General features: G+C 55.2%; 5 protein-coding genes and 2 non-coding genes across 24 annotated transcripts; 5 read left to right on the forward strand and 2 right to left on the reverse strand.

Moving 5' to 3' along the window:
• SMARCD3 (SWI/SNF related, matrix associated, actin dependent regulator of chromatin, subfamily d, member 3) lies at positions 24669 to 55323 on the forward strand. 5 transcript variants are annotated; one of them, XM_021079264.1, is made up of 14 exons: positions 24669 to 24769; positions 26480 to 26620; positions 48586 to 48797; positions 50469 to 50511; positions 51304 to 51426; positions 51563 to 51685; positions 51933 to 52028; positions 52158 to 52259; positions 52467 to 52628; positions 53739 to 53836; positions 53995 to 54232; positions 54431 to 54553; positions 54671 to 54772; positions 54968 to 55323. In XM_021079264.1, exons 2-14 carry the CDS (start codon positions 26582 to 26584, stop codon positions 55019 to 55021), a joined length of 1515 nt encoding a protein of 504 aa, XP_020934923.1. In that variant the 5' UTR covers positions 24669 to 24769; positions 26480 to 26581; the 3' UTR covers positions 55022 to 55323. The 5 variants fall into 5 exon arrangements, with proteins under 5 accessions (XP_020934923.1, XP_020934925.1, XP_020934924.1 ...); XM_021079266.1 differs by having other exon boundaries at positions 24670 to 24769; positions 53995 to 54130; XM_021079265.1 differs by lacking the exons at positions 24669 to 24769; positions 26480 to 26620 and adding an exon at positions 45198 to 45716 and having other exon boundaries at positions 51563 to 51721; positions 53995 to 54130.
• Positions 55581 to 55660, reverse strand: MIR671 (microRNA 671). The gene has a single exon (NR_128441.1). It is a non-coding gene; the product is annotated as a microRNA 671 (primary transcript).
• Positions 61221 to 83118, forward strand: ABCF2 (ATP binding cassette subfamily F member 2). Of its 6 annotated transcripts, none has more exons than XM_021079257.1 (16): positions 61221 to 61705; positions 67657 to 68012; positions 68691 to 68892; positions 74578 to 74790; positions 75274 to 75456; positions 75541 to 75712; positions 77058 to 77153; positions 77972 to 78074; positions 79239 to 79334; positions 79475 to 79594; positions 79680 to 79769; positions 80113 to 80223; positions 80806 to 80868; positions 81044 to 81172; positions 81628 to 81831; positions 82507 to 83118. In XM_021079257.1, exons 3-16 carry the CDS (start codon positions 68733 to 68735, stop codon positions 82642 to 82644), a joined length of 1878 nt encoding a protein of 625 aa, XP_020934916.1. In that variant the 5' UTR covers positions 61221 to 61705; positions 67657 to 68012; positions 68691 to 68732; the 3' UTR covers positions 82645 to 83118. The 6 variants fall into 6 exon arrangements, with proteins under 6 accessions (XP_020934916.1, XP_020934919.1, XP_020934920.1 ...); XM_021079260.1 differs by having other exon boundaries at positions 61222 to 61307; XM_021079261.1 differs by lacking the exon at positions 61221 to 61705 and adding an exon at positions 66907 to 67319.
• On the forward strand, positions 83256 to 88272 carry LOC102160938 (late histone H2B.L4-like). The gene is made up of 2 exons (XM_013990749.2): positions 83256 to 85883; positions 87980 to 88272. Exons 1-2 carry the CDS (start codon positions 85719 to 85721, stop codon positions 88214 to 88216), a joined length of 402 nt encoding a protein of 133 aa, XP_013846203.1. The 5' UTR covers positions 83256 to 85718; the 3' UTR covers positions 88217 to 88272.
• TRNAE-UUC lies at positions 89049 to 89120 on the reverse strand. Its single transcript has one exon. It is a non-coding gene; the product is annotated as a tRNA-Glu (tRNA).
• IQCA1L (IQ motif containing with AAA domain 1 like) lies at positions 90483 to 104027 on the forward strand. Its single transcript, XM_021079183.1, has 19 exons — positions 90483 to 90493; positions 91112 to 91439; positions 93166 to 93285; positions 93530 to 93715; positions 94510 to 94581; positions 96307 to 96512; positions 96945 to 97029; positions 97434 to 97550; positions 97927 to 98002; positions 98390 to 98496; positions 99436 to 99519; positions 99617 to 99675; positions 100534 to 100616; positions 100745 to 100852; positions 101332 to 101531; positions 101933 to 102019; positions 102267 to 102444; positions 102742 to 102980; positions 103525 to 104027. The coding sequence occupies exons 1-19, from the start codon at positions 90483 to 90485 to the stop codon at positions 103630 to 103632; spliced, it is 2454 nt and encodes an 817-aa protein (XP_020934842.1). The 3' UTR covers positions 103633 to 104027.
• ASB10 (ankyrin repeat and SOCS box containing 10) lies at positions 105456 to 116538 on the forward strand. Of its 9 annotated transcripts, XR_002340294.1 has the most exons (8): positions 105456 to 106164; positions 106350 to 106588; positions 106742 to 107009; positions 108315 to 108377; positions 109828 to 110033; positions 110486 to 115648; positions 115876 to 116061; positions 116207 to 116538. XR_002340294.1 is itself a non-coding variant. In XM_013990752.2 (6 exons), the coding sequence occupies exons 1-5, from the start codon at positions 105751 to 105753 to the stop codon at positions 116059 to 116061; spliced, it is 1350 nt and encodes a 449-aa protein (XP_013846206.1). In that variant the 5' UTR covers positions 105653 to 105750; the 3' UTR covers positions 116207 to 116538. The 9 variants fall into 9 exon arrangements, 3 of the variants coding, with proteins under 3 accessions (XP_013846206.1, XP_005657749.1, XP_020934451.1); XR_002340293.1 differs by lacking the exon at positions 108315 to 108377 and having other exon boundaries at positions 105614 to 106164; XR_002340292.1 differs by lacking the exon at positions 108315 to 108377 and having other exon boundaries at positions 105622 to 106012.

Consider the following 118859-nt stretch of genomic DNA (forward strand, 5'->3'; position numbering starts at 1 on the left):
AGAGCCACAGCAACGCGGGACCCGAGCCGCGTCTGCAACCTATACCACAGCTCACGGCAACGCCGGATCGTTAACCCACTGAGCAAGGGCAGGGACCGAACCCGCAACCTCATGGTTCTTTTTTTTTTTTTTTTTTTTTTTTGTCTTTTTGTCTTTGTTGTTATTATTGTTGCTATTTCTTGGGCCGCTCCCGCGGCATATGGAGGTTCCCAGTCTAGGGGTTGAATCAGAGCTGTAGCCACCGGCCTACGCCAGAGCCACAGCAACGCGGGATCCGAGCCGTGTCTGCAACCTACACCACAGCTCACGGCAACGCCGGATCGTTAACCCACTGAGCAAGGGCAGGGATCGAACCCGCAACCTCATGGTTCCTAGTCGGATTCGTTAACCACTGCGCCACGACGGGAACTCCAACCTCATGGTTCTTAGTCGGATTTGTTAACCACTGCGCCACGACGGGAACTCCAAATTCTTCATCTTTTCCTCTATTTTCTTGAACATGTTGATCATATTTTTTTCTTTTCTTTTCTTTTTTTTTTTTTTTTTTTTTTTTTTTTGTCTTTTTGCTATTTCTTGGGCCGATCCTGCGGCATATGGAGGTTCCCAGGCTAGGGGTCCAATCGGAGCTGTAGCCACCGGCCTACTCCAGAGCCACAGCAACGCAGGATCCGAGCCGCGTCTGCAACCTACACCACAGCTCACGGCTGATCATATTAAAGTCAGGTGATTTCAATATCTAGCTTAACTGTGGGTCTCTTTCTATTGTCTTGTTTTTCATTTATCTAGTAATTTTTTATGACATGACAAATTTTGCTTGCAAGAAGTTGTAGAGTCTTCAGGGGAGTTCAGTGGGTTAAGGACCCAACTTTGTCTCTGTGAGGATTGGGGTTCAATCTCTGGCCTCAAGCAATGGGTTAAGGATCCAGCGTTGCCGCAAGCTGTGGCATAGGTCTCAGATGTGGCTTGAATCTGGTTTTGCCATGGCTCTGGCTCCAGCTGCAGCCCCCAGTGGACCTGGGAACTTCCATATGCTGCAGGTGTAGCCATGAAAAAGAAAAAGAAGTTGTAGGGGGAGAGAGTGGGGTGGATGGGGAGCTTGGGGTTGATAGATGCAGACGATTGCCTTGGGAATGGATGAGCAATGAGATCCTGCTGTGTAGCCCTGGGAACTATGGTCGCTTATGATGGAGCATGATAGTGTGAGAAAAGGAATGCACATGTGTATGTGTAACTGGATCACCATGCTGTAGAGTAGAAAACTGGCAGACTACTGTAAACCATCTATAATAGAAAAAAATTAAAATCATATTTAAAAAAAAAAAAAAAGAAGGTGTAGAGGCTTGAAATGTTATTATCCTCCAGGGGGGTTTACCCTTTCCTCCGTGAGACCAATGAGAAGGGTAGCCAATCTCCTGAATCTAATCAGAGATTTCCTGAGTCAGGGCTGGTTGAGGTCCTGGTAGGCACCTTCTGTCTCTCTAACGTCCACCCGGGAGCCTGGGGGATGCTCTGTAGCAGCGCAGCCCATCCGCACCCCAGCAGGTCTCAAAATGCAAATCTTCATTTTGCAAGTTTACCAAAAGTTTCCTCTGCTTTTTGAGGTTTTCCCCTTAAATTTCAGTTTCTTGAAATACAGAGTTGCCCAGAATTCGACATGTGTCCTTGGAATTCCCCACTCAGTCTCTGCCAGAAGCTTCGCTGTCTGTCTGTCCCCAGCAGTGGCCCTTGGTGAAACTCAAAGTCCGCCTTCTCAGCACCCCCTCCCCCAATCCCAGATTGGGCAGGTGCCCTCAGGGTAAAAGTGCCTGCAGACATTAGCTCACCCCCTGGGGTTCCTCGCTCTCTGGAGTCTTAACTCCTCCAGTTCCTGCGCTTCGGCAGCCCTTTGCTGTCTTCACAGAGGCGACTTCGGACATTTCTTCCTGGCTTTTCTAGTTGTTATCAGGGGGAACCTTGATTGGCTGCAAGCTATCCCATCACCCCTGAGAGTGAACATGCCATTTATCCATTGACCACTGTGTAAAGAAAAAAGCAAAAGTGAAACTAATTTAAACTGAGTCTGTTAGGATTGTGGCCAGGTACATTTAGCAGAAACCAACAATGATCATTTAAGAAAACAGGGGTTTGTTTTTCCTCCCTTAAAAGGAGTCCACAGAGGTCTGCAGTCCAGAGCTGATGCCACCGCTGAAGGACGCATTTCTTTTAATCTTCCGTCTGGAGAAAAACATTGGCAAAAAAAAAAAAAATTAGGAGTTCCCCTCACGGCTCAGCAGAATCAAATCTGACTAGCATCCATGAGGACACAGGTTCGATCCCTGGCCTCACTCAGTAGGTTAAGGATCTGGCATTGCTGTGGCTGTGGTGTAGGCCAGCAGCTACAGCTCCGACTCAACCCCTAGCCTGGGAACCTCCATATGCTTTGGTTGAGGCCCCAAAAATGACAAAAAGGAAAAAAGAAAAGCATTGCTGCTGTAATGGAAAAGTACCCACAAGCTGTAGCACACCCTTCCAGCTAATCAGATTCTGACTCCAGGCTGCTATTTTGCATCTCTAACTAATTGTAGGTAACTAAGAGCAATGAAAAATTCTTGTCTATAAGCAGATCCTGCCCTTTCTGGTGGAGGTTCAAGTGTCTTCCCTCCTACCTTGTGGAAAACCAGCTTTACCTCCATTTCCCGTTCATTCCGACTTGCCTTTATGCCTTATGAATTTGTGCTTCTTGGCACCTTCTAACAACTGCCTGGTGCCCTCAGGAGTTCAATAACATCTTTAACACATGTTCATTTTTATATCTGAATGTGAGTCATGATTTTACCTTTTTTGGGAAACTTTTAACGTGTTTTAAGCCATCAACAAAAGATGACCCCTGCACCTCCAGGTGCTATGTTTGTGGTCCAGACGAAAAGGAGAAGGGGCTGAGAATGAAAAGTTTGTGTCAACTAACTGTCCATTTTTATCTGGAAAACCATAGCTTTTCCAGAAGCCTCACCCCTACACTTCCTCTCACATCTGATTAGAAAAAATGTCACATAGTCACCACTCGTTGCAAAGCATCTTAGGAAATCGACTCACTTACCCCCAGGTTGTTAATCTATTCAGTAAGGAAGAGGCGAGAATGAAGATTGAGTAGACAGCCAGCAGCATCCTGTCCACAAGAGCTCCTCTAGGCAAAGCTTTAGATGACTGACATCTCTCTCTTGACGTCTCCCACTTTCTCTTTCGTCACCGACCTGCCTCCTCGTCCCCACCCACACCCACTTATCTCACAGGCGCTAATTACCAAGCTGTTCCAGTGACTCATCCCAAAGTATTCGATAGTTTGTGTGTTACCTCGAAGGAAGGATAGCAGCCAAAGACCTTAACGGAGAAGAGTGTTAGCCATGAAATTGCTGTAATCAGGGGTGGGCTTGTGAGGGAGCCTCTGATGGGAGCTGGGAGAAAGGAGTGTCTTCTCAGCGTTTCCTGTCCCACTGGCTGAGGCCTCTCCTCAGACAACCCATCCCAGCATCTGGAATATCCGAATGCTACTTAGCAGTCTTTTCTTATTTTTTCATTATCCAAAGGTTTTAAATATTAAAGTGAGAGAGGAAAAAATATAGACCCCCCCATGTTTCTTATCTAAAATATAACCATTATGAACACCTCAGTGTGAAATTTCCAGTGTTCATTCTAATAAGAGCTTTTCTTAGATATAATCATCAATACAAATAAGAAATTTTCATCCCGCTTTTAAAAATTCATACAGGAGTTCCCGTCGTGGTGCAGTGGTTAACGAATCCGACTAGGAACCGTGAGGTTGCGGGTTCAGTCCCTGGCCTTGCTCAGTGGGTTAAGGATCCGGTGTTGCCGTGAGCTGTGATGTAGGTTGCAGACGTGGCTTGGATCCCTCATTGCTGTGGCTCTGGTGTAGGCCAGGGGCTACAGCTCCGATTCGACCCCTAGCCTGGGAACCTCCATATGCCGCGGGAGCGGCCCAAAGAAATAGCAAAAAGACAAGACAAAACAAAAAATAAAATAAAATAAAATGAAGCAATGATAAAAAAAAAAAATTCATACATCTTAGAGTACTGCACATCTTGAAGTAGCATACACTGGTGGCATCTCCAGAGTGCTGGGACCCGGGTTTGATCCCTGGCTAGGCACAGTGGGTTAAGTATCCAGTGTTGCTGCAGCTGTGGTGTAGGTTGCAACTGGAGCTCAGATCTGATCCCTGGCCAGGGAACTCCATATCCTGTGGGGCAGCCAAAAAAAAAAAAAAATTAGTGTATCTTAAGAGTTTTTTATTTTTTTATTTTATTTTATTTATTTATTTATTTTTGTCTTTTTGCCATTTCTTGGGCCGCTCCTTGGGCATATGGAGGTTCCCAGGCTAGGGGTCCAATCGGAGCTGTAGCCACCAGCCTACGCCAGAGCCACAGCAACGTGGGATCCGAGCCGCGTCTGCAACCTACATCACAGCTCACTGCAACGCCAGATCCTTTAACCCACTGAACAAGGGCAGGGACCGAACCCGCAACCTCATGGTTCTTAGTCGGATTCGTTAACCACTGTGCCATGACAGGAACTCCAAGTTTTTTATTATTTTATATCTTCATCAATTTCATCAGCTTCCTAACACCTCACCAAGTGAACATGCAGTAGAGCAGTCCATGGTCTCCTGTTGTTGTTTATTTTGTCTTATCTAGATATAGACTCGCCTGCTGGAACAGACACTCAAAATAACAAAGGGAAATGGGAATCTATAGCTTTCTTATCTAACAGACCAGCTGTAATATGGTGGCTCCACAGTGTAGAGAAGGACGTTCTTTCCATCTTGTTGCTCTGCTGTCCCCAGGGTGCACAGCACCCCACTTCAGCACAGTCCAGGGTGGCTCAGGACTACGTCCACATTCCAGGCAAAGAGAAGGGAAGAGGTGAAGGGGAGTCACATGCCTCCCCTTTGCTTGTCATCCCCTTGGCCAACACTTAGTCACATGGCCATCTAGGTGCAAGGGAGGCTGGGAAATGTAGTCAAATTTAGATACCTGTGTGCTGACCTAGGTCAGGGATTCCATCACAATGAGAGAGCAAAGGAAGTGGATATTGATTGCGGTCAACTAGTCACAGGGTTGTTTCTAATGATTCATTGTTTATAATGGTGAAGGTCGTCTTTGATGTAGTTATTGGTTGCTCTGTTTTTGTCTTGCTTTGTTCAAAGCAGAACTAGTAGATCAAAGGGTACAGATCTTAGACTCTCCCTACTCACTGATACATCTCTTTACTCCTTCACCAGAATTGGATGTTATAATTTTTTATTGGATAAATTTGACATTTAACATTATGGGCAGCATTTTATCTCTTGCAATATGATTACCACTGTGGCAATATTCATCACATTACATAATGTTAGTACAATATTCCTGTCTGAATTCACTAGGCTGTGCATTAGATCTTTATGACTTATTTACTACTCATTGCAAATTTAATCTGCGTTTTTCAAGGGAAAAAGGAGGAGGAGGAGGGGAGGAGAGTTGAAGAGAAGGAAGAAGCTATTTTTTGGTTCTTGTGATGTTAATATATGTTTCATATTAGCAGGTTGAACACCTTCTAGGTTTTTGCTTACTGGTTATATTTTCTCTTTCAGCAACAGTTTACTAGTATCCGAGTTAGACCCTCTGAGGTCAAGGAGCAGACTCAGAAATCTCAGCTAATAGAGGATTTACTGTAATGTTACATATGGGAATAGGAACAGTGGAAACTCCAGCCACATGTCTGGTCTTGTGGTGACACAGTTTACCTCACTGAAACTAGATTATAATTCCTTTTTTTTTTTTTGGTCTTTTAAGGGCTGTACCCGAGGCATATGGAAGTTCCCAGGCTAGGGGTCGAATCAAAGCTGCAGCTGCTGGCCTATGCCACAGCCACAGCAACGCAGGATCCTTAACCCACTGAGCAAGGCCAGGGATCAAATCTGTGTCCTCATGGATACTAGTTGGGTTTGTTTCCGCTGAACCAGAAGGGGCGCTCCTGGATCATAATTGACTAGAAGGTTCTGGGGCTGTCCCGAGACCTGGTTGATTTACTGCCTCCTTAGCAACAGAAGTCTGTTTACCTGTTCGCTTCGGTCTCTGTTTCCTGGTTTGTGCCCTCAATCAACTTCCTCACCCTCGCTGGGAAGGCCGTCTCCCTGCGTTAGCAGGTGCAGGTCTGGTATAATCAACACTGTTACTGGGGACACCCAAAGCCCAAGGCAGCCTCAGCTCCGCGTTTCTGGGTTTATTAAAACGCATCCAAAAAGATGCCCTAAAGCTTTGTTATGTCACAAGTCACACTGTATGTAGGAACTGTTCAGATTGTTTGTAATTATACTGTTGCCTGGCTCAGAGGTAAGTCAAAAAGAAAAGGGAATAGGACCTAACTTGGACTGTCTGCCATAGTTTGCAGTGTCTCTCGAGCTGCAGATCAGAGAATATAGATGCACCCAGCGCTTTCTTTTAGCAGAAATAATTTTGAAGTAACATTAACCAATTCATAAATTTTAGCCATATTTAATAAACTTTCCTCTATAGCTTCTACTCTGTAAGTAACAGTGACAACAAGAGTAGAATGATAGTTGACATTTATTAAGCACTTACTATCTGCCGGGAGCTGTTGACACTGCATGCATTTGTGTAACCCTCATAGGAACCCATTGAGGGAGTTTCCTTGTTGTGCAGTGGATTAAAGATCCAGCATTGTCACTGTGGTGGCTTGGGTCACTGCTGTGATGCAGGTTCAGTCCCTGGCTCGGAAACTTCCACTTGCCAAAACAAGTGGACATGGCCAAAAAAAAAAAAAGGAGAAGGAAGCACAGAGATGTTAAGTAACTTGCCCAAGGTCACACACCTAGTAAGTGGCAGAGAAGGCTTTGAATCCAAGTAGTCTGGCTCCAGAGCTCATGTTTGTCACCAATCATGCTCGCTCATTGTTTTTACTGCTTTGTTGTCCCTGTGTTTGTTTTTATTGTTTGCCAAACACATATGGTTGAATTTATGCAAATTAAGTTTTTTAGACGTGTGACTTTAATAAGGAAAAACTAGAACTAAGCTAGAGATGAGGTTAAATGAATAATAGTGTGCCCTTACGATAGAATACTACGCAGCCACTAAGAAGAATCGGGTGGATCGAAACACGTGGAGGACATGGGAAAATGTAAAACTGTAAGAAGCAAGTCGCAGGACCATATGTCCAGTCTAGTCCCATTAAAAACCCGGTGTATGTGTGTACGTGCATTCACAGATGCATGTGTATTTGTCTCTGAGAACAATCTGGAAAGATCTCACCAAGAGGGATTGAGAAGGGGGTGAATAGTACTTTCATTTTTATTCTTTATACTTCAGAACTGTTTTAATTTTGACAACAAGCACATATTACTTCTTTGTGGGAAGAGAGACTCTATCTTCAATTTCTATTCTTCCTACTAGGGCTTCTTAGCACAGCAATGAACACAGCCAATGCTTAGAAAATATGGATTCATTTATAGTCATTCCTTAGGAACACTTATTAAAAGTTTCTGCGCTCTGCTTGCTCCGTAAGTTTCAAGATGAATCGATTTACAGCACATTACGTGAACACAGAAATACCCCGTTGTCTTTACTGGGAACCACGTGCCCTTCCAGTAATGTGAAGTGTCAGACAGGAAGGGACCACCCCTCCTGGAAAGGGCCTGACCGAGAGGGACATCCCCTTTGTCCAGAAAGGCTTTGATGTGGAAGGTGAGCCAGGCGAGAGAGGCGGCTGCAAGAGGGCAAGTCCTGGCATTTATCAGAGGACAGAGAGGACACCTTAGGGAACCCTGAACCATGGCCCCAGAAGTCTAGACTTATATTCTGTGAGTTCCAAAAGTTCGTTTTTGTTTTGTTTGTGAAAGAGCGACAAATTAGAAGGGGCACAAGTAAGACCAATCTGATGACAACTTGCAGGAAGGACTAGAGAGGCGGTTCCAGAGGTCATTGCCATGGTTCAGGTAGAAAGGCACAGACCTGGCTCGGAGGAGTTAATGGAGAGAAAGAAATGGATGCAAACGCTCTGGATGGAGAAACATAACTTTCAGTATTTGGCGACTCCCTGGATGCAAAATAAAGGAGCAAGTCAAGTTTTACCACTAAAACTGTTGAACCCAACTGCAATTTCACTTGTGGGCAATGTAACTGAATTCATGGAGTCAGAGGACATTGATCAAAGGCTTTTCCCCAGTGCCCTGGCTTTAATTAGCTTCTCAACTTCGGTGCCTCTTGGGCCGGTCTTGTTAGTTGCAGAGCGCAGAATCAATTCTGGGAATAGAATATTCTAGGAAGGCGTTTATTACAGTGTATTGAACCTTTGAGAGAGTCGAAGAACAAGGCTTGGATGCTGAACAGCATCAGGAATAAAGCAACGTGGGATGACACAAGCAAGGAAACGCTCATGGACTGTCCCACCAGGAATGCCACCACCAGGGCCACCTGCCACTTTGCCTCTATGGCACTGGACAGCACACATGCCACCATGGTCATCATGTGTGCTCTTCTGCGGGAAGCTGCAGCATCCCTGTCCCCACTCAGTCGTTAGGCCGGTCTGTTGCCCAGGGTCCCTGGGGATGTGTCTGCATGTGGGTCCTGCATCACGGGCAGAAAGCCTAGCTGCCTGAGCATCTAGTAGGTGCTGTCTTTCCCTCCCAGCCTCTACAGCCTGAGAGGGCGGTCGGGGGGAGGAAGCAGTGCCTGAGCAGAGGTCTGAAGGATAAGCGGGGGTTAACCAGGCAGAGAAGGAGGCACATTCCAGACAGTGTTACTGAGCAAGAGCTCTGTGCCTGGTGTACAGAAAGCAAACTCTCATGGTGGGTGTTTGCAGCAAAGCAAGGGTTTGTTTGCAGGGTGCTAAGCTCAGAAGACTCAAACTCCCTGATGGCTTTCAGGCAAGGGTTTTTCAAGACAGTGTAGGCGAGAGGTCTTAGGATGCAGGGTCAGCCCGTGGACCTTCTTCTGATTGGGGTGGTGAGATAACAGGGTGTTGTTTCCAGAATCTCCATCATCAACCTGCTGGTTCCAACCAGTTTGGGGGTCTAGTGCTTGTGGTCAGCATAGAGTCACCACCCTCCACTGGGCAGGGGTCTTAGTTTCTGTAAAATAACTCAAAGATGTGCATCATTGAGTTCCCTGGTGGCGCAGCAGGTTAAGGACCCAGTGTTGTCACTGCTGTGGCTCCGGTTGCTGCTGTGGCACAGGTTCCGCCCCTAGCCCGGGAACTTCCGCATGCCCAGTGCACCCCAAAAAAAAAAAAGATCTGTATCAGATTATTTATGTCCTTTCAGGAGGACCTAGGAGTCTTATGGTTCTATTGTCCTGATCATGACCTTGCTTGAGCCTCTGCTTTGAAACTCGGGAAAGGCCTAGGAAACTGAGGCCTTTTTTTCTATAACCAAGAAATGGGGGACACGGAGGGGCTTTTGTGCCTGGGAAGGTCCTGCAGGGTCCCGCTCGGCTTCACCACCCCCCCTTTTCCTTGATACTCCTCAGTCCCAAGGGGGAGGGTGGGCGGCACGAGACAGGGAGCAAAATTGTGAATGGGCAGCTGAGTCATAAACGCAGTAAGGGAGCCAGGTTTCAGGGGGACGGGTTTTAACAGGGGGTTAGCCTGCCACAGGAGGAGGCGAGGTGAGTCCATGTGGCCTAGGAGAGGGAACAGAGGGAATGCAAGGTCAGGGAAGGTTCGAGGGAGGTGCCCGCCTCGCAGGACACAGCGCCATTGCCTCTTGGGACCAAGAACCCGCTAAGATGGTGAGAACTGGTGTGCTTGGTTGGGAGGCAGAAAACAGGCCAAACCAAGAGATAAATAGTGATCGGACCTCCCAGGGGTTGTCAGGGATGGGCTACTGGAAGTGGGCGGGAGAGAGGGGTCAAGGTTGATCCCCGTTTCTGGCTGGGTGGACAGCAGTGCCATTCACTGACCAGGAGGCCCTGGAAGAGAACCAGGCCTGTTTTGTTTTTGTCTTTTTTTTTCCTTTTTGACGGCCACACTCACAGCATATGGAGGTTCCCAGGTTAGGGGTTGAATTGGAGCAACAGCTGCTGGCCTACACCACAGCCACAGCAACGCAGGATCTGAGCCACATCTGCAACCTACACCACAGCTCACAGCAATGCTGGATCCTTAACCCAGTGAGGGAGGCCGGGGATGGAACCTGCATCCTCATGGATACTAGTTAGGTTCTTAACCCACTCAGCCACAAGGGGAACTCCATTTTGAGTTCATTTTTGAATACAGTGTTAGCAAAGTTGATTCTTTATGTTAAACTTTCTTTTTTAAATAATTATGCAATTTCTGTCTCCTGATTAGACTCTGATAGATCTTTACAACCCGTTGTTGGTAATAATTAGTGTATATTTTAAGGATTATTTTTGCGTTTAAGGAACTCTCTATCGAGTTTCACATATGAGTTGTAAGGTGGCATTTCGAGTTATTTTGCTCAGTGACTAATCTTCAAAGCCCTTTGACTTCATGATATTTCTTTTTTTTTTTTTTTTTTTTGGTCTTTTTGCTATTTCTTGGGCTGCTCCCGCGGCATATGGAGATACCCAGGCTAGGGGTCCAGTCGGAGCTGTAGCCACCGGCCTACACCAGAGCCACAGCAACGCGGGATCCGAGCCGCGTCTACAGCCTACACCACAGCTCACGGCAACGCCGGATCGTTAACCCACTGAGCAAGGGCAGGGATCGAACCCGCAACCTCATGGTTCCTAGTCGGATTCGTTTCCACTGCGCCACGACGGGAACTCCCATGATATTTCTTAATGAGGGTGTCACGGATGGCCTCCCAGAGGTGGCAGTTAATGAGTTTTGTTTTTCTTTGTCAGTGTCAGCATTTCATGTCAAATTAGCAAAGAAGTTACATTCTTTTCCAGTGTGTTCCTGTGATTCGTTAACTGGATTACCAAATGATCCAAAAACCTATTTATTCCTCCTATTCAAAAGTTGTATTTTGGAGTTCCCATCATGGCTCAGTGGTTAATAAATTTGACTAGGAACCATGAGGTTGTAGGTTTGGTCCCTGGCCTTGCTCTGTGGGTTAAGGATCTGGCGTTGCCGTGAGCTGTGGTGTAGGTTGCAGATGCTGCTCGGATCCCACGTTGCTGTGGCTCTGGCATAGGCCGATGGCTACAGCTCTGATTCAACCCCTAGCCTGGGTATCTCCATATGCCGCGGGAGCGGCCCAAGAAACGGCAAAAAGACAAAAAAAAAGAAAACAAACAAACAAAAAAAGTTGTATTTTTCCCCTGAATCAATTACCACTTTTTTCTTTTATGATTTTTATTTTATCCATTATAGCTGATTTACAGTGTTCAATTTCTACTGTACAGCAAAGTGACCCAGTCGTACATACATATATATGCATATATATTTATATAATTTATATATACAATATTAATTATATATATAATTTATATCTGTATATATAAATATCCATATATTTATTTTTTTTCCTCACATTATCCTCCGTCAGATTCTGTCACAAGTGACTGGATCGAGTTCCCTGTGCCATTCAGCCAATTACCACTTTTTATGTGATCTGAAAGGTTATTGTTACAATCTGCTTCTCAATGTTGGAATAATGTATGTGGAATGTATTTTTCATCTTCATTGCTTTTGTTTCAGATTTTGCTAACTTTAAGTTGAATTTAAAGATGCCAAGAAGGCATCCTATAACCACAATCCAGAGTCTGTAATCTTTCAGTTGTTTTATTAAAATGTTCCGAAACAGTTTTTGAAATTGCAGTTAAAAGACAGTATTCCAGGGAGTTCCCATTGTGGCAAAGTGGGTTAAGGATCCAGAGTTGCCGCAGCTGTGACGTAGGTTGTAACTGAGGCTGGGATTCCATCCCTGGTCTGGGAATTTCCATTTGCCAAAAAAAAAAAAAAAAAGACAGTATTCCAAGTTTATCAAACATACCATTCCCATCAAAAAAAGGGAAAAGGGGGAGTTCCCATCGTGGTGCAGTGGTTAACGAATCCGACTAGGAACCATGAGGTTGCAGGTTCGATCCCTGCCCTTGCTCAGTGGGTTAAGGATCCAGCATTGCCGTGAGCTGTGATGTAGGTCGCAGACATGGCTCAGATCCTGTGTTGCTGTGGTTCTGGCGTAGGCCAGCAGCTACAGCTCTGATTAGACCCCTAGCCTGGGAACCTCCATGTGACGCGGGAGCCCTAGAAAAGGCAAAAAGACAAAAAAAAAAAAAAAAAAAAAAAAAGGGAAAAGGAGTTCCCGTCGTGGCTCAATGATAACAAACCTGACTAGTATCCATGAGGATGCGGGTTCAATCCCTGGTCTTGCTCAGCAGGTTAAGGATCCGGTGTTGCCTGAGCTGTGGTGTAGGTCGCAGACACGGCTGGGATCCTGCATTGCTGTGGCTGTAGCTGTGGCTGTGGTGTAGGCTGGCAACTGCAGCTCCAATTAGACCCCTAGTCTGGGAACTTCCATATGCCAAGAGTGCAGCCCTAAAAAGCAAAAAAGAAAAGGGAGGGTGTAACCGTATGTTGAGTTAATACCCTGCTGAACGGGCGTGCAGAGGGCAGAACCTACTGTCCTCTCTGGGCTGCAGGACTGAACCTCCCTCCCTGGGACTCGGTCATACCCCTTCCCCACATCTAAAGTTCTTCATCTGTTTTAATATAACTTTTTTTTGTCTGTGGCACTTGAAAGTCTCCGGGCCAGGGATCGAACCCGAGCCACAGCAGGGACACCACCAAATCCTTAACAGCTAGGCCACCGCGGAACTCCTATTTTAATATATCTATATTCATATATCCAGAGAGACCCTTTTATCAGGCAAAAATCACCTCCCCCTCAAAAACAGAAAGTGCCAGCCCCTCACCCTTTCAGCCTCCCTGCAGCTGCGGGACAAACATACGTAAAAGCTTCCAGCCACGTCCCTCCCAGACCTGGATGGGAAGCCAGCGGCTGGAGGAGGTGGGGGCTCTGCAGAGTCAGCCTGGTGGCCCAGCTCCATCAGTCCGTTTCCAGAGCCCTTCACCGTCTAGCTGCCTGGAAAGCAGAGTGTGATGGAGACGACACTATGTGACTCCTGAGGTGGGATCCTACCACGCCAGGACCTCCCGGGCTCCCTGGGATGCTCCCTCCCAGAACCCGGCTGCCAGGCTGGGAGGAAGCCCGAGCCAGCCCGTGCAGAGCAGAGCCACCGCGCAGAGAGGCTTGGGAGGGGGGCTGGCTGACAGCCGGGCTCCCCTGTCACAATGGGAGGGAGGAAGCCTCTGTGTGATTCCTGCCCCTGCTGTCGGTGGCCCCGGGCTTCGGGGTGGAGGCCGCTGACGTGGTGGAGCAGAGACTTCTTGCCTCTCTGCCTTGTCTGGGTTCCCCACCCACAGAACCCAGGTGCATAAAAAAAGATAATTAAGGAGTTTCCTTGTGGTGCAGTGGGTGAAGGATCTGGCTTTGTCTCTGCAGCGGCTCGGGTCACTGCTGGGGGTGCATGTTTGATCCCTGGCCCAACAATGACCATTTCCTGAGTTTTGAGGAGGTTGGTTTTGCAAGCAGCGGACAGAATGGAACATGCGGAGTTGTGGGCAGGGGAAAGCCAGGAGCCAGAGTAGCCAGAGCGAACGGCGACCCCCAGGCCCGACGCAGGACAGTCCTACTAGGGGAAGCCAGGCGTCCTTGGTCCACCTGTGAGCGCCTGGGGATGCAGCCCCGCAGGAAGGGTGGAGAGTGAGTCTGGGGGTGTGGTGGGGACACGAGGAAAACCAGCCTGCAGGACTGGGAGTTGGTGTAAAACCTCCCACAAGGGACCGAGAGGAGCGGGGGTGAGAGCTTCCCCATGGAGGGTGTCACCAGCGGGTGAGGACCTGCATGTCACAGACAATCCTTGGCTTTGGCTGAGCAGGGTGACAGCCACTTCCCGCAGCTCCATCGTCTCAGAGCCTCAGGACAAGCGATCCCAGTAGACCCCTCGAGCCAGCCCCAGCCGAGGAGGCTTCTCTGGCTGCCCTGATGACAGCTTCGCCCACACACCTCCGAGGGAGGTGTGCAGAATGCTAAAGAATTTAAATGCTGCAATCAGGACTCTGCAAGTCATGCAGCTGGAATTATTGAGGGAAATTTACAAGTTAAATCACCTAAAAGGCTGCCAATGCAAATGACATTAAATCAGCAGGGATCTGGGGAGCTCAAGAACAACTCGTCCGCTCTGGAAAAATACAGTGGTCAGAGATGTTATCACCAGCCAGGAAGGACAGGGGACACCCCCAGGCCCCACGTTCCTGACCCAGGTCCTCGGACTCCAGCCTCGAAGGAGCTGACCCCAACCGCAGAGGGCAAGGAGCACAGGTCCTGGCTCACCATCAACCTTCTGCAAAACTGAGCGCCTGGGCCATTTCTGAACTGAACTGTGTGTTATTTGGCTCCGTCCCCAGGAGCTGGCTGCTCGGGGCCCTCCAGCAGGGAGCATCCGAGGACCCCGACCTGGGGACCAGGTGGTGAACACGCGACACCTGCAGAGTGGACGAAACTGTCCAGAGGGCTACATCCTCAATGTGAGCTTAAAACGCAGGTCCTTCAGTTGCATTTTGCCAATAGCGACCCCTCTGCTCTGGCCCGCTGTCCCCTCCTCCCCCAGCAGAACAGCCCGCAGTGGCCCCTGGGCTGAGCCCCTGAGTGCAGGTGACCTTCAGGTCACCTCTTCCTGGTGGGCACCTGAGCAGTGGCAGGGAGGAAGGGCCCTGGGCAAGGAGGGGTCCCAGCTCTGCCTCTAGTCAACAGCAGGACCTTGGGCACATGGTGTGTGTCTGGCTACTGATTTGTGGCTCTAACTCCCTGCTGGTGCCGAATCTCCGAATCTCCGACTCCACGGTGAGGAGAGGGAGGGTGGTGGAGTCACTCCCAAGGTGACTTGCAAGAGCCACTGCCCTTCTTCGCAAGAGGAACCTTTACCTGCTAATCTGCTGTAGCTGCCCGGGGGCCTCTTTGGTGTGACTGGGCTCCCTGAGCACAGCAAGGCCATTGTTTTCTCTCGGAAATTCTCAGAAAAGGAGTGGGGCTCCCTACAGCCAGGCAGCACTGGCCTCTTGATGGGGCCCACCTCCTCCTCCCTGATACCCCAGCCAGCCCGGCCTCCTGACCCAGCATGGATCAGAACCGGCCCAAACACTAGGCAGCAGCAATGCCTTCAGAACTCCAAGGGAAAGTGATTTCCAAGGACCACTGACACACCCGGCTCAACTACCACGAGTTAGGGTGGGATAGGTAGGTGCAGATGGGCCTGGTCTCAGAAAGCTACTAACGGGGGTATGCAGGCAAAACGGAAAAATAAAGCAAGACATAAGGAGGATGGGGATCCAGGAAATGGGCCACCACCCCAGTGAGAGGAGGAGGGCACCTCCAGGATGCCAGCTGGGCCCCAGATGCAGATACCAGCTCATGTATATCAGAATGGGGCAGAGGGAAAGAACTCTTCAAGACAGTGAAATCAGGAGTTCCCATTGTGGTTCAGCAGTAATGAACCTGACTAGTATCCATGAGGACTCGAGTTCGATCCCTGCAGCTCTGATTCGACCGCTGATCTGGGAACCTCTGTATGCTGGGGGTGCCGCCCTAAAAAAGCAAAAACAAACAAAGGATGAGAAACCTATGGCGCACTAAGCAAAATGCCATGCAAAACAGTGATTAGGAGTTCCTGTCGTGGCGCAGTGGTTAACGAATCCGACTAGGAACCATGAGGTTGCGGGTTCGATCCCTGCCCTTGCTCAGTGGGTTAAGGATCTGGCGTTGCCGTGAGCTGTGGTGTAGGTCGCAGATGCGGCTCGGATCCCGCGTTGCCGTGGCTGTGGCGTAGGCCGGCGGCTACAGCTCTGATTGGACCCCTAGCCTGGGAACCTCTATATGCCGCGGGAGCGGCCCAAGAAATGGCAAAAAGACAAAAACAAACAAACAAACAAACAAAAAAACCAGTGATTAAATCCACAGTAAATAAAAGGCTGTGGTAGAAAGGAAAAAATAACCACGGCTCACCCAGAAGTGGTAGTTACCTAATACGTTCAAGGGGAAGTCTAACCCCAAAGAGATGTGACTGGGAGGTGACGAGACAGGAGTTTAAGGGGGCGAAGCTCATCCTCCGTCGTCAGGGGAAAACACCTCAAATGGAAAAGCTAAGCGCCGGGAGCTGCTCTTTTGCGATGTGGAGGTAAATCCTAAAAGAATCAGCTAAAAGCATTGAGACCTCAGGGAGAACAGAAAATGGGAACTGCTCTTTTTCTCACCTGCCTCCTATAACTATTTGACTTTAATCTGTGTAATTTTGGTAAAATTACAAAAAATGTGACCCTAAAATGTCGAGTGGATGTGCACGGAGCAGGAGCCCGCCTTATTCGCCACCCTCTGTAGATCCTCCAGTGTGTCCTAAACTGCTGCCTGGGGTACAGAGGTGGGCCCTGGGAGGGCACGGTTCGGTTGGGGTGCCAAAGGAGCTTCCAGGTGACAGAGCAGCACCGGGTGGGCCCGAGCCGGGCCTGGCGTGGAGGGCCAGCCTTAGTTTGGAGCACCCCGTTTGCCTGCAGATGCTCCTGGGGGCCCGGAAGCACGGCAGGATGTAGGTTCCACGGTGACCGCCAGGTGGCGCCAGAGCCCGCGCGTCCCCGCCGCGCCCTCCCCGGGCGCCCAGATCAAACCCAGCGCGGAGGATGCAGCCGGGTCAGGTGTGTGTATCTTTGGTCCTCAGGGAAAAATTGTTTTCAGTGGAAATTTTCAAATATATACAAAAGCAGACTGAATAGTATAACAAGAAAGGCTAATCCACTTTCTCCTATCCGTCTCCCCCATGCCTCGCCACTCTTTATTTTTGAAAGCAAATCCCCAATCTCCAATCATTTTATCTGTGAACTTCTGAGTTGGTATCTAAAAAATACACACTTTTTTTTTTTAATCGGGGGCTTTCCCTGGCGGCTTATCAGATTAAGGATCCAGCATGGTCACCACTGTGGCTCAAGTCACTGCTCCTGCTTGGGTTCCATCCCTGGTCTGGATGCTGCAAGCAAAGCCCAAAAGTAAAAAATAAAAAATTTTTAAAATGTAGTCACAACGTCATTACCATGAACGCTGAATAACTTTGGGCCCTGGATCAGGAATATGAAGCATGGGGATGGGGGCTGGAACCTCCCAGGTCAGGTGAGAGTGGGGCAGTGGGCATGTTAGGGCTAGAGGGGACCCCTCGCAGTTCCCTGTGTGCAGAGGGGTCAGATGGACAGTGAGGGACAGGCTGGGGAGCCCTCGTCCTGCCCACACCCTCCTTACCTGGGACCACTCCCTCCTGCCCCTGAACAGACCCAGGTCAGCTGGACAGTGATGGAGCAGGATGGACACAAGTTCCTTCTGGGGCTGTTCTGCCTGGTCCCACAAACTCAATGCCATTTGTAGGGCATAAATCCAGGGCTCCTTTCTCTGCCCAGCTGGTCCTGTGTACCCAAGGAACTGAGCCCATCTATCCTCCCAGGACCCACCACAGGAAAGGACAGCTGGGGTGACAGTAAGCACACACGGGCAGGTGTCAGGGCTTGTATTCGTCCCCAGTCTCCACTGGCATGCTGCCTGGAGCACCAAAGTTGGGCTGGGGGGGGGGGGGTCACAGTCTGCCTGACAAGCTGCCTGACCTTTGCTGGGAACAACTCTTCCATGAGGCGGGGACAGGGGCACCAAGCTTTGAGGCGTCCATCCTAAATGCTGAACTCCATGTATTTCTTAGTGACATTCTTGTCAAACTGGCCTCTCCCAGCCCCCACCTTCAGCTGGCTACCCTCCTTTGTCCTCTCTTTTCTTTTTATTTTTAGGGCTGCACCTGCAGCATATGGCGGTTCCCAGGCTAAGGGTCAAACTGGAGCTGGAGCTGCCGGCCTATACCACAGCCACAGCAACGCAGGATCTGAGCCGTGTCTGAGACTAACACCACAGCTCATGGCAACAGGGGGCTGAGAAGTTCTAATCCAAGGTGTAGGCAGGGCCGTGCCCCCATCCAGTGGGCTGTTGGGGAGAACCTGCCCTTTCTCTGCAGGCTTCTGGGAGGTGCTGGTCCACTCTGCCCTTGTCTCCTGTCTTCATGTCACCTCGTGTGTGTGTGTGTGTGTGTGTGTGTGTGTGTGTCCGCGCGCGCGCGTGCGCGTGCGGTATGTGCTGTGATCTCCTTCTGCCTCTCTCTTATAAGGACACCTGTAATGACATTTCAGGCTCACACGGATAATCCAGGATAATCACCTCCTCTCAAGATCCTTAATGTAATTATATCTGCTGAGACCTTTTCTCCAATGAAGGCAGCGTTTACAGGTTCTGGGCACTAGGATTGGACCTACTTTGGGAGCCAGTACCTACTGCAGTATCGACAGCAGTGAAGACAGGACCACGTCCATGAGCACAGAATTCCTCAAGTTGCCCTTTGCAGCCACACCCCCTTCCTTCCCACCCCCACCTTTTTTTTTTTTTAGGGCTGCACCGGGGCATGTGGAAGTTCCCAGGCTAGGGGTTGAATCAGAGCTGTTGCCACCGGCCTACGCCGCAGTCACAGCTACACCAGATCTGAGCTGAGACTGCAACCTACATCACAGCTCACGGCAACACCAGATCCCCGACCCACTGAGAGAGGCCAGGGATTCGAACCCGTACCATTGTGGATACTGATTGGATTCGTTTCTGCTGCACCACAAGGGGAACTCCTCTCCCAACCCCCTCTTAACTTCTAGCCACCATTCATTTTTATAGTTCTGTCATTTCAAGAACGTTATATAGGAGTTCCCTTGTGGTACAACAGTTTAAAGATCCAGGGTTGTCACTGCAGCAGTTTGGGTCGCTGCTGTGGCACGGGTTCCATCCCTGGCCCAGAAAATTCCACATGCTGCGAGTTACACATGGAACCACATGGTATGTGACATTTTGAAACTGGCCTTCGTCACTCAACGTAGTGATTTCGAGTGTCACCTGTGTGGACATATGTATCCATAGCTTATTCTCGTAGTGGGTCCCATGGAATGGATGTGCTGGTCTGTTTAACCCCCCATTCACCCATTGAAGTCTACTTGGGTGGCTTCCAGGTTGCAGTTATTATGAATGAAGCTGCTGTGAACATTCATAGGCAAATTTAGGGGTGAACATATGTTTTCATTTCTCTGGGATAAATGCCTAAGAGTGCAATTACTGTATTGTGTGCATGTTTAATTTTATTACTAAAAAAAAAGGTTTGGCCACACCCACAGCCTGCAGAAATTCTGGGGTTAGAGATTGAACCTGTGCCACAGCAGTGACCCAAGCCATAGCAGTGACAACACCAGATCCTTAACCCATTGAGCCGCCAGGGAACTCCTGGGTTCTCTGTTCTGTTCTATTGAACTACATATCTATTCCTCTGCCAATTCTTCCACTTTCTTCTTCTTTTTAAAACATATATAGGTATTGTAGGTCCTTTGCCTTTCCATAGGTATACGTATATATGCTTTTATGGCTGCACCTAAGCCATATGGAAGTTCCCGGACCAGGGATTGAATCTGAGCCACAGCTGTGACCTTTTGCTGCCACAGAGACAACTCGGGACCTTAACTTGCTGCACCACAGTGGGAACTCCCTCCATATGGTTTTAAAATAATCTCTTTATCTACCAAAACCTCTGCTGAGATTTTGATAGGAATTGAGTTAACATATATCAATTTTGAAAGAATAGATGTCTTTCTTCTGCTAAATCTTCCAAACCAGCAACATGCTCTCTCCCCAGTTATTTAGATTTTCTTTGATTTCTTTCATCATCACTGGGTAGTTTTTAACATACCAAACCTGCACATGTTTTGTTATATTTATGCCAAATAGTTCCATTTTTGAGTAATTGTCAATGGTTTTGTATTTTTTAATGATTTTTATTGTTTCCATTATAGTTGGTTTACAGTGTTCTGTCCATTTCTGCTGTACAGCAAGGGGATCCAGTCTCACACACACACACACACACACACACACACACACATTCTTTTTCTCACATTATCCTCCATCCTGCTCCATCATGAGTGACTAGATAGAGTTCCCTGTGCTGTACAGCAGGATCTCATGGCTTATCCACTCCAAAGGCCATAGTTTGCATCTATTAACCCCAAACTCCCAGTCCCTCCCACTCCCTCCCCCTCTCCCTTGGCGATCACAAGTCTTCTCCAAGTCCATGAATGCTTTTTTGTGGCAAGGTTCTTTTGCGCTGTAGATTAGATTCCAGATATAAGTGATATCCTATGGTATGAGTCCTTCTCCTTCCGACTTACTTCCCTTAGTCTGAGAGTCTCTAGTTCCACCCATGTTTGGTGTTATATTCTTAATTTCTGTGTCCACATGGTCATTATGAGTTCCTAGAAATGTTATGATTTTCGTTATGCTTTTATAACCTGTGGCCTTGTAGAACTCACTCAGTAGTTCTCGGAGGTTTGTTTGTAGGGTTTTTAAAAAGTATTTTTTGGGATTCTCGGTGTAGATAATCATGGCGTCTTCACATTTGCATTTCTTCATTTTGATCTCTGTCTTCTTTCCTTTTTTGCTTTGTTGCGCTGACTAGAGTGTCCAGCAATGTGATGAATGAGTCAGGAAGGTAGACACGTGGCCTTGCGATGGATCTTGGGGAAAAGCATTCAGTCTTTCACTAGTCAGTGTGATGCGAGCTCCAGGAGTTCTCTTATCTCTTGGAGGAAGTTCCCTCTCTTCAATTTTTCTAAGCATTTTTATCACGCATGAGGGTTGGATTTTGTCAGGTGCTTTCTCGGCATTGATTGATGGGATCATGTGATTTTTCTTCCTGATAAGATTTATTTTTTTAATACCAAAGCAACCTTTCATGCCTGGCATGACCACCCCACATATTTTTCTTACCTGCTGTCTCTCCCGTTTGAAGACAAGTTCAAAGTGGGGAGAAACTTTTTAGTTCATTTCATTCATTGCTGTATCCTAGACCCCAAAACAATGGCAGACTACGGAGTGTCCTCACAAAACTAAACATAGGGTCTCCACATAATCCATCCATCCCCCTACTGCACATCTATCCAGAGAACACCACACGACAAGGTGCATCCACCACAGTGTCCATCGCAGCACTACCTACCACCGCCAAGATGTGGAAACAACCAAAACGTTCCACCACAGATGAGTGGATAAAGACGATGGGGTATGTATATGCAATGGAAGACGCCTCCGTCTTAAAAAAGAATGAAGTAATGCCATTCGCTGTGCCGTGGAGGGACCCAGAGAGTCTCAGGCTAAGGGATCAGCAGATGCAAACCGTTTTATGTAGGATGTTCCTACTGTGTAGCCCAGGGAACTCTAGTCAATATCCTGGGAGAAACCGTAATGGCAAAGAACACGAAAAAGAATGCGTATGTATAACTCACTCCCTTTGCTGCTCAGGAGAAACGAACACGACATTGTCAATCAACCACACTTCAATACGATTTTTATTTTTATTTTTTTATTTTTTTGTCCCTTCTAGGGCCGCACCCGCGGCATATGGAGGTTCCCAGGCTAGGGGTCCAACTGGAGCTGCAGCCACCAGCCTACACCACAGCCACAGCAACTCGGGATCCGAGCCGCATCTGCTACCTACACCACAGCTCAGGGCAACGCCGGATCCTTAACCCACTGAGCAAGGCCAGGGATCGAACCCACAATCTCATGGTTCCTAGTTGGATTCGTTAACTACTGAGCCACGATGGGAACTCCAATACGATTTTTTAAAGGGGCGAAAGAAAAGAGAAACACTAAATCAGAAAAACATCTCATTAAATCTCAGAGCAGTTTCTAGAATCTTTTTACCTTCCTTGTCCTGACCTGTCAGTATGTTTGGGGGACAGTGAAGCAGGAGGGGGCTGATGACTCCTGGAAACCCCCAGGGGAGGCCAGAGCACTGAGGTGCAGCAGCCCAGAAGCCAGGGACCAAACCCCACCTCCTGGGCCAGGCCAAGCTGCCTCTTCCCTGAAGGTAACCCCCCCACCGCCTTCCCCAGAGTTGCCTAGGGTGGGAGTGGTGGCGGGAAGAAGCCTGACAACGTGGATTTGAATCCCAGGTCTTCCACTTGCGAGTCACGTGGCCTCGGCCGTGTCACTTGACTTCCCAGAGCTTCGTGCTTTATCTTCTGTAAATGCAAATATTAATGTCTGTCCTGTTGGGAAGAACAAACACCTGATATAGTGCTGGACATATGGTGAGGGTGAGGAAACACTCCTGCTGGCTTTCTACTAACATTAAATTTTTTTTTCATTTTTGGCCGCCCCATGGCATATGGAGCTCCTGGGCCAGGAATCAGATCTGAGCCCTTGTTGCCACCTAAGCCACAGCTGTGGCAATACCAGAGCTTTAACCCCCTGTGCTGGGCCAGGGATCGAACCCCCATCTCAGCGCTCCCAAGACTTCGCCGACCCCATAGCACCACAGCGGGACCTAAATTTTTTTTAATTGGGGTAAAATACAAATAAAAATATACCATCTTAAATTTTTTTTTTTTTTTTTGGTCTTTTTAGGGCTGCACCGTCGGCATATAGAAGTTCCCAGGCTAGGGGTCGAAGCCGAGCTGCAGCTGCCAGCCTACGCTATAGCCACAGCAATGTGGGATCCCAGCTGAGCCTGCCACCTACCCCACAGCTCACAGCAATGCTGGATCCTTAACCCACTGAGCGAGGCCAGGGATCGAACTCGTGTCCTCATGGATACTAGTCGGGTTTGTTACCTCCGAGCCACAAGGGGAACTCCATCTCAACCATTTTTAGGTGGACGGTTCTGTGGCATTAAGTACATTTACGTTGTGGTGCAAACATCACACCATCCATCCACAGAGTTCTTTTCATCCAGCAAAATACATTGTGTCCTCGTGAAACACTAACTCCTCATTCCTTCCCAAACCCCAGTCCCTGGCAACTTCCGTCTACATTCTGTCTCCTCCAGCGTCAGGCCTCGCCCCTGGGGCTGAACTTGTCCTGTCTACCTGAGCCATCTACTCATATGGATCCCCCGTCTGGCCCATGGACAGCTCACATCCCCCACCACCACCCCAGAGCCTAGTTCAGTGCCAGGAAGAGAGCGCTAGGGGCTCGAAGAAGAAATGCAAAACACGGGAGGGAGATGAATGTGATAGGACCCCGTAGGCACAGGTGCTTGTGGAAGCCCCAGTAGGGGATCACAGATTAAGAGGGAAACCTGGGGGCTGCCGGGAGACCACTGTCAGTTCTAGAAAGCCGTCAGCACCGGGCAGGCTTGCTCGACAGGTGGAGGTGCGAGAATTGCCTCAGGTCGTTGGGTGGGGGATGGGGTGAGGGCTGCGTTCAGATTCAGACCAAGGGCAGGAATCTGAGGACCGCCCTTCTGCGGATTTGAATACACACCTTTCCGGATACCCAGGAGGAGCTGCTACTCCCAGAAAGGAAGAGGCGGGCTTTTCCGACCCCCACTCCCCCTGGATGATAAAGCTGTAGCCCACCTGATTCGTGGGGCAGAGCTTCCTTGCCTGCCTGCTGGCATCCCTCACAAGCGTCCTATCCTAATAAATCTATTTCTTGGCTATCACTGTGTCTCTCGCTGAATTCCTTCTGCACGGAAGCATAAAGAACCTGAACCTCAGTGAGTCCAGACCTCAGGTGAGTGCTCGTTTAAAACATGGGTTCAAGCCCCAATCTGTGTTCTGGCTAGGTTCAGGCCATTAATACTGTCAGTTTCAAATGGGTCAACAAAATGTGGTGTGTAAGAGTTCCCCGCGTGGCTCAGTGGTAATGAACCCCACTAGTATCCATGAGGATGCAGGTTCAATCCCTGGCCTCGCTCTGTGGGCTAAGGATCCAGCATTGCTGTGAGCTGTGGTGTAGGTGGCAGACTCAGCTCAGATTACAAATTGCTGTGGCTGTGGTGTAGGCCTGCAGCTGCAGCTCCAATTCCACCCCTAGCCTAGGAACCTCCATATGCCACAGGTGCTGCCCAGAAAGACTTAAAAAAAAATGGCATATATTCATCTGTGCATTGCATATATGCAGACAACAGGAATCTTCTCCTCAAAAGGATGGAATTTCTGACACGTTACAGCATGGATGAAGCTCAAGGCCGTTATGCTCAGTGAAATCAGCCAGTCGCCAAAGGGCAAATACAGAATGATTTCATTTGTATGAAGTACTCAAGAATAGTCAGATTCACAGAGACAGCCTGCGGAGTGACCAGAGCGGCTCCTCTGGCTGCAAGTCCAGGAAGGGATTCTCCGGGGCCAGCGTCCCCGCGGAATCGGTAGTACAGCCCGGAGGGACACAGATTAGACCAGGAGCGTGCACATGCATGACGGGGCGGGGCGGGGGCATCCGTCGGAGCCTGTCCTTGAACCTGGAGTGGAACCGAGGCCCTCTCCCCACTGAGAGTGTGTGTGTCTGTCTGTCTGTGGTCCCATGCGCCTAATGTCTGCGGTCACATCGGACCCTCTGAAGGTCTATGTGAATCCGCGGGCGCAGAGGCGCATCTACAGACGAAGGCACATCTGTGCACTGACTAAATGAACATCACAATGGGCCCGGCCAGTGCGCGCCGCGGTGCTCCAAGCGTGGCGATCGCACATTCGGATGGATGGGGCGACGCTGACTGCTCTGATCCCTAACTCATTATTAAGCTCCTCGCTCTTTGCAGACGCTCCCTGCGCCTCCCCCGCTCCCGGCAGCAGCGGCGCAGGCGCCGGGCCGAGCCGAGCGCCGAGCAGGGAGCGAGCGACCGCGCTCCGGGCCGGGGTCCCGGGGGAGCAGGTGAGCGACCCGCGCCGCGCGGCCCCCAGGCCCTTGGAGGAGACGCCGCCCGGCCGCGCTGCGCCGGCGCCCCGGCCTTCCCTGCTTGGCAGTACCCGTCTTGCCTCTACTGGCATCACCCCTCCTTCCTTTGCCTGGCATCCCTCCTCCCCCCCGCCTGGTACCTCCTCGCCTCCCGCCTGCCTGGCATCCCTCACCGCCCCCCCCCCCCGTCTGGCGTTTCCTTCCCCCCTCCCCTTGCCTGGCATTTCCCTGTTCTCCCTCTGCCTGGCACCTCCCTTCTTACCCCTTCCTGGCACCTTCCTCTTACCTGGCACCCCCTTCTCCCTGCCTGGCTCCCCCCCTCTCCTTTCCTGATCTCTCCCCCCACTCCTGACTCCCCTCGCCCCACCGCCCCGCCTGGCACCTCCCCCCACTCCCTTTCTTGCACCTCTTCCCTGACTGGCAAACTCCCATCCAGCCTCCTCTCTGATTCTTCCCCCTCCACGCCTCACCCGGCTTCTTTCCCTCCTCCCCTTACCTGGTCCCTCCCCTCTCCCCCTCCCCTGCATTCCCCCGTTTTCCCTTTGCCTGGCACTCTCCTGCCTGGTACCTTCCTCTCCTCCCTCGTGTCTGGCACCTTCCCTCCTCCCCAACTGCCTTGTACCTACTTGTCCCCAGTGGCCTGTCCCCTCCTCCCTGCCCAGCACTTTCCTGCCCTGCTCCTGACTGGAGCTTTCCTCCCCACCCCCTCCCTACCTGGCATCTCCCCCCCTCCCCCATGCTTGGCACCCCCACCCCACCCCTGCCTGGCCCAACCCCCTCCCCTGCCCTCCTCCTCCCCCTCCCCCCGCCTGTCTCTCCCCTCTCCCCCCTGCCTGGCCCTCTCCCTCCCCCCTGCCTGGCCCCTCCTTCCCTCCCTTGTGCCCCTTCCTCTTGGCCTCCTCTTGCCCAACACCTCTCCCCCATTCAGATTGTCCCTCTTCCTGCCAGGTACCTCCTCCCCTGCCCCAGGCTGGTAACATCCTCCCCTCTTGGCATCTCCCTCCTCTCACTGCCTCCCTGCCTCCTCACCCTTCTCAGAGTCACCCTCTGGCCAACACCCCCAGCACATGCCCCTGAACTGCTCCCAAGCCCCCACACTGCTCCCAAGCTACCACACTGCCCCCTCCTCGTCCCCCAACCTGCTGTCTGCCCACAAGTTGGGTTCTGACCCTAGCCCACCGCCTTCCTCCCTGGCAGGGGGTGACCACGAAGGCTGGGCACACAGGGAGGGCCCACTGTCGGCTGGGCAGACTACAGAGCGGGTTGGCTCTACTGCCACCCACCCCTAGCTGTCCCTTGGGACATCCTTGAGCTCCAGAAGTCATCCAGGTCCCATCCTGGCTGCCGGTCATGCCCTCCCCACCCCAGTGCCCGGCTCTCTCCTCCACTCTTGACAGGACCCCCCAAAGGTGCTGCCTCTGCCAGGGCCTGGGCTCTGCCAGCTCCTTGACTCGCATCCTTCCAGGCCTGACCTGTAGGCCTTGGTCTCTGACTGCTTCCTGCAGTCACGCTGCCCTTCCTTGTGCCACCCAGCCAGGCTGGCCCAGCCCGCCCCCTGCTCCCTTCCTACGCGCCTCCTGCCTTCCTCAGACCTTGTCATGGAGCTGGTCCACACAGCAGGCCCTTGTGAGTCTGGCTCTGGGGCTCGGGGTCTGGCCAGTCCCTCCCACTGCCCTCTCCTTTCAGATCCCCCCCAGAATGGCCCTTGGTGCTGCAGGCACGGTAGGCTCTGGGCCCGGGCACCGAGGGGGCACTGGATGACTCCCCCGCTGCAGGACCCTGCCACCTATGACTCCAGGCCTTCAGCACCCACCCGCCGTGGTACAGGTAGGCGCTGCTGCCCTCCCCCCACCCCACCCCCGCCAGCCCTGGAGCAGGAGCCTCGGGGTTCCACTGAGAGTCACTGGCTCTCAGCCTCTGGTCCTACCCCTGGGCCCCCTCTTGGCCCTTCTGCCCCGAGCTGGACCTGTGGCAGGGCCTCTTCTCATCCCCTACCCCAATTGGAACCTCTGCCCAGGCCCTGCTGGCAGCCACCTCCACACTGGCCCCCCCTCTTGCTCAGGGTCCCCTTACTTTCCACTGTCCCTGGGTCCTGCCTCTTGAAGCCAGTCGGAGCCAGGGACAAGTGAGCCTCCTCTGGCTTGTTCCATGTCCTCCCCACGGACACCCAGACACACGCCTTCTCGCCCCTCACCTGTGCGCGAGCGCACACACACACACACACACACACACACACACACACACACCCCAGCACACAGCTGGGAGGAAACCGCTGATCCTGGCACAACTTGGGCTCTGGAAACCTACCCCCAAACCTGCTATGGCGAACATCCGAAAGCTTTCTGGGACCCGGACAGGGGTTCGTTCCAGGCAGGAGGGGTGGCGTCCTGTGGCAGGGCCTCTGGTGGAGCTGGCCTTGCCCTGCCACCAGGCAGGCCTCCGGCTCAGAGGTGCTGGCTCTCAGGCCCGTAGTGAGCGCGCCAACTCCCGGCAGGCAGCGTGAGAGGAGACAGCCTGGCTAGTCCCCCGTCGGGGCCCCTGGTGCAGAAGGAAGCGCTGAGGCACCGTGTGGAACGGCCACCTGGCCCAGAGCCCCATTCATCTGCGTGAGGGTGGAGCTGGGTCCGAGACATGCCATCTGGGCTGAGCTCGGCCTGTCCAGCCCCCCGCCCCCGTCACTCTGGTCGCCTCACTGGGGGGAGTCATCTGGCAACAGATCGGGAGCTGTCACCTGGAGGTATGAGGGACTCAGGCCCTGCTGGCAGGGCTGGCAGTCCAGCAGAAAGTGCCCTGGCGTGATTCAGGCCTCAGGGAAACACCAGGAAGGCCCTTCCTAGGGGCAGTTCGAAGTGGGCTTTCGGAGAACCAGGAGGAGGGGCAGGCTGGTGCCCTGGGGCCTGAGAGTGTGTGCCAGCTTCTCTCCCCTCCGCAGAAGGAGAAGGGAACTGGCTCCCTGCCAGGGCTGCTCTGAAGGCGAGGGCAGCCCCGCCCCCTCTCTGCCTGGCACTCCTCCGGGCAGGTGGTGCCCAGGGCGCTTCGGTACAGGGCGCTGGCTGCCGGGGGGCACTGCCAGGCCAGAGGTGGCACAGCACTGGACGGCAGAGAGCCCCATCACTGGTGCTGGTCGCCACAGAGACACTTGAGTTGTGCCGTCGTCGGTCAGGGCCCCCAGACAGAGGTGCTGCCCACCACCCCACAACCTGACCACCGCCCTGTGTGGATTAAGCTCACGTGTTCCTTGGCTTGGTTTTGAAATGCAGACTCTTAGAGACAAGGTGGCAGCAGGGCACTAAATCCCTTCTTCCTGGGCAGCTCTAAACCTCGGGGGGCACTGAAGGTGGAGGCCAGGTCAAATGGGGAGGCTGATGGGGAGGCAGCAGGGGTGCCTTGAGGGTCCACCAGAACCGGGCCCACGTGATGAGTTCTCATAAATCATGGCTGATTTGAGGGGCACTGATAAGCCGTGAGGGTCTCCCCAGGGGCAGAAGGTGGGTGCCCTGGGCTGTGCCAGGCCTTGCCTGAAGGAGCTGGCCTATAGGAAGGGCCGGGCAGTGGGGGAGGGGAGGCTTGGGAAGATGGGAGCTTGGGAGTGACCCCCGGTCCCCCGAGGGGCCCCAGTCATGAGGTGACTCGAGGGTTCCTTCCAGGATTCCTGGGGAGCCGGGAGTCCTGACCTCACCTGTGTGATGAAGGCAGCGAGGTGCTGGGGGAAGTTTCTGGCGTTTTATGTTGGAGTCACATTAACATAAAATCGGCCTTCTCTCAGCATGTGCGGCAGGCGGGAGCCGGCTTTGACACTCGGGGGCTGGGGCACATGCTGTCATTTGGATGCTGACAGGCCCGCGCTGGTGTCTAGACGGCACGGGCCAGGCGTGGCACAGCTGGAGGCTGTCTTTGGCCCTCGTGCCCGCGGTCTGATTGCAAGTGAGAGCTTGTCGTTAGTGAGCGTTAAGTGGCAGAAGTAATGAGCTGGAGGTGTCACGGGGCGGAGGGGAGGTGTCACGGGGGAAGCCGTGTGGGACGAGCCAGCAGCCCTCCGTCGTGGCTGGATTCCCAGCTCTCTTGAATTGCTGGCCTGCTTGTGGCGGGCGCTCCACTGAGGGAGACTTTGGCTGTGCCCGTGGTCCCCTGTGCCAGTGCGGGATGTGCAGGCCCTCGGAAACTCACCAGGGACCCTGCGGGAGAGCAGCTGCGCACTTCAGCCTGGCCCCCTGTTTCATCAGCTTCCTAGGCCGTGAAACCCGTTTCTCTGTGACCTGAACTTACTCCCAGGAAACTTGAGAAAGTACCTCAGGAGCGCGCAGCCCTTTGACTGGAAATTACAAACTTGGGTCATCTCCCATGTTAGCCTTCTTTCCAGACTAAAGAACATTCTGGGGCTTGGAGTAAGGATAGCGCGCCGGGAGGGGAGGAGAGAGAAGATGCGGGAGAAGTCTCATTCCAGAATAGCCGGAGGTAGTTTGCAGACACACAGGGAGAGGCATTTGGGACGGAGAGCTAGGAAGTCTCTGTAACCAAGGCTGAGGTTAGTGGACGACGCGCAGACCATGAGTCCCAGGCCCCTGCCCGCGATCAGGGAGCAGGAGCCAGTTACACTGCCTAGAAGATGAAAATCAGACCATTTGCCCCCAAAGACTGGGACTTCTGGTCCTGAGACCCCGAGAAGTCCCTCCTGTGTGATGACAAGTTAAGTGATGGCCTCCGCAGCTCCACAGCAGCTTCCTGGGGCTAAGCCAAGGGGTGATGGAATATCATGCTGACCGGGCTCAGTTCAAAGATAAAAATTTAAAACAACTCAAAGACTGCGTTGCCTGTTAGTACTTACAACAAAGTTTCCAGTGACTATCAGGCAGCAGGAAAGTTTTCTTTAAAATCAGCAATCGGAGTTCCCGTCATGACTCAGTAGTTAACGAATCCAACTAGGAACTATGAGGTTGCAGGTTCAGTCCCTGACCTTGCTTAGTGGGTTACGGATCCAGCGTTGCCGTGAGCTGTGGCGTAGGCTGGCGGCTACAGCTCCGATTCGACCCCTAGCCTGGGAACCTCTATATGCTGCGGGAAGCGGCCCTAGAAAAGACAAAAAGACAAAAATAAATTAATAAAAATAAATTAAATAGATAAATTAAATAAATAAATAAATAAAATCAGGAATCAGAGTTCCCTTCGTGGCTCAGTGATTAGCGAAACCGACTAGCATCCATGAGGATGCAGGTTCGATTCCTGGCCTCGCTCAGTGGGTTAAGGATCCAGCGTTGCCCTGAGCTGTGATGTAGGTCGAAGACGCGGCTCACATCCCGAGTTGCTATGGCTGTGGTGTAGGCTTGCGGCTGCAGCTCCAATTGGATGCCTAGCCTGGGAACCTCCACATGCTGTGGGTGTGGCCCTAAAAAAGAGACAAGAAGACTGAAAAATAAATAAATAAGTTAAATAAAATTAAATCAGAAATCAGAGTTCCCATCGTGGCTTAGCGGTTAACGAACCCGACTAGGATCCATTAGGATGTGGGTTCGATCTCTGGCTTTGCTCAGTGGGTTAAGGATCTGGTGTTGCCGTGAGCTATGGTGTAGGTCACAGACATGGCTCGGATCCTGCATTGCTGTGGCTGTGGTGTAGGCTGGCGGCTACATCTCGAATCAACCCCTAGTCTGGGAACCTCCACATGCCACGGATACGGCCTTAAAGATGAAAAGACTAAATAAATAAAATCAGGAATCAAGTACAGAGTCATATTCTCAGGGCGAGAGTGTTATTATCCTCATAAGAAAATAAAGGCCTTGGAGTTCCCGTCGTGGCGCAGTGGTTGACGAATCTGACTAGGAACCATGAGGTTGCGGGTTCGGTCCCTGCCCTTGCTCAGTGGGTTAACGATCCGGCGTTGCCATGAGCTGTGGTGTAGGTTGCAGATGCGGCTCAGATCCCGCGTTGCTGTGGCTCTGGTGTAGGCCGGAGGCTACAGCTCTGATTTGACCCCTAGCCTGGGAACCTCCATATGCTGCGGGAGCGCCCAAGAAATAGCAAAAAAAAAAAAAAGAAAAGAAAGGCTTTGATCAGCATGGGTGCCCAACAGGTGAACTTGGGTACAGGGAGGGGCCAGTCACACACCTTACCCCCAGGACCTGAACCCACTGAGAGACAGACACAGATGGCAGGGATTTATTAACTTCATGGCAGGGAAAGCCAGACTGAAGAAAGAAGCATGAACCTCAGGCCCAGATGTAGAAGGCAGATCCCCCCTGACCTGGTGGCAGACCCCGCCCTGACCTGGTGCAGGAGGACTGGCTGCCTCTCTCAGCAGACACCCCTGAAGGGGAAGGCAGATCACAGGGAACAGCCCCGACTTCCTTCTGCCTCCCCCAGGAGAGGGACTTGTCCGGACGGTATCAGACCCTCACCACCCCATTAGACCCCAAGGGGAAGTGGGGTGGGGTGAGGCTGCGGAGGATTTTCCAGAAACTTCACTCCTGAAGAATAGAGTAGATGCTTCCTTGCAAACACATGAAGACAAGAGAGCAGAGTCCCCTTCATGGTGGGGTCGGGACCATCCACCTTGCTGGCCCCTGAAGCTTAAGTTCAGACCTGGAAGTGACCTTTGACTCCACCCCTTCCTTCTCTCTCTCTGAGGACCATCGTTTTATTTGATGTTATTTCCTGGTCACATCTCAATCACATCGTCCCCACACTTGTCCATGTTGCTATTGTCTCCTGCCTGGATGACAACTGGGGCCCTGCACTGGGTCTGGGCCCCTCCCCCCAACCCCAACCCCCCAGAGTAGCCACATGGGCTTCTTGTAACACAGCCTGATCCCCTGTGTCCTCCGTTTCCTTGAGGGCTTCACGTACGCTGTTCCTTTGCCTGCAACACCCTTCCAGCTCCTTTCACCTGCCTGCATATGCTCATCATTCAAGTCTTGACTTAAATACCACTTCTTTCAGGGACTCTTCCTCCCACCTCGGGGTGTAAAGTTCTCCCTTCTTAGGTCTTGTATGTGAATATTTCATCGTCGTGCTCCTTAAAGGCCCAGACTGCACTTGTCTTGTTCAGCACAGTTCCGCAAAATATTTTGTGAGTGAATGAGCAGATGGATGAGGCTGCAGGGGAGAGCAGGTCACTCTGCTCCTCAGAGGAGCCTGAGATCCCTTCGCACTGTGGACCCTGCTCTCTGTACCCCCATGATCCAAGGGGAGCCCTTCTTGCCTGCCCACCTTGACCTGCTGACCCCTGGGCTGCGCTTTACAGGTGCCCTTGGCCCACGGCCGCAGGACCTGGTCGCCGTGATGGAGGAAGTTCATCCCCGCTTCAGCTGTCCTTGTGGGGACGGAGGCGCTTCCTTCCTGTGACCTTGGTCTTGCCCTTAGAGCTAGAGAGTGAACCTCTTTCTGCTCCCGTGACATGTGACCGCCTCCGGACATGCGGAGGCTGGTCTCCCACATGCCCCGTGTCTGCTCTCGGGGACCTCCAGCTCTGGCCTCTTGCGATGCCCCTTCCCTGGGGGCCTGTGCAGCCAGCTCAGACGCACTGGGAGAGCTGGAGGTGGCGGAGCCCCCCGGCCTCCTCAGAGGGTGCGTGCGGCCTGAGCTGCTGGCTGACCAGGGCAGAGGTGCTTGGCTCCCTGGGGGTCTCCTGTGTAAGACGGGACGGCGTCTGTGTTCGGTGGGGCGCTGATCACGGCCACTCTGCACAAGGCGTCATGCAGCGGGTCACTGCGTGGGTCAAAATGGGATGCTCGGCGCCGTCCCTGCTCCAGGTGACACCTCTAGAACCTCAGCACTGGCCGGGTGACCCGTGGCTCCGGTGGCTCCAGCCCAGCCCGCTGTCCTCACTGGCACTATTGTCTCCTGAAGGCTGGAGTCAGCGAGAAGCCCCAGGGCTTACCGCCTGCAGGGGCAAAGGTCAGCTGTGGCCCCGGTTCTGAGAACTCAGATCCAGCGTTACCTTGGGAAACTTCTCCATCTTTCCAGCAGTGGCTCTCCGCTCTCTGTCCAGCATGATGCAATCTGCAGGCCTGAGAGCCCTGCCTTCTTGGCCTTTAATGAAGTTTTTAGTTGGAAAAAAAAAAAAAAAAAAAGCAGTAAACCAGTGCAGCCCAGGGAAAGAGCCCTGTCACCAGTCTGGTCTGAGCAGCTGGATCAGCAGCAGGGGCCCAGGTGGGTGGGCTTGGAGGGGGCTGCAGGAGGGAGGGGGTGGGGGAGAGGGTCCTGCCAGCAGGGGAGGGGGCCTGAGCTCCAGCTCCGTCTACACCCCCGCCTCCATCCCTCCCCACCAGCAGAAGCATCATCCGGCTGTTGCTTTTTCTTGCCTCAGTTTCCCCTCTGAGCCCCGATTTTACCACCTTGTCCCCCATTTTACCAGGCCTGTTCCTTCAGGAGAAAACCTTTCTTAGACACTCTTTCAAAAATACACCCCATCTGTCAAGACTGCAGCCCTCCAGGAAGGGAAAGAGGGGAGTGTTGCGGTCAGAGTAATAGTAGCCAGTGTGGACAGAGGGCTTACTGCGAGTTTGAAGAATTTTACAGGTTTAACGGATGTGGCCTCACCACCACACCGTGAGGTAAATGTTAGCATTGTCACTACTTTTTTTTTTTTTTTTTTAATTATTGCCACCACTTTTAGGAAGAGAAGCTGGAGTTCTCTTGTGGCACAGCGGGTTGAGGATCTGGTATTGTTGCTGCAGTGGAACGGGTTGCTGCTGTGGTGCAGGTTCCATTCTTGGCCTAGGAACTTCGTCATGCTGCGGGCATGGCCAAAAAAAAAAAAAAAAAAACAAAAACAAAAACAAGAGTTCCCACTGTGGCACAGTGGAAACGAATCCGGCTAGAAACTGTGAGGTTGTGGGTTTGATCCCTGGCCTTGCTCAGTGGGTTAAGGATCCGGCGTTGCCATGAGCTGGGGTGTAGATTGCAGATGCGGCTTGGATCTGGTGGTGGTGTTGCTGTGGCATAGGCCGGTGGCTACAGCTCTGATTAGACCCCTAGCCTGGGGACCTCCATATGCCGCTGGTGCGGCCCTGAAAAGCAAAAAACCAAAAAAAAAAAAAAAATGCTTGAGAAGATTCTCCCAAGTAGAGGTTGGGGCCCCACATTGAAAAGCATTGCTCATCAATCCTCAGAGGTGTGGAGTTCCCTGGTGGTCTAGTGGTTAGGATTTGGTGCTTTCACTACTGTCGTCTGGGTTCAACCCCTGGTCTGGGAACTGAGTTGCACACCTCCACCAAAAAAAAAAAAAAAAAAAAAAAAAAAAACATCCTCAGAGAAGTGCTGCTAATGGAAAGGGCCGAGGCTCTTGGAGGTTCCCTCTCGCCACGTGTCTGAGTTTCAAACCCAGAGCAGTGGCCGCTGAGGGAATCCAGGGCGCTTCTTTATGTTTTATTTATTTAAATGCTTTTTTCTTTTTCCCACCACACCTGTGGCATATGGAAGTTCCTGGGGTAGGGGTTGAATCGGAGCTGCAGCTAGGGTCTACACCACAGCAGCAGCCACGTCAGATCTGAGCCACACCAGATCTGAGCCACACCTGTGACCTGCACCACAGCTTGCGGCAATGCTGATCCTTAACCCACTGAGTGAGGCCAGGGATCGAACCCACATCCTCACGGACACTATCCTGGGTTCCTAACCTGCGGAGCAACAATGGGAACTGCAATTCAGGGTGCTTTTAACAACCAACAGGGGAGCAGTCAGATGGGGAGCAGAAAAGAATATTGACCTTGAGATCAGAACATGGGTGTTTGACCCTTTCAACACCAGTCAGGTGACTGGCTCTGAGTCAGTCATTAACCTTGGGTTCCTCATCTTTAAAATGGGTCCATTAGTACCATCCACCCCTTTAACTTCCTGGGATGTTGAAAAAACCAAGTTATATTATGAATATTGAACAGTTTGTTAGGCTCTTAAGCTCCGTAAAGACATAGGTGTTAATTTGGAGGCTTCTGACAAAGTCTCTCCCAGTATCTTCAGTCTGACACATGCACTTGGCCTGAATGCAGTGGTGTGCTGAGCATTTAACAGCTGACTCTTGACGGGGTGGGAAGGGGGAGCTGAAATCTGATTCGCATCATTTGCTCATTTCCATGGTATAAATACTCCCACCGTAGCTGATTTTAAACTACCAACATGACACTCCAGCATATCCCTGGATATTAGTAGCATCGAATGTATCTGCTGCCAATTGAAGACCAATCCCAAAGGGTATGGATCATTTGGCAGGAGGGCTTTGTCCTGGTGCCTCTTTCCATGAAGGCTTGGATGAGGACAGAAGGTTATGGTCACTGGATTTATGAAAGATGCCCAGCTAGACAGGATGGTAAATATACTAGATAAGAAAATTGAGATCCAAAAGCTCTCAAGCTGGAATAACGGGCTAGTTCTCACAAGGTGAATATTCTTGAGTCCGAAAAGGCAACTCGACACGTGTGGGCTGGGGATGTGTTTTGGCATCATCAAAAGGAGAAGGAGAATCAAGTTTTTAATGGACAGAGAGTTCAGGACAAGTCCAAAGAGGGATGTGTGCATGGATAACAATGGTAACTGGAGTTCCCACTGTGGCTCTGCAGGTTAAGAACCTGACTAGTATCCATGAGGATTCAGGTTCGATCTCTGGCTTCGCTCAGTGGGTTAAAGAACCAGCATTACCGCAAGGTGTGGCATAGGTCACAGATGTGGCTTGGATCCGCGTTCCTGTGGCGGTGGGGTAGGTTGGCAGCTTCAGCTCCAATTTGACCCCTAGCCTGGGAACGTCCATATGCTGCAGGTGCGGCCCTAAAAAAAATAATTTAGTAACAGCAGTAACTTCATTAGTCCGCTATGACTTAAAGAGAATTTTCACCTGTGTCCTCTCGTTTCTCTTTTGCTGTTCACAGTAACGCAGGGAGGGGGCGAGATGATGCGATGCCCATTTTTATAGATGAAGAGACTGAGGCTCAGAGACCTTGGCCCTCTTGCCCTCCTGTCAGTAGGTGGAATAAAGACTCAAACTCAGGTCTTCTGGCCCAGGTCGTGCCCTGTGTTGGGCTCATCAGCACATTGTTCTGAGGGCCCCGCATTGAGTGGCTTTGGGAAAACCAGGGGATGTGAGGGCAGAGGCCGAGTGACACAGAGGAGGGGGAAGAGCAGTGTCATTTGCTGGAGCTGCCATAACCCAACGGCCAGACTGGGGGCTTTAACGGTGGAGACGGGTTTTCTTACATCCTGGAGGCTGCAAGTCTGAGCTCAAGAGGAGGGCAGCTCTGGCGCCCTCCAAGGGCTGGGAGGCAAGGATCCCTCCAGGCCTCTCTCCTTGGAGTGTAGACGGCCGTCTTCCACCCTGGTCCCCTCACACTGTCTCCCCCCTCTGTGTGTGTCTGGCTGTGGGTCCTGACGCCCCAGTTTTATGACACCTGTCATACTGGATTAGGGCCACACTAGAGAGCTACCTCATCTGAACCTGATTAGCTCCAAATAAGATCATGTTCTGGGAGTTCCTGCTGTGGCTCAGTGGGCTAGAACCTAACGTATCATCCATGAGGATGCGGGATCAATCCCTGGCCCCGCTCAGTGGATTAAGGATCTGGTGTTCCTGTGGGCTGTGGTATAGGCCAGCAGCTGTAGCTCCCATTCAACACCCCCCACCTCCCGCCCTGAACTTCCATGTGCCACTGGTGGGGCCGGGAAAAGAAAAAAAAATCTGGAGTTCCCACCCTGGCGCAGAGGAAACGACTCCAACTAGGAACCATGCGGTTGCATGTTCAATTCCTGGCCTCGCTCTGTGGGTTAAGGATCCATCGTTGCCGTGAGCTGTGGTGTAGGTCGCAGATGCGGCTCGGATCCTGCATTGCTGTGGCTGTGGCGTAGACCATCGGCTACAGCTCTGATTCGACCCCTAGCCTGGGAACTTCTGTATGCCGCAGGTGTGGCCCTAAAAAGACAGAAAAAAAAAATCGTATTCTGAAGTGTTGGAGGTTCGGACTCCAACAAATTAATGGGGGTCGGGGGGGACACGCCATTAAACAGGTAACAGAGGGACTTTGATAGCTGCCTTCAGAATTCGGAGGAGGGAAAGCAGGAGCTCTAGTGGCCACACCCCCAGGAAGAAGCGGGGCGGGGACTGGCCTTGCTCAGTGGGTTAAGGATCCTGCGTTGTTGCGGCTGTGATGTAGGCCGGCAGCTGCAGCTCAGATTGGACCCCTAGCCTGCGAACCTCCATGTCACGGGTGCGGCCCTAAAAAGACCAAAAAAAGAAAAAAAAGTTTGCAGAAACCAGGAGTGGTGCGCCAAGCAGGTCCAGGCCCTGAGCCCACCCCACCGGTTGCCTCCCCGAGACCCCTCCATGGTGAGTCTTCATGAGGCCGCTTGGTTCTCGCCACAGCTATTTGAGTCGCAGAGACTTCCAGGGTATTCTGTGTGGGGACATGGGAGCCCGGCTTTGACCATGAAATCCTTGATCAGAGGCAGGTCTCACAGGCCACCTCCTCTCAATCCTACTATTTTTGCCTGGGTGCCCAGGAAACCCACAGCCCTCTGCTCGTGGACGGAGACGTCTGCCTTTTGCTCACGTCATTTCTCCTACACGTCTTAGGCCAGATCAGACCCTCTGAGTTCTCCAGACCTATGGGCATTGAGTGATACCAGGAAGGCGGGACGAGGTGGCCCTGAGGTTGCCTATGGCCTGTGGCCAGGGAACCACGTTCCCAGAGGAAGCACCCGGGGTGGCTCCCGGAAGACAGGGTGGCGTGCCGATGATGTGCCATCCATGTGCGTGGGTCCCGCCCGGGAGTTCATGGACGCACACCTGTGTGTCCATCTGTCTGGCCAGGAGAAGCCCCTGGACACCAGCTGCTCCACCCACAGGAGCAGGGAGCCCGGGCTCGTTCAGAGTTTAACTAGGATTCATTTTTTGGCCAAAAGGTAATTCTTATTCAGGAACGAATGTAACGTCCCCCAACACACTGGCATCGATTTTAGACACCTTGATGGCAAATTCTTCTAGAATTTATATTCCCCGGATTTGAAACAATCTGCTTGAGATTTGGGGGAGAATATTTTAAAAGATAATTGAGGGTAATTCAGCTGAAATATGCAGGCCTCTGGGGATCTTGATTTCCTTCTTTCAAAAACAGGTGTTTGGGGAAGGTGGAGGGTGCATGTGCGTGTGCGTGTGTGTGTGTAGAGAGAGAGAGACACAGAGAGAGAGAATTTTCCCTAGCAGGCAGGCACTCCGTGAGGGGGCATCAGAAAGCAGCTTGAGGTGGAAGAGAGAACCCAGGGACCTTGAGGTTGGGATCCGCAGTCCCAGCCCCAGCCCATAACAGCACAGCCACGCTGGTAGGTGACACAGCTTCTTAGAGCCTCCTTTGCCTTGTCTTTAGAATGGGACTCCCAGCCCCCACCGACAGGGTCTGTGTCAGAGCTAGACAGGATCAGGTGTGCAAAAGGGCTTGTGCAACAGCCAGGTCCCACACCTGAGATGACGGCGTTGTTGTGAATCCTACGAAACGCGAGCACAGATGGTCACACCAGGCAGCATTCGGCAGCGCGCTGCACATCTGGAGTAGACTGGGAGGGGTGCTGTTTACCTGCACCTTCGCGGTATCGGGGTCTCTACCATGTGCCGGATACGTGGGGTTTATCCCTGAACAAGACACAAAGCCCCCTGCCTTTAGGAGCTTACATTCTAACGGGGGACAGAGAAGTGAAACTAACATCCTAAGGAGCCGGTGTAGGAGGGAGGAGGGCATGCGGGCTGTGGGAGAAAATCCAGCAGAAGGAAAGAGACCAGGAGCGTGGCGGGGAGGGGAGGCAGTGGCTTCTAATAGGGTGGACAGATAGTGCCCCGTTGAGGGGGACAGTTGGACAAGGACTTTAGGGAGGCAACAGGGTTAGCTGGAAGAAGAGCCTTCCCAGCGGAGGGAACCACAGGCCCCAGGCCCCAAGGGTGGCGCGTGCCTGGAGTTGCTGAAGAACCACGAGGAGGCCAGAGGCTGAGGCAGAGAGAAGAGTGAGGGGGATACAGGAGGTAGGACCCAGAGGGAGCCGGGGGCGGGGTGGGCAGTGGGACTGGAATGGGACGGGGTGGGGGCTCTTGGGAGGGTTTCCGAGCAGAAGTGACGCCATCTGACTCACTTTCTTAAAGGACCACTCTGGTTGCATGTTGAGACTTAGACGGTTTGGGGCCAGAGTGGAAGCAGGCTATCCATTTTTCCTGGCCTGGCCAGGCCGGTAGCCGTGGAGAGGTGAGAAGGGATGGAATTCTGGATCCAAAGCCAAGAGGACTTGCTTTCTGATGTGGGATGGGAGAAAAAGACAGGGTTCCAGGATGGTGTCAAGGTCGTGGGCCTGAGCAAATGGAAGAAGGGTGAGGACTGTGGGTGGGAGCCAAGCTTAGGGCAGGTGAGCGTGTCTATCAAAGACCCAGGTGGAACTGACAGGCTATGGATAGACAGCTGGGTCCGAGTCTGAGGACTGGGAGAGAAGACGGGGCTGGAGGAAAACTCTGGGCGCTGTCAGCACATAGATGGTATTTAAAACTCTGCGAGTGGGTGATGGACGCCATCTGCAAGGAATGAGTGTAGAGCAGTGACAAGGATCCAGGACTGGCCCCGAGACACCCCACTTCAAGAGGGAAGGCCAGCCAAGGAGACTGACAAGGGGCCCCCAGGGCTGCAAGAGGAAAACCCGGAGAGGGAAGTGTCCTGGGAGCCAAGGGAAGGGTCTTTAAAAGAGGAGAGAGTAGCCCATCGCGGGGGATGCTGTGGCCGGTGGAGTAAGACGGTGGAGTAAGACGATGCCTGAGAATGGACAGCTCTGGGGAGTCGTTGGTGGGCCTGATGGGAGTGTTTTGGGGGAGCAGGGGGATGAGCACCTGGAGGGATCGGAATTCAGGGAGAGCTGACTCAGCAAACTGTAGACCACTCTTTCAAGAAATGTTGCTGCGACTGGGAGGCAAGCAATGGGAGAAGCAGGTGATATGAGTGTTTTTCAGCTAGGGAAGGTGACTTCAGCCTGCTGCTGGGAGCCCTCGGGGAGAGAGAACAAGGCTCATGATGGGATGGTGTGGGAGAGAGCCGCCTGCGAGGGGGGGCGAGAGTCCTGCACGAGGGCACGGCCAGCTTTAGATCAAGCAGAGGATTCAGCAGTGGGATGGGGGAGAGAGTGGCCCGGAGGTGGCAGGAGGCGGTGGGAATCTCTCGAAGTTCTTCAGAAGCGCTCTTCAGAAGCTTTCTCAGGGATGTGAGAAGCAGGGGCCTCAGCTGGGTGACAAGGGGGAGGAGTTGGAGGCTGGAGCAGGGAGATGTGGAAAACTCCAGAAGCGGGCTGGGAGCCGGAAAGGTCGCGAATGGTCTAGGGACAAAGTGAGAGGGCAGGTGCAGCAAGATGAGACCAGTCAAAGTCTGAGCTCCAGAAATGACTGTGAGACCTGTCAGGGTGGTTGTGTGTCTCTCCAGCTACATTCAGGCCCTAGGGTGCAAGGGAGGGGTTGCTGAAGCTGGGTTTAACTCTTTAGTAAGAGAGTCAAGAGTAGGTGCCAGCCCGAGTTCCCTAGCGGCTCAGCAGATTGAGGATCTGGCATTGTCACTGCTGTGGCATGGGTTTGCTCCCTGGCCCAGGAACTCCTGCATGCCGCAGATGCAGCCAGAAAAAAAAAAAAAAAAAAAAAAAAAAAAGTGCCCTTCCAGACTCTTGCCTCCTAATGGAGTTAAAGACACCTGGGGGTCGGGCCCATGTGCTGCTTCCACGGCTGTCTAACTCTACCTTCTACTTCCCGCTGCCGCTTGGCTTAATCTCCCTAAAACCTCTTTAAGGAAGTACAGGCGAATTTGTTTTCTTCACTCAGGTGACACCCCAGACCTGAGCAGACAGTGATTCACAGAAATCCCTCTGCCCACCCGGTCAGAGCAGTAGCGGCGGAGGGCCTCAGAAGCTTCCTGGGGTCGGGGGTGAGATGCTGGCCACCAGATTATCTTGCTGCTGGTCAGGAGGGAGCCTGAGCTCAGCGCAAAGAGGAGAGGACTCAGAAGGGCTGGGGTGGGGCCCCCGTCTGCCAAGAAGGAAGATGGCTGGGGTCTGGGAGTCCTGGGGGGCCCGGGGTCTCGGGGCTCAAGTGGGGCAGGTGTGATGGGGGGATGGGTGCGGTTTCCCAGGCTGATGGAGTGAGGTTCATTCCTGTGCTCCCAGAAGCAGGGGAGGGAGGCTTGCTTCAGCATCCTGAGACCACACCTCCCTCCTGCTTTTGCCCTGAATCTAGCCAGACAGGCCAGTGTTGGTCCAGAGCTAGGATGGTTCTGTGGACACCTACCTCCCCCACCCCGGCAGAGCCAAGCCCTGGGTCCTACCCCCTAGGTTATAGCCCCCATCAGGATCCCACAGAAACAGCATCCCACAGACCAACCCCCTCCTCACCAGAACGGGGTTTTGCACAGTGCCACTGCCACCTGCTTAGTGGTGGCCGTGAGGGCCATGAGAGAAAACTGGCTGCGAATCCAGAATGGGTCTTCCTTCTGGGCCCCAGAGGGCCAGCTCCTCACTCCCTGAGAAGCAGGCAGGTACAGTGACTTGCCCAAGGTCACGCAATGATTTTGGCATCCTACCTTTTCTTTGGCTTTTTTTTTTTTTTTTCCTTCTTTCTATCATATGTCTTTCTTGCATGTGTTTGACAAACTGACACAGAAAGCCAAAGTCACATAGAGCCAGCCCCCGTGATAGGAGCAGAGGGTGTCCTGGCAAAGAAACATTCTTATACAAAGAGGGAGGTGCCCAGCACTGCTCTGGCCAGGGGAGAGCTGTGGGGGTAGCCAGGATGAGGGGAGGACTTTGCCATGATGCCCCTGGCCCTGTCTGCCAATGTCCTGACTGCTGGCTGGAGGAAGCCCCTCACTCAAGGTGGGGTTAAGGTGCAGACTCCCCTCCACCCACCCCTGGGGGCTGGGCCTGGCCCCAAGATCTAGTGGGGAGGGGCGGGCAGACCTTGGACTTGGGCCAGAGCTGCCTCAGGGCCCCCTGGTCTGCTCTGGGGTTTAGTGACCAGATGAGAAGGGGGGGGGCTGGGGTTGGGGATGGGCCAGGGCAGAGAAATCGGGAGTCCTTGGCCTGAAAGCTCCAGGTGGTCTCACTTCTCTCTCTCTCTCTCACACACACACACACACACACACACACACACACACACACACGCAGCCTGCGATGATAATTTCATCCCACCAAAGGAAGGCTTTATTGCTGGGGATACAGGGAAAGGGGGCAGCGGAAAGAGGTCTCTCCCTCCAGTCTGACTTCCTTTGTTCCTCCCTAGCCTTCCTCCCGCTCCCCTTCCCGCTTCCCTCCTCTCCTAGCCTCCTTTTTCTATTCTCCCTCCTTCCTCCCCCTCCCCATCCCCCCTCTTTCCCCTCCCCCTCCCTCCCCCCAGCCGTGTCCCCCGCCGTGGGACCTCCCCCGAAGGCGGGAGGGTGGGACTCCGGGCTGCGGCCCGGCCTCGGCGGCCATCCTCCCGCAGGGAAGGAGTTAAGTCTCTCCGCGGCATCCCTCCTCCCCGCGCCGCCTCCCCCCGCCGCCTTTGAGTCCCGCAGCTAGGCCCTGGGCTGACCTTCACCGCGAGGGAGGCCGCAGTGCGCATGCCCCGGCCGGCTCCGACCCGGCTCCCGCCGCTGCCCGGTTCCCGGGCGGGCTCGGGCGAGGGAGGGCGGCCGCGGGCCGGGACGTGCCCCTCGCTTGGGCGCCGTCGAGGGGGGGCGCGCCGAGCCCGTCCCGCCGGCCGCGGCGCATCTCTCCCTGCGCGGGGAGAGGCGCTTTGCCATTTGGTGCTGGTGGTGCTTCGGCGAGGGAAGGAGAGATGGGGGGACGGCAGGGGGGACTCCGGCTCCGGGGCGGCCGCCCTCTGCCCGGACACGCGCGCGGCCGGCCCGGAGCGCGGCCTGGGCGGGTCGGCCGGGGCTAAGGGCCGGGTCGGGACCGGAGGAAGACCCCCTGCCCACTGGAATCGGGGCTTTCTCGCCTCCCTCTGACCGGCCCAGAGCCGGCGGCGTGGCACTGCCGGGAGGGAGCCCTTGTGGGGCTGAGCCGTTGGGGATCTCGGCCTTTGTGAGATGGGAGTCCTTGCCTGAGACCTTCTGGTCTGAAGGCTCTCCTGTCGCACACCTAGAGTCGCCGCCCGCCCGCGGTAAAAGCAACTCGCAAACGTGCCTGCTGGCGGGGGGCCTTGCGCGCAGGGCTTGGAGTCGTGTGCAAATCCATGTGGCTCCTTGTCCCTCTGGCGTTTGCACTGGTGTGTGTGCCTGGGGCATGTATGCACGTAAGGATGTCTCCTAGAGATGGGGCTGCAGGGGGAGGCCCTGGCCCTGGTGGCCCAGGAGGGTGTTATCGGTGAGTGATACTCACCTGGGTACCACCAGAGCCCTTGGCATCTGTGATCTCCTCCACCACCCAGACCTTCTCCCTCACAAGTGCCCATCCACCTCCTCTGCTGTCTTTGCCCAAAAGGCCTCCCCAAGACTTGAGAACTTTGAGCTTTACACAAAGCCGAGAGGTGTCTGCCCCCATGCCAGCCCCCAAGAACCTCTGTGCTGGAAGCACCCACAGGGAGGGGGGTGCCCATGGTGACTCACACCTTCAGATAAGTGGCAGAGTATGAGCTCTGTCCACTGGCCCAATGGACTCCAGGTGGTTGCAGGTGTTAGTGGGCATTGGCCACATCTAGTGCAGGCGTGGAGGGAGAATGGAACTTAAGAACCGCCCCAGACTTCAGGGGGCTGCAGCTTCTTTGGAAAACCAAATGTAACACACATGAAGCACAGGGCTCGTGAGACATTAGCCAGTAAAGGTGCAGAGAACGGAAAGATTTGTGCACAGGGGTGGGACCAGGGAAGGCTTGCTGGGGGAGGTGGGGCTGAGTGCAGGCTTAAAGGATGAATGTGATGGGCAGAGGAACAATAGAAGGATTCCAGGCAAAAGAACAAGGAGAGCAGAGGCTTAGAAATGGGCCTGAGCAAGGGGTTTGGGGTGTTAGAGGGCAGGCTGGAGAAGTTATGTCCCCACATTCATGGTCCACCCGTTCCCACCCCATAGGGCCCAGTCTCTGTGAGATGTGGTAGGAAGGGTATCTCTAGGTCCCCCGTTAAGCTGGGGGCAGCGGAGGGGCGTCCTGGACCACAGGCCCTCTCTAGCCTTTCAGGGGATGGACAGTGGGCACTTAAATGGACAGTGGTGGGCAGAAGCACAAGAGGCCCAAGAAAATCAGGCTGCAGGCCAAAAAGACGCCCTTGCTGTATCCTGACCTTGGAAGGCATTCTGAAGGACTGAGGGTCAGGACCCCCAGATTAATGCTGGGTCTTCGGTATCTAACTTGACATAAAATTTTCAACAAATTCCCCAGGCGCTGCCCCACCCTCACCTGGATACTGACAGTGCAGCCCCAGGAGGCCCATAAACTTGACCCCTCATGGTCCCAAAGCCTGACTCTTTCTCCAGAAGGAGGAGAGAGGGGTGTGGCCTTGGGGCATGGGCGGGGCCAGAGCGCCCAGCCTGGGGAATCTCAGGGTTTGCCCCTCCCGTTTCCTGTCTCTCCTTCACCCCAGGGACTGCCAGCTCCCCCGACACCACCCTTTCTGAGGCTCCCTCGTAGCCCCCCCACCCCTGTTTTCTTCGGGGGGTCTTGAGGCTGGCCCTACCCTACCCGGCGCCCCAGCGCCTCTGGGTCCCCCATGGGTCCCCCACCCCCACTCCACACCCCATTCCAAAGCCATCAGGTCCTGCTTGCCTCACTCTCTCCACCCACCCACCACCCATCCATCCCAGGTCCTTGCCTCCCCCCCCCCGTTTCCCTTCCTGTTCTCCGGAGTCTGATCCATCGCCCCCTTTCCGAAATACTTCCCCTATTGCCCTCACTTTCTCACATCGAGACAAAGACTCACATACCCCGAAATAGACTCCCACAGAGCTGGAGACACAGACCGTGTCCTGCCACACACGCACCCGCACGCGCGCGCCCGCACCGGAGGCTCCCGTGGAGGGAGGCACACAGAGAAGGCATTTGTCTGTGCACGCACGTAAACATCCACACCCACAGCCGCCGAGCCGTGCCCACACCAGGGTGCAGACACACACACGGCGGGTGAGACAAGGGCGCACACATCTGTGGACGCAGGGGGACACCGCCTCCCGGGGCACACCCACCACCGCCGCCTCGGTGCAGGGAAAGGCCTCCGCCGGGCTCCGGCTCCCCCCCCCCCCCCCCGGCTTCCTTCCAGCGAATGTTTCCCTACTTGGCCTGCCAGGTCTCTGGGGAAAGGGCCTCAGAAATGCAGCAGGAGCCACTTGGGGGCAAAGTTGGAACGGACTGTTCCCTGCCTGGCCCTGCCGGCGAATTCCCTAACCGAGAAACTATTTGTGGCGAGAGGCCGGGTGGCCGGCGAGCCCCCCGCCACCTCCCCTCGCGTCCCCTCCCCGCGCCGCCTCCCCGCGGCCCTCGGGCGGCCTCGGGCTGCAGTGCCGCTGCCCAGCGCCCGGGAGCCGGGCCGGCCGGCGCGCCTCGCCGCTTATCTGCGCTGTTTGGCCGGCGAGGGTTGGAAAGGCAGGCTTTTCTGTCCCCGCCGAGTCAACAGGCAGACCCCGGGCCGCCGGACTATTTCTGTCTTATCAGTGCAGGAATGCGGCAGCCGCGGCGGCGGCGGCGGCGGCGGCGGCGGCGGCGGGCGGGCGGCGGCGGCGTGGGCCGTGGGCCGTCAGGGCAGCCCTGAAGGGGCCCCCTCCCCACTCCGCTCGAGTAGAAGTGTGAGAGAGCCCAGCAGGACTCAGAGGGGAGAGTTGGAGGAAAAAAAAAGGCAGAAAAGGGAAAGAAAGAGGAAGAGAGAGAGAGAGAGTGAGAGGAGCCGCTGAGCCCACCCCGATGGCCGCGGACGAAGTTGCCGGAGGGGCGCGCAAAGCCACGAAAAGCAAACTTTTTGAGTTTCTGGTCCATGGGGTGGTGAGTGGGGGAAAGTTAGCGGGGGAGGGTGAGCGAGCTGGCGCAGGCTGAATGGAGGGATGGTCGGGAGGGGCCGGGAGGGGGCTCCCGCTCTCCCACCCCTCCAGCGCCAGCGCCGCCGCGGCCCGCGGCCCAGCCCCGGGACTGTGCGCCCTGGCACCCGAACACGTCGTCAGGCGGCTGGCTGGGGATGGGTGCCCGGGCGGGGATGGGAGGCGTTTGCATGGGTTCTTGTCAGGGGCTGGGGGTGGGACTTGGGGACTGTACCCCCCAAGTGGGGGGGTCCCCTCTCTACCAGACGGGTTGTCTTGCGTTTTTTTTTTTTTCCTTGGGGGCCCAGGTGTTACCCCTGCCCTGGGGGTGGGGGTGGGGGACCTGGCATCAGCTGGGCTGGGCTCGCTGTTCATCCGTTGGGATAGTGTCTCTCTGTGTCTCAGGAGCAAGGAGCAGGTGACCCTGGAGGCACTGTGAGCGGGAAGCTCTGGGGCTGAACCACCTCTGCATCCTGGCAGGAGGGCTCTGGGGCTTTGCCTATGGCCTCTGCCACCAGGGCCAGGGAGAGGCCCTCTCTAGGGACAGACCCCAAGTTAAGGGGTCTAAGGCTCCCTTGGGGGACTCAGCCACCAGAAGCTGATGTCCTTAATGCCTCAAAGGTGTGAAGGGAGGGCTGGAATCCGGGACATGAGGCCTAGAGAGCAAAGGGGCAGGGCACACCATCCTGCCACAGGCAGGCTTGGAAGGCCCACAGGGAGCCCAGGGGACCTGAGGGGACAGGAACAGGCTGGAAGGGCTGTGGAATAGGAGAGGCGGGGGCTCTGGGCTTGGGATGGGTGCTGGTGCTGGAGCCGGGTGGAGGGGAAGCAGTCAGGTTTACTATGGCCAAATTTGGTTGTGGCTCCAAGGAAGACACATTCTCAGTGAGAGAGGCCAGAGTCCCTAGAATTTTGGCTCTTCGCGTGAGTTGCTGATACCTGGTGACTGGCCCGGCACTCTGGGGGCTCTGGAAGCCTCTCTCTCAGGGCCTCTGCAGCAGATCAGTGAGTACCACTGGCCTTGGGAAGTGGGAGAGCAGCTGACCGGGTAAAGGGACTTCCCCGAGGCAGCCGGTCCTCCAGCCCCTGGGACCTCTGGGCTAACTTCCAAGGGGGCCCCATGTTGGTCAGCCTAGTGACCAGTCCTAACCTGCCTTTGGGGGCGTCCCTTTAGAAAACCCCCTCCAGGAGGGAGACAGACTATACACGTGGATTTTTTCTTTCTTTCTTTCTTTTTTTTTTTTTTTTTTTTTTAGTTGACCAACTTAGAGCTTTGGTTCTTAGGTGGCTGGGAGCCCCGGTGTGCCACTCCAGTGCCCTGTCTGTGCTGATGGGGAATGGCCGGCCTGGGCTCCATTCTGGGCCGCCACCCTGGAGGTGTGAGTGACAGGGTCAGGTGGGGCGGGGGAGGCAGACACATGGACGGGCAGGGACAGCTGGCTGGCTGGGGGTTAGGGTTAGACATAGTGCAGGGCAGGAGAGACAGGAGGCAGGAGTGGCATTCAGAATTGGGATTTACCAAGCTCAGGGTCAGGGCTCTCCTTGTTCCTGGGAGCAGCTGCGCCCCTGGGGGTGAAGTGGGCAGTGCTTAAACGGGAACAGGGTCTGCAGCCACTGCTCCCTAATCTCCTTCCCGTTGTCCTTGTCCCAGACCCCCTCCCACCCACCCTCCCTTCCTCCCTCCACTTTACAGTCCCTCTGGGCCTCCCCAACCCCTCTCCTGGAATCTGGACAGGTGGGGTTTGAAAAGTCTGTGGGACACTTAATGAATTTGATGTCATCTACAGCCTGGCTGAGTACCCGGGTCCTGGCAAGGGAATGCACCTGCCTCATCTCCCTCTCCTTAGCCCCTCTGAACCCAGACCTCGGACCTCACAGGGTCGGGTGGGAAGTAGAGGCGGCGTGTAGGATGGGCCATCTCTAGTGATTCGGGTGGGCAGGAAGGGAGAGAAGGGTAGCAGAGGCAATGCTGCTGCTTTTGACCTGCGGGAGCTCTCTGCACAGCCCTCCTCCCCGCTGAGCTTCAGCCCCCCCCAACCCCAACCCCCCCACCCCGCATCGGAGACTCCCGGTGAGGTCTGATGTCAGCAGCTGGTGGCCACCAGCCCCACCTCCAGCCTTGGCTGTGGGAGCAAATTATGGGGGTGGCCTAAGTCAGTGAAGCCTCTGCCTGTGGAGCCTTGGACTCAGAGGAGGGGGATGGGGATTGGGGCTGAGGGGTCCTGAGCAGGGGTGGAGATGGGAAGGCTGAGCTCAAGGCAGGACGGCCCAGGAAATGGACTGGGAATAGGGACAGCAGAAGGCCGAGCAGGGAGCCCGGCCCCTAAACGGAATGAAGCGGCAGAGAGCAAAAAGCCCTGGCCCCTCAGGAGAGGGCCGCTCGCCGCTGCCTTCGCGTCAAGTGCTGCGTGACCTTGGCTAGGCTGCTTTTCTCCTTGAGCCGCAGTTGCCTCATCTGTCAAGTGGGGATGGAAGGCCCCGCTCAGTCTGTCTTGCAGAGGAGCGTGTGGATGTGAACATCCTTTGTAAAGGTTGAAAGGCGCCATTAATATTCATTTTCGCGGCACCTTCCGCAAACCCGAGCCTGGCAGTGCCCTGTGCAGATGCCTGGCTTCAGTTAGCTTCCTGCAGCGAGAAGCAAAGCCCCCTCCGCCAAAGCCGCGCGGTTCCGGCGCCCCTGCCCCTCCCACCCCTCGCTCACGCCGTCGGCATCAGGGTCACGGGTCGGGGGGCTCGGGGTGGGGGAGACGCACGCAGCTCACGGCGCCTGGAGCCGGGGCCCTGGTCTGACCCGCGGGCGCCCGTTTCTGCTTCCCCCCCACCCCACGCCTCCCCAGCGCCCCGGGATGCCGTCTGGAGCCCGGATGCCCCACCAGGGGGCGCCCATGGGCCCCCCGGGCTCCCCGTACATGGGCAGCCCCGCCGTACGACCCGGCCTGGCCCCCGCGGGCATGGAGCCCGCCCGCAAGCGAGCAGCGCCCCCGCCCGGCCAGAGCCAGGCCCAGAGCCAGGGCCAGCCGGTGCCCACCGCCCCCGCGCGGAGCCGCAGGTAAGTGGGACCCAGCGCCGAGGGGGCGGGCCGCCGGACCCGCAGGGAAGGGGTGGGCGGGGAGCCGGATTGGAAGCGGGGGGAGGAGTGATCGGCAGGGGACAGGCGTCCTGGGTGGGGTGCCCTCTCGGGAGGTGGGCTGAGGGGGCACTGGTCCGATTCCTTTGTGTGCCCACCGTAGAGACAGGCTGCGGCCGTCACGCCCTTCCTCCTTGTCACCTGCTCTGTGCCTCTCTCCACCCCTTGTCCCCAGGCTCTGGGTGATGCTTCAGGCTGTGGGGTGGAGGCGGGGCTGACTGAGGGCAGAGCTTTAGAGACCGTTTCTTGGTGTGGTTGTCCAATGCGCCTTCCTCAGAGTCCCCGGCCTGACTGTTGAAAAGCCCACTCCAGATCTTCTTCATCTGAATTAAGGGTGGAGCCGGGGAATGTGCCCTTTGGATGGGCAGTCTCTGCCCGGGGGTGCTCTCAGGTGATTCTTAGGCACGCGAACGTTGGAGAGGTGCCATAATCTGCCCTCTGGACCACCTCTGCCCCCAAACCACCAAGGACCAGCCTGTTTCCTTGTCTGAGCCAGCTGGTGGCACCCCAAAAGCCCCTGCTGGTGCCTGGCAAGAGAGATACCCCTCTGGGTTTCACTATTAAGCCAAACACACATGCTTCCCTTTGCACACCAGATGGAGTCCTATAAAAGGCACAATATGGATTTTACCTCATTATTAAATATTTTTTACTTATCGAGGAAAATTCACCCTCTATAGGAATCTTATGATGAGTTCTGTTGCAGAGTGAGTCGTTCTTTTATACAGTAAAAAAAAGTCCCTGATTTAGCTCGTATAAATGAAGAGTTTTACCTAATGTGTTCAGGACAAATTAGACCTTTAATGAAAGCTGCTTGTCCGGCCTTAGAATTGATTTGGGGACAGGTAGGGGCAGGGGTGGAGAACACCACACGGGGGCAGTATGCAGCCATCCTCTAGGCTGGGTTCTAATTTCTACTCGCCAAGGATTTTCTGAGGTGCTTTTGGGAGTCAGGAGCAGCTAGTGGATCAAGAGGTGACCAAGTCCCAGCCGCTACTGCAGGTGCAGCCCACAGCTACACCCGACAGGAGACACCCAAACCCACTCCCTCTGCATACCCATGGGTGTGTCCCTGGGCACCCCCTGCCCATCAGGGTCCCCTTCAAAGCCCAGGGTGACAGAGATGCAAGTCCTCACCAGCTTTACACCATCCCTTCCTGCTCCAGGGATGGGGCAGGGGGCCGGCTCCCCTCCCTCTGAGCTCAGGCCACCTTGGACTGTGCACCCCTGCTTAGCAGAAAAGGAAAGTCCTCAGAATCCAACCTCCTTCTCCTCTGACCTCCCCCCTCCCCAGCTGCCCCCAAGCACTTCTGCAGCTCCCCTACCACCAGCCCCTTCTGAGTCTAATTTCTCTGGCCCCTCGGATGTGGTGGAGCAGAAGAGGGGCTCCCGGGCTAGAGAAAGGACGGGGTCACCTCTGCTCCCTATGAGAGGACAGAGCACCAGTGCTGCACACCACCATCGTAGCCCCTTGGGCAGGCTGTGGGAACCCCAGCCAGGCGGGCTGAGATGTCGGGATAATTTAGCAGGTGGCCTCGTTACTCCCAGATCTGTCGCCATGGTAACGTGGTTTTTTCTTTAAAAAATGTACAGTGCCAAGAGGAGGAAGATGGCTGACAAAATCCTCCCTCAAAGGGTGAGTGCCTTTCACAGCAGCCCCCAGCCACCCCCCACCCTTTGCTGCTCCGCCCTCCTTCCCCCTCCCCTCCCCCCCCCCCCCCCCCCCGGTCTCCTCCCCTCCCCCCTCAGGAGCAGATCTTCTGCCTCACAATCACTTTCACTTTTTGTTTAAAAAGCTAATTAAGAAGTGAGGCTCTCCAGGCCAGAGGGAGGGGGTGGGGCGAAGGGAAGAAGCCGAGCCATAGGGGGCAGGATACTGGGTCTGGGGTGCAGTGGATTGAATGCCAGCGGTGTGAAGACATAAAGGCATGAGACAAAGAGGGGATGAGAGCTCAGGGATCAGAGGCTGGCAAGGGGAGTGAAGGGAACAGAAGCTGGCCAGGAGACCCGGGCATCATAAGAGGACCCAGGCTGAGTTGGGTATGGACTTAGCGTGCTTGAGACATCAGGTGGAGCAACTGGGTGAGGTGCCAGGGTAGAGGCAAGCAGCGACTTCCCCTGTCTCAGGGAGCCCAGGACCCGAGGGGAGCCCAGAGGCCGGAGGACCAGTGAAAGGACAGGATGAAGAGGTGGAGCCCTTGCTGGGCTCTGTGGTCTCTCCGGCTTGTGCCCCACACGATGAAATGCACGACTCTTTCTAGCGGGAGAAGCAGTTTTTATCCCTACGTGTCAAGCCCCTGGGGAGAGGTCTCCCGGCCTCTCAAACTTCCACCCCCGAACCAGGCGCTCCCCGCCACTCTGTTCTGGGACCATCTGACACCTGCAAGATTGGCTGAGCCCCTGGTTCCCTGCCTTGCTCTTCTTCCAGATCCGAGAGCTGGTCCCAGAGTCCCAGGCTTACATGGACCTCCTGGCGTTTGAGAGGAAACTGGATCAAACCATCATGCGGAAGCGGGTGGACATCCAGGAGGCTCTGAAGAGGCCAATGAAGGTGTCTTGGTTCGGGGGCGGGAAGAGGGCGCTGAGTCCTATGCCCAGAGCAGAGAAGCGGGCTGGCCCTGGCACGGGGCGTGGGGGGACGGGGAGCCCCCAGTGTTCCCTCTGTACTACACTCTTTATTTCTACAGCAAAAGCGGAAGCTACGTCTTTATATCTCCAATACTTTTAACCCTGCGAAGCCTGATGCAGAGGATTCGGATGGCAGCATAGCCTCCTGGGAGCTGCGGGTGGAGGGGAAGCTCCTGGATGACGTACGTCCTGGCCCAGGTCTCTCCAGGTGTCCTGGGGTGGGTATGGGGCTGAGCTGAGGCCAGGCCCAGACGTTTGCCCGGAGGGTTAGGGTGACAGCCCTGGCCAGGGGTGGGGGGTCTGGAGAGACCTCTGGTGCCGAGGCCTGCTGCTAACTGTGCTGCCCTCCCCGACCAGCCCCCCCCACTCCCAACGCGCTCCACCCCCGCGCTCCCTGTTCCGTCCCCACGGTCCGTTCCTCTCCCACAGCCCAGCAAGCAGAAGCGGAAGTTCTCGTCCTTCTTCAAGAGTTTGGTCATTGAGCTGGACAAAGACCTCTATGGCCCTGACAACCACCTGGTGGAGGTGAGACCCAGAGCCCTTCTGCCCTTGAACAGCCTCCCCCCCTGCAGACCACGGTCCCACCGGCCGCAGCCTGGGATCAGGGAGCCCCGGTGGGCCTGTGAGGTGACCCAGTTCTCCTCTCCGGGACAGTGGCACCGGACGCCCACAACTCAGGAGACGGACGGGTTCCAGGTGAAGAGGCCGGGGGACCTGAGCGTGCGCTGCACGCTGCTCCTCATGCTGGACTACCAGGTCCGTGCCCCCAGACACCCCAGCCCCCTCCCGGGACAGGGTGACCAGACAGGGGGGCCCCAGGCTCCTCACACCTCCCACCCCCGCTCCGAAAGCATGTTTCCACGGAGCCCGACCACCACATCCCCCCCCTACGTCCCAAGCTGCCTGGCCCTGCGCTCCCTCCACGCCCGCCTTTGTCTAACTTGCATGGTCACCTTTCCCCAGCCCCCCCAGTTCAAACTGGATCCCCGCCTGGCCCGGCTGCTGGGGCTGCACACGCAGAGCCGCTCAGCCATTGTCCAGGCCCTGTGGCAGTACGTGAAGACCAACAGGCTGCAGGACTCTCACGACAAGGAGTACATCAACGGGGACAAGTATTTCCAGCAGGTACCCTCTCTCTCGAACCCAGGGCCACGGGGAGCAGGCAGTTTCCGGGAGGGGAAGTGCCTCCACTAAGGTAACAGCACCTCTCCCCTCCTGACTGCATCAGAAACGGTAAACAGTCCTGGTCCGGCTGCCAGAGCCAGAGTCCAGGCTCTTCCTCGCCCCGCTCCGTGCCACAGCCGTCTTAGCCCACCCAGGCTGGGGAATCGGAGCCCTGCGAATCCAGCAGCTTTGGGGAGCATATCCTTGGTACTTGGAGTGAGGATCCCCAGGTTCCAGTCTTGGCTCCGGACTCTGGATAAATGACTTTGCTATTTTGAGCCTTATTCCTTCTCTTACAGTAAGGAGGGTGCTGACAAACTGCTGTGGAAGTGACCTGACAAAATTCTACCAAAGTGGAGATGATCATTAACAATAATTTTTATTTATTTATTTTAAATTTTATTTATTTATTTTTATATTTTTACTTTTTAGGGCACCCACAGCATATGGAGGTTCCCAGGCTAGGGGTCAAATCAGAGCTATAGCCGCCGGCCTACACCACAGCCACAGCAACGCAGGATCCGAGCCGCATCTGCAACCTGCACCACAGCTCACGGCAATGCCAGATCCTTAACCCACTGAGCAAGGCCGGGGATCGAACCTGCAACCTCATGGTTCCTAGTCAGATTTGTTCCCGCGGTGCCTTGATGGGAACCCCAACAATAATTTTTAAAGAAAAACAGCAGATAAACCTGAGTGGTAAAAATAAAGTCAGTGTTTATTGAGCACTTACCATGTGCCAGGCACTGGTCCGAGCCCGTTATGTGTGCTGACTCTAACCTCACAGCCACCCCGTGAGATGGGCGCTATTATCATCCCCTTTCTAGAGATGAAGCAACTGAGGCCCGAGGTGTTGGGTAAGTTGCTCAGCTGCACAGGAAGTGGTGGAAGCAGGATTTCTACCCAGGCCAGCAGCCCAGGCCTTGGCGCTGTCAACCATGCGCTGCATGGACCCGCCCCACTGGCAGCCCCTGCCCAGCCCCGTGGGCTCTGGCTTCCCCAGGCCTTTTCAGAAGGGAATGTGTGCTCTTCCAAACATGCGGCACGAGTGATCTCTCTCTCCTACTTCAGATTTTTGATTGTCCCCGGCTGAAGTTTTCTGAGATCCCCCAGCGCCTCACAGCTCTGCTGTTGCCCCCTGACCCCATTGTCATCAACCACGTCATCAGGTGAGGCCCCAGTTCGCTCTCAGAACAGGGAGTCATTGTGGGGGCGGGGGGGGGGGCTGGCCTCTCAGTCCCTCCCGCTGCCTCCCACTCGGGGCCCCTTCCCTCCCCTTGGCCTCTGTGGGGCAGCAAGGACACCAAGGGCTGGACTTCCCTGGCAGCGTGGACCCGTCGGACCAGAAGAAGACAGCGTGCTACGACATTGACGTGGAGGTAGAGGAGCCACTGAAGGGACAGATGAGCAGCTTCCTCCTGTCCACAGCCAACCAGCAGGAGATCAGCGCTCTGGACAGTAAGGTGGGGCCAGAGCCCAGAGCTGGAGTGGGACATCAACCCCAAAATGACACAAGCACAGACAAAACAGACGAGAACACGGGCCTATGGAGAGAAGAAGGGGAGGTGGGCCTTGCCTTGCTACTTGGAGCTCCGCCCATCCCCCCTTCCCTGGGACTGCAGAGGCCCAGTCCAGCCCCAGGGGACCTGAGGGACAGCCCTTCAAAGGAACAGCAGCAAACCCCTCCCCCCGCCTCCCTTCCCCCTCCCATCCTCGCCCACATCAGCAAGGCCAGGTGAAAGCATCTGTCTTTCTACCTGTAGATCCACGAGACGATTGAATCCATAAACCAGCTCAAGATCCAGAGGGACTTCATGCTAAGCTTCTCCAGAGACCCCAAAGGCTACATCCAAGACCTCCTCCGCTCCCAGAGCCGGGACCTCAAGGTGAAGGGGACTCAGGGAGCACTGGATGGAAGACAAGCACATTGGGAAGACAGTAAACGTTGTGCCCAGGGGCTGGAGGGGATCCGGGCTCAGGGCTGACCCGCTGCTCCCTCCCAGGTGATGACAGACGTGGCAGGCAACCCTGAGGAGGAGCGGCGGGCTGAGTTCTACCACCAGCCCTGGTCCCAGGAAGCTGTCAGCCGCTACTTCTACTGCAAGGTGAGGAGGGCCCAGGACACCTCCAGCCGCACCCTCCCCCACTCCCTGCTCAGCCTCTACAGCCACTCCACCCTCCCCGTCACCACGCAGGGGAGGCTCCCTGCTCCCCCTGCGCCTCCAGGGCCGGGGGTGGGGGGGGTGGTCCTGTCACTCACCGGGAACACGGTAACCCGGCTCCTGCTCCCCTCTCTAAAGATCCAGCAGCGCAGGCAGGAGCTGGAGCAGTCGCTGGTTGTGCGCAACACCTAGGAGCCCTGGGCACGAGCGCTGCTGTGGGCCCCTGGGCCCCTGCCCTGTCACCTCGGGCACTGCCGTCACTCCTGATGCCTTGCGGCCGAGGTGGGGACCGGATTAAAGGTCATTCATCTGATGGCACTCGTGTGGTCACTGGCAACTGGGGAGGGAGGAGGAAGGGGCAGGCCGTGGGTCCCTCTGGGCAGTTCCTCACCCCTCCCGCAGAGCCGCCTCACTCCATTTGCCCTAGACCTAAAAACGGTTTGGCAGAAGACACTTTTAATAACATTTTCTTATTAAAAAAAATACAGCAACAAGCTCTCCATCTGTCCGTCCATCTCGCCTGGCCTTCCTGGGGCTGAGGCCGGAAAGGGAACTAGGTGGCTGGCGGTGGCGGGGCCCCGGGGTGGACTAGGTGCTGTTGGCCTGCTCCTGCTCAAACAGAGCCATGGCGAGCTGGGCGCGCCCCCCCAGCCCCTCCAGGTTGCTGAGGCGGCAGCGGTGGTAGAGTTCCTCGCTGAGCCGAGGGCTGCAGTCACGCAGGGAGAACTTCTGCACCAGCCCTGGCTCCACGGCCCGGAAAAGGTGGAGCCCTGAGAACCGGAGGAAAACATCCATCACCTCCAGCCCCTCCAGGGCTTCCTCCTCTTCCTGGCCTGCCAGTTCACCAGCCAGCCGGGCTCGGGCCGCCAGGTAGTCAGCATTGTAGAAGCAGCCCTCTGCCGAGGCCTGTCGGTCAAACCTGCCCCCTACGGGAGCCCCCCGTGAAGGGTCAGCGCCCGGAGGGGACGGGGGGTCAGGGCCAGCGCCCGGGGGCCCGGGGGGAGATCTCTGTGGTGCCAGGGCGGGGTTGAACTCCTGGAAGTGGACCGGGAAGAAGGCCTGCCAGCCAGAGATGGCATTCATGCGGCAGCGGTTGAGGACCTCGGGCCCGGGCCTGGTCCACACGGTGGTGAGGAAGAAGAGCGTGTCCACGGGGTGCTTCTTGGAGACCACGTCCATGAGCCGCACCTGGGAGGGGGCCTCCGCCCGCACGGCGAGCCAGGCCAGCCTCGTCCCGGGGTACCGTCGTTCTAACTCAGCCGCCGCAGCCTTCACCCCAAGAAACGGGTCCGGGGCCCCTCGGCCACCTTCCCGCGGCCCGTAGACCAGCAGCAGGGTGAGCAGCGCGTGCTCTCGGGGCTCCAGGACACTGGCCGCAAAGGCCTCGAGGAAGGCGGGGGCCGCCGCGGCTTCGGCCACCAGCAGCGGCAGCACCAGCTGCACGCGGGTGGCCTCGGTGACGTAGGGCATAGGGAGGATTTCCACCCGGCTCAGCGGCCGCAGCAGGCTGACCCTGCGGGCCAGCGCCCGCCGGTGCCCGCGCTGCGTCACGGCCTCCAGCAGCAGGTCCAGGGTGTACTCCATGCCCCGCGCCGGGTCGAAGCGCCGGTAGCCGTTGAGCAGCCGCTGCTTCTGGAAGCGCAGGCGGGGCTGGTAGCGCCGATTCAGCTGCTCCAAAGCCGTCTCCACGGCGTCACCCACGTCTGCCCTGCTAGCCCCTTGCAGTGGGCACTTGGGTGCCCCGTCTGCACAGGAGAAGGTGTGCTGCTCCGTGAAGTAGTCCCAGCCCAGCACCTCAAACCGAGAGCGCGGCGTGAACGGGGCCGGGAGCCCGATGGGCCAGCTCAGGCCCGCCTCCCCCTCCGGGGTCAACACGGTCAGGTTCCGGATCTGAGCCTAGGGTGGAGGGTGCGTGGTTAGGGCCCGGCCAGGGGGTCAGGCCTGACCCAGCTCCGGCGTCCTGAGCTCTGTCCTGACTCTATCAACCCTCCCTGAGGTGCCCCTCAGCCTGGCATTTCATTCCCTGTACTTGACGTTCTCGATCCCGAGAGACGCGGAAGGCGCGTGAGTCACACCCACCTTCCACACCTGCTACGGGAAGGACAAGGCGGGAGACGTGCAACCGACGAGGTGACAGCGGCCTGAAGCCGAAGGCCGGCAGCCCTTGTGTCCGATCCCGAGGACTCAGATCCCCGTCACAAAGGGACCTGCCTTAGCTTGTGTTCCACTGCTGACAAGCCCACGGTCAGCCAGAGAGTCCTTCTATCCTCTACCCTTGGACGTTTTAGAGACAGGACTAGAAGCCTCCTCAACGCAGGGGCATCAGAACTCCTCTGCCTAACACAGCAGCCAGCCTCGGCCCGCACAGTTCCCCTTTCAAGTGCATCCAAGGCGAGCCAGGAGCTCTGATTCTTCTGCGATTGACCTGGACCCCCAAGAGCCCCTTCCCCCTGGAGTCGTTTTACTGTATCTTTGGCCACACCTGGGACCTGCCGAAATGTCCAGTTCCAGGGATGGAACTGGAGCGGCAGCAGTGACTAGGCTGAATCCTTAGTCAGTAAGCCAGGGAACTCCTGGAGTTGTCTGAAATTCAGGGCTAGTCAGCCTCCTCCCACCACGCCCAGCCTCCCCGCCAAGTCACGGGGAGCCGGACACCGGAAGCTCCCTCTGCCCTCGAGCCTGGCCCCCGCTCACCTGCAGCTGCTCTATCTCACTGTACGCCCGCTCCAGCTCCAGAGCACTGAAGCGTTTGTGGAGCCGGTACATGAGGGTTCCCTCGGAGACGGGGTGCACCGCGAAAGCACTCAGGAAAGCCGCGCTCCCCTCCTTCTCGGGATCCCTATTTTTGGCCAGTTCAAATGAGCGATACTGTTGTCCCTGGAGTGACCAATGAGACCAAGCAATGTCACACACGGAGGGCTGCCCGTCCCCACCACCCTTAACCAAAGTCAACCTTCACACCTATTACTGCTGCTGCCACAGGAGCGGGAGGGAGCCCGTTCCCGTGTCCCCTCAACCGTGGCCTTACTCTCACCACCGGATTTGGGGAAAGAGAAGGTCAGATCGGCAACTAGAGCTGCCGTGTTCTCTTTCTGGCTTTTGCTCAGAGGATCCCTGACAAGTCAGCACTTCTGACAGCTCCCGGGTTCTAGGACTGCCGGAGGTGAGCAAGGGCGAGCTAGAGGGGCGGCCGGGGGCTGGCCAGGGCAAAATGACAGCAGCACCCAGCCTGGAGACCAATCACTCAGTGACACTAACTTGCTGGGGACTAGGGTTAGGTTGAAAGGGCGTCACCTGGTGCTGTGAGACACAACCGATGCCCAGAGAGTCAATGAGGCAGCGGCCGAGCCACTCGTCGGGACGGGCGCTGAGAATGTCTCCTCGGCAGCCGTCCAGGTGTGGCCGCAATCGAAGCAGGAGGCTCCGTGACAACAAGTAGCCAAAGCCCCCGTGGCAGTACCGGGCCTGCTCGCCCGCGCCGATGAACTCCTCCGTCCGGCCCAAGTATAGGTCTTGGTTGATACTGAGGTGGCCGGCAAGGGCTGCCAGGCGGGGGGCCTGCACATACGTGTCGTCCTGCATGATGAAGAACCAGTCGTAGTCGGCCCCGAAGTGCGTGTGAAGGTGGCGCAGGGTCTCAGACATGAGCCAGGCTGGCCGCTCGTCCCCGTGAGACACCACCTGCATCCCTGCCGGGGGGCGGGCCCCTCGCTGCCCCGTGAAGTAGAGTAACCGGGGGAAGTGGTGGGCCACTGTGCGGTTCACAGCCACAGCCAGAGTGGACAGCGTAGCCCGAGAAGTCAGGACAGCCACGAGCAACCGCTCCCGAGAGCCCAGCTCCGTCTGGATGTACCGAGTCCTGTAGAGAGCAGAGGAGAAGAGTGTGCCAGGGATCAGCTCCCTAATCTTGAGGAACCCAGCTTGTGCAGCATCCACATCCCCCTAGAATTAGTGAGTTGGAGTTAAGAAAAGAGAGGAGGAATTCCCGTCGTGGCTCATCGGTTAATGAACCTGACTAGCATTCATGAGGACACGGGTTTGATCCCTGGCCTCACGCAGTGGGTTAAGGATCGGGCGTTGCCATGAGCTGCGGTGTAGGTTGCAGACGCAGCTCAGATCCCGCGTTGCTGTGGCTGTGGTGTAGGCCGGCAGCTGTAGCTCCGATTGGACCTCTAGCCTGGGAACCTCCATGTGCTGTAGGTGTGGCCCTAAAAAGCAAAAAAAAAAAAAAAAAAAAGGAAAGAGAAGGGAGAGACCTTCTCTTCAATATTAATGAGCTTTTGGAGTGAGCATCCACTGATCTGAGGAGAGGCTTACCAAGGCTGGATGCAACTCCTACCCTGTGTAAGAATACCCGGCCACTAACTTAACACCAATGGGTGACACTTTCTCAGACCTGAGGGGGAGGGAAAAACTGGAACCAACCATGATGGATCATAAGGCAAAGAATTGCTTCAAGGAGCCTAACAATGATCCCCAGTGAAAGCAGAGGGGAGACCTGAGAATGACCCTAAATTGGAATCTGGAGATTATGCACGCACAGCTCTCACCTGAGCACCTTCTTGTACGGTTTGTTGGGATCCCTGTAATAGGGGACAATCCGGGGTTTGAAGTCTTCATCACTTTGGTCGAGCTGAGTTCTTGAGTCTGGATGCTGGGGCCCTCCTGGTTCCCCCACAGCCTCAACACAGGGGTCTTCTCCCTCCCCCTGGATCCAGGAAACCCGCAAGAGGCTCAGGCTGCACCCCAGCGACAGCCCTAGGATAAGGGGCAGTGCTGGTCGCAGCAGAGCCAGTAGGGAGCTCAGTCGCATGGCGGTGGTTGTTGGGCACCAGGCCGGTAGTGGGCCCACAATTTTAACTAGGGAACCTGGGGTCAATGAGGTCAAGAAGACAACAAGGAGTGTTTGCTTCCAGGCCTAGCATCCCCAGGAAAGGTCTCTTTGTCAAGGTACCGGATGTAACCTTCAGCCCAAATGGTAATAAACATTAGAATCAATTTTATCCACTAAGGGGATTATGGTCTGTCTTCCAATAGAAAGGGGACGAAACAAAACCCAATCCTCACCCCCAAAGAAGGACTACGTATATCTGCAGACTGGATCTCAGTCAGAAGACAGCAGCAACTGATAAAGAGAAGGCTGGGGGGAAAAGCACCGGCTCCATCAAAACAAGAGCCCCCAACTCTGGAGGAACCTAACGCCACAGGCTTTTCCCCAAGAGCGCCTGGCTGGGGGCACGTTTCTCACTCAATTTCCTGAAGGGGCTGCTGGCTGGCTGCTGAAGACTGGCACAGAGATGGGGTCAGGGCCTCTTTCTACTCTACTCCTGAGAGTCAAGGCAACAGCTGGCTAGGAGCGCCCCTCCCCGTCAGGAGCGGTCGGGAGCCACTGGCATGGCGCAGGCAAGTTCTGCCCACCTAACCGAGGTGGATGGACACGGTGACTCAGCACTGAGAGCCTCTCCGAGGAGCACAACCGCTGATAGAGGCGTTTTTCAGGGCGCCCCTGTCTGACTCCCAGCTGCCAAGCGGCTGCTGCTGCCTACCATCCTCTGAGCGGCGATGGGAGGCAAACGACAGTAACTCCGGCTGTGAAAGAAAGATTCCGCGTCTGGTTTTTCCAGGGCCCCAGGCACTCAAACCAAGCTAAACCCAGAGACGAGAAGCGGCTCGCGACGACGCAGGGATCCTGCGAAGGCAAACGGAGGCTCGGCCGGCTTCCGGTGGGGCTGTGCTCAAGCCCGGCGCCCCGTCTACCTCTCAGCACTCAAAGACCAATTCTAGTCCTAGAGAGAAGGCCCAAAGCGAGTTTCAGCCGTGAGGCTCACAACAGAGAGAAATCGGGCTGCGTCACCGAGCTGCCGCGGAGGGGCAGGGGGACTCAGTTTGTTCGGGCAGCGGGCATGGAGATCGCGGCGGGGAGAGGAGGGGGAAACCCTCGTTCTCAGGCCGGTCAGCGGGGGCAAAAGCCCCGCCCGCGCCAGTGGGCGAAGGACAACGAGGGACAGCCCGAGGCCCACGGCGGGGAGGCCCCGGCAGCCGGGCCAGGGGCCGCGGGGAAGGATGACGGGCACCCGGGTGTGGCGGCCGCGGCCAGCCGCGTCGCGGGGAGCGGGGCCGAGGGCGTGGGGCTGGGACCTGCTCTTTCCCTCCGGAGCCGCGCCCCGGACGCCTCTCGCAGGGGGGAAGGGAAGGGGAAACAGACCCCAGTGCCCGGCCGAGGCGCCGGCTCCGCCGCTGCAGCCGCTGCCACCTCACAGCCCGGCCCGCTCCTTCCTCTTCCGCTGCTGTCAGGCCCGGTCTCTATGGTAACCGCATCCGGCGCTCGCTCCGCCGCCGCCCTCTCTATGGTCGCCCCGCCCCCTCGGCGCGCGGCCCCGCCCGGGCTGACGTGGTGGTCCCGCCGGCCGCCCGCGCCCCAGGAGCGGAAGTGCCGCCCGCAGATGCTAGTCCGAGTGAACCCAGCCCGGACCCAAAGGTGACCCAAATCTTCAACCTCCACTGTCTTCTAGAAAAAACCACTCTCCTCCTCGATGAGCGCGCTTCCTCTGCCTTCTTGACGCCTTCTGCCAAAGGGCTTTCGAACCCCATCACCCGCCCAGTTATTTCAGAAATGTTTGTGATTTGCCTGCTAAATCCCAGCTCATCGTCATGAGTGCAGTAGACAAGTGGTAGTCGAGAGGGCCGTGGTTCCTGCCCTCAGAGACCTGAGTGCTGAGGGAGACGGGCGCGAAACACACATTGACAAAAAAAATGTATGTAGGTAGGTAGGTGGGTGGAAGCCACAAACTGTCATTGCAGAAAAGTACAGTCAGTGGGAAAATATGAAGGAAGAATTAGATTGAGAATTTGGGACTGCCGAGATCCAAAGATTTGGTAAGTTTCCCAGACAAAAAGTGAAAAGGAGTTTTCCAGGCAAAGAGCAGAGCCCAGCAGGCCCTGCAAGAGGAAAGAGGTTGGCCCCAAGAATGGAAAAGCTAAGGCGCCCAAGGTCTGGAGAGTGGAGAGGAAACAGCTCAGGGGAAGCTGGAAGGTAGGGGAGGCCTTCAAACAATTCTGGTAGGTTCCCACCCAGGATGGCACAGTCCTATGGGGCAATTTTGTTGTCAGATGGTTGACAAGAGGAGCCAATAACGCTGGGTATCTTGTACATTGCAAGGTAGTATGGCACTAGAAAGGACTGTCTGTCCCACACAGCTTTCAGATGTCCTCCTGAACATTCATGTTAGTGGCCAGGGTGGGGGGGCAGTCACCATCTGATCCTTGAGCCTGTGTTTTTTGTTCTGTTTTGTTTTGTTTTGTTTTGTCTTTGGAGGGCCGCTCCTGCGGCATATGGAAGTTCCCAAGCTGGGGGTCAGGGCTACAGCTGCCAGCCTACTCCACAGCCCAGCAACGCCAGATCCGAGCAGCATCTGCAACCTACCCCACAGCTCACGGCAACGCGGCATCCTGAACCGGCTAAGTGAGGCCAGGGATCAAACCCAAGTCCTCATGGAAAACCGCTGAGCCACAATGGGAATTCCGAGCCTGTGTTTTATATGTCATTTTGAAGTAATTTTGCAGAGTTCTGGTATGTGCTGAGTTGTGAAAGAATGTAGTTATCGTGTAAATTGAAGGAAGATTATACTTTGGTTTGGACCAGGAATGTACTTTTGTTACCATTTTGGAGAACTGTATCATGAACAGCCCTGTCATTTATGCTGTCCTGTCTGCATTTGTACTGTCAGGTTCAAGGTGGTCCTACATTAGGTACAAGCATCTGACTAATGGTTATTTTCTGGCATTCTGAAACAACATCATTTTTTATCGTAAAGGATTTGCTTTTCTTTCTCCTTTCTGTTATTGTTACATTGTAATTTTTGGAAATTTTTATATGAAGTTATGTCATCTATGACCTTTATTTCAAAACAGGAAAGGGGACCTTATTTTAAAAGTTTGTTATTGAAAGGGAACATCGGGGCTGGGAGAGTCAAGTACCCATTCTAGGAGGCACAGGAGACAGAATGCATTAGCGCTGTCACCCTTTACTGTGTTTTGGTCTTATCCTCAATGAGACTGCAGTTTGATCTCCCCTTGGCAGTTGACACATGATAGGTGGTAAACAAGGGACTTGTTAGAAGACTCAGGGAAGCAGAGGAGAAGCACTCATACAGACGTTGAAAGATAAAGGTTCTAGAACGGCATTGTCCAATAGAAATATAATGTGAGCCATATATGTAAATTTTAAATATTCTGGACGTGGGAGTTCCCACGGTGGTTCAGCGGAAACAAATCTGACTAGTAACGATGAGCGTACAGGTTTGATCCCTGGCCTCACTCAGTGGGTTAAGGATCTGGCGTTGCTGTGAGCTGTGGTATAGGTTCGCAGATGCAGCTCGGATCTGGTATGGCTGTGGCTCTGGCGTAGGCCAACGGCTGCAGCTCCAATTCAACCCCCAGCCTGTGGAACCTCCATATGCTGCAGGTGCGGCCCTGGAAAAAAAAAAAAAAAAGACAAAAAAATATATTCTGGCAGCCACATTTTAAAATATTTGTTTTATTGAAGTATAGTTGATTTACAATGTTGCGTTTGTTTCAGATGTGCATCAAAGTGATCCAGTTATATATACATATAGATAGAAATATATCCTTTTTCAGATTCTTTTCTGTTACAGTATACAAGATATTGAATTTAGTTCCCTGGGCTACACAGTAGGTCCTTGTTTACCTATATTATATATATAGTGGTGTGTATCTGCTAATCCCAAACTCCAGATTTATCCCTCCCCAAACCCTTTTCTCCTTGGTAACCATAGGTCTATTTTCTATGTCTTTGTCTCTGTTTTGTAAATAAGTTCATTTTTATCATTTTTAAGATTCCACATATGAATAATATTATATGATATTTGTCTTTCTCAGTAAATTTAATTAGTAAAATAATAATGAGGTCCTTCATGTTGCTGCAAGTGGTAATACTTCATTCTTTTTTATGACCAAGTAATATTCTATTGTGTGTATATGTGTATGTATATACATTATAAATGTATAATACCTATTATAATCCCACAGCTTCTTTATCCATTCATCTGTTGATGAACTCTTAGGCTGATTCCATGTCTTTTTTTTTTTTTAACCTTTTTTTTTAGGGCCACACATGCAGCATATAGAGGTTCCCAGGCTAGGAGTCTAATCAGAGCTGTAGCTGCCAACCTACACCACAGCCGCAGCAACACGGGATCCGAGCCTCGTCTGCCACCTACACCACAGCTCACGGCAAAGCCGGATCCTTAACCCACTGAGCGAGGCCAGGGATCAAACCCACCACGTCATGGTTCCTAGTCGGATTCTTTGCCGCTGCACCATGGTGGGAACTCCTGTAGATTTTTTTGACGATGGTCATTCTGACCATTGTGAAGGGATACCTCATTGTAGTTTTGATTTGCATTCCTCTAGTAATTAGCAGTGTTGAGCATCTTTTCATTTGGTCACATTTTTAAAGAATGCAAATAGAAACAGGTGAAATTAATTGTAATGGTATATTTATATGATTAAATATGTCCCAAATATTAACATTTCAACAAGTAATCAGTATAAAAAAGTTGAGATATTTTTCATTCTTCCTCTCTGCCACATGCAGTCTTGGAAATCCAATGCATGTTTAACATCCCGTACAGACTAGGGCCAGGGATTGAACCCACAACCTCATGGTTCCTAGTCAGATTCGTTAACCACTGAGCCACAGCAGGAACTCCTGGACTAGTCACATTTCAAGTGCTCCATCACCATGGGTGGCCAGAGGCTATCACATTGAACAGCAAAGTTCCAGACCTTTCTCAGTTACATTGTTTCTAGGTAATTCTGGATTTGACATTTCCTTTCTTGGGTCTCAGTTTCTTCATATTTTATTTATTTATTTAGTCTTTTTAGGCCTGCACCTGAGGCATATGGAAGTTCCCAGCCTAGGGGTCAAATCAGAGCTATAGCCATCAGCCTAAGAAGCCAGAGCCACAATGCAATGCCAGATCCTTAACCTACTGATCGAGACCAGGGATCGAACCCATGTCCTCTTGGATACTAGTCAGGATTGTTAGCGCTGAACAGGAACTCCAGTTTCTTAATATTTAAAGTGAAGAATCAGGACTCTTCATTTCCTACTTCCAGCTTAGCCAGTCCTTTCTCCTCCTATCACTCTCAGTCTTATTTCCCCATTTCTATCCCTTCATGCCCAGATCCGTTACCTGCAAGAGAACCCCGAGTGGGGATGGCAGAATGTCCAAGCTTTCTAAGACACGCTTGCTGTGCTGAAGGAGACTTTGCCCAGCAACTGTTGTTTTTTATTATTTTATTTTGTCTGTTTAGGGCCACACCTGCAGCATATGAGGGTTCCCAGGCTGGGGTTTAATCGGAGCTACAGCTGCCGGCCTACACCACAGCTCACAGCAATCCTTAACCCACTGAACGAGGCCAGGGATCAAACCTGCAACCTCATGGTTCCTAGTCGGATTCTTTTCCGCTGCACCACAAAGGGAACTCCATGCCCAGCAACGGTTAATTCATGGGAAATCATGGACGTGATGGGTTGCTCTGCAGGTGGATTCAGAGAAGTAACTGGATAGTCTTTCTCTTCCCATCAAGCATCATTTTACAGACTTGGAGTTCCAGAGCCAGAAGATTTGAGCTTCAGATTCTGGCACTGTCCTACCTGCAGTGTTAACAGCTCTGTGCCTTCATTTCCAATCTGTAAAATGATAATAACACCCACCGTAGAGCCTGTTGGGGGGATTAAATGTCATGGCATAAATGAAAGAGTGTAATTAATGTGAATTCTCTGAAACCTGTAACCTGGCTGTAACCACAAATATGAATGAGGCTGGGAGAGGCCTCCCAGGAGGTTCAGTGCTTGGATGAGCAATTTTATGTGAGCCACAACCGTATAGAATTTCCTTGCTTTGTAAAGAAGGGCTTTGCAGTCAGTTAACTATGTCTATATATTTCTTTACCTAAAACAATGCTTTTGCCCATATGGCACTTATCATCTGAATATCATGATCTGTTTACTTTCTCAATGTTCCCTCTTGTTGGCTGAAAAAAATGAACGATGTGAGAGTTAAGTTTTACTTGGGGCCTGAGAAGTTTTATTTATAGCCTTGGAGACAACTCTCAGATGGCTTTAAGGAACTGCTCTGAAGAGGTGGGGGGAGGTGAGTATATAGAAGATTTTAGTGAAGGGGGGGTACATGCAACCAAGCACACGTTTTGGTGGAAGGTTGCTGCTGGTCACATGGAGCAGATGTCTCCGCTAATGATCTTAGCGCTTTTCTAGATATGAGAAGATGCAAGGAATTGGGCTCATAAAATTTTTCTGAAAACATTTGAAGGCCAGTTCTGCAAGTTTTCCCCTAAGAACAGAGTGCCTCATTCTTGATCTCTGCCCAGAACTCCTTTCAGAGTGTGTTGAGGGTGAGTGACAGCAGTGGCTAGTGACGTCATTGTTGTAGAACCAGATGGCAAGTGACAGTTGTATGTGTGTGTGTGGTGTGTGTGTGTGTGTTTTGTTTTGTTTTTTAGGGCTGCACCTGCGGCATATGAAGTTCCCAGTCTAAGGGTTGAATCAGAGCTACAGCCGCTGGCCTACGCTACAGCCACAGCAACGCAGGATCTGAGCAGCATCTTCGACCTAGACCACAGCTCACGGGCAACGCCAGATCCTTAACCCACTGAGCAAGGCCAGGGATCAAACCTGCATCCTCATGGACACTAGTCGGGCTCGTTACTCCTGAGGCACAACAGGAACTTCCTGCAAGTGAGTTTTTAGTTGGCACTCTTAACTGTGAGCTCTCTGAGGTCAGGGAATGACTTGTGACCATTGCAGCTCTAGCATCTAGCTCTGAGCCTGACACACAGTATGCCCTTAGTTGGTGGAGGGTATTCTAGGAAAAGGCAAGCTCTAAGGCAGAGGTGTGAAATAGCATGTCTTCTGAAACGTAAGTAACTAGATTCTACTGGAGCACCAAGTTTGAGCAGGAAAATTAGATGTGTAGGAGTTGTGGTGAGCTCACTTTTTAATTTTTTTTTTTTTTTTTTTTTGGTTGTTCCAGGGATCAAACCTGTGCCACAGCAGTGACAATCCAGGTCCTTAACCTGCTGAGCCACCAAGCAAATTAAGTGAGCTCATTTTTTAAAAGGAGGAGTGCACTTTTGGAGAAAGAGCTCAGAGGAGTGACAGCTTCTTTTGCTTCCCTCCTGCTGTGTCACTGACAGTGAAACAGGGGTGGTCAGGAATCTGGAGAAGGGTTTGAGGTTTCAAATCTGGGACTTGCAATGTAGGCTATGACAAATCTGTGGGAGAATTTAAACAGTGAGATTCAAAGGAAAAGTAACGGGCTAGGTCACGTGGCTAGCTGATAATAAGCTAAACTCAGAAAACGGTCATGTTTTGTTTTGGTTTTTTTACCTCAGGGCTTTCCCCATCAAATGTACTGGACTTGCATGGAAACCTAACAATTCTAAGGTGGGTAGGCGCCGCCGCCAAGGTTCAGGAACAACTTGGGCACCTTGGAAAAGTTTGGTTGAAACTGGACCAGCCCCTAAAATCTCCGTTTCATGAAACAAGGGCGCCTTTCTTTCATGAAAGCATTCTGTTCTTCGCATCACCTTCGTAGTGATGAGCTTCTTCCCCCTCTCACCAGCCACCTCTCTCTTCCTCCTCCTTCCACCTCCCTCCTCTACGCTCCCCCATTCTTTCCACCCAATTCCTGCCTGAGGCCTGCTGGGAAGTGTAGTCGCTCGCCCTGCTGTCTGAGCTGGTTGGGCCGCCCTATGAACTCGGTATCTGCATAATTCAACAGATTTTCCAGAGGTGGGGTAGCCTGGAAGGCCCAACCGCTTCTCCGAGGAGCAAGCCGGAATTTGCAGCTTCCACTGCCCCAAGGAGGCGGCTGCCAGAGCGCTCTTGGACTCCAATTCCTCCAGCCCCGCGCATCCTGATGACGTCACGCCGACCCGCGAGGCCCCTGGGATACCGGGTAGTTCTTGAGGCGGGGTCTCGGCCTAGGTCGACGCAGCTGGAGGACGACACTTCCCAGGAGTCTGCGCGGCGGCGCGCCGAGAGCCGCGCGAGGCTGTGATTGGCTGGTGAGCCGGCCGCACGCGGAGGAGCTCAAGGAGCAGCTCTGTTGCGACAGAGGCCGAGCGGCGAGGCCCAGTGAGTTGGGGGAAGGGGCGCTGAGGGGGGGGGGGTGCCGGCCGGTGAGGGTTGGCGGGGGTGGGGGCGGGGGTGGGGGAACCAGAAGAGGGTGGAAGGACTAGGCCGGGATGGAGACGGCTGCCGGAGAGAAGAAGGGACCTAGAGAGAGACGCTGACGGGCGGGGGCTGGGGAGGGTTCGGGGCTGGCGAGTGCGGAGACCCTAAGGAAACTCAGCGGGGGAGAACGAGGACGTCCCGGGAGAAAGCTGGAGCGGACGGCTAGGTGGTGTGGAGGGGGGACTACGGGGAGGAGACTGGAGGCGGACGGGAGGTGGAAGCCCGGGAAAGTGAGCCGGCCGGTTGCAGAGTGGAGCGCCAAGTTGTGGGGAAACTGGAGAGCGGGACCTGTGCCGAGGGGCAGAACCTGGTCCCTAACTGGAGGCCCTGGAAGGAGGAGCGTTTCCAGAGTGAGGCAGTCCGTGGGGATTGGTGGACAAAGCCGGAGGGGAGAGATGTTGAGATTAAAAGCGTGGCCGAGGATCAGACTTGGCCTGAGAGATCCCGACAGAGTTGGGACTGACTAGGCTGGGGCGGAGCTGGGTATCGGAGGCTCGCGAGGAAATGCTGGAGAGGGATGGAGCGAGGTCCAGGCACTCTGCGGAAGTTTAGAATTTGGGGGTCTTTGCCTTTCTTCAGGCTTCCTGAAAGAGCAGTAACGTTCCCCTGTGGTTCATCACTATGCCCTCGGACCTGGCCAAGAAGAAGGCAGCCAAAAAGAAGGAAGCTGCCAAAGCACGACAGCGGCCCAGAAAAGGACACGAAGAAAACGGAGATGCTGTCACAGAACCACAGGTGGCAGAGGAGAAAAATGAGGAGGCCAATGGCCGAGAGACCACAGGTGAATTGAGGGAGAGGTGGGTTCCTGGGATGGTTGCTACGACTTATGGATGCCCCAGCTGGAGTCAGAGGCCGGATGCTGGGGGCACTGGAGGATGTATCTGGTGCCACGAAACTTTTCATGATGAACCAAACCAGTAGAGTTGGAGCTTGTGCCATCCTGTTATTGATCAAGGAAGCTGAACACAAAAGTTCTCACATACTCAGTGGCAAGCAAATATGGGAGTTGTGCTGCCTCGCTGCTCTGTCTACCAGACTATGAGAAGGAGGTCAGTTCTCTGCTCCTTTCTCAGTTTCCACTTCTACACATGGTGGTCAGTGTGCCAGGCTCTCTGTCACATTATACCCTTGTCCTCCCAGAGGGAGTGACTATACCAACAAGAGAGAAATGTATGTATTGTTTTATGGGTTCTTCCTGGTAAAGAGATGCCTTTTCTGTTGTGAATGTTTTCAAGTATCAGACATTGTGCTAAATGCTGAGGCACTGTAAGCGTTGTCTGCCTTCTCATAACTTGCATTTTAGATGAGGGAACAGGGCAGAGTGTGGTAAAGAATATTCTAGGCCCTTGGCAGTCTATCCCAGTCTTCTTCCTTGCCCCCTGAAAACCTTTCCCTCTAAACCAGCCTCCATCCAGAGTATTTTTTCCCTTAAATAGTCACCACACTTCTGTCCATTTCCACACTGAGGTTTTAATACCGCAGTTTTTATGCTAGCTATCTATATTTGACATTTCTCTCAGGGCCCAGCTCAAGATGGTAAAATCTTTCCCAATCAAACCTGACGTCAATAATATTACCATTCACTGTGCCCCTGTACTATCTACAGTGTTACTTTTTTTGTGTTGTTACCTTTTCTTTATTCATCTAAATTGTTTGCTTTTTGAGTGCAGGGACCATGTCTTGGGTGATGCTTTTGTGTGTGTGTGTGTGTGTGTTATCAGCCTTGCAGACAGAGATACTAAATATAAGTGCAAAGAAGAAAGGACAATTACTAATGCGAATTACAACAGACAGGTAGGAATTCAGAAAAGGAAGGGTTAGGAGTTTCTGCTGTGGCACAGTGGGTTAAGAAGCTGACTGCAGTGGCTTGGGTTGCTACAAAGGCTTGGATTTGACCTCAGCCCAACACAATGCGTTAAAGGATCCAGCCTTGCCGTGTTGCTCCGGCTCGAATTCAGTCCCTGGCCCAGGAACTTCCATGTGCTGCAAGTGCAGCCATAAAAATTTTTTAAAAAAGAAAAAAGGAGTTAAAAATGATTGAGAGGAGAGAATTGAGTCATAGGCGTTGTCTCCAAATTAAATAAGAATTATGAGGGAAAGCTAGTGTCACAGAGTCAGACTGTGGGAAAGTTTTCTTCCTGGCCAGGGTAGTGGAGGGATGGGAGGTTAAGAGTGATGGGAGTGAACAAGCAGGCTGAATCGGGATCTATAAAGTAGACAGGGTTCCCCTAGGTCCTTATGAACCAGGGATTAGCAGAATCTATCATCAGCTCTGTGGCTGCTTGCTGGATGAGTTGGAAAGGGAGAAAGCTGAATCCCACTTTGAGACTATCGTCCACCGTTCCTGTTACAAATTTCTGCACCTCTCTCCCTAGGAAACCAGAATTTTTCGGGGGAACTAGCTGTAGTCACCCTCTCTCGGTGATAAGGGAGGGTTGGTCTTCACCCTGCTTCCTCAGGGAGCTACTGTTCTGAAAATGAAATCTGGTTTTCCTCAAAGCATTTCTTATTGCCAGTGACCCAAGGTCATTTCTGCTTTCATAATGGGTCCCCTCTCTTCTCTAAGTTTGGGATTAGTTAATGTTGCAGGTCATCATTCTCCAACCTTTACCAGTTGCCGTTGCCACATGGCCTTCTTTAGGTAGAAAGGGGTGGAAAGACCAAGATAAATAGCAAAGACAGTAACTTCTTGCAGACCGTTCAGCCTTCTTTAGAGTGTGAGGCTCCTCAAGATGGGCACTGGAGTTCAGCTGGTCCCCTGTCTGGAGAGGGAGTAGAAAGGGGCTGCTTGTGAAGTCTGCAGTGTCCTCTCTGATGAAGGTTATTCCAGAATCCCTTTTCCATATATTCAGTGCTATTCACTTATTTTTTGAGCCTGTTTTCTAGGATACTGTAGGCTAGAAGAGGGAGATCTAAGTCTTAGTTTTGTTGTGTTGTTGTTGTTGCTTTTTAGGGCCACACCTGCAGCATACAGAGGTTCCCAGGCTTGGGGTGGAATTGGAGCTACAGCTGCCGGCCTACACCACAGCCACAGCAATGAAGGATCCCCGACCCACTGAGCAAGGCCAGGGATCGAACCTGCATCCTCACATATACTAGTCAGATTCGTTTCCGCTGTGCCATGACGGGAACTCCTAAGTCTTAGTTTTGAAGCTCAGGACATGATTTAGGTCATAGAGGCTGTAAACTGGGAGAGATCAAGAGAAAATTGTATAAAGTTGTGCCTCAGTGTCTGCTGGGGATTGGTATCCCTGCAGATACCAAAATCCACAGATGTTCGAGTCCCTTATGTAAGATAATATGTGTGGTATTTGCATATAACCTAGTACATCTCTGAATTACTTATAACATCTAATGCAATGTAAATGCTATGGAAAGGTTGCCGGTGTGTGGCAAATTCAAGTTTTGCTTTTTGGAACTTTCCCGAAATTTTTTTTTTTTAATCCACAGTTGGTTCATTCTGTGGATGAAACTGGATACTGAGGGTTGGCTGTATAGCTTTCCCCTTACTTTTGATCTTCTCGCCTGAGCAGATGGAGCTATAGACCAGGTATTGGCAAACTTTCTCTGTAAAGATCCAGATAGTAAATGTGTAGCCTTGCGGGCTATGTGGTCTCTGATGCAGCTGTTCAGCTTTGCCATTGTAATGGACATGGACAGTATGTGAATGGTGGGTGTGGCTGTGTTCCAATAAAATTTTCTTGACAGAAACAGGCAGTTGGCGAAATCTGGCCAGGCCTTTTTATTTTATTTTTTTTCAGGGCCGCACCTTCAGCCTATGGAAGTTTCTAGGCTAGGGGTCAAATTGGAGCTGTAGCTGCCAGCGTATGGCACAGCCACAGCAGTGCCAGATCTGAGCTGCATCTGCAACCTGCACCACAGCTCACAGAAGTGCCAGATCCTTGAGCCACTGAGCAGGGCCAGGGATCCGAACCCGCTTCCTCATGGATGCTAGTCGGATTCATTACCACTGAGGCACAACGGGAACTCCTGGCCAGCCCTTTTTAAAGCCCCTCCCCTCTCAGGCTAAGAATGGTTTTTACCTTTTTTAAGTGGCTATATTTCAAATGGTAATATGTATGTATATATATTTACCTACATAATAGTTTTGATTTTGCCATTTGGGCTGCGGCAAACCCCAACATATTTACTATCTAGCCCTTTAAGGACAGTTTAGCAGCTCGTAATCTGGATGATAAAATTCTCCCTGCACCATTTCCTTAACATCTAGAATAGGGATTGGCACAGAGTGGGGCTGGGGAAACTTAACTGTGTGGGAAGGAGACTTTTAAATTCCCTTCACCAGTCGAGACAAAAGATTTGTCCTCCATTTGAAAAGTACAGGCAGACCTTGGAGATATTGTGGGTTGGGTTCCAGAGCACCAAATAAAGCAAATATTGTGATAAAGTGAGTCCCACAAATCTTTAGGTTTCCTTCCCAGTGCATATGAAAGTTCAATTTACACTCTACTTGGTAGTCTCCTAAGTGTGCAGTAGCCTTATGTGTAAGAAAAAGTGTTGAGACCTTAATTTAAAAGTACTTTATTGCTAAAAAAAAATACTAGCCCTCACAGGAGCCTTCAGTGAGTTGTAACATCAAAGATCACCAACCGTAACAAATATAATAATAACGAAAAAAAGTTTGAAATACTTTGATAAGGTCTAAAATGAGACACAGAGGCAAGGGAGGAAAGGCTGGTGGAAAGTGTTCATAGACGCGCTCGACACAGGGTTTCCCCCGACCTTCAATCTGTCAAAATTGCAGTGTCTGCGAAGCAGGGTAAAGGAAATATAGTAAAGCAAGGTAGGCCTGTGTTCACCGGGCACTGGAGGTGTACATACACTGAGCTGCTTGCTGAGGGAGAGGGGGAGGGACTGCCGTCTGTCTGGCAGGACAGTCCCTGCCCTCGGCCGGCTCACGGCAGGCAGAGCAGGTTCAGTGGCAGGGTGGGTACTGGCACCAGCAGTGGTAACCTCCTGACAGGATGGGGCGCTTGGAGAGTGACCTAAGACACTCCACACCCTCTCCCTTGGAGGGTGCTCCTGCCTATCCTGGGAGGGCACTTCCCCGCTCCTACGCCATCTGTATCCTTCATAAGGACAAGCACATGGGCTTTCTCATTTCAGGGGTTCTCCTGGAGCATCACCTTGGAGACACAGGCAAGGATAACAAAGCCTGAAAAATTAGAAAAGTCTCATAGTAGCAGAACCTCATGTGTAGTTTTTGACTCCTTCCCAAAAAGGTTAACAGGTCACCTTCTTCTTGGAAGATGCTCATCAAGACTCTACTGTCGTCTCTGTCTCCCTCTCGACAGTACTTTGAGGGCACTTTCCTTTATATGGAAAAGTAATGTAATGAAATAGTTACAAGTCATGGCTTTGGGGTCAGACAAACCCTGGTTCAAATTCTGGCTCTGTCACTACTAGCCTGTTTGACCTCAACTATGTTATGATACCTCTTCCTTTCTAAAATGAGGGTAGTAAGCTTATACCTCATAAGGGTTATGCGGATGCGATTGGATGCGGAATGATGGTGGAGCACAGTCCCAGGCCCAGAGTAAAACTCAGCAACTAGCCAGTTAGTAATAGCCATTAAGAGGAGCTTCCTCTAGGCTCATCAGGTTAAGGATCTGGCATCGTCACTGCTGTGGCTCCAGTTACAGCTGTGGTGTGGGTTTGATCCCTGGCCCAGGAATTTCTGCATGCCATAGGCACAGCAAAAAAAAAAAAAGGAAAAGCCATTAATATTAGTAGCTCTTCCTAGCCTGAAAATGTAGTCATGCCTGAAAAACCACAAAGGCAGAACAGCGTCTCTTTTCTCATGGTCAGTTTGCATCTTTGAAACCCTCCAGACTTGAAACCGCTGGTTTTCCCAGCTTTGGCTCTGCCTGCCGCTAGTCCCTCTGCGTTTCCTCACGCTGGTCCCTTACGGGCAGCCAGACTTTTTGGAAGCACCATTTGGAAGTTCTCTGGGTCATGGAGCAAGAGAATGGCACCTCTCTGCTTTCTTTTGGACATTGGTACTAATTCTTTAACACACACTCAGTGTAGGGCAACTTGGAGTTCGAGCCGTTCCTACCATCCATTAAATCATCTGAGAACAAAAGAAGTTAGAATTGAAAGGACAAATTGCGAAGTAAAAAATGTCCATGAAAGCAGGACACCAGGGCAGATCGGTATCAGTGTGCACCCTGTTTAAAGCTTGTGAAACATCTGAGTCAGCTCAACCTGATCTTGACCCAGGTCCTTCAGGACATGCCTTGTTCAGCCTTGGGACACTATTTGGTAACTTAAAGAAGGGCTGAAGCCACAAAAGCCTGAATCGGAGCCTGAACCCGGGACCCGCAGATTGAAAGGCTGATGCTCCACAGACTGAGCTCTCCTATGCTGTAAGACAGACCGTTTGGTGTGAGAGCGTAGTCTCTCTCAGCCCTCTTCCCAAATTGCTTTGCTTTTCTGCCCCCAGAAGTGGATTTGCTAACCAAGGAGCTAGAGGACTTTGAAATGAAGAAAGCTGCTGCTCGAGCTGTCACTGGCGTGCTCGCCTCTCACCCCAACAGTACCGATGCCCACATCATCAACCTCTCCCTCACCTTCCACGGTCAAGAGCTGCTCAGTGACACCAAACTGGAATTAAACTCAGGCCGTCGCTATGGCCTCATTGGCTTAAACGGAATTGGTGAGGCCCTTGGAAGGCGAGGTGGGAGGTATTGCTCCTTGGCTCATCTGTCTCTCAGCAAGTGTTTGCTTAGCACCAGCTTTGTACAAACCTAGGAGTCTACAGGAAGGGGTGGGGGTTGACCAGCTAGGCCCAGGGCAGAGGAACTAGCAGTATGGAGCAGTCCTGTGCTCAGTCCCACAGGAGTAGTTAGAGACAGGAGGTGCTGGAGACGGGCGGGGGGGCAGCGGTGTGAGGCGGCTGTAGACGGACAGGCTCCCGGAGGAGGGCTGGGACTCGAATTGGAGGAAAGTGGGAAAGGCGCCCAAGGATGGGGGCAGGGATGGCCGAGTAACAGGATTTGAACTGGACGGATAAAGGGAAGGAGAGGACTCAGACTGGTGAGGTCACGTTTGGCCGGAGTGGAGGGGCTGATGTAGGGCAATGACAAGCAGACGGGTGCCGAGCGTCGTATCTCTTCCTGTTCCTTGCCCGCCCGCGCAGGAAAGTCCATGCTGCTCTCTGCTATTGGGAAGCGCGAAGTGCCCATCCCCGAGCACATCGACATCTACCACCTGACCCGGGAGATGCCCCCTAGCGACAAGACGCCCTTGCAGTGTGTGATGGAGGTCGACACGGAGCGGGCCATGCTGGAGAGGGAGGCTGAGCGGCTGGCTCACGAGGACGGTAGGGCTTTGGACCCAGGGCGCGGGGGTGGGCTTCCTCCCGGGAGAGGCCCAGGGAGCCTCACAGGCCATGTGCTGCCCACAGCCGAGTGTGAGAAGCTCTTAGAGCTCTACGAGCGCCTGGAGGAGCTGGATGCAGACAAGGCGGAGATGAGGGCCTCACGGATCTTGCACGGACTGGGATTCACACCTGCCATGCAACGCAAGAAGCTCAAAGACTTCAGTGGGGGCTGGAGGATGCGGGTTGCCCTTGCCAGGTGAGTCTCCCTCCTCCACCCTCGGTAGTGCCCCAGCTCTCTCAGGGTTAAGTGCTCACCCCACTGGAACTGCACAGGAAGGGCTTGATGGGCAGTAAGTGCCAACTAGGATGCCGATATTGCCAGTGTGGGAGCAGAGGCTGGGTGCATGAGCGAAGGAGGGAGCTTCCTGATGAAATGGTCGTGTTGGACTTCCGGCCAGCGCGGCACGGTGTTTAGGGATCCTGGAACCAGTCCTGGGTAAAATGGTAGAGTAGAGCTGTTTCTTGCCTTCGTTTTCACTCCCTTCCAACCCTTTTTTGTGCTCCAGTCCTTCTAATTCTTGCTGCATAGGTAAAATGTTAGCTCTTAAGGTATCTGTCCTTCTTAGCTTCCTGTGACCCAGACCAAGCAAGTTTCTGTAGACCATTATTCCCCCAGCAGATCCCTGGAAGTCCCCAGTTTAGTAAGTGGTTCCGCACCCCACCGTTCTCTGCCACGTGCATGGGTGAGACTTGATACACTGCTTAGCGAGGCTGCTGCTGGGTGCCTTAGGACGTGAGCGCCGTGGTTTTGCGTGCTAATGACGATTAGTGCCTCCGGTTCACCTAACAAGGTTTTAAAAATACAGACTTCCTAGTCTCTTGAGACTTCAGTTATGTGCAGTCAGAATGCTGGGGTTTGATGTCCAGTAATCTTATTTCCAAAAAGTTCTGCAGGTGTGTTGACTGCAAGTGTGGGAACCAGCGGTCTCCCCTTGTTTCTTCTGTCTTGAGATTCCATCCAAGAAAAGAACATTCTTGAAGTTCCCATTGTGGCTCAGTGGAAATGAACCTGGCTAGTATGCCAGGGTTTGATCCCTGGCCTTGCTCAGTGGGTTAAGGATCCGGTGTTGCCATGACCTGTGTGTGGTGTAGGCTGGCAACTGCAGCTCCGATTGGACCCCTAGCCTGGGACCTTCCATATGCCACAGGTGCAGCCCCCAAAAGACAAAAGATAGAAAGAAGGAAAGAGAGAGCATTCTTGGGCCTCCTTGCTAGAGTCTGGCAGGCCCACCAGTTGGGTTTAACCTGTTAACCAGTTAGTTAGGTTTAACTTTTACGTCAGCACTCAGAGGACTTTTATAGCATGATCTCCAGGCTGTGTCTTCTCTCTGCTTCTCAGCTCTCTTTTCTGCCCTTTAACTCCCACTCTTTATCTCTGGTTTCTCTCCGAGTTCTCACCTTTCCTCTGAGGTCTAGAGCCTGGAGTTGATTTCAGGACTCTGCAGGCCTGACCAGAGTTACAGGAGTAGGCAGGCTGTCTGTCCCCTCCTGTGTAGCCCCCGTTAGACTGAAGTGGCCCTGTTTCCTTTCCTGTTCTTCAGAGCCCTCTTCATCCGGCCCTTCATGCTGCTCCTGGACGAGCCCACCAACCACCTGGACCTCGATGCTTGTGTGTGGTTGGAGGAGGAGCTAAAGACGTAAGGGGGCGGGGCTGCGGTTGCAGGGGGCGGGTCCTGAAGGGGTTGCTGAGCAGAGTCCAAGGGAGGCGGCTGAGCAGAAAGGCAGCGCTAGAGCAGGGGAGATGGACAGAAGTGGGGCACAGTGATCTCTGGATTGGAAGGGCAGTAAGCACCTTTAGGGCAGGCTTTTTGTTTTTGTTTAGTCTGAAATATATGAGGTTTTTTGTTTTGCCTTTTTGATTTTTCCCATTATTTAAACTACATCTTTATTAAAGGCTATATTTTTTCTTAACTGTAGGTGTATGTATAAATGTATATCATCTAAACAGGTATTCCCATCTAAGATCATGATGCAGTGACAGAGGGAAAAATAGCCCATATGGTCCTAACGGCCAGAAAGCCAAACAACCTGGAATAGTGCCCTCATTCTAGAAGGCGGCTTTCCGTGGGCTCTTCAGTGGCTTGGTACCTTCTTTGAAAAGAAGAGCCTGGTGATCTTCACTGTCCTTGTTCCAGTTCTTCCCACCCGTGGTTTGAGATGTGTTGATGGGTGGTTGTGTGCATATGCTTTCGATTTTACCATTGCTGTTACCACCATCTCCATTCTGGGGAAAATTAGAACAGAAGCCTGAGGCATGCAGTGTCCTGCAGGCAGATTGTGCCCTGGTGGCTTAGGTGCTTGCTGAGGGCTGGGAAGTGGCCACTGAAGCTAAAGGATGCTCAGGCGTAGGGATGGGAGAGGATGAAGGTTTTCTGGGCCTGACCTTGAGCAGCTCCCCTGTTGTGAACCAGTGGCGGTTTTGCGCTCGTCCCTGACTGCTGCTCTGGCTTTGCAGTTTTAAGCGGATCCTGGTCCTCGTCTCCCACTCCCAGGACTTTCTGAATGGCGTCTGTACCAACATCATTCACATGCACAACAAGAAACTCAAGTATTACACGGTGAGTGCGCCCTGCTTCTCCATGGTAGCTCCTGTGCTTCCCATTCCTTGAAGTTCTCCTTTAAAAAAAAAAAAAGGAGACTTAGCAGCCCTTTCCTACCTATTGCTATAAAAAGACGCGGACGAGGAGCTCTGCAGCCTGTTTTATTTTCGTCCCAAAGTAATTGCTTTCAGGCCATAGGCCATGGATTGGCAGCCTGCGTGTGTGATGTGTGTTTGCCTTATGCAAAGAGGTTGACTTTTGCTGGTGCCCAGGCGGCCTTGCTGCTCTGTGCCTTCTCGAGTGGCTGCTTAACTCTGCTTGGTGGCAGTCAGCACATGACCCACCCGTCCATGACGAATGGGAGCCAGGATCCCAACAGCCCAGTTTTCTGCTGTACCTTTTCTCTTTTTTTTCTTTCTTTCTTCTTTTTTTTTTTTTTTTTTTTTTGTATTTCAAAAAAGAGGAAAATGTATCAAATAAAAATGGAAAATAGAAGTCCTCTGTATTGGACGTGCCACGGGAGTATTAATAGTTTCTTGAACAGTCTTTCAGAAATTTCACGTGTACCTTCAAGCCTTTGTAGAAAATTGCATGTATGCGTATCACACTTGTAGTCTTAAGTGTGCTTCTTTGTTTAAAGTTTAATGTGTGGTGGACTGCTTTCCTTGTGAGTAAATCAACCTTGTTCTTTTCTGTGACTGCTTCCTAAGTCATGGTGGGGCTATCCTGTAACGTATTTGTCAGACCCTTGTCGATGGATTTCGGCTGAGTCCAGGTTTTTGCAGGTGGAAAACCATGGCAGTCCAGGCCTTCACTCTGGTTGGTCTGAGTCTTCCCACCTGGCGGCAGGGCTTGTGGTCCGCAGGATACATCAGCCTCGGGGTGGGAGTAGGAGGAGGTGCGCGTGGAAGGCTCCTGCCAGTGCCGTGGGTGTCCTTATGGCTCACCTGAGGATCCGGTCTGGATCCCTGCTCTGGCTAAGCTAAGAACGGGAGGCACACAATCTAAAGATCAGGCTCTAGGTTAGATTCAGGTTCAGGTTCTTAATGGCCTTGCTCTTTCCCCACTGCACGGTCTTGGAGCCAGAGCCAAGGCAGCTGCCTGTCGCATCCCTCTGAACCCCGAGTGAGAACCCAGGACCCAGGCTGAAGCTGCCCTTCTCCCCTGGTGCGTTTTCTGCAGGGTAATTACGATCAGTATGTGAAGACACGGCTGGAGCTGGAAGAGAATCAGATGAAGCGGTTTCACTGGGAGCAGGATCAGATTGCACACATGAAGGTAGGGCGGGCTACCCACCCAGTAGCCACCCAGAGGGGGGGCTTGGGGGCTCAAGAAGACACTGTCCTCGGTTCCCCCTGCATTTAGGATGGGTTGCGTGATGCCGGCCTCTCCTCAAGCCCCTGTCTGGTCTCTTGCAGAACTACATCGCCAGGTTTGGTCATGGCAGTGCCAAGCTGGCCCGGCAGGCCCAGAGCAAGGAGAAGACGCTACAGAAAATGATGGCCTCAGGCCTGACAGAGAGGGTTGTGAGCGACAAGGTAGGGCCCCCTGGCGGCGTTGGGTGGCCTGAGGTGAGGTGGACGCCGAAGGACCTGACTCGATGAGGCCCTCTCCTCTTCCCAGACCCTGTCCTTCTACTTCCCCCCGTGCGGCAAGATCCCTCCGCCCGTCATCATGGTGCAGAACGTCAGCTTCAAGTATACAAAGGATGGGGTGAGTACTGGGTGCGGGTGGGGGGCCGGGGCACGTTTTACAAGGTGCCTGTCAACCGGCAAGAGGAGTCTCCTCTGCGGACCACACCTACTGACCCATGCGGTGCCAGGGGTGTTCAGGTGTGGCAGCCTGGGGTGCCTCGTCCAGGGACTTAGAGTGGCCCCCTCGGGTCCCGGGAAGGAAGACTGCCCAGCTGGGTTGGGGGTGGAGGTGGTGGGCGGGGGTCTCCTGAGAGCTGCCCCCACCCCCCACCCCACCATGGTGATGGGGTCCCAGCGGGCGTGGTCTGCCAGTCAGGTTGGTCGGCTCCCTAGCCTGGTGTCCCTTTCTCTCCCCGCCTCAGCCTTGCATCTACAACAATCTGGAGTTCGGGATCGATCTTGACACACGAGTGGCTCTGGTGGGGCCCAATGGAGCCGGGAAGTCCACTCTTCTGAAGCTGCTGACTGGAGAGGTACGGTGCCACGTCGGGGCGTGCGGCTGCCGAGAGCAGACGCTGCTGTGTCTGAGCAAGAGCGAGGGTACAAGCAGCGGCACGGCTCCTGGAGGGCCCGAGCGGCCTGGCGATGGGGGGCCATCCACGCGGTGGGGTGTCAGCACTGGGCAGTTTTCTCTGGGAGAAGGCTGGGGGGGTCTGTGTGAGTGAGTGTGAGAGAACGCACTCGGGCCGCCTGTGGTTTCCCGCAGAGCGTTCCGAGCAGAGGGGCTGGGTTTTTACCGTGGGAAACGGGTGCCCTACCTGAACCCAGGTCCTGTACAGCGAGGGGCCTCCCATAGCAGTCACTTCACACGTGCTGAATAGAGCGTGGGCGCGTCCGCCTCCCTCGAAAACGTCCGCTTCGGTGCATCTCCCAACTTCCTAGCGTGGCCAGCACAGCAGTGTTGGGGGTGGTGGGGCGAACCCTCCTGGGGGAGTCGTGGGAGTCTTGCTCAGTGTGAACACACGTTTGTTTCCCCTCTCTGCCGGCGTCTGCTTCCGACCGGGTTTCTGTGTGTGTGTGCTCACCTTTCCCTGGACCACTGTGCTCTTTCCTAGCTCCTCCCCACCGACGGGATGATCCGAAAACACTCCCACGTCAAGATAGGGCGTTACCATCAGGTAGCGTCCTCAGGGTGGGGCGTTGCCAGGGGTGTGGGAACGGCGCCCAGGTCCACCCCCAGCTGCTTCCGGAAGCTCCAGCAGGCCCCCTGGGGGGAGGTAAAGAGCCACCAGCGGGGTTCCTTTTGAAGGGGGACAGCAGTCCCACCTGGGGGGCTTCCTTTTTTTCCGGTAGCATTTACAAGAGCAGCTGGACTTGGACCTCTCGCCCCTGGAGTACATGATGAAGTGCTACCCAGAGATCAAGGAGAAGGAAGAAATGAGGAAGATCATCGGGCGGTACGGTCTCAGCGGCAAACAGCAGGTCAGTGGAGGGCGTGGGCCGGAGCCCTGGGAGGCGGAGACGGCTCCACTCCCCTTCGCTCTGGGCTGCAGTGCAGTGGAGCTTACGGGTCTCAAGGAAGGAGCCGCGGTAGCGGCCCGTCTCCGACACAGCCTTGCCTACAGACAGCGGGGATCCCGGTATTTAAAGACAAGGGGACTTGACAGCTAGAAAACAAGTTTCAGATCCAGCTCCGGACTGAGGGTCCCCAGCATCGCTCCAGTGCATTAAGAGTCTGTGCCAGGGCAGGGCGCCAGGCTTCCCGATGCATCCCTTTCAGGCCTTGGGAGTCCGGCAGCTGGGCCACCATATTGCTGTGCGATCTTGGCTGGGCCTCCCTTTGCGTAAAGTGGTGACAAGAGAGGGGCCACGGGGAGAGGTGAGTGGGGTGCGGTGAGGATAACACTGAAGTTTGTAAACACCATGGTTCCACCCAGGTGAGCCCAATCCGGAACCTCTCTGATGGGCAGAAGTGCCGAGTGTGTCTAGCCTGGCTGGCCTGGCAGAACCCCCACATGCTCTTCTTGGACGAGCCCACCAACCACTTGGATATCGAGACCATCGACGCCCTGGCGGACGCCATCAATGAGTTCGAGGGTGGGATGATGCTGGTCAGCCATGACTTCAGACTCATTCAGCAGGTGAGGCTCCTGGCCGGGCAGGAGGCGTCAGTGAGGGGTCTGGGAGCTAGTTAGGTGGAACACAGCCATGGCACGTGGGGAGCACTCAATCTGTAGTTATTATATTTGGAACAAGGACTCAGGACATAGCGTGGAAAGGACCAGATCTCTGATCCTTTGGGAAACTTAGGAAACCTTAGCAGAAATGCTTCAATTCTTCAGTAGCTATTTGGGGCTTAGCCTCCTTGGCACTGTCTGTGGGGCGGTGAGGGAGCTGCGTGGAGAGCAGGGTACTTTTTTTATTGCAAGATTCTTGAGCCTGGAAATAGTATTACACCAAGAAGACTTGGGGTGACAGAGGGCTGCCCCTGGCCATTGGTAACAGAGCTGCTGGTCATTTCTCTGAAGCATTGAGGAAGGTGGGATGGAGAAAAGGATAAGAGAACAGGCCTAGGTCCTACCAGGGAGCTGGAAGTCTGGGTGACACAGCAGGTCCTGGCTTGGGGGGCTCCAGGGGAATCTTACTCTTGGGTTAGGCCACCCCGAAGAACTTTGAGATGGTAACCCTGTGAGGCTGGATATGGGGCTGGGTGGGAGGTTATGGAGCTTTCCTCCCAGAATCCCCTGGAACAGTCTACTGGGCAGGGATGGGAGGAGTGCCAGCCAGGATTGCTGAGCCTAGAATTGACTTTCTAGGTCGCACAAGAAATCTGGGTCTGTGAGAAGCAGACAATCACCAAGTGGCCGGGAGACATCCTGGCCTACAAGGAGCACCTCAAGTCCAAGGTGGTGGGCGAGGAGCCCCAGCTCACCCGGAGGACCCACAACGTGTGAGCCCTCGCCGGCGGGCCAGGCCCTGGGGCCGCACTCCTGCACTGCTGCAATACTGCTCCCCAGCTCCCCCCGCCCCCGCCTTAGCTGCACTCTGTGATCTCATCTACAGCTGGATGGTACCTGTCCGTCTCCTGTCCTTCCAGTCACTTCTGTCCACGTCTGGACTCGGCTGGCCCTGCCCGCCAGCCCCTTGCTGGTTCTGACCTGATAGCGATGCAGCCAGAGGCGTCCGAGGGTCAGCCCAAGGGCCGGTGCCCGGGTTGGCCTGTGAAAGAGCTTAGGATCCTCGTTTGCTGGGTTTGGGTGATGTTGGAGGAGCACCCCCAGCCCACCGTCCCCATTCCTTTCTGCTTCTGGTTGGAGCTCTGGACCAGGGCCTTAATCCTGGTTGGTTTTTAAATAATTATTTAACAGTGTAACTTTTAGACCTGCGCCACATCTACAGAGCGTCCAATAAAGAACGAAGAAGCCGTGGTCCCTACCTTCCTTCTTGGGTCCCTAGACCCCTCACCCCCCTCCTCCCTGCACTCACTGCCCCTCAACGAGAGCTGGGGTGGGAGTCCGTTGGATGGATGCCCACCAAGGTCCAGTCCACAGGCACTGGAAAACTCTCTTCTGATTCGAAATTGGGTTTTTTCCTAGGCCAGTGGTTCATAGACGTTAACATGTATCAGAATCACCTGGAAGACGCGTCAGCTCACGCGTTAGGTCTTACCCTGGAGTTTCTGGCTCTGGAGGTCTGGGCCCAAGAACTAACATTGCTGGGAAGTTCCCAGGTGATGCTGCTGGTCTGGGGACCCCCTTTGAGAACTGCTGACCTGGAGCACTTTTCAGAGTCATTGGAGGCTTTCCTGCTGCTGCCCGTACCAGTGCACTAGGGATGCTTGTTAAAGATGCAGGTTCCTGGGCTTCAGGCCTGTTCCTTTGGGTGGGATGGGGTAGATGCAGAAATGGTCAGGAGTTTGCATTTTCACACAACCTCCTGAACCCTGGTGGGTTACAGGAAGTTTTGTTACTTTACTTGTCCCCAGCCTTAGTTTTCATTAGTGATGTCTCCGTCTAAGCCACAACTCCACGTAGCCCGTCTGAACTTTCCTAGCACTTACAGCCTGTCCCACGTGGGGCGTCTCTGCCCTGAAACCTCAGCAGCCATCCCTGTGGGGAAGCACCCAGCTGTGATTTCTCAGTGCTTGTTACAGTGCATCTAAGACTATGTAGAACCACCCCCGCTCCCCAAAATCCCAGATGGTGTCTAGACTCCCAAGGAGTTGATGATCTAGTGGGAAAGTCAACGAGGCAGCAGGGGCATAAATCAGATGCCGCGGTGAGCCTTAGACAGGAGGGTATGCAGAAGGCCTTAATGGGGGGAGCAGCTGTGAGCAGCTGCCAAGAACGGCAGGATTGGTGCTCTAACTTCAAAGGTGAGTAAGTATCCTCTCGGGACCAGGGAGTTGAAGAGCTTCCCCGGGCGGAGGTGACCGTGGGTATCAGGTGAAGAGCCTGAGATGCTGAGCCTGAGACGCCAAGGCTGGAGCGATGGGCCTGGGCTTCTGCTCCATCCACCCTCTGACCCCAGCGGGCCTGGCTTGGCTGGCGGGTGCCTCAGGTGGGGCTTGGGAAAATGACCAAAGCCAGTCTGTCCTGAGTATCCAGAGGCCCGGTTATGGGGCTGAGGGGAGCAGATGAGAGCTGCCACTCTGCCCCAGGGGAGGCCTGGGCATGTTAAGAACTCCTGGGAAGTCTGGGGGTCTCCAGTGTGGTGCCGGAGGTGTAAGGGGTGGGGGGCTACTGAGCTGGAGGGGGCTAGTCAACTTGTCCAGAAAGCCTCAAAAAGCTTTAAAGAATGCTTAACGCCCACAGAGAACATCTTTCTACAAAAGCCCAAAATTAGCAGTGCCTTGTTTTGGACTAAGAATCACTCTCCTGGGTGCCTCAGGAGGGGGTTGGAAAGGAGGTGCTCCGGCTCTTCACCCTCTGGCAGGTGATACCACCTGTCAGGTGATGCCCCACCTCGATTGGGAAAACCCGCTTCCCCCACAGCCTGAACGTGTCCTGTTGCTCCCGGTGTCTTGAATCTCAGCATACAGGAACCCGCAATACTCGCTCACACGTGGGTGCAGAGTGGACAAGTTACCTTCTCCGAGTAACAGCGCCCTTTCTTCCCTCCCCTTCGCAGGTGACTTCAGGGCTGGAGAGCGCCCAGCTCTGCCCCGGCCTCTCAGCCGTGCTTCCTGCTGCCTCCCGCCTGGCCTGGGCTCGGGTTCTGCCCCACCTTCCGCCTTCAGCCCAAACTTCACTGTACCTGCACGCGTTGGTTTCTCCCTCCTTTTCACACTGTCTCTCTCTCACCTTCCTCCCAGCTAAAACATCTCCTCTCTCCTCCCCAGTTAAATGGTACCCGTCCTACCAGACCACCTTCAAGTCCCTATTCATTCTCTGAAGCTGCCGCTGGCCATCGTAGCCCTCAGCAAGTTTTTTCTTTTCTTTCTTTTTTTGGCTGCACCTGTGGCATGTGGTAGTTCCCAGGCCAGGGATTGCACCCATACCACAGCAACGACCAGGGCCACAGCAGTGACAACACCAGGTCCTTAACCCAGTGTACCACAAGGGAACTCCATCACTAAGTTTTTCTGAACGCTCTGTCCCACACACCGGCCCTTTCACTGTTCTTTAATTGTTCCATGTGAATCAGTCGTGTCTCTTCAGCTAGATTGCAGAGCTCTGGGAAGTGTGTCCTCCTGCACCCCTCCACCCCCAGCATTCAGCCACATGCGCACAGCGGGCCCGGCTGGGCATGGCAGGGGTTCAGGGTGCGTGACCTCTGACAGGTGTGGAGTACTTTGGGTGGGGAAGGGGGCTGGTGGGGGGTTTCTTAGGAAATCACTGGGGGAGAGGAGGGAACAATCAGGCTCTTTAAGAATCAACTCAGAGCACGTTCGGAGGGGGTTGGGCCAAGCCCCTCCCCCGCGCCCAGGTGCCAGCCCCCAGCGCCACCGCCACCCCAGCGGGCCGGGCGCTGACTTCATAAAAGGCCGCCCAAGGAGCTGGCAGAAGCTGTCAGGCAGAGCGGGAGGATGAGCTCAGCGCATGGACAGCAGCAGCAGCAGCAGCAGCAGCAGCAGCAGCAGCAGCAGCAGGGGGGCGGCCGGAGGGGCCGTAGTTCTGGGGAGAAGAAGTCCAAAAAGCGCAACCGGCGCAAAGAAACCTACTCAATGTACATCTACAAGGTGCTGAAGCAGGTGAGAGAGGAGCTGGCGCGTGCGTGTGCGTGCATGTGTGTGTGTGTGTGTGTGTGGAGTCCTGGCAAGAGAGCCCAGAGAGGGCACTGGGTCGGGGGTGCGAGTGCCCTCAGCATGTCATGCCCCTCTTGAGGGGTGTTGTTTAGCCTCAGAGGTCCTGTCCTCCCCCTGTGATGTGCGGGAGACGATGAAACACGCTCTCACGATGTCCAGACGCTTGCAGGGCTTTGGGACAGACAGGAAGACTGTATGGGACATAATTAAAGGAAGCCGGCAAGAAAGTGCCGAGCTGGAGATGATCAGGAGCCAAACGCATACCAGTACCAACAAGAAGCACTAGCTAGTGGTGGCTAGAGTCAGGAGGAATTTGTGTGAACTGCAGTCTTGGGGAGCCCTGCAGACAGGCAGCGCTCAAGGGCTCAGCGCTGGAGGCACTGAGGGCTTGGTCTGTTTTATAGATAGAAGCCTGACTACAGAAAGTCTCAGCAGGCTGAGTCACGTGGCCTGACAGCAGCGGAGGCCAGGCCCCCCGGCTCCAGGCAGGCCCCTCCATATTTCTGCCTGTCCCACCCCTCCCTAAGCCCCCCACTCTCTCTTCCTGTGACCAGCTGGCGCCTGTCCCTGGGACCAATGGGTACCCAGCCAGTGTGGCCAGAGGCTCCCAGGCAACCTGGCCTCAGACCTGCTGCCCTGCTCAGCAGAGCTGGGGCCGGAGGAGGCGGGTAGCCTGGAGCTTCGTTAGATTAGATCCCACCTCCACTGTGAACCGCCTGAGCAGCTTGAGTGAGCTGACAGCTTGGTCCCGGGGTTGGGGGGGGGGCGGGTAGGATGGGACTGGATTAGCCAAAAAGCCCCCAGTGTCCTGAAGAAAGTGAGGTGGAGTGGGGAATAGTAGCTTCATCTAACTTTTCAGCTCAGAAATTGTGAGGGAAGGGTTGGACCAGGCCTGGGCTTGCAGCAAAGAGGTTCCGAGCGACTCACCCACGTGCTGTGCTGGCGGGCGGTGGGGGAGCCACCATCTCACGCTGGCGACCCTGCCAACAGGATGTGATGACAGCACGAGGGGTTTTGGCTCAGGTTTCCTGTCCTACGAGCAGAGGGAGTGGCTGGGCGGGAAGCCTGAGTTCTGTCCCCACCACTGACTATATATCGTCAGGCAGTCACTCATCTCCCGCTTCATGGAGAAAGCGTCTGCCTGCTCACATTGCAGGACTGTTCAAGGTCCCTACCATTTGTTTTCCTGGAGATCACCTAGTTGGAAAGCTTGTGTGACAGAGGAGGAAACTGAGGCACAGAGCAACTGCCTTTTTTTTTTTTTTTTTGGCTTTTTGCTATTTCTTGAGCCACTCCCGCGGCATATGGAGGTTCCCAGGCTAGGGGTTGAATTGGAGCTGTAGCCACCAGCCTATGCCAGAGCCACAGCAACTCGGGATCCGAGCCACGTCTGCAACCTACACCACAGCTCATGGCAACGCCGGATCCTTAACCCACTGAGCAAGGGCAAGGACCGAACCCGCAACCTCATGGTTCCTAGTCGGATTCGTTAACCACTGTGCCACGATAGGAACTCCATGCCTTATTTATGGTTGGTACAGTGACTCATGGTACAGCCACAGAACCCAGGTCTCCTCAGTCCTCGTCTGATGCTGAGATTGTGTCGAGTGTCCTCTCTAGAGAATAATTTGGTAACGATCTACTGAGTTATAGGCACAGACCCTCTAGGAATCACTTTCTTTGTGCTCATACAAGTGTTCAGAGACATTTGTTACAACACAAAGTAATAGCAAAAAAGCAAAACAAAGCCCCTAAATGTCCCTAAAGGGAGGGATGGTGAGATAAACTATGATTCGCCTGTGCTATGGGATACTATCAAAGGCATTAAATGAGAAAAGCGAAAAAGAGGGAGCATTCCTTACAGATGGGAGAAACTTTTTTTCTTTTTTACTTGGATATAGTAGCAAAACCCCACATCCCTGTTTCCTCGTCTCCTAGCCTCTGGGAAGAGGCTGAGGAGGCGGCCTCGCAGTCCTCAAGTTGGGGCTCGGGGCGTCGCGCAGAGCCTCCTGGCTAACAGACTGGTCCTGCTGCCTCTGCAGGTGCACCCCGACATCGGCATCTCTTCCAAGGCCATGAGCATCATGAACTCATTTGTGAATGATGTGTTTGAGCGGCTGGCCGGCGAGGCCGCCCGGCTGGCCCAGTACTCGGGCCGAACCACGCTGACATCCCGGGAGGTGCAGACGGCCGTGCGTCTGCTGCTGCCTGGCGAGCTGGCCAAGCACGCTGTGTCTGAGGGCACTAAGGCTGTCACCAAGTACACCAGCTCCAAGTGACCCCAGAGGCTTGGGGTTAATAAACAGTGAACTGCTCCTGTGCACTGTGGTGCTTTGAATAAGGGACACGTGATGGCAAGGTGTGACCTGGGGCCAGGGTGTCATCACCTTTTATGGCTCCCCAGGGGGAACAGCATTTACTCATACTTTCCTTTTTAGTTTTTATTTTATTGTTTTGGCTTTTTAGGGCCGCACCCATGGCATATGAACGTTCCCAGGCTAGGGGTCGAATCGGAGCTACAGCTGCCGGCCTCCGCCACAGCCAAAGCAACGCAGGATCTGAGCCGCATTTTTGACCTACACCACAGCTCACAACAACGCTGGATCCTTAACCCGCTGAGGGAGGCCAGGGATTGAACCCACCACCACCTCATGGTTCCTAGTCAGATTCGTTTCTACTGCACCATGCCGGGAACTCCACTCATACTTTTTAAAAGCTGATTTCTGTGTGTGCCTGATGAGCACCGTGTGGTAGTACTTTGCTAATGTACCGCGTTCTGATTCTCAGTGAGAGGATGCAGGACTTGATCTGGATTAGAATCCTGGATCTGCTGCTGGCTGTTGCTGTCAGGCCCAGAGCTGTCAGGCCCAGAGCTGTCAGGCCCAGAAATTCCTCACCTGTTACTCTTTCAGGCTGTGGTTTTGTGATGTCATTTCAGACAAACTGTCGCTTTTGTCCTGTCCTGGGCGCTGAGGCTACACAGATCTGTTCTTCAAGATATAAAGATGCTTCTAAGTAGCCAACCGGGATCTATAAGAGGGGGTTTGGTTTGGTTTGGGGTTTTTGGGGTTTTCTGGCCATGGCATGCAGAGGCCTGATGTGGGATCTCACTTCCCAGACCAGGGGTTGAACCTGGGCTGCAGCAGTGAAAGAGCTGAATCCTAACCACTAGACCACCAGGGAACTCCCCATAAGATGTTTTGATTTTCCCCTAATGTTTTTTTCTTCCACTTAATTTCAGAACAAAGTGGTGAGAATATTTTTGAGATGCCTAACTTTTCTTCCCCAATTTTATTTTGAAAAATCTCGAGGCAGTGGGGCAAAGGGGTGGGACATAGTGACCAGTCCAAAACCCCTTACGTTCCCACTGTAACTTCAGCCTCAGGTGCTGAAAAGGCCCAGTGCGATGATGGCTGAAGCCCGGCCCCGCGAGCTTCACAGGTGTTTCTTCCTCCGGCCAAGCCTGGTGGAGACGCCAGAGATAAGGACTAATTATCTGACTCCCAACCCGCAGCTAGAGAGGAGCGGGCTCGGGGGTCCGTGGGCACCTCAGCTCCGCCCTCCCCACTCCCGCTGGGTTTCGGGCCTTGCTACTGAAGGTGCGATTCAGAGGCCAGCAGCATCTGTAACACCCGGGAGCTCATCAGAAATGCAAATCTTGGGTCCCAGAAGGCTGTGGAATCGGGGTCTGCACTTTTAGGCGAGATCTTCAGGAGATCCGAAGGCACGTTAAAACCCAGGACTTTCTCTGGCTCCTCTGCTGCTGTCTTCCTTCCTCCGCTTTCTTTTGCCCTGTGGCTCACATATTTACACCTAAGTTCCTACCTAACACTGAGCCAGTGAGCTCACCCCGGCTGATCAGAGGCAGGCCGCATCTGCTGTTCCATAGTTTCCAGAGAATGTTCCCATGAGCCCGGAGCAGAGAGAGGAAAGCCCACGGGGGCTCAAAACGAGCCCCAAACACCCCTGAGTCCCACCTCCTCCTTCAGGTCATCCTTTACACGCACGGCTATGGCTCCCTCGAACCCTCGGCACTAACAGCAGAGTGAGTTCTTGTGCCCCCTCTAAGGGGTGGGGTGACTGCAGAGTGGGATCTCAGGCCTGCCAAGCTCGACTCTAGCCCCTCTGCCCCTCGAATCCCCCTGCCTCCAGTCCAGCCACCTGTGCGAGGAAGGAGGCTGAGTCCTCCAGCCGAGAGGTACAGGGGGAGTCATTGCCTGTAAGACTGCCATTCACCCAGAGCCTCAGTTTACAGGGCAACTTCAAATCAAGACCCCTCTTTCATTTGGTCCCCACAAGGAAAGTAGCCGCGGCCGACCCCACTCTCTGCCCTGGCCAAGGCTGCCTGCAGGATGTCCTCTGAGATAAGTGTCCCCAATCCTGTGCCTCTCAGCCCCCTCTCCTCAGTCTTAGAACATTGGGACAATGGGACAGAACTCTTAAGACCAGGCTGTTCTGCCTTGAGGGGGTGGAGTCCGGATGGAACCGCAGAGGTTCTGTGGTTCCACGACCAGCTCACAAAGGGCAGTGTGAAGAGTGAGCACCATGTCTGAGGGGTGAGTGAGGGGATGGGAAAGCAAAGTGCACCCCTGGTCCTCGGGCTGAGGCCACTGGGAGGGGAGGTTCCATGCGGGCCAGCCCTGCCCAGGCCCCAGTCACACTGTGCCCCTGGCCACTCCTGCCTGTGGTCGGGCTTCCCTTGGACTACGACATCCAGAACCAGGGCTCTGCTCTGGGGAAGGGTCCCTCGCTACACTCATCCCTCACCCCCACGTCCCACCACCAGCCTTGACCATTGCAGCATCTCCGGGCTGCACCTTGCCCCAGGGAGGGACCAACTGCGGACTCCGAAAGGCCACTTCCTTAGGAGGATCCCCTAAGAGCCATGCCTGTTCATTCTCCTTGCCCATCCATCAGTGGACTCTCTTCCCCAGTGAAGCCCGCTTGCACCCTCTCTGAGCCTCAGCGGGGCCTCGCTTCACCTACCGTCAAATCCCCCAAGGGCTCCTCGTGTCACTCACCTCCTCCTGGCCAGGAGTAACCTTGACATCACACCTTCTGGAACCTAGACTAAACACTCCTCAAAAGCCTGGGTAGAGCCCATCTCCCTGACCCACGGCCCCCACCCCCACCCCGAGGCTCAGAGCACCCCCTGCCAGCTCCCTCCTCTCTAGATCCTACCAGCGCCTCTGGGACTCCTCCCACCTAATCTTGCAAGAGCTGCTGGACCAGGAGAAGCCCCTGCAGGAACCCGTGCCCGACAGGGAGCGGCCATCCTTCCAGTACAGGCTCTCTTCGCTCTACCTGTGCTACCTGAGGCTGCTGCGCCACTTTGACACCCTCTATGACCAGATGGTCCAGCCACAGAAGCGGCGGCTGCTGCGGCGGCTGCTGGACAGTGTGGCAGCCCGGGTGCTGGAGCTCAAGGACGAGCTGGTGCGAGTTGACCTGTGCGAGACCCACTGCCTGGACCAGTTGCTGCATGACTTGAAGCTCACTCCGGTGCGCGCTGCTGCTGCTGCTGCTGCACTCAGCTCAGGCCCTCCCCAGTGGGGGGCGGGCAGAGAGAACAGGGGTGGGGGAGGGGGAGTCTTGACCTCTGCCTCCCTGAGGATGCCTGTCCCCGGAAGGAAGCTGGGGGCGAGAGTGACCTCACGTCCTGCAGACACCCCCGACACTGGGACATCTGCAATGCAGGAAGGAGGGCAGGAAAGGTCAGAGGACGGGGTTTGGAAGCGCATGCTTCCATGGGTGGGTGGCTGGAGAGTCAGGCTGGAGGCTGCGCCTGGCTGGGAGGACCATGCCCCCAGCTGCAGGGAACTGTGAACAGAGTACCCTGGAGGCTTGGTCCTCCAAGTGTGGTCCCTGGACCAGGAGCATCAGCGTGGAGCTTGTTAGAAATGCGGAGGGATGGAGTTCCCATTGTGGCACGGTGGTTAACGAATCCGACTAGGAACTATGAGGTTTCGGGTTCCATCCCTACCCTTGCTCAGTGGGTTAAGGATCCGGCGTTGCCAAGAGCTGTGGTGTAGGTCACAGACGCGGCTTGGATCCCATGTTGCTGTGGCTGTGGTGTAGGGCCGCTACAGCTCCGATTAGACCCCTAGCCTGGGAACCTCCATATGCCACGGGAGCAGCCCGTAAAAAAGGCAAAGAGACAAAAAAAAAAAAAAAAGAAAGAAAGAAATGCAGGGGAGTTCCCTTGGTGACTCAGTGGTTAACGAACCCACTTCCATGAGGATGCGGGTTTGATCCCTGACCTCGCTCAGTGGGTTAAGGATCTGGTGTTGCCATGAGCTGTGGTATAGGTCGAAGACATGGCTCCGATCCCATGTTGCTGTGGCTGTGGCTGACACCAGTAGCTGTAGCTCTGATTTGACCCTAGCCTTGGGGGCAGCCCTAAAAAGACAAAAAAAAAAAAAAAAAGAAAGAAAGAAAGAAATACAGACTCTATGGCTACACCCCAAACCCACTATTCTGTATCTGCCTTTTCACAATGGTGATCTGGGCACCAGCAGAGCTGCTGCTCAGTCTCCGGTCCGCCCCAAGATGTGGTTCACTGTTCCACATCCAAGACAGTCTCAAAATTTCCCGAATTGGGTGCCTCAGACTCAGCTGTGGACTTGAGAACAGAAACATCCAGGCCCTGCCATTCTGAAGTGGAGTCTGGGGAGGGCCTGGGAGCCTGCATTTTAACAGCGTCCCCGGTGTGTTTTTCTTTAAGAACCACACCTGCCACATATGGAAGTTCCCAGGCCAGTGAACACCACAGCCACAGCAACACCAGATCCAAGCCATGTCTTCAGCCTACACCACAGCTCCCGGCAACACCAGATCCTTAACCCATGGAGTGAGGCCAGGGATCGAACCTACGTCCACATGGACACTAGTTGGGTTTGTTACTGCTGAGCCCTGACGGGAACTCCAAGAGCTTCCCAGCTGATGGAGATGCACAGCCAGGTTTGAGATCACGGCCCATTACCTGCCATGATCCTTCAGAATTCAACTCTGGCTGCGTGGCGGGGGCAGGGAGGATAGAAATGACTCTTAGGGAGATCTGCCCACAGCCTGTAGCTGCCCACCCCGGGATGGGTGGGCGACCTCTCCCACCCCAGGTCCCTGGGATGGGGAAAACCGCCCCAGGGTTCTGTGTGTGCAGCTGAAAATGGTAATGGATTGGCCAGATGGTCTGAAGTTTTATTCCCCCCTCCCCCACATCGCCCCAAAGGCAGACCTGGAGGTTCCAATTCCCAAATACTTCCTGCTGGAGCAGTCCAGCGTCCTGAAGGAGCGAGAGCAGATGCTGGCAGAGATCCTGTCCAGCCTGAAGCCGGTGCTCTCCGAGGAAGTAAGTCAAGCAGACACCCTCCCAGACTCCTCCCGTAGTCCCCGTCCAGGAACACGGAGGCTCTGCCCTGTCCTTTTACCAGCTCAGAGAGCATCCTGGCCTCCTCACAGCTCCTCTCAGGCTCCCTGCAACCTCCCACCGCCCAAGTAGAGGGACAGGACTTACTCGACTAGATGCCCCCAGGGGCCCGCCTGGATACAAGCACCCCCCCCATTTCCTCCTCTCTTGCCCCTGCTCTGGCCAGAGCGTTCCAGTGTTATCCCGGACTGAGGCCATAATCCTACTGCAAAGGGCTGAGCGGGCCAGGCAAGGCAGGCTTCGAGCCACGTTCATGCGAGAGATTCGGAAAGAGGAGGAGCACGATCGGAAGATTCGGGAGGAAGGGTGGCACAGGTTCAGTCAGGATGAAGCAGCAATCACCATACAGAAGGTAAACTGCCTCCCCCCGCCCCTCCCCCAACCCCCAGGAGGAAAGTCAGGGTTAAGTCACCTCCTCCAGGAAGCCTGCCTGGCTCAGCAATTGACAGAAATGCAGGTGCTTGGATTCTGCTGCCCTACGACTAGGTATTAAACCAGGGACTGGAGTTCCCATTGTGGTTTAGCAGGTTGAGAACCCGACACAGTGTCCATGAGGATGCGGGTTGGATTCCTGGCCTCCCTCAGTGGGTTAAGGATCTGCCATCACGGCATAGGTCACAGATGCGTCTCAGGGCACAGATGCGGCTCAGATGTGGCGTGGCTGTGGCTGTGGCGTAGGCTGGCAGCTGCAGCTCCAATTGGGCCCCTAGCCTGGGAACTTCCATATGCCGTAGCTGTGGCCCTACAAAGACAAAAAAGAAAGAATTAATTAGGGGAGGTGCCTGGTCCTACAGGGCCTATGTCTACGTGCCTCGGCAAAATCAAGTATTTATTTCAAACACTGTGGGGGTTCTGAGAAGTGAGAGTGGGAAGCACTTCCCGGAGATGGTTGTGCCTGAACTCTGATTTGGGCCTCAAAAGATACAGCAGTTTAGAAGATAAGAAGGAGGGAATTCCAGGGGCCCCTGTGGGAACAAAGCCTTGGACCTGGATGCCTTGGGGGCACGCCTGTCCCTCCCTGATCTGAGCTGTCCCTGCTCAGGGGGTCAGTTGCTGGGGAGCTGCCCTTCTGAAGTTCCCCCCCGGAGGCCCCCCATCCCTGCGGGGATGCAGAGTGGAGGTGTCCGGGCCCACGTGTCCCTGCAGGTGTGGAAGGGTTACCGGCAGAGGAAACACACTCAGCAGGACCGGCGAACAGAGATGGAGTTCATTGGCATGGTGGTGCGTCCCTGCCCTGGCCCAGGTGGTGGCACAGGACCGGCCCTTGCAAGGGGCCCCTCCCCTCTTCTTCATCCCTCTGTGCCCCCACCCCAGAGCCCAGCCCCTCATGGCCCCCACCTCCCTCCACTCAGCACTGCGGGGGGCCAGCCTGAGCCTCCAGGGACCCTGATGGAGGGATTCTTCAGGGTCCGGTTGAGGGCGAACCATAAGGCCGCTGCCAGGCCACGTCCCCTTCCACTCCTCCCCCTTCTAGAGCCCTTTGGAAGGAACTGGAAGTTGGGACGGGGTGGGAGAGAGCAGCACAGAGCGGCTGCACCCCTCGCCACGTGCCCCTGCCCCTGGCTGGCAGGAGAGGCCCAGCAGTCAGAGGAGGCCTCAGGCCAGTGGAAGGCTCGCCCAGGCTCCTGCAGCCTCTGGGAGAACCTTGGGATGCCAAGGTGAACTGAGGGCACACCCCCTCCATGCAAAAGCATTTTGGGGTGTCCACAGGCTCCCCACTTGTTCTGGGGACCCCAGACTCCTCTGCTCTGCAGGCAGGATGGCTAAGTGTGAGGGAGGTGGCAGGAGCCTGACTGCACGTGGGCGGAAGGGGCGGCGTGTTGTCCAGGGAGAAAGACCGGCGCTCCCGGGATCTGTTGTCGCCGCGTGCGCTGTGATGGCCTTTCGCCCAGCTAGTCTCTGCTGACTGAGGAGAGGCCGGCAGGACCCGCGAGGGTCAGGGTCCCTGGGAGGGGGCGTGGCCGTGGGCGGGGCCTGCGGAGGCCTGGCTGATAAAGGGAGATGGATGGGGCGTTCCGCAGTGGCTCAGCGTGACTAGCATCCATGAGGACGCGGGTTGGGTCGGTGGCCTCGCTCAGTGGTTCAGGATCCAGCGTGGCCGCTGTGAGCTGTGGTGTAGGTCACAGATGAGTCGGATCTGGCGTGGCTGTGGCTGTGGCGGAGGCTGCAACTCCGATTGGGCTCCTAGCCTGGGAACTTCTATATGCCTCGGGCGTGGCCCTAAAAAGACCAAAAAAAAAAAAAAAAAGAAAGAAAAAAGGAAAATGGAGGCGTGGGACGGGCTGGGGAGAGCGCAGAGGGATGGAAGACAAGGGTGGGATGACCGGTTCAAGGGGCCTCCAAAGGGGCGAGGGGGCTCTGCGGGGGGGCGTAGAGACCTGAGACTCGCTGGGAGGCTGCGGGCTGGACCCCCAGGTGGCCAGAGCAGGGCGAGGCAGGTCGGGTCGGGCCTGGGTGCGGAGGGGGCAGGGGGCGCTGGCACGGCGGTGGGTGAGGAATGAGCCGGGCCGCCCGGGCCCATCAACAGTGTGAGCTCAGCGTTTTCAGTAATTGTCTCTGCGCAGAGTGATATTTAAAATACATTTGGGAGCCAATGAGGCGGGAAAGTGGCTGCGAGAGCGGCTGCCAGCGCGGGCCGCGGGGCGGCGGCGTGGGTGGGGGCTGGGGCCCGAGGCTCGCAGGGGAGGGCGTGCTGGGGGAGGGGGCAGGGGGGCCAGCCCGGATGCATCAAGCAAACTCATTATCGGAGTAATTTACACAGACGAGTTTCAGCTCCGAACACAATTTCTCCTGATGCAGGCATGCCCGGCGTTCCGTGTGGGTGTGTGTGTGCGCGCGTGTGCGCGCGGGCCTCGCAGGGGGTGTGCGCGGCGGGCCGGGCCTCCCTCTGCCCCCCACCCCCGCCTCGCCTGAGCCCCCCTGTCTCCTCGTCCACGTCCCCAGCTCCCTTCGTCCAGCCAGGCGGAGCACTTGGGCATCATGGCCCGGGCCAGCCTCAGGGAGGACGTCCGCAGGCTGCGCCAGGTGGAGAAGGAGGAGGAGTTCCAGTTGGCCATAGCGAAGACCCACGAGGCTCTCAGGGAGCTGGAGGGGCCCGACATGAAGGAGAAAATGAAGGAGCAAATCCGACAATGGTTTATCGAGTGCCAGTCAGTGTCCCCAGCCTCCCCTGACCCAACCCTTAGCCCCTCTTCCCCTCCCCCACCCCAGGGAGTCGCCCCACACCTGTTTTGTCCTCTGGTCCAGACTGGGTTCTTTTCTCCATCTTTCCCTGACTGCCGCCCCCCCCCCCAACAGCTCCATACAGGACTTCTCTTTCCCCAGATGGCAAAGAAAATGCTAGAATAAGATGAGGAAAGCATCCAGGGACGCCCCCTGACTAGTGTCTCCTTTCTACCCTGTAACTATCCACGCCTTGCCACTCTCCCTCCATCTCCCTGGTCCTTCATCTTTCTTCATCCTTCTCTCTATCTGTCCATCCATCCATTGACCCTTTTGTTCCTGTACCATCTGTCTGTCCATCTCTTCATCCATCCACCCATCCATCCTTCTGTGTCTCTGACCATTTTACGTTCATTTAGTGCCCTTACTGGCCGATTCCCTGATTATCCAGATGAGTCTTTAGGTGGATCCTACCTGATCTTTGCAGACAAGACTCCAGAACAGGTACCCTTTCAGTGGTGGCTGGACTCTGAGGTTACAGATGGTGCTGAGTGGCAGCTGAGGGTGGCAGTGGGATGGGGGGGGAGGCCAATGTGGCAGAAGAAATATACATAGCTAACAAGATTGCATGGGAAGGAGGGGACACTCTGAGGGGCTGGAGAAGGCCCCCTTGGCCCCAGGAGGACCCCCCTGAGCTGGGGAGGACAGCGGCTCTGAGCAGAGCACTCCCTCGCTCAACCCTTTCTTCCTGGACCCCAGTCAAGTCTCTGGACCCTCAGCGGCTGGATCCCACCCATGAGCCTAGGCCTTTGAAGCCCTGGGGCCGCAGCCAGCTCAGGCCCCAGGTTCCCTGGCTCCTGTAATGTCCCCTTGGTCTTCTCTGAATCATCTAACACTGTTTGTCACAGGTGAAAATGGAACTGGAGATGCAGGTCCAGGAAAGCAAAAAAAGGGAGCAAGAGAAAAGTAAGGGGAAAGAAAAAGAGAAAGAAGAGAAAGAGAAGAAAGGAAAGACTGGGGAGGGGGTAAGGCGCTGCCTGGACTTGGGACCAGGCGGGCAGGATGGAGTTGCGGAGATTCCCAGTGGGAGGCCAGCCTGGGGAGAATCAGGATCGGGGGGTGGGTGGTTTTTCGTTTTTGTTTTTGTTTTTCCATTTTTGGCCGCCCCACGGCATATGGAGTTCCCAGGCCAGGCATCACATCCAAGCCACAGTTCTGACCTGTGCCACACCTGAGGCAATACCGATGTTTTAACCCGCTGTGCCGGGCCATGGATTGAACCTGCATCCTGACGCCGCAGAGACGCCACTGATCCTGTTGCAGCACAGCAGGAGCTCCATGGCTGGAGTTTAGGATGCATGGAGTGAGGCGGGGGGGAGGCCAAAGATGTTTCTATCTTAGGAAGCAGATGCAACGCTGAGAATGCTGCCATCCAGATCCATCCCTGTGATTCGTGCCGGGCATGAGGAGCACACAAGTGAGAGAGGAGGGGCCGGGGGCCAGTGACCAAGGGTGACTTTGGTCCCCGGTAAAGTGGACATGTGCCATGTGGGTCGTGTGGTGGCTGCGTGGGTGTGGAGGCCAACCGGAGAAGGCCAAACGGGAGCAGGGTGTGAGGTGTGAGTCCCCGGGTTCAGGGGCTTTTGGGTTTGGGTCTGAATCCTGAGGTCCAGGCCTTGGGATCAGGCCTCGCTCTATGGTCTGTGGAACAGAGCCAGGCAGCTTGGTAAGGAGAGGGGGATTGGCATGTGTGTATGTGTGCACATGTAGACACACACACACACACACACATGTGTGAGCTTATGTGTGCACGTGTGTGTGTGACACCTGGAATCCTGACACTGCTCCACCTCTCCATGGCCAGACTGGTGGGAGAACCGGTACGAGAGCTTCCATCCCAATCAGAGTTTTGACTCAGAGACCCTCCAGGTGGAGCAGAGGAAGGAAGTGGAGCAGGAAATCCGGATACAGGTGAGCGTGCAGACTCAGGGCATCCCTCAGGCCTCCCGCTGCTTCAGCCTCCTTCCCCCCCACCCCCTCACCCCCCAACCTCCAACACCCCCGCCCCCCCACCTGTCCTCTGTAGCACCGTCTGTGCACCTGCATAGTCCTGCCTCCATCTAGGTCCCCATTGTCCTCTGCCTCTCCTTGGTCCCTCTTTCTCCCTGGGGTGTGGATGCAGCCCTGCTGTGATGGAATGGGAGGGGCTCTGAGCCCGGGTCACACCCACCACCATCCCCACCATCCCCTAAAAAGCTCCCACCACCTGCCCACCCTGTGCCACGTACCTTGGAAGGGTGAGGCAGGCACCGTGATTTTCTGGACCTCACATGTGAGCAAACTGAGGCTGAGAGGTCATGAAATTGCTCAAGGTCACACAGGCCTCAAAGAGTGGATTTGAGGGATTCCTGTTGTTGCTCAGTGGTAATGAACCTGACTAGTATCCATGAGGACGCAGGTTCAATACCTGGCCTCCCTCAGTGGGTTAAGGATCAGGCATTGCCGTGAGCTCTGATGCAGGTCGTAGATGCAGCTCAGATCTGGCGTTGCTGTGGCTGTGGTGTAGGCCAGCAGCTGCAGCTCTGATTCAACCCCTAGCTTGGGAACTTCTATATGCTGCGGGTGCGACCCTTAAAAAAAAAAAAAAAAAAAAAGTGGATTCGAAGCTTGAACTGAAAGCTGGCTGACTCTGTCCCAAGGAGACATCCACACTGATGCCAGCGTCTCCCCACACTGATGCCAGCTGAGAGCCAAGCTCAAGGGTGAACAGGATGGGCTGGAAGGACCGAGGGGTCTGAAAGAACCCCACCCCCACCCCACCCCCATGCTGCCTCGGCTGGGCTTGTCTGCTCTTTCCACCCATCCTCCCCAACCTCTGCTTCTCCCCGTGGCCCCCTGCTGGCCCCCCAGGTGGATGAGCTGATGCGGCAGGAGCTGAAGAGCCTGCGGCTGGCCGTGGACAGGGAGGAGGGGAGACCCTTAAAGCCTCCGAAGGCAAGATGAGGGTCCCGGGCTGGGACGAGGGAGGGCACATGGTTGACAAGGGAGGCAAGGAATGGGAAACAATTGCCTGTATGCTTATTTCAACCAGAAGAAGCCTGGGAAGAAAGTTTGGAAGAAGAAGATGGAGAAAGACCTGACTGCAGACAGGTAGCCGGCCCTCCACCTCACTGCGGGTGGCGGACCGAGCCCAGGTCCAGGACAGATCTGACTGCTGGTCCTGGTTCTGTTGCTGTGTGACCTGGGGAATATCGCTTAACCTCTCTGACTCCCGGTCCTCGTTCGCCAAGTACCTGCCCTACGGGAACTCACGGAATAGCTGTGAGGATCAACTAGACGGGTGGGAAAGTGCTTTGAGGAGCTCCCTGGTGGGGCAGCAGGTTAAGGATCCGGCATGGTCACTGCTGTGGCTCTGGTCAGTGCTGTGGTGTGGGTTTGGTCCCTGGCCCAGGCTCGGCCCCAAAAAAAAGAAAGAAAGAAAATGGCTTGGAAAGTGATGCTGCCGAACAAGCCGCGAGCGGAGCATCGTTGTGAGGGCTCCCTCCTCCTGGTGTCCCAAGCTTTGCCTTAATCAGCTCTGTCCCTACCAGAGCCATCTCCTCTGGACCTCCCCCTCGGGGGCACTGGGGAACTTACCAGTGGTTCCTGGCCACCCACTTCCCCGGTGAAGCTGGTCATAAGCACGTAGATGACGGCTGCTTTACCGGCTGCCACTCCCAGGAGTGTGTACATCTTGAGTGCTATTCTCGGAAGAGGGCCGTGTGTCACCCAAACGACGGCATTTCTAGAGAGAGTGGCCAGAGGGCACTGGTCCTTCTCACACCCCACTCAACCCCAGAGCACCTGCCTGGGGTAAACTTTCTTCGGAGCCCCTGGGCCAGTGTCACCTTTGGACGCTGGCTGACCACAGGATGTTGGGCAGGGGGGCCCCTCGTCCCCAGTTCCACCCCAGCCTTTCTCTGTGTCCCTTTTCCTTTGTCCTCGGGCCCCCGCCCCTTCCCCTGCCAGGTCTATGGACTCTCTGTTCAAGGAGCTTGTCATCTTTGGCCTTCTCAAGAAGAGCGAGGCAGTGGCCTTGAAGGACTATGTCGGTGAGACCCTCCTTAACCTCTGGTCCCCCGCTATGGCCTTCCCGAGGCCACTGCCACCCCAGCAGTGAGCCTTCTCCTGGCATCCCTGCCCTCCGGAGGCCACTCACCTGGTGGCCACTGTCCCCCAGGTGACTGCCTCTACCTTGGGTCCACTCTGCACTTGGCAAACAGGTTCCCTATGCCTTCGCTGTTTGACATACGACAGAACATGGCCTTGTACGGGGTCCTGCGGCTTGGTGAGAGGCCCTGGGCTTCCTGCTCCCAGGGCCACAGGCTTGTGTCGGGCGGCCCCCACCTCCCCTGGTCCTGCTGAGGTCACGCTCAGACTGGGCCGTCCCAGAGGTCCCGTGGGCCCTAGACTTGCTGAGCAGCCCTTGCCAGCCCCTCCCTCAACCCACTTTCTGAAGCAGTTGGTCCCAGGCCCTTTCATTCCCAAACACCTGCACATTCCGGAAGTGGAAACAGATGGCAGGGAGAACAGAAAGGGCACCGGGGGGACTCTGTCCTGACACCCGCACGCAGCGCTTCCTGATCACGGCTGCTAGATTCCTCCAGGGGGCCTCTCTCAGGGGTCCAGCCTGGGGCCCTGCTCAGACGCGGGAAAGCCACGCAGCCAGGATCCGAACCCGCCTGGCCCAGGGCCTTTGGCCTCCCCTTAATACAGGTCTCCACACCCGGCCCCCCGCCGGCCCCTGGCCCCTGTTTCCTCTCTCAGGCTCCCCCGATATACACTCCATGGCCCCCCTCATCCGCTCCATCCTCCTGGTGGGTCCCCCCGGCATGGGGAAGAAGATGCTGGTTAAGGCCGTGTGCACAGAAACTGGTGCCAATCTTTTCGACCTGTCACCGAGCAACCTGCAGGGCAAATATCCTGGCAAGACCGGGGTGCAGATGCTGGTGCATGTCGTCTTTAAGGTCTGTGTCCCCTGATGACTTGTCTGGTTCTCAGAGCAGGTGGGGGGGGTTCTTCATGCTTAGGGGGTCACCCATCTGCCCAGTTGGTGTCTTCAGGGGAGCTGGTGAGGTCTCTTGTGGATTCCTGAAGCCCCAGGGATGCGGGAGAGAGAAGGAAGTGGGGAGCAGAGTAGTTTGAGGCAGAGATGAGGCTGAATCTGTACCCCACCCCCACCCTGGGGAAAGCAGGGGCCCAGTGACATGGGAGAGGTCGGGGGGGGGTGTTGCTGAGAGACGGGGCTGACAGGATCTGGGAAGCAAGGCTGGTGCTCCAGGGCTGCCCTTGCCCCCAAGCTGGCCCTGACCCTGGGTCCTGGCCCGGGGTCATCTAACATGGGATTTCTCTTCTCTGACCTGTCCAGGTGGCCCGATACCTGCAGCCCTCTGTGATCTGGATTGGGAACGCCGAGAAGAATTTCTATAAGCGGGTCCCAAAAGAGGACAAGGAGGTGAGGGAGCCAGGTCAAAGCCGGTGGGCAGGGCTGGCAGGCTTGGGCTTATTGAAGTCACTCTAAACCTCAGCTGTGTGGCCTCGGCCGAGCCCCCTGTCCTTTTCCTGCCTTATTTCCTTATCCTTAGAGCAGGACTGACAGCTCCCCGGGGGGGGGGGGGGGGCGCTGAGCGTGGCAGGTGCTCTGTGAAATGAGAAGCCCGTATGCTGTCCCTGTGTCCCCACCCCGCACCTCCCCAGAGCAGATGGACCCAAAACGAATAAAGAAGGACCTCGCCAAGGCCCTGCGACTGCTGAGTCCCGGAGATCGCGTGGTGCTGATCGGGACCACCGACCGGCCGCAGGTGGCCGAGATGAAAGGACTGTGCAGCACCTACCAGCGGATCCTCCTCCTGCCTCGGCCCGATTACGCTTCCCGCTACGGTTAGACCTGGGGACATGGGGACAGAGAAAGAGTTGAGGGACTGCTCCTGTCAAACTCCCCCCTTCCTCTGTCCCCACCACAGCCAGCTGCCCTGGAAGGGCCCTGGTCTGTCTGGCTCTGTAGACACGGGGGGGTGCCGCTTACGTCCACAGAGTCTCACCTTTCCCACGTTAAGCGGGGAAGGCCCTCACCTTCCTGAGAGGCGCTGATGGTCCTGGAGCCTGAAGCACAAAGCTCTTTCCAGATGCAGACAGAGGCGCCCGTGCCTCTCCTGCCCATGCTCCCCTCCCCCACAGTGCTCTGGAAGCACATGATAGAAGCCCGGGGAGTCCAGGCGACCCAGGCCCTGGACATCAGTGCCCTGGCCAAGGTGTCCGACGGCTACACACCTGGCTGCATTCTTCAAGCAATCCAAGCTGTGCTGACCGAACGGCGGCTCCTGCAATTGGCCAGGCGGCCCCTGGTGGCCTCTGAGTTCCTGGGGCATCTGGCGAAGCTGGACCCCGTGTACAGGGAGGAGGAGGAGTCCCTGAAGGTGAGGCTTTGGGTGGGGTAGGGGGTGGCCAGGAAGGAGGGCTGTGAGCCAGCACCTGTCAGAGGGTGGGCCCTCTGAAGCCCCAGGCCCGCAGCACACTTTGGAACCCCCCCAACCCATGGAATTTGGCTGGGACGGGAAGAAGAGTCACAGGGAGAGACACATGCGCAGGGCCGGCTCACCTGGTTTCCTCGACGGGGGAACCTGAAAGGGTTACCAGTGTGTTAGGATCTTAGGGGCTCTGGTTGGTCCCAGCTCCGGCAGCCACGCACCTCCCCCCCTCTGAGTCGTGCTGCCCCCCAGGGCCACAGCGGGCGCCCAGGAGAGAGGGCCGCAGGTGGGGAGGAGGACTTGCCCCTGACAGCAGCTGAACCAGGGCCTCCACTGTTTGGTGAAGCGCAAGGGGAACCAGAGCTGTAGCAGGAGGCGAGGAGCCCCGAGGAGAGCAGCGGGTCTGTGCCAAGGACACGGATCCGCCACAAGCGAAGGGCAGGTCAGGAAGCAGAGCTAAGCGAAGACCCCTCTTCCTCCGCCTCCACCCCAGGACTGGTACTTCAAGACCCCACTGGGCCAGAAGAAGATGAAACTTAGCCAGGACCAGGATGCTGCTGAGGAAGCCAAGCTGGCAAAGGAGAAGAAGAAGAGGAAGTGATGCCGGGGTGGGGGGGGACCCAAGACCAGCAGTGGGACCGGGCGGGGCCCTTCCGGTGAAGGGGGCAGAGGTATAAAGGGCCAGATGGCTCGGGACCTGCTCACCTTGTCCATCTCCGTGCTTCCCACCCCCTGCTCTGTGGCCCGGCGGCCTCTGGCACCCACCCTCTCCTCACCCGCGTCCTCGCCACTCACACCCGGTTCCACTCTGGCTCCCAGACCCCTGTCCTCTGACCCCACTGCTGTCTCCATCTCCCGTCATTCTCCCATCCTGGCTCCCCGGCTTGCTTCCTCCTCCAGGTGTTTAAGGGAGAAAAACAGGAAAAGAGGAAACAGGAGAAAGATCTATAGTATGTATTGAAAAAAGGAGTTCCCATTGTGGCGCAGTGGTTAATGAATCTGACTAGGAACCATGAGGTTGCGGGTTCAGTCCCTGCCCTTGCTCAGTGGGTTAACGATCCGGCATTGCCATGAGCTGTGGTGTAGGTTGCAGATGCGGCTCGGATCCCGCGTTGCTGTGGCTCTGGCGTAGGCCGGTGGCTGCAGCTCCGATTCGACCCCTAGCCTGGGAACCTCCATATGCTGCGGGAGTGGCCCTAGAAATGGCAGAAAGACAAAAAAAAAAAAAAAAAAAGAAAGAAAGAAAAAGAAAAAGCCCGAGTCTGGAGGCCAGCAGACCTCAGTTCTGGACCGCTTGGTGCCAACGTCTTGTGTAGTCTTGCAGGTCGTTTCCTGTCTCTGGGCCTCAGTTTCCTCATCTGTAAAATGAGGAGAGGTTGGGTCAGCCAGTCTCCAGGGTCACATCTAATCTAGGATTTGGTGATTTCTACAAGAGCATCTGGGAAATCGGGGTGGTGAAGGCTCTTGGGCAGCCATGGGGTGGAGTAGGGTGGGGAGAGAAGGTTCTAGAAGAACAGGCAGGTGTTGTAACCAGAGCAAGGGCTGTGAGTAGACCCAGTGCCTTCTCTAGAGAGTTCTCCACAACCTTCCTCCAAAAATCACCCTCCCACTCTCACTGGCTCGAGTTCTGCTCCCCTTCCTCTGACCCAGAGCTGGCTCCTCAGGGGGCTGGAGGGGACATAGCCTCCTGCCCTTGGGCAGAAGTCCACCCTCGGGGGCTGGAGTCCGGGGGACTCGGAGAGTGGGAATAAGATGCCCCCGAGGGCCGGGCTTTCTCCAAAGAAGCTGTGCGGGGAGGGTGTGAATAAAGGTCAAGGTGAGAGGCAGGTGTGGAGACACCACTGGGCAGGAGCCAGAGCGCCTGTGCTGGGCAGTGGTCCCCAGGGGCTGGCTTTGAGTCTCCTTTCTCTCTTTTCTCCCCAAGTGGAAGTAGTCTCATTGTCCTCCGGTGCCTGAATGGGCAGGGCCCTCCCTCCTCCTCCTCACTCTCCAGGTAGAAATGCCAGGGGAGACCCGGGGTCACTCCGGAGATGGGGGGAGTCCGTCCCTAGGCGGGCAGCCTGCAGGCTGAGCCCTGCTTCACCGCCAGAAAGCCCCTGGAGGGGCTTCCTCTTGGAGCGGGATGTTCTCTGCCTCTGTCACTCCTGTGGACCCCTCCCTTGCGTTTGCAAGTGGGAAGGCGCAGGGCTCATGGGTGACGTTGGGGAGGGCAGGAAAAGTTATCTGGTACCCACATACCCTCCCTCTGGGATCAGAGCCCGGGCCGCAGGTGGCCTGCCTGGGGGAGCAATGGTGGATGAGAAAGAGTGTGAAACAGCAGTGTGAGAGCCTACATCCCTGCCCCCATTCTAGTCCCAGCCCTGCACCGAGGTGTCACGCCTTGAGACAGAGCCCTCCCCGTCTCTGGGCTCTGTTTTCGTTTACCTGTGAAGTTGTGGCTGGGACACCAGTCCTGGGGGGGTCCCTTTCAGCCCTGATGTGTCCAGCTCCAGCATGAAGCTCCACCCTTACTCCATTCCAGGCTCCTCCCTAATTCCCACCCCCAGCCAGAGGCCTCCTTCCCTGGCACTGTCAAGTGGGACCTTCAGGGCTATTTATGGCCTGGCCTCTGAGTGCCCCCGCCCCTCCCACACTGGGTCTCTGCCTGGCTGGGGCCCAGCACCACCGCCCAGTCTGCCAGAGGCCTTGCCCTGGGTCCTGCTGCTCTGGCTCTCTGTCCATGAACCTGGCCATGCCGGGGAGAAGGAGCTCCCCTCCGCGGTGGGGACACCATGTGGGGTCCCGGGTTTGGGGGCCCCAGTCCTGCCCAGCCCGGGTGCCCCGTCCGCCTTCGCCGCTGCTGTGCCAGGACATGGCACTGCAGAACGCCCTGTACACCGGAGACCTGGCCCGGCTGCACGAGCTGTTTCCCCCGCACAGCACGGCTGACCTGCTGCTGGAGAGCCGGGCTGCCGAGCCTCGCTGGAGCTGCCACCAGAGGGGTGAGGGGCGCCGGGGGCACCGGGTACCTAGCACTTAAGGGGAAGGAGAGGCCCCTGGCTGCTGCTCTCCCACCCCGAGGCTGACCAAGACCTTGGCCCAAGAGAGGAGTCATGCGGAGCCCAGAATAGCTCCGGCTGAACCCAGCGGCCAGGTCAGGCTCCGCTCCGGGACACTCTCCCCGCATCTGTCCCTGTCCCCCTCCTCCTCTCCCTGTCTCTGCCTTTGGCCCCTACCTCTCCTCCCCCCAGGCTCACCCTCGGCCCTCATGAGCTGGTCCCCAGAAGAGTGCAGGGGGCAGGGCGAGCCCCCCGGCGACACACATGCCCTCTGTGCCAGGCTGGTGGAGAAGCCCAGCAGAGGGCCCGCAGAGCGCCCGGAGTCCGGCTCGGGCCCTATCGTCACCCGCACGGCCTCGGGACCCGCCCTGGCCTTCTGGCAGGCGGTGCTGGCCGGGGACGTGGGCGCCGTCTCCCGCATCCTCGGCGACTCCAGCACCGGCCTGGCTCCGGATTCCGTCTTTGATACCAGCGACCCGGAGCGATGGAGGGATTTCCGCTTCAACATCCGCGCTCTGAGTACGGGGCCAGGGGCACGGGGGTCTGAGCGGGAGAGGGAAGCCTGGCGAAGAGGCTCTGGGCTCCCTCTGCTGAGCCTCGCCCGCCTCCCCCGTCGCCTGGCGGCTCCTCGCCTCCTCCGGGGTCTGAGGCCCACGTCCCTTCTCTCCCCAGGACTCTGGTCTCTGACGTACGAGGAGGAGCTCACCACCCCTCTGCACGTGGCCGCCAGCCGGGGCCACAAGGAGGTTCTGCAGCTGCTGCTGAGGCGGCGGGCGAGGCCCGACGGCGCCCCCGGGGGCCGCACCGCCCTGCACGAGGCCTGCACTGCCGGCCACGCTGACTGTGCCCACGTGCTGCTGGTGGCAGGAGCCGACCCCAACATCCCTGACCAGGATGGGAAACGCCCCTTGCACCTCTGCGGGGGCACTGGCAGCCTTGAGTGAGTGACCCCTCACCCCAGCCCCCGGCATTCTTGGGGGTGCCGAGGGATCTCGTCAGGGGCCGGTGGACCCGGTGAGCTGGGACGGATGGTTGGGGGCTTGGGGGCGGTCAGGATACGAGTGGTCCCTGGGCCATCCCACCGCTGACCCAGGGAACTTAGGAATGGCCTGGGCTTGGAATGGTTTCTGCTCCCCCGGGGGGAGGAGAGCTGTGGCAGGGCCCAGCTGCAGGGCCCACGCATTGGGGGAAGCTGTGGATCCATGACAGGGAGGCTGTGTGCTGTAAAGTTTTCCTTTTTCTGAGCTTATCCTATGCCCAGGCACTGTGCTGAGTAACAGAGCGGTAACAAAGGCATGATTCTGCCCACAGGCAATTGACTGTCCAGTGATCCAGAGAGTCTGTGGTGGTCCTTGAGGTCAGGGTCTGGTTCTCAGCTTGGCAGTTCTGGCATTTCCACATTGGCAGGCGCCCTCAGATAAATGGGCTCAGGGACTGAGCCCAACTAACCAAACTCACAAGAAACTGATGGCAATACCCAAATGCGACCATGTATTATTTACTGTGGGGGATATTCCTTTACAGTTACCCAAATAATTACGCACTCTGTATAAGGGACCTTGGAGAATGAGTCCTCACAATACTTTGGTGAGCCTAGAATCCTGGCAAAGGGACCCTTGGCAAATTGATGAACTAATGGTACTTAGGGCAGAAGACTTTTCTCGACACGCTATACACCTGCTGAATTTCGCTTCTTGCTCCTGAATGGCACCACATCTTTTTATCTTTGGTTCCCCTTTTCGTGGACAAATTCCCTCCCGTTAACTTCATCGGCCTTCAGAGGATTCCACTGACTGACTCATATCGTGGTTGAAGACGAGTTGTACGCCAGCATGACCTATAGAAACATACCCCGAGGAGTTCCCACTGTGGCTCAGTGGCTTAAGAACCTGACTAGTATCCATGAGCATGTAGGTTCAGTCCCTGGCCTTGCTCAGTGGGTTAAGAATCTGGCATTGCCATGAGCTGTGGTGTAGGTTGCAGACGCGGCTGGGATCTGGCATTGCTGTGGCTGTGGTATAGGCCGGTGACTACAGCTCCAATTCGACCCCTAGCCTGGGAACTTCCATATGCTGCACGTGTGGTTGTAAAAAGAAAAAAAAATGCATACCATAAGCCACATACATAATTTACAATTTTCCATTAGCCCTATTTAGACATGAAAAAGAAACAGATGAAATTCATTTCTATTTGTCTTTTTAATTTTATTGGCACATAGTTGATGTACAATGTTCTGTCGTTTCAGGTGTCATTTTTAAAGAGTGGTAACACGTAATGTTTACCGTCTTAACCATTTCTCAGTGTTCAGGTCAGTGGCAGTAAGTACATTCACATTGTTGTGTAAGTGTCACCACCATCCAATTCCTGAACTTTCTTCGTCCAGAAAACCTGAAATTCTGCATCCTTTGAGCAGAGCAACCCCTCCCCCGGCCCCTGGCCACCACCGGTGCCTTTCAGACTCCATGACTTGCACTGCTCTCTGCACCTCTTAGGAGTGGAATCGTACAGTATTTGGCCTTCTGTGACTGGCTTATTTCAGTTCATATCATGTCCTGAGGTTCTTCCAGGCTATACAGCCTGAAACAGAATTTCCTTCCCATTTAAAGGCTGAGCGATAGGCCGTTGTACGTATGTACCGCGTCTTCTTTAACCATTCATCTGCTGGTGGACATTTACGTTGCTTCCATGGTTTGGCTGTTGTGAATAATGCTGCTATGAATACGGGTGTATAAATATCTGTGGAACAAGTGAAACTAATTTTAATAACATACTTTTTATTTTTACTTTTTAAAATTTTATGGCCACACCCAAGGCATAAGGAAGTTCCCTGGCCAGTGACTGAATCTAAGCCACAGCTGCGGCAATGCCTGATCCCTTGATTCACTGCACTGGGCTGGCAATCAAGTCTGCTCCTCTGCAGTGATCCAAGCCGCTGCAGTCGGATTCTTTTTTTTTTTTTTTTTTTGTCTTTTCTAGGGCCATTCCCGTGACATATGGAGGTTCCCAGGCTAGGGGTATAATCAGAGCTGTAGCTGCCAGCCTACACCACAGCCACAGCAACACAGGATCCAAGCTGCATCTGCAACCTACACCACAGGTCATGGCAACGCCAGATCCTTAACCCACTCAGCGAGGCCAGGGATCAAACCCACAACCTCATAGTTCCTAGTGGGTTTCATTAACCACTGAGCCACGACGGGAACTCCTGCAGTCAGATTCTTAACCCACTGTGCCATAGCAGGAACTCCAATTTTAACATATTTTATCTAATGCAATGTATCCAAAAATGTTTATTTTGACATCTCATCAATATCAAAACAAATGAGATATTTTACATTCTTTTTCTGTACTAAGTCTTCAAAATCAGTGTGTATTCTGAACTCACAGCAGGTCTCAATTAGGACTCACCACTCTTCAGGCGCTCACTAGCCACATGTGGCTGGAGGCCACTGACCTGGACAATGCAGTTCTGTGCAATCCCACCTTTTAGTTCTGGCCACGTTCCGGCCCAGCCTCCCTGAGCTCACACTCCGAGATAATCATTCCTTCCTCTTTTGAGTAAGCAAATGTATTTCTTGAACTCTTTTGGAGAATTTCAAACATATAGAAAGGTGGCCAGGATCACAGAGTGCGCCCCCTTATGGTCCATCACCATCAATACCACCTGCTCCCCCGCTCCGCCCCCCACTGCAGCTCTGTGAACTCTCAGGCATTGTCTCATCCGCTGCTCACAGCCACCTCTTTTGTCTCCATATTAGCAATTATCCCCATTCTACAGATGAAGAGACTGGCGCTCAAAGAGGCTAAGTTCCCTTAGCCTTGAATTTCAGGGCACACGGCCTTACGGGAACACGCCGTCTTCCATGAGGTCCTTCTGGGAGCAGATCTGGCTGGCCAGTTTTGGTCTTGTTCTTTCTCCCACGGCCCCAACTGCCATTTGTGCCAACCTGTGCCCCCCACTCCTGTGAGTTCCAGCAAGCGGAGCCCTCCGTCTGCCCTGCTGCCCCGGGGCCCCGAAGCCAGCTCCTTCCTTACTAGCTGTGTGAACGTGCCAAGACCCGCACACCCTCGGGGTCTCAGTTTCCTCATCCAAACCTGCCCTAGGAATGTGTGAGGTGGGGCGAGTCAGTGCCCAGCCCACAGCAGGCATCGGGTCTGTGTACTGGCTGCTGATACCCTTCAGTCCCACCCAGGGTCCAGGGCGCTGCTCCCGCAGGGTCCGTGGACTCGCAAGCGAACTGCCAATGCTGCAGGATGTTTCTGGGCTGCCTCATGAGGCAGGATGGAGGGTGAGAGGCAGGCAGCAGCAGGAGCCACCCAAGGGCCCCCCGGCTTGGCTGTGCTCAGACCGGCAGGAACACAGGGGTGATGCTCTGTGCCCCTTTTTCCTCCCCCTGGCCATGTCGCCCTCACTAGGTGTGCAGAGCTGCTCCTGAGGTTTGGAGCCAAAGTGGATGGTCGGTCCGAGGAGGAGGAGGAGACCCCTTTGCATGTGGCCGCACGGCTGGGTCATGTGGAGCTGGCAAACCTACTTCTAAGACGGGGCGCCTGCCCCAATGCCCGCGATGCCGAAGGCTGGACCCCGCTGCTGGCTGCCTGTGACACCCGCTGCACGTCCCCCGCTGACGCCGAGGCCACCACTGCCCGCTGCCTCCAGCTGTGCCACTTGCTGCTCTCAGCCGGGGCTGACGCCGATGCTGCTGACCAGGACAGGCGGCGGCCCCTGCACCTGGCCTGTCGCCGTGGCCACGCGGCCGTCGTGGAGCTGCTCCTGTCCTACGGCGTCAGTGCCAACGCCATGGACTATGGGGGACACACAGCCCTGCACTGTGCACTGCAGGGCCCGGCAGCGGCCCTGGCCCAGAGCCCGGAGCGCACAGTGCGGGCTCTGCTCAACCATGGGGCCGTGCGCGTGTGGCCTGGGGCTCTCCCCAAGGTACGGGGCTGGGGCCAAAGGGAGGGTGTGGGGGGCACAGACCTGGGCTCCAGCTTGTTCAGGATGCAGCTCCAAACCATGGCACAAAGGTCAGTACTTTGTTTTTCATTCATCAAGTGACCAAAGCCCAACGAGGGCAAAGGTGAGGACACACACCAGCAGCAGGTGCATGTGCACAGGCGTGTGCACAGGTGTTTACACCAGGAGCTTGTGCACATACAGGTGTTGGCATGTAGGTATGTGTACACATGCGTGTGTGATGAAGGCAGACTGGGGGGCCAGTGGGGCCAGATTATTAGGGCTCCGAAGAAACCTGTGGAGCCAGGGCTGATGTGGGCGGCAGGGGGCAGCTGCTTCATCAGGGGAGAGAGCTGATGAAAGAAGCAGTTAGGAAGCGCCCCCTGGCAGTGGGACACGCCAGGCACAGGAGACCCTCCTCCAGGGCAGAGCCTGGGTCTTGAGGTTCAAGGCCTCCTGGCCATCTGCTGATGGGCATGGCCCTTGTTTCCAAGAGCTTAACGGAACAGACACCACAAGACCAGCAGCTGCTAGCCTGGCATCAGAGACAATGCCTCCCACTGTCAATTTCCAATCTCGGATTTTACGTTAATATCCCCGAGGTGAGTTCAACCTGAAGCTCTGTGCTGCAGATACCCTGGAAGGGGGCTCCGCCCATGCTGTGCCATGTCTGGAGGGGGCACTGGTCCTGGGGTGGGGACCCTGGTTCTCCAAGGAGCTGGGTCAGGTGGTTTAGGGGAGCAGGCCAGGGGCAGGTCCCCCTCCCCACCTCCAGGCTTGAACCCTCCACTCCCGCCCAGTCCTGGATGTTGCCCTGCTGTCCCGGCCTCTCCCCCTCACTCACAAACCTAGAAGCATCTGTCTAGATTCCTGAGCAAGACCAAATAATTAAACAGCCGGAGAGTTCGGCAGATTGGTCTCCCCTTTGGGAAAATACAAGAAAATCAACAATTAACACTAATTAATCTCCTATTAACACCAGATAATTAGGAGACGAGCAATTCCCTGTAATCTGACGGTGGCTGTGACAGCTAATGATTTCCCCTTTGGGAAGGGGGTGGGAGAAGGGGCGGAGCAGCCAACAATTTTCCTGGGACCCAGCTGCCCGCCCCCCTCCAGCCCTGTTCACCCTCCCTGGGGGACAAGGAGGCCGGCACAGCAAAGTGTGCCCCATTCGTGCCCTCATCTGGGCTCCACAGCATTCCAGGCGATCCAAAGTCGGCATCCGTGGGCCGCAACCTGCAGCTGCTCCCGGCTTGGCAGGGGCCCCTTCCCCCAGTGAGCACCTCCTTGCTGCAGGGTGGCCTCCACGGCCAGTGTGTGGTCACAGCCAGCCCCAGCCCATCCCCGGGGAGCCACCATTCAGGACTGGGTGCTTGGAAGACCTGGAGCCAGGGTCTGGCCTTTACACATGTTTGTGTGACAAAGACCAGACCCTGGAATTCTGGGAACCCAGGTTCTTTGCGTGTGATACAGTCTTGACCTAAAGGTGACAAAAAGCCATCGGATCCCAGTGAGAAATTAGGAACAAGCACAGCCCTGACACATCCAGACTCTGTTCTAAGGTGTGTCACCTGCAGCATGGGGTCCCTCAACCCTTCCAACACCTGCGAGGTAGGGGGCAACGAGGGAGCTCAGGACACGACCTGTGTGACCCTCAGCAAGTTATTTAATCTCTCCAGGCCTCAACTTACTCAGCTTTTATTTACTTATTTTTTTTAGGGCCACACCCTAGGCCCTAATTCCCAGGCTAGAGGTCAAATCTGAGCTTCAGCTGCCAGCCTCCACCACAGCTCACAGCAACACCAGATCCGAGCTGCATCTGCGACCTGCACCGCAGCTTGTGGCAATGCCAGATCCTTAACCCACTGAGTGAGGCCAGGGATCAAACCTGCATCCTCACGGACACTGTCGGGTTCTTAACCCGCTGAACCACAACAGGAATTCCAGTTTCCTCACTTTTAAAACAGGAGCCTCCTTCACAGGGGGAGCAGGAGAATCAGTAAGTCATGCGTATAAAGCCCTTGGGTCAAGGCCTAACCTGGAGTTACTACCGCTCAATACGTGTTGCCAGGATTGTGCTAAAGTTAATGTAGATGAAGGCGCTTGGAAAACTCCCCAGTGTAGGGTATCATTAGACAAGCGGGACAGCGGTGCAGGCTAGTTACCTGCCGGAGGCTTCCTGGAGGGGATGGGATTTGGGGTGAGCAGGGCTTGGTGAGACCGAGAGGCCTTCCTCGACAGCCATCTAGGATGCTTAGCCCCTGAGCCTACCCGTTTTCTTTGCTGCAGCATATGCATGAGGGGTTATTTGTGGGTGTGTTGTATTTTCCTTCTGGAAGAGAAACTCTCAGGAATCCCAGAGTGGGTTAGGAAGGGTGGAGGGACCGGTGTGAAGGGCAGGCAAGAGCAGGAAAGTTCAATGTCTCCAGCTTGTTCTTTCCCGGCTCCACAGAGGAGTGAGGCAGGGGACTCAGGGGAGAGGCCAGGCCAGGCAGATGGGCTAGGGCAGCTCCAGAAAGCGCTGCCCAGATGCAGGGCCGGAAGCAGGGGCAATGCTTTGTCCAGGGGGCTTACTTCCTGGACAAGACCTTCCACAGGCTCCCAGGACCCAGCAGCGCCCAGCACTTGCAGCCCTCCCAGCCTGCCGGGCAGAACCTTCTCCACTCCTTGCAGGCAGGGGTGTTAGAGGCCCTAGTGTTGCAGGCAAGTGTGCACAGGGGTGGAGGTTGTGTCCAGGAATGCTGCCTAAGAGACGGAACTCAGCGGTTGTCAGGTTTTTCAAAGGGTCTGTGGCCACTGCCTGTAGCTTGAGATACAGTGAGAAATGGAGTGGCTGAAGCATGAATCTGTTGATAGGTATTACCTGCAGGCATGGACTGGATGATGGTTCCTGTGTATGTCCAAGCTGTGCATGGTTGCCTTTCTGGCCAGGGAGATGGTGCCCTGGCATGGGCTGTGCCCCCAGCGTGGCTCACCCTGTGGAGCGCAGGCCACCTCCTCAGAGAGGCCTTCCTTGACAGCCATCTAGGATGCTTAGCCCCTGAGCCTACCCGTTTTCTTTGCTGCAGCATATGCATGAGTGGTTATTTGTGGATGTGTTATATTTTCCTTCTGGAAGAGAAACTCCCAGGCAACAAGGACCTGCCTCTCCTCCTCACTGCTGGGTCCCCAGGGCCTGACCCATAGTGACCCTCGGCAGATATCTGCTGAATGAAGAAATGAAAAAATGAATCCGGCTTGGAGTTCCTGGGGTGGTGCAGCAGTAACAAACCTGACTAGTATCCATGAAGACCCGGGTTCGATACCTGGGCTCACTCAGCGGATTAAGGATCTGGCGTTGCCGGTGAGCTGTGGTGTGGGTTGCAGATGAGGCTTGGATCCCACGTTGCTGTGGCTGTGGTGCAGCTCCAATTCGACCCCTAGCCTGGGAATCTCCATATGCTGCAGGTGCAACCCTAAAAAGACAAACGCAAACAAAAAGAATGAATCTGACTCCCACCTGATCCCACACCCCTGATCCCCCATGTCAGGCCTCTGCTGGCCTCTTCCTTTCTCCTTAGATGCCCCCCTGGCTCCCGAGTTCTCCCAGCCTTTACAGCCCAAGCCCGCATCTCTGTGAACCCCTCCCAGCCCTCCAGTCTCCGCGTCTCACCTGGCATCAGGCAGATTCTGCCCGTACAGTGATGGATCTTTTTATCCGCTCAGGAGCTCCAGCCCCAGGTCAGGGACCCCTTGCCCCCCAGGAAGACCCCACAGAGAGCCCTGTAGAGGCAGACAGGAGAGCAGGATGGCATAGTAGTTAAGGGCAAGGAGCCACACCGCCGGGCCTGGATTGCTGGAACTACAGCTCAGGCAAGTTACTTCACTTCTCTGTGCCTCAGTTTCCCTTGTCTGTAAAATAGGGATAAGAACAGTCCATCCCTGGCAGGGACAGGGATTAAGTGCGAAGAACCATTTGGGGTCAATTATGCACAAAAGCAATGTTAGCTGTGTTAGCAAAGTGCTGCTGATTTCCTGCCACGGCCGTAGCAGAGTACCACAGACTGGCTGTCTTAATAGAAACGTGCTCCGTTACAGGTCTGGAGGCTGGGAGTTTGGAATCTTCGAGTCGGCAGGGTTGGCTTCTTCTGGAGGTTTCAAAGGAAAGTCTGTCCTAACTTTGGGTGGCGGTCCATGGCCCTTGGCCCGAGACGCCTCGCTTTAATCTCTGCCTCTGTCATCACGTGACCTTCTCCCCATGCGTCCGTTTTCTCCTCTAAAGACAGCAGTCGTCTCGGATTACGACCCACTCCAGCCACCTCATTTTTAACTTGATTCCATCTGCAAAGACCCTAGTTCTAAAGAGGTGACATTGATAAGTACTGGGATGACAATGTCAGCAGATCTTTGGGGAACACAATTCAACCCACGAGAGCTGTTCCTTGGCTGTCTAGTGGTTCTGTGCGGGCTGATGGGGGCCCAGCCTGGAGGTCACCCCTGGAGCCCTGACTCAGCTCTGCCCCCTGCAGGTGCTGGAGCGCTGGTGCACGTCCCCTCGCACCATTGAGGTCCTGATGAACACCTACAGCGTCATGCAGCTTCCCGAGGAGGCCGTGGGTCTGGTGCCTCCGGAAACTCTGCAGGTCAGATTCTAGGACCCTGACCACACTCAGCCCCCTAAAGGGAAGCCCTGTGGGTCCCCCCAACTCTGCACCACAGAAGTTACTCAGAAAAAGAAAGCTCACAGAGTGAACCCCCCAAACACTCGCTCCTTCTAAGTAGACCCCCACTGGCCCCCAGACGCCCCTCTCCAGCAGAAGCAGGTGCCACTGGTCCAAGGCTGCCTCTGAGCCCCTCGTTCTGTCCCCAGAAGCACCACCACTTCTACTCCTCCCTCTTCGCCTTGGCGAGGCAGCCCAGATCGCTGCAGCATCTGAGCCGCTGTGCCCTCCGTGCTCACCTGGCCACCTGCCTGCCCCACGCCCTGCCCCGCCTGCCGCTGCCACCCCGCCTGCTCCGCTACCTGCAGCTGGATTTCGAGGATGTGCTCTACTAGGTGAGGCCTGGCTTCTGCGGAAAGTCCCAGCCTTCGGGGTGGGGGTGGGAGGTGAATGGTCTCAGGCAAGGGCTGGGGGTGGACCTCTGCACGGAACCACCCAACCTCCCAGACCACCTGCCTCTCTGAACACCCCTTCTTCCAGATGTCCACTGCCTTTTGCAAGAGCCTGAAAGCAGATGCCCCAGGCCCTAGGGCATGCCAGCCTGCTTCTCACAGCACCTGGAACTCAGCACTGCGTGGAACGGACTCAGGCTGGGGTGGCCTCTCAGCAGGAGGTCCTGCTCCACAGGCAGATGTGGACGTGGTCGTTCCCACCAGGAGAGGCGGATGGACCATGTGGCCAGGTGACCTCTGGTGGAGAGAGTGCTAGGACTCATGGCAAGTGACACCCTCCTCTTGGGGGTCTCCTGAGGCCCCCCTCCAGCCTGTCCCAGCCCTGCGGGCACATTAAACATCTCCAGACTGGTGGTGTTCGGTGCTGTCTCCAAGAGCCCTTCCTCTGAGCTGGCTGGCTCACAGGGGACTCAAGATGGGCAGATTTCGGAGTTCCTGTCGTGGCGCAGTGCTTAACGAATCTGACTAGGAACCATAAGGTTGTGGGTTTGATCCCTGGCCTTGCTCAGTGGGTTAAGGATCCAGCGTTGCCGTGAGCTGTGGTGTAGGTCACAGACGTGGCTCGGATCCCAAGTTGCTGTGGCTGTGGTGTAGGCTGGCGGCTACAGCTCCGATTAGACCCCTAGCCTGGGAATCTCCATATGCCGCGAGAGTGGCCCCAGAAAAGGCAAAAAGACAAAAAAAAAAAAAAAAAAAAAAAAAAAAAAAAGGGCAGATTTAGGGTGTTCCCATGGTGGCTCAGTGGTAATGAACCCAACTAGTATCCATGAGGAGTCGCAGACGCGGCTCAGATCTGGTGTTGCTTGTGACCATGGCATAGGCCCGCAGCTGCAGCTCCACTTCCAGCCCTAGACTGGGAATTTTTAGATGCCACGGGTGCTGCCCTAAAAAAAATAAAAATTAAATAAATGGGCAGATGTATGGGGTCGCCCTGGATCTACCCCATGGTGCCAGCTGTATTACCTATCTCCTTTGGCATCTACTCCTCTTTGAAGGATCCCAGGCCGACCTGCCCCTCTGGTCCATGACGTGGGTAAATAGCCACCAGGTGAGACAGCGTTAGAAAAGTCCTGAAGGAGAGCTGGCCAGAGGACGCAGGAGCAGAGAGGCTTGGGTAGGGCAGAGCCACTGCAGAACAAGGCAGCGGAGACTGTGGAGCAGGACAGATCAGGCGGCCTGGTGCAGGGCAATGAGGCGAGGGTGGGTGCCCACCCCAGCAAGTGCAGCCAGGCACCACGGCTCAGGTGAGAGTGAAAGGCCCCGGCTTAGAAAAACCAAGACAACTTTACTATTGTGTGTCCCATAGGTCAGGGGCCACCAGATGCACACCTGGTTCCTGCCTCTCTTGCTTCTGCTCCTGCAATTAGGAGCTGAGCTGAGAGTTAATACCCCTGAGTTCTAGTCCCGGCTCCTCCATGAACTTGTGGAACATAAGCCTCTTCCCGTCTCTGGGCCCAAGTTTCTGCATCTGTAAAACATGAGAGAAGAAGCGGTACCAGGATGTTTTTGTTGTTGCTTGTCTTATTAGGGCTGCACCTGCGGCATAGGAAGTTTCCCAGGCAAGGGTGCAAATCCGAGCCACAGCTGCCAGCCTACACCACAGCCACAGCAACGCTGGCTCCCAGCCGTGTCTGTGACCTACACCACAGCTCATGGCAACCTGATCCTTAACCCACCGAGCAAGGCCAGGGATGGAACCGCATCCTCATGGATGCTAGTCAGATTCGTTTCCACGGAGCCATGACGGGAACTCTGGTACCAGGAATTTAAGAACTTGCAGGCGGGCCCCAGTAGCCAGGAATCCACAGGAGGGAGGTGGAGTGGCTCAGAGCCACAGAGCAGCCAGTCCAGTGCACTGTGATCCGTGACGTCAAGGGCCGCTGGGCAGGTTTCCCAGGACCCCGGAGTGCGCAGGCGTGGGAGGTCACAACTTTCCCACCAACTGCTGGGAGGTAGCGGAGGGCGGGGCCAAAAAGGTGCGAGGCGGAGGGGCGGGGCCAGAGGCGGGGGCGGGGCCAGAGGCGAGACGCTGCAGGACCAAACCGAGCTCGAGAGGGAGTCGAGCGCAGATGCAGAGAAGCGGGGCAGAGGTGAGTGGGCCCTGATTCCTACCTGGCCACATGGGCCTGGGGCTGGCGGTCCTGTTTGGGCTTCCAAGTGTGGACACGGAGTGAGGACAGGACAGCCTGATGGGAGGGCCCAGGCCCAGAACCCAGGCCCACAAGCCGTGGGCCCTGACTGAGGCCTGGACCCTCAGCTGTAGATGCTTCAGCCCGGGCCTGGCCCCACAGGCCCACCTCACAAGGCTAGGAGATGGGTCAGGAAGTGGTTTCCACCAGATTTCTACTCATTGCTCCCGGCCTTTCCCCGGGGAGCCCCTTCTTACCCCAGCGCGCGGGGTGGGGGTGGGGGGAAGTCCTGGGGAGAATGCCCCTTTGTGCCTTCCTCTGTCCAGCAGCGGTTTGAGCGCCTCCTGTGGCCTGGACAATGGTCCCCACTCGAGGGTGCTTTTTAGTGGGGACAGAGGCACTAAGCAAACAGGCAGGAAAGTATCAGAGTGATAAGCCCTCCCTAGAGGAATTCATGGGTGACTGCCAGGGTGATTGGGAGCTATGCGAGCTCAGGTGATGCCGCAGCCTCCTCTTCCAATGGGTGACATTTAACCTGAGGCCTGAATGACA

Source organism: Sus scrofa, chromosome 18, assembly GCF_000003025.6.
Source record: "Sus scrofa isolate TJ Tabasco breed Duroc chromosome 18, Sscrofa11.1, whole genome shotgun sequence".
Lineage (NCBI taxonomy): Eukaryota > Metazoa > Chordata > Mammalia > Artiodactyla > Suidae > Sus > Sus scrofa.

Excerpts from the sequence above, each read along its gene's own strand:
- SMARCD3 (XM_021079264.1), top strand. The coding sequence starts at position 26,582 with ATGACTCCAGGCCTTCAGCACCCACCCGCCGTGGTACAG. Across the intron at positions 51,686-51,932 it reads AGGGGAAGCTCCTGGATGAC|CCCAGCAAGCAGAAGCGGAA; the intron begins GTACGTCCTGGC and ends CCTCTCCCACAG. Across the intron at positions 52,260-52,466 it reads TCCTCATGCTGGACTACCAG|CCCCCCCAGTTCAAACTGGA; the intron begins GTCCGTGCCCCC and ends ACCTTTCCCCAG.
- ABCF2 (XM_021079257.1), top strand. The coding sequence starts at position 68,733 with ATGCCCTCGGACCTGGCCAAGAAGAAGGCAGCCAAAAAGAAGGAAGCT. Across the intron at positions 74,791-75,273 it reads CATTGGCTTAAACGGAATTG|GAAAGTCCATGCTGCTCTCT; the intron begins GTGAGGCCCTTG and ends CCGCCCGCGCAG. Across the intron at positions 75,457-75,540 it reads GCGGCTGGCTCACGAGGACG|CCGAGTGTGAGAAGCTCTTA; the intron begins GTAGGGCTTTGG and ends TGCTGCCCACAG.
- LOC102160938 (XM_013990749.2), top strand. The coding sequence starts at position 85,719 with ATGAGCTCAGCGCATGGACAGCAGCAGCAGCAGCAGCAGCAGCAGCAG. Across the intron at positions 85,884-87,979 it reads TCTACAAGGTGCTGAAGCAG|GTGCACCCCGACATCGGCAT; the intron begins GTGAGAGAGGAG and ends CTGCCTCTGCAG.
- IQCA1L (XM_021079183.1), top strand. Across the intron at positions 91,440-93,165 it reads ATGACTTGAAGCTCACTCCG|GCAGACCTGGAGGTTCCAAT; the intron begins GTGCGCGCTGCT and ends ATCGCCCCAAAG. Across the intron at positions 93,716-94,509 it reads CAGCAATCACCATACAGAAG|GTGTGGAAGGGTTACCGGCA; the intron begins GTAAACTGCCTC and ends GTGTCCCTGCAG.
- ASB10 (XM_021078792.1), top strand. The coding sequence starts at position 106,279 with ATGAGCTGGTCCCCAGAAGAGTGCAGGGGGCAGGGCGAGCCCCCCGGC. Across the intron at positions 107,010-110,485 it reads GGGGGCACTGGCAGCCTTGA|GTGTGCAGAGCTGCTCCTGA; the intron begins GTGAGTGACCCC and ends CGCCCTCACTAG. Across the intron at positions 116,062-116,206 it reads TCGAGGATGTGCTCTACTAG|ATGTCCACTGCCTTTTGCAA; the intron begins GTGAGGCCTGGC and ends CCCTTCTTCCAG.